General features: G+C 43.4%; 9 protein-coding genes across 11 annotated transcripts; 3 read left to right on the top strand and 6 right to left on the bottom strand.

The window, feature by feature from the left end:
* Nucleotides 1-13442: 13442 nt before the first annotated feature.
* On the bottom strand, nt 13443-29385 carry klf13 (Kruppel like factor 13; the record flags this gene model as incomplete). Its single annotated transcript, XM_083654277.1, has 2 exons — nt 28914-29385; nt 13443-13753 (listed from the first exon to the last, which is right to left on the bottom strand). The coding sequence occupies exons 1-2, from the start codon at nt 29353-29355 to the stop codon at nt 13443-13445; spliced, it is 753 nt and encodes a 250-aa protein (XP_083510403.1). The 5' UTR covers nt 29356-29385.
* A 24854-nt stretch (nt 29386-54239) lies between these two features.
* Nucleotides 54240-78601, top strand: trpm1b (transient receptor potential cation channel, subfamily M, member 1b; the record flags this gene model as incomplete). The annotated part of the gene is made up of 27 exons (XM_083654783.1): nt 54240-54314; nt 65590-65666; nt 66353-66551; nt 67017-67230; nt 67642-67766; nt 67882-68053; nt 68505-68682; nt 68927-69050; nt 70771-70843; nt 70997-71097; nt 71354-71539; nt 71655-71789; nt 71964-72014; nt 72111-72251; nt 72344-72373; nt 72633-72925; nt 73148-73376; nt 73629-73754; nt 73874-73999; nt 74106-74234; nt 74345-74596; nt 74716-74908; nt 75525-75545; nt 75637-75781; nt 75908-76113; nt 76410-76542; nt 76639-78601. 27 exons carry the CDS (start codon nt 54240-54242, stop codon nt 78599-78601), a joined length of 5697 nt encoding a protein of 1898 aa, XP_083510909.1.
* A 1329-nt stretch (nt 78602-79930) lies between these two features.
* LOC310793336 (ras-related protein Rab-8B) lies at nt 79931-82959 on the bottom strand (the record flags this gene model as incomplete). Its single annotated transcript, XM_083655137.1, has 8 exons — nt 79931-80023; nt 80125-80175; nt 80277-80342; nt 80428-80517; nt 80676-80753; nt 82088-82148; nt 82418-82478; nt 82836-82959. The coding sequence occupies 8 exons, from the start codon at nt 82957-82959 to the stop codon at nt 79931-79933; spliced, it is 624 nt and encodes a 207-aa protein (XP_083511263.1).
* Nucleotides 82960-85167: 2208 nt separating this feature from the next.
* rps27l (ribosomal protein S27 like) lies at nt 85168-87065 on the top strand. Its single transcript, XM_083655021.1, has 4 exons — nt 85168-85227; nt 86334-86442; nt 86537-86647; nt 86779-87065. The coding sequence occupies exons 1-4, from the start codon at nt 85222-85224 to the stop codon at nt 86805-86807; spliced, it is 255 nt and encodes an 84-aa protein (XP_083511147.1). The 5' UTR covers nt 85168-85221; the 3' UTR covers nt 86808-87065.
* Nucleotides 87065-90977, bottom strand: dnaja (DnaJ heat shock protein family (Hsp40) member A). The gene is made up of 8 exons (XM_083655019.1): nt 90861-90977; nt 90416-90556; nt 88917-89094; nt 88705-88809; nt 88362-88589; nt 88036-88266; nt 87843-87943; nt 87065-87719 (listed from the first exon to the last, which is right to left on the bottom strand). The coding sequence occupies exons 2-8, from the start codon at nt 90545-90547 to the stop codon at nt 87504-87506; spliced, it is 1191 nt and encodes a 396-aa protein (XP_083511145.1). The 5' UTR covers nt 90548-90556; nt 90861-90977; the 3' UTR covers nt 87065-87503.
* Nucleotides 90978-93044: 2067 nt separating this feature from the next.
* Nucleotides 93045-97377, bottom strand: LOC310792658 (isocitrate dehydrogenase [NAD] subunit alpha, mitochondrial). The gene is made up of 11 exons (XM_083654378.1): nt 97346-97377; nt 97168-97230; nt 96952-97035; nt 96584-96698; nt 96131-96318; nt 95136-95269; nt 94927-95029; nt 94740-94804; nt 94491-94575; nt 94135-94287; nt 93045-94043 (listed from the first exon to the last, which is right to left on the bottom strand). Exons 3-11 carry the CDS (start codon nt 97033-97035, stop codon nt 93960-93962), a joined length of 1011 nt encoding a protein of 336 aa, XP_083510504.1. The 5' UTR covers nt 97168-97230; nt 97346-97377; the 3' UTR covers nt 93045-93959.
* Nucleotides 97378-101112: 3735 nt separating this feature from the next.
* LOC310793100 (isocitrate dehydrogenase [NAD] subunit alpha, mitochondrial) lies at nt 101113-108782 on the bottom strand. Of its 2 annotated transcripts, none has more exons than XM_083654848.1 (11): nt 108702-108782; nt 105236-105298; nt 105020-105103; nt 104652-104766; nt 104199-104386; nt 103204-103337; nt 102995-103097; nt 102808-102872; nt 102559-102643; nt 102203-102355; nt 101113-102111 (listed from the first exon to the last, which is right to left on the bottom strand). In XM_083654848.1, exons 1-11 carry the CDS (start codon nt 108729-108731, stop codon nt 102028-102030), a joined length of 1104 nt encoding a protein of 367 aa, XP_083510974.1. In that variant the 5' UTR covers nt 108732-108782; the 3' UTR covers nt 101113-102027. The 2 variants fall into 2 exon arrangements, with proteins under 2 accessions (XP_083510974.1, XP_083510975.1); XM_083654849.1 differs by lacking the exon at nt 108702-108782 and adding an exon at nt 105414-105443.
* A 744-nt stretch (nt 108783-109526) lies between these two features.
* On the bottom strand, nt 109527-113810 carry lrrc61 (leucine rich repeat containing 61). Its single transcript, XM_083654861.1, has 9 exons — nt 113660-113810; nt 111895-111990; nt 111658-111804; nt 111492-111552; nt 111162-111247; nt 111013-111078; nt 110852-110920; nt 110287-110415; nt 109527-110160 (listed from the first exon to the last, which is right to left on the bottom strand). The coding sequence occupies exons 1-9, from the start codon at nt 113685-113687 to the stop codon at nt 110054-110056; spliced, it is 789 nt and encodes a 262-aa protein (XP_083510987.1). The 5' UTR covers nt 113688-113810; the 3' UTR covers nt 109527-110053.
* Nucleotides 113811-116477: 2667 nt separating this feature from the next.
* Nucleotides 116478-127419, top strand: cib2 (calcium and integrin binding family member 2; the record flags this gene model as incomplete). Of its 2 annotated transcripts, XM_083654856.1 has the most annotated exons (6): nt 116478-116528; nt 118492-118526; nt 123953-124064; nt 126450-126597; nt 126701-126896; nt 127398-127419. In XM_083654856.1, the coding sequence occupies 6 exons, from the start codon at nt 116478-116480 to the stop codon at nt 127417-127419; spliced, it is 564 nt and encodes a 187-aa protein (XP_083510982.1). The 2 variants fall into 2 exon arrangements, with proteins under 2 accessions (XP_083510982.1, XP_083510983.1); XM_083654857.1 differs by lacking the exons at nt 118492-118526; nt 123953-124064.
* Nucleotides 127420-127980: the final 561 nt, after the last annotated feature.

Below are 127980 nucleotides of genomic sequence, written 5' to 3'. Positions count from 1 at the left end.
GAAATAGTATCACAACTATCAGTGGAAAACATGGCACATCAAGGTTCATATTAAGATTTTCTCACCCCATACACTACAGCCCCATGGCATGGGATTGATCAATTCAAGGAAGGCAGGTTCACCTAACAATGGTGGTGTTTGCTGAGGGTCCTTTCATTTGGAAAGGCTGAGGAGAAAATCGTGCAGTGGGCTGTCTGTGAACGCCATAGTGCCGTGTGTGTGTGTGTGTGTGTCAGTGTGTGTGTGTGTGTGTGTGTGTGTGAGAGAGAGCCTCCAAACAGACTGACAAATCAATCCCTGCACTGTCTGTCTGGATTCTCAAATGACCTAATTTAGTGCTTGTATGTATGAACCTCTAATACACCACAAACCTTAGGGTCTGTGCAGTTCTTTTCAATAAAAAAAGAAATCTGGGTCATTGCAGTTATGTCGCTCTCAAAGAATAGAATGTAAGCATGGAAATTGGGGATGGAGTTTGCATTGTAACGTTTCCACAGTTCATAGCAGGCTAGTGATGGAGGAGGTCACATGACTAGCAGGCTAGTGCACCCTGAGTTGGTGGATCAGGTCACCTGACTAGCAGGCTAGTGCACCCTGAGTTGGTGGAGCAGGTCACATGACTAGCAGGCTAGTGCACCCTGAGTTGGTGGAGCAGGTCACATGACTAGCAGGCTAGTGCACCCTGAGTTGGTGGAGCAGGTCACATGACTAGCAGGCTAGTGCACCCTGAGTTGGTGGAGCAGGTCACCTGACTAGCAGGCTAGTGCATCCTGAGTTGGTGGAGCAGGTCACCTGACTAGCAGGCTAGTGCATCTGAGTTGGTGGAGCAGGTCACCTGACTAGTGCACTCTGAGTTGGTGGAGCAGGTCACATGACTAGCAGGCTAGTGCACTCTGAGTTGGTGGAGCAGGTCACATGACTAGCAGGCTAGTGCACTCTGAGTTGGTGGAGCAGGTCACATGACTAACAGGCTAGTGCACCCTGAGTTGGTGGAGCAGGTCACATGACTAGCAGGCTAGTGCACTCTGAGTTGGTGAGGCAGGTCACATGACTGCCAGGCTAGTGCACTCTGAGTTGGTGGAGCAGGTCACATGACTAACAGGCTAGTGCACCCTGAGTTGGTGGAGCAGGTCACATGACTAGCAGGCTAGTGCACTCTGAGTTGGTGGAGCAGGTCACATGACTAGCAGGCTAGTGCACCCTGAGTTGGTGGAGCAGGTCACATGACTAGCAGGCTAATGCACCCTGAGTTGGTGGAGCAGGTCACGTGACTAGCAGGCTAGTGCACCCTGAGTTGGTGGATTGAGAGAGGAGAGGAGAGGGCTTCTCTGTGGGCAGCGGCCTGCTCTGTGTGGGACGAGGTGCATGCTTCAGAGCGGAGTCTCGTGACCAGGCTGCTGGAGAGAGCAATGTGGGTTAGAGTCAATTCTCCAATTGTTTCCCCGTGCTCCAGGCCACGGCCGTGGCCTGTGACTACTAATCATATGGAATGATTTGCTAACTTTTGAAGAATTGAGATTCAGCATGAATTACATTGTCAAATCCCGATGTGATGAATGTTAGTCATGTGAGGGCCTCGCTCCTCAGCGGTGTCTCCCAGCCGCGTGTTTCCTCCCTACTCCATAACAAGCGTTGAATGAGACACAGAGCATTGTCTTCCCATTTCTTTGGATCGCCTTTTCTTAGAATTTCCTTTGAATTTGCATGAGGGCCCTCCCTGCTGTTCAAAGCAACAAAGAGCTCTATGAGGCGCACAGGGCTGTTGGCAGGCCTCGTCCTCTCAAAGAGGAGAGCACAGACTCCATGCATGTTGCCAAATGCATTGAAGTCATTTCTAAACCAAGGCACTTGTTAAAAAACACAAGCGTCAGTCTAAACCGCCTCATATTTCCCTTTCAGACATCAGCATCTGTCTCCTTTCTCACATAATCAAAACTCATTAGAGGCCTTAACACAACAGCAGCATGGTTCATAAATATTGATTATTTTATGGTAAGCAGTTGTCCCCATTAAGATATTGAAATTCAAAACATGGAACAATTACGCATTTCCATGTATACTAATTGAACGTCTTAGATCCTCCTTGCACCATATTCACCAAATCCTTATTAGTTATCAAGCACACTGTATGTCACATTACAGTAGTTTTTAAGCAGGGCTCCATGTCTTTGATGCCTCTGCTGCGGTGAGCGGTAATGCCAACCCCCCCCCCCCCCCCCTCCTTCCCCACCTCCCACAGCTAAGCCTTGTTCTCAGCCAGTGCCAGCCTCCAATATCTGAGCTCATCCCACCCCCACAGGAGTGAGCGCCAGCCCCGCCGTGCACTGCACTCAGGAGTGGGTGGCATCACATGGCCCTTAATTCATCCTGCCTTCTGGGGTTGGCATGGTGGTAGAGGGAGGTGTACACACACACGGCCTCTGTTTGAATAGGACCGCTGCTGCTGCTGACCCCCGTCTCTCTTTGCTGTGGCTCAATCCCACTGTGAGTCAATCTCAAGACAGCCGTGCCCACACAGCGAGCGCGCACCCTTTGGAGCCCACCGAGTGTCCCACGCAGAGCTGGAGTGCGTCTGGGTAATACCGGCCGCCCCCACACCTCATCCTCCTCCTCTAGCTCCATCTCTCTCTCACACACTGTGTGGCACAATGCATTCTCTTCGTTAAGCTTCTCGTGAGACTGCAAATAGACCATCTGCTTACAGGATTTTATGTCGAGAAAAGGTACTCGCAGAAGCGGGTGAACCAAAGAAAAGGTGCAGCACTTTACAATAAGGGTTAAATAAGTTAATTGAGGGTTAGTAACGTTAATAATGCTTATTAACGCTTAATAAGCATTAGTTCATGCGTAGTAACTAACTCTTAGGCTTAGTTAACCACAGTGTTGGGCAAGTCACTTTCAAAATGTAATATACTACATATTACGAGTTACTTTCATTTAAAAGTAATAAGTTACTTTACAATGTTACTTTCTGTGTAGAGTAACTCATCATTACTTATTAGACTCCTTTTGCATTACTTTCACCAAAATAACTGCAGTAGCAGAATGACATTTAAACCATCTTGAAGTCAGTGTAAACCGTCCAAAATTCTAAATGTTGTACCCTTTATTGTAAGTGTAAAGTGTTACCAGAAATGTTAAGGCTGTAAATGAAGAGATAAATCAGTCAAACTGAAACCTCCTCCTCCTCCCCCACATCCTATCTGTTGAGTGTTGAGAGAGATACCGGCAGAGAGTGTGTTCACTTGGAGCTCATATAACTCTCTGTGTTTCGCCCTTGGCATCTGCAGCACTATAACTCACTGCGGAGGAGCAGATGTGTCATCCCCAGAAGAAGGCCGGGCAGCATGTGATTGAAAGACATGTAACCCAGGGAGAAGATCTGCTTACCCAACACGCCCCGCAGAACCCGAGAACCTGCCAGCAATGTGGCGTGATATGTGTGAGTTCGCACAATCAGTGATCTGCTATGGGACTCCAGATAACTCTGTGGGTCAAGGGGTTCAATGTTCAATCCAAGAGAAGACTTGTATGTTTAGGAGCGGGAATCTCCTTAAAGAGATATGCAACCCCCGTGACCAGAGAGAGCAGCCAGGCCTTCATCATGTCAGTTTCTCAAAAAAGGGCGCTGGGTTTTCAGGCTTTCGAATCCGTCCACTCCACATTTGGATAGGATGAGCTTTTGTGGGGCGGGCAAATTTCAGAACCAATGGCAGAGCTCTGTGCATTTCCTGCTCGCGCATGTGTAGTTTCAGTTAAAGCCAGTTAGCGCTGTAAATGGATCTGCTGCTGATGTTTCTCCCTTCCACCACCCCCTCCCTTCTCCTGTCCAAACCTCGCGTCACCAGGCTCTCTCAGTCCAAACACCAGCATACCGTTTTACTTCGTCGAAACAAACGGTTCAGCTAACGCTATAATCGGGAGAGACCATAGAACATTTCACTCGGACCAAAAGGCTAATTAGCCTCAAGCATATTAGCCTGGCTAACATGCTAGCGTGATGCAGGCCGACAGGAGTCGGCTGATGAGCGTTGGCCGAAGTTTTGCAATGAAAGCTAGCTAGAGCAGTTTCTTGAAATGCATTCTAACCAGCCCGAAATATTCACATAAAACAACAGCTCCCTCAAAGCTGCCAATAACACAAATGATCACTTTAGGGGGTACGGTGGTGCAGTGGTAAGCGCTGTCGCCTCACAGCTCGAAGGTCCTGGGTTCGATTCTCACCTGGGACGCTGTGGGCGCTGGAGTTGTGACCCCCCCATATCTTCAGTGCCTACTGCCCAGGTGGGCTATCTCGTCGAAAGGGCCTTTCTGTGTGGAGTTTGCATGTTCTCCCCGTACCCCCCCAGGGGGTTCCTCCGTACATAACCCCCCACTAAAAACATGCAGAAGATCGTCATCCGACCAGTGACGACAACATCTGAAGTTGGTCCAATGATGGTCCAATGAAGGTCCCCGGGCGCTGGAAAGAAATAGCGACCACTGCTCCTGGCCTGCCCCCTGGAGGAAAGGACAAGCCTGGATGGGTCAAATGCAGAGGACATATTTCACCGGCCACCGTCAGCATGAGTGTGTGTAGTGGCCGCATGCATGTGTTGTAGTGTGTTCGTGTGACAATAAAGACGGGCTGCCGTCTGAAATTGTGTTTTTTCTTTTGTTTTTTTTATCGTGTTTTTTTAATATTGAATATACACAAAAAGTCACTATTATATGGGGAAGTGTCTCATGTTGCCACAGATAAAGGTGAAAAAGCAGAACTGGAACACGCTGTAATTCATTGACTGTGCTGTGGGCTCTGGCTGTGATGGCACGCGGCGATGCCAGGGGTGGCAGCTTGTGATGGCACGCGGAGGTGCCAGGGGCGGCAGCTTGTGTTGCTGTGACACGGTGTGCCGGTGGCTCCAACCTGCCTGGAGACAGGAGGTGTACAGATTGAGCAGGCAGAGTGTGAATGGCCTCTTTCTCCTCCTTCCTGTTTCACTCCACACTGGCTGACTCACTGTAAGCGGGAAAGACCGGATGACCTGTGACCTCCACTGGCGTTGGCGGTGGGCACGCTCAACCGGAGAAAGGGATACAGACACGCTGCCTGGCAGAGACTGTGTGCAGTGAATTCAGGTGGAATGAGAATACCCACTTGCACAGTGAGAGAGTGCAGTCGGTATTGAATCGGGCATTCTCACCAAATCGCTGGGTCCATAAGGGAAAATTTAACACAATATTTTATTCTATTTGGCCTGAAGTAGATCTTTACAGTAAGGAAACTATCTTACTACCCGCATCTGGTGCCCTGCCCGTTGTTATGACCCCAGCTGTAAATATTTGCATGGGTGCAATGAGGGAACAAGGTGTACTTCCTGTTGAAGCACATGCATGCAGCTAGGCTTGTGAAAAGGCAGTCTGGTGGAGAAATCTGCCATTACCCCACCCCATGTAGCCTCTTTCTGTGGTTCTCAAAGCCTTTGCACAACAAAAGGGTGTCTCTCTGGGGTGCCATGTTTTCTGCCTTTACCTAAGCCATGGGTGTCAAACTCATTTTAGTCCATGGGCCACGTGCGACCTAGTTTGGTCTCAAGTGGGCCAAAGAAAATCAATAGTAACCTATAAATGACAAAACCCCCAAACGTTTCTTTTAGTGTCAAGAATTACAGGTACATTTTAAGAACACATTTTCAGATAGGGTTATCTCAGCTATCATCAAATCTACTGTATGTAACTGTGCATTACAATTGACGGCAACTGTGCGATTGTCTCTATTCAAGGGTACTGAAAATAGTTTACCATTTAGTGATGAATACAGAAAACATGGCTACGTAAATATTTAACTTGCTCCTGAAACCTGGCACCTCTTTTAGCCTTCACAAGTGCATCACATTGGATTGAAGGACGTCTTCTCAGTGCAATTTTCATACTTTGCAAAGTCATCCTGTGGGTCTGATTGGACCCTTTAGCGGGACCCCGGGCCGTATGTTTGACACCCCTAACCTAAGCTGATCATGGCTGCAGTACCTCCAGTAGATTGATACACAATTTTACATAGTTGTAGATGAGGTACATCCTTAGACTGATCCAATGCTGCCATTAACTGAAATGAGCACAAAACAAATTGTCACTGCTTATTTTATGAATTTATTTCCAAATGTAAACTTCACTATTTCATGCATACAAGTTATGACAACATACATTATTCGACAATCTGTTATTTTTCATATTTGCATAGGACATGGTCACAATATATTGTCTAACATGTAAAAAATAATGCCATAAAAAGGTACAGCAGAGCAACTATAGACCAGCACATTGAATGTGTGTAGAATCCAAGGGAACTGTACAACTGTAATACTTGGGTGTAGTGATTTTGGTTTGTTGAAAGGAGAGAGAAGATGACATGACACCTGAAAGTTATTGAGGTCATAGCAGAATGCACTGGCCATTAGCTGAGTCAGAGTTATTTACAGAATTATAGGTTATATTTAAATGGTGCTGGGAGAGGAGACTAGCACCATGGAGTCACTACAACAGGCAACTGATGGTGATGGGCAGAGGAGGAACGCACAGAGGTATCAAGAGAGCAAGGTAACATCACGAGGAGGTACACCGAGGACAGACGGGTACGGAACCAAAAGGCTGTGTTACATTATAGAACATATGATCAAAGGGAAGCCATCGATCAAATCCTGGGAGGGCAATAAAATAAAATAAAATAAAATAAAATATCCAATGCTTGATCAAGACCGTTGTCAGCAGCGTGCACTTTTACAGTAAAGAGCAAACGCTGCACAGTGTCAGTTCAGGCAGTGGAGCAAGACCACATGGCTGCTAAAGGGTTTACAACATAATGGTCTGTGGCCATGCCTTGTTGCATGTTCTTATGTAACTTTTCTTGACTTTTACGCTTTCTGAGTTTGTTTTGTTCAGACGAGTAAAATGGGTTGTTCCTTCAAGTGACTGATTCAAAATGAAAAAGTTGCTTATCTGAGGTCCAGAAAAAAGGTCCACGTCAAGCGCATCAATAACATCCATTGAGCAACACAACCTAGCATTCAGCAACGTGCAGTTCAAAGTTACTGCAACGATGCAACATTCATCTTTCCCTTCCGAGCCTTTGGTAACGACTTTAAACTGTGGAGCATCAGACGAGGTGTGAGGACCTCTCAGACGCCTGCTGATTGGTCAGTGGAAGTGTGAGGTCTTCCACTCAGCTCCAGAACCACACTATCCTATCATGGCTGCCTCCTAAACATTAGCAACTATCCTCACCTTAAAAACCTTGGGTCTTTGTAATGAGAGAAGACGTGCTCTGTATCTTCTTGTTTTTAAATCTTGAATGCAAGATTAGAATTGGCTACAGAAAGACACTGCAGAGTAGAAAGGAGAGAGTAAACCTGGGAATTATTGACGATGAGAAACGTACCTTGTGCACAACTCACAATGTGTAAAACCTCACAGTCAAGACAGAGTGCTACTCATAACCTAGAACAATGCAGTGATGCATCATTTGATGTAAGCAGCACATATAGTAGTAAATGCAATTATCAATCCTTTGGAATGGTTGGGCTTTCATTATAATTCAGATTGTTTATGTAAAAAAAACGAAATACCTGCAATAAGCCATTATACATTGCTTGTGTATCCTACAGCAAAAAAGAAACAAAAATTAAATAAGAAACCAATGGAAAGAAAGCTACACAATCATCAAATGTTTACATAAAGCAGAAAAGAAATATCTTAACTTAGAACACTTGCAGATCAAATATGCAAAGTTGCTTCATTCAATCCTGTACATAACATAAAAACATGTCACGCTTATAAAACTGTACACGTTTGTTAAATGTCTGATAGTAGCTAGATTTTGCGACCTCAAAGTATGTATCATCTTCATGAAATTAATTACCATTATGCGTTTGGCACACACTTGCATCTATCATGCTTGTACTTTGTGATCAGTTATTGAGTCACTCAATCAGGAAGTTGAGTGTGATCAGTGATATAATCATGTAATAAACTTATTTTTATGATCAATGTTAATTTACGTAAGACCAATTCATTTTCCCCCCGCAAAAAATATTAACACCGTGTAATAGATAAACTATTAATCAGTTATAAGGGTCTTCTTTTAGAAAATATTTAGAACTACTCACTTATGAGAGATTTATAAATCGAATATATTGTTTGCATCCTGTAGAAGCCTTGTATCTCCATTTCGTCATTGTTTAAAGTCCGTTATCTCAGACAGGAGTTGAAAGATAGATCATTAATCTCAGTGGGATTAAATTAAAATAAGATTAAAAACAAAACTTCAGCATTTTATAGCCGACATCGTCCCTCCATCTGAAATAAAGTTTCATGAAACCCCGACCAAGACAAAAGTATGAGGGCCAATGGGGTCAAATGATTCTTGCATTTTTAAAATAATCAGTTAAAGGAACACTCCGCCCATTTTCAACCAGCTTTGTATCATTAGAACATCAGTAGTATATCAGAAAACTGTAAACGGTTTTGAGGTCTGTCATTTCATTTGACAGTTATTGAGTGTCAAAGTGTGGACCAGTGACATCACTGGTCCACACTAACTCAAATTAATAACTCATTAACTCAAATCAATTCTCAATAACTGTCAAACTATTCATCATTCATCTAGTTTAACAGTTATTGAGAGTTGATTTGAGTTAATGAGTTATTAATTTGAGTTAGTGTGGACCAGTGATGTCACTGGTCCACACTTTAACACTCAATAACTGTCAAATTAAATGACAGACTTCAAATCCGTTTACAGTTTTCTGATATACTACTGATGTTCTAATGATACAAAGCTGGTTGAAAATGGGCGGAGTGTTCCTTTAAGTTTTGATCATTTGCAGGAAAGATTACATTTTGGATTTACATGGATTTGTAGGACCTTGACAATATGGGATATTATATTAAAATGTAGCCCAGTGTTTTCTTTACAAAGAAAGGAGCTTTGTCATTCAAGTAGGGAGAAATAAACCACCAATTATTTGTGCTACCATCTAGCAAACATTACGATGGATGTTTCAAAAAGATATGAAGGTACAACAGAAGTCAAATATTTTTTAGGAGGTATGATTTTGAAAATATACAATATGAAAGATTTCACATGAGACAAAAATACGTGATAATAAAAATGTCATGACTACATTGCTAACTCACAATGCTGTGGTCTCTATGCTTATGGAAAACTTTTAAAAGAAGCTAAAATAATAAAGCAAATTAGTCACTCCAACTGAAATTGATGTACATGAGAGGTCAGGAAATGTCCCTTTCTCATCATCACTCCCACCCCGCTCTTCATTTGCTAATGTGGAGAATCTTTGGATAACAGGAATAACCTGCATCCTGACATCAACAGAGCATTCAGTGTTTCTGATTCGATGGGCGAACCCCAACTGGGGCTAAAATTATGCTACTCAAATAATAATAATAATAATAATAATAATAATAATAAAAATGGTGCCTTAAAAACAGCTCCCCAAGAATAAAACAGTCAACCATAACGCTATGATAAATCCAAAAGAATAGTTGAAATGACCTGAAGACAATGGAAAAGAAGAAATAATAAAATACATCAAAACAAATAATAGAAGAAACTATACACCTTTCTCCACAGAGGCAGAAGTAAATGACTATTTGACAACAAAAGCGAGTACAGTAAAAATGGACAATGTACAAAACGGTGTTCAATGGCCTTTTGTGTTGAATGATTCAAGTAGATTTTGGTACAGTGAAAGTAAAAGTGATTACACACACTGCCTGTGGAGGCCTATATATTGTCAGTGGTGCAGTCTGGATGGATAGACTAGGATCAACAGGTTGGAGTTGTCACAGTCGAGGGTTTCTAAAGGGCCGTTTCATTTAACATCGTCTCCAGAGCGCCCAGTGCGTACTGTACTAAGGTGTTAGCTGGACTCGTAGGAGCTTGAGAAGACATACTGGGCAGGAGCCTGAGCCCCGTACTGAGGAGTCCCTGCATGTGTTTTTCCAGTGCGGTCGCGTCGCAACGCTGACCGGCAGCGAGCGATATGCGCCCAGGAGGAACATGCTGGCAGAATGACTGTGCAGTAAACCAATGTTAGCGTACAACAACGAAATCCACAAACTGTACCCATATCTGCTTTGCTGATGTTGACCCTGAGGTAAATGTGCAGATTATGGATTAATAAATGATTGATGTAACCTGCGTGCGGGTGAACCACTTACATTTTATTTTTTTTGCATGTTAAAAAATATATAAACTACAAATCGAGTCAAAGATTTGACTAGAACAAAACAAAAAAGTGAGTTCATGGATAGACGCCACAAAAGGCTGCTCGACAGTGATTTGAAGGGCTTGTTTTTGAAAATCAAACATAGAGCTGTATGGTAAATGTCTCTCGGCCTCTCAGTGCTTCTCTAACGGAGAGCTATTGATCAGTGGCATTCAAAGTGTTATCTTGCAGCCTGGAAACTATTTAACAGAGTTCATCTTACAGAGCGGGTTCTCTCTTTCTACTGCATTTGATCTAAATAAGGGATGTTCTCTTTCTGGAGGAGGAGGGTGTGTGATAAAGCTGATGATTTGTGTGGCTTTCTTCACTCGTTTCAGACAGATGCCCGCTGGAGAGACCGAGGGACAAGGCCTGCCATTCATAAACTTACACCTGCTTGTCCGCCCCAAAAACCCCTCGACACATTTGGGGGCGACGTTGTTGACATGCATATAAGAGAGGAGCACGGGATTATAGGGAGAGAGCGGACTGGGTGGGGAGGTAGAAAGCTACGGAATGCAATTTATAACGATGACATAGAGAGGCAAAGTGACCGCCTACTTCCTGCTTCAGCACTGTACCAGAGATTTTCATCCGCCATTTATTTTCCCATGGACATTTCGTAAAATGCTTATAAAAATAGTTTTCTTTCGTCAGACCAAACCGTTCAGCTATATTTAGAATCGGGAGAGACCATAGAACATTTCACTCAGACCAAAACTTAAAAAAACAACACAGAAAAAATATTTTCTTTAAATCCGCGATTTTTTTACGTTTTGGTCTGAGTGAAATGTTATGTGGTCTCTCCTGTTTCTAAATATACCTGAACCGTTTGGTTTGATGAAGTGAAGCTATTTTTTACGAGCATTTTACGAAATGTCTATGGGAAAATAAATGGCGGATGAAAATCTCTGGTACAGTGCTGAAGCAGGAAGTGTGGCGTTCCACTTTGGCTCTCTATTGGCAGCTTGGCAACAGCGAGGAGGGGCCTGGACAGAACCAAACTGCACACGGATGAAACCATGTTCTGACCGTCGCGCCGAAGCAGTAAAAGAAAATGTATGCATAACGCAGACCGGCGGCGCTGCAGCAGTTTGGATAGTGCTGTGGCCTTTTCCATGGAAGGTTTACTGTGACTTATTGAGGCATGTCTGTCTAGAAACACAAGTCCGCTTTCTCACGGGACATATGAGCTTCACAGACAGGAGGAAGTCAGGCTGCTGAGCACTGCACTTTTGCTGATATGTTAACATTTTGGGTTCAAAAGTTTTGACAACAGTTTAAAAGCCCACTCTTTGTTTACGAGCGAGAAGTTTGAAAGCAGCTGTTTTGAGTTCTTGGGTTTTTGAATTTGAAGCGATGTATTCCTTGGCATTGTGTGAAATGTGACTCCGGCAGTAGTGGAGGATTGATCCCCGTGTGGGGATACGTCCCACCCATACTGCAAGCATTGTTTAGGTAGTATCCACTTCTCTTTCTACTCTTTGTAAAAACAGGGGAGACCCCCAGAGGTCGGATCAACCCAGTAATTACAGCCATTTTTTTCCCACAGTCTCTAGGCAAACTTGGGAGAGGGAGGGGCGTCTGTGTCTGGGTGTCTCTTCCTCTACGCTGCTCAGCCCGTGATAAAGCTCGCCTCTTTATCTGGACCCGCCCTCTCCTTCCTGCCTGCAAGATAGCCGCTTTGTTCACTTTTGGGCTCCAGCGAGTCGCGGCCCTGCCCCGCTCTGGCCTACATTCGCCCCCCCGAGTTAGGCAAGCGTTTCTGCGGCCCCAACCTGTGGTTTGGCAGGGTCGACAGCTTTTGACTGGAAGGACTCATTCTCTCACAGGACAGGTAGAGCCAGACGGGGAGGGAGGAGAGGAACTCCCCAGGAATGGCATGTTACCACCCCTCCTGTGAGCTGAATAGCTTCTTGTGGGATGCAGCTGTTTCCTCCAGGGAGGCCACAAATGCAGGAGGGAAGTGCGCGGGCTTGTCTGGCGGTACCTGTGATACTGCCGACCGCCAGAGTCCGGCCTTCGGTGAAGGGTGGCTCACAAGACTGAATAGAAAGCATTCATTCACTCTTGTCTTTGGTACATTTTCCTATGTGCTTGTGTGAGGGATAAACATTGTTTCAACTAAGGTCCCTTTTTGTAGGTTTCACGTCGAGTACTGGCGCTGATGATATAGCACTTTTTTTAGAAAGAGAAACAGCTGCTTTGAAACTTAAAGGTCTCTACTTAAAGGTTTGAAACATTCTTCAGCTCAGGATATTTAGGTTATAGATTGTTACCCTCCCAATGCAGATTTACAAAGTACATACGTCGCTGTTGAATCGAATCCATATTTTACCCAGTGTTAATGAATATTGATATTGCAATATTTCAGGAGTATTTTGCTAACACATATGGAGATTTTGGGATTGTAGAAATTACATTTGAACCCCCAGTAGATGCTGAACTGCTTCACACACACAAGGGAGACTATACCATGAATTTGTGTATGAATGACTGCGTGACCAGGGCTAGTTTCCTTCAACGTGAAAACCAACAGAACAAAAATAACGAGTGCAAAATTGTGTTGAGTGTAAGGCTGCTGTATGTATGTCTCTCTTCACCATGTTCATTCTTTCAAGCTAACAAGGCCATCCCTGAGCAGGGCGTAAAATTCAACCCCTGTTGAATTTCAGAGTAAAGTGATGCGTATATTGTGCAGTCAATGTGAGTAGTACTGTGTAAGTACTGTGGTACTACAGAAAAAGCAACTGTCTTCAATCCTGAGGTGTATCTGTACCCCTTCTCCTCACCCGTTCAAAAACAAACAAACAAAAAGAAAATCGATCTGATAAGACTTGTCAATGTGTCTGTTTCTTCTTCTTCTTCTTCTAAACCTTGTTTAGTTGACTGAGAACATACATTGGTCAACTAGCCATGGTCGGAAGCTTCAAAAAAATACAGACATTATGGTACAGAATGTGAATATTGCCATGTGGGAAAGGCATTACCTTCTTTTAGGATCACACGAGAGTAATTGCACTACAATAAGCAGGTATGTACAGTATGGTACACCACAGCAAGCGCAGGAGAAGCAAAGGGGGGGTTGCCGACGACTGTGCAACACAAGTGTTATGAAGAGAACGCAGGGAGGCCTCGTAGGTTTGGAGGCAGAAAGTGCGAGGGGGGGTTTGAGTTTTAAGGCGAGTTGGCTGGGCTGAGGGTGGGGCTGGAGGCGTCGGAGCGGCTGTAGTCGCTGAGGGAGCCGGGGCGCGTGTTGCTGCCGCCGATGATGGCGCCCCCGTGTGGCCGCTTCAGCATGGCGGGCTGGAAATCCGAGTGGCGGCGGGCGTGTTTCATCAGGTGGTCGCTGCGCATGAAGCGCTTGTCGCAGAGCGGGCAGCCGAACTTCTTCTCGCCCGTGTGGGTGCGGTAGTGACGGGCCAGCTCGTCGGAGCGGGCGAACTTCTTACTGCAGTCGGGCCAGGTACACGGGAAAGGCCGCTCTCCTGTAGGGTCAAGGACGGAAGGAGACAGCTGTTAGCATTTCATGGAAGGTAATATCATGGCTTAAGCTCAAGCTTTAACACAGATTAAGATAGGAATCATTTATAAGACTGTTCAGGACGACTAAAAGTGTGAGTTTGTGACATATAAACAAATGGGGGGCGGGCACTGATATATATATATATTTTTTATCATTTTCTTTCTGCTTTTTTGTCTCCCATTTTCTCCCCAATTCTAATTAGCTAATTCCCCCCTGCTGTCCTGGTCGTTGCTCCACCCCCCTCTGCCGATCTGAGGAGAACCGTACTAGCACGTTTCCTCCGTGCAGTTGCCACCCGCTTCTTTTCACCTGACGAGCAGTTTCACCAACAGGATGTAGCGCGGCCGTGGGAGGAGCATGCTATTCCCCCCAGTTCACCTCCCCCAGAACAGGCACCCCAACTGACCAGTGGACGCACTAGTGCAGTGACCAGGACTCATACCCCCAGCGGCTTCCCACCCGCAGACACGGCCAATCGTGTCCGTAGGAACATCTGCTCAAGCCGGAAGTACCGCTGCCGAGGGTGGTCTCCGAGGTGGGAGGCGAGTGCTTTTTGCCTCTACACTCCCCAGACCCCCCCCCCCCTCCCGCCACCTCCCAGACTGTGATTATGAAACTGACACGCACAACACTAACAATGGCTTTGCACCAAACATCAGAAAGCAGTGATTCATTAAAAGGCGTTTACAGGTCGACAGGTCCTCAACACTGCCATGCATCACTCATATAACAGGTATTTTCAGAGATGACTGGGCCAGCTGAACAAGACTGGGCTGTTTGCTGTTTGTACTCCTCAACTGCGTCATCTTCAAGACCACATAACAGTCGAGGTATTATTGACAGGTCATCACATGTTTATCACAAAGAAACTCTCTGTCTGTCCAACTTCAGCAAAACGTAATCATCTCATCTTCAAAAAACACACTCTTCTTGAAATACTGAAACAATGCTATGTTTTGTGTCGGGTGCGTTGGTGAACTTTGGCTACAGATGTTAATGAAATGGAAGAAAGGGGAGGGATATGACTTTAAGTTCAAATCCCACATAAGCCATCTTTAAAGTCTTATAGGTCAAGTGACACGAGGAGGCTGTAACAGTGTAAGCCATGGGACTTGGGGGTAAATCACCTAAAACGGTCCCTGTGCTGGAGGAGCAGACGTACGGTTTAATTATCTAAGCTCCAGATGCTAATCATATTCACAATGGTTACCCAGCCCATTTTCCACCGTGCAACTATCTGTGACTGCGCACGGGAAATTATACCCTTCCCCCCTCCGCCGGGCAATAAAAGTGGGCTTTGACACACATCTACCCGAAGCCAGATGCTACTATATATCATGTTGTGGTTTGCTTCCATTCTGATGTGGAAACAGTGTGCGTCGTCGTGGAGTCCAAAACGTTGTCTCCTGCATTCACCGGCCGGTCCGGCTACTAACGCTCTATTCCTTTTGAGTTCCATTTCAGCGATTTTCTGCCCGACAATAGCACTCTAATTTTACCAGTGTTGTGACCTTGCAGTATTATCCCAAAGGGCAGCACATACTCCCTTTAATGTTACACTTCTTCACTGAGAAGAAGCTTCATCGTCACGTGTGTGCTCAACTCAACACCAGAGATATGAAGAGGAAAGAGATGCTGCGATGCAACGAGGATCGCATGACGAACGAGCAACATAAGGACCGGCTGCCAAATGCCATCTTTGTTCTGCGGTTTCCCCTCGGGGTGGAAAAACAGCGCTGTTCAGCATCAAACACTCTATATGCTACCTGATGCCAGTGGGCCTCATAAAGAAGAACTCAGTGCACTGTGAGCGCTGCGGTCCCTCCCCCTATACGGCATGCTTACAAAACACGCAGACAGACGGAGCAAGTCTAGACAGCCCAGTCTGTGTTCAGGCCTCAGACGCCTCACCTCAGCTCCAGACAAACTCCCTCAGCCCTGCCCACTGCAGTTCCTCCTGCTGCCTCTTATATAGGCCTCAGCCCACTGCAGTTCCTGCTGCCTCTTATATAGGCCTCAGCCCACTGCAGTTCCTGCTGCCTCTTATATAGGCCTCAGCCCACTGCAGCTCCTGCTGCCTCTTATATAGGCCTCAGCCCACTGCAGTTCCTGCTGCCTCTTATATAGGCCTCAGCCCACTGCAGTTCCTGCTGCCTCTTATATAGGCCTCAGCCCACTGCAGTTCCTGCTGCCTCTTATATAGGCCTCAGCCCACTGCAGTTCCTGCTGCCTCTTATATAGGCCTCAGCCCACTGCAGCTCCTGCTGCCTCTTATATAGGCCTCAGCCCACTGCAGTTCCTGCTGCCTCTTATATAGGCCTCAGCCCACTGCAGTTCCTGCTGCCTCTTATATAGGCCTCAGCCCACTGCAGTTCCTGCTGCCTCTTATATAGGCCTCAGCCCACTGCAGTTCCTGCTGCCTCTTATATAGGCCTCAGCCCACTGCAGTTCCTGCTGCCTCTTATATAGGCCTCAGCCCACTGCAGTTCCTGCTGCCTCTTATATAGGCCTCAGCCCACTGCAGCTCCTGCTGCCTCTTATATAGGCCTCAGCCCACTGCAGTTCCTTCTGCCTCTTATATAGGCCTCAGCCCGGACACACTGTGGCACGCACACATACAGACAGAATTATATACAGTGCCTATGTCACGCCCTCTTCCGGGTTCAGCATGGGGCCTGGACATTTCATTCCCCATTCATTTTCCCATAGACATTTCGTCTTTACGTGGATTTGGGGGAGGGGGGGGGGGAGCGATTCAGGTATCACGAGAGAGAGACCATACAACATTTCACTCTGACCCCCTCCTTTTTTGTGCAAGTGAAATGTTATACTATTCATTCTAAATACTCGTAATTCTAAATTCTGAATATAGCTGAATGGCTTTTATAAGGATTTTAAGCAACGTCAATGGGGAAAATGAATCGGGGAATGAAATCTCTTAGGCCCCATGCCGAACCCGGAAGAAGGTGTGACTTTAGGCACGCTATACACTTCCCACAGACTTGCAGATACGCCTCCTTTCTCCCACAATGAATTCACAAAACATCTCCTACTGTTCTCATTCTTCTGCTGGAGTAAACAACACACAAAAGAAACACAGAGTCGCCTTTCCCACAAAAAGAGTTACTATAATAAAGATGAAGAGGTCGTGCTCGTTTGATCCCATTTGAAAATCCTGGATCCAAACGTCCTCGGAGCATAAACATAAACATGAACATAAACATAAACATAAACATAAACATAAACATAAACAGACTAGATGAGCCTTTGGTTCCTGAAGGAGGGGGGACATTCAAAATCTTTTGAGGTATCCGTCCCATGTTAGAGACGCATAAAATTGCCTCTGATTTTCCGACCTTCTTAACAAGAGAAACAGCCTGCGGTGCCACCTGGCACGTTATTGGCTAACAAAGTCAAGCTAAGCTCTGCAGGCTGCTTAAGGCTCAATAACCAGTGTAAGAGATCCAACAGCATGAATATTTAAGCAGACACCAGAGAGCTGGGCTGAGATATCCAGTGTAATGGCCCTGATACAGTAATGCAGTCATAGAAGCATCGGGTATCCCACGGCAACTCACCGGGATGCCTCAGTCTATTTAGAGCTCACTGAGTTAGTAGGAAGAGGGAGCATAACAGGTATACTGCCCACCCCCCCACCACGCTGCTGTTTGTGTGCTATGACATTTAGGTCCAAACTATTATTACGCATTAGAAAAAAAAGAGCAAAAAGCAGCTGCTTTAATGTCAGCCTTGGAAGATCCACTTACATAAATAAAACATGCAATGCCCCAATTAATTATGCACTCGTTTCATAACACGAGGCTTCGATGAGGGTGGTAATATAAAAATATGTGGGGAGGTTTAGGGAACAAACACTTTGGTTGTAAAGCGGGGAAATGATGATAGGGGGCTATTACCCCCCAGCGGTCGACGGTTGTTGTCACTTTCTCAGATTGAGATATTTCAATAGACTGCAGCCACGCCCACTACTCAGCATTTCCATGAAAAAGAGACTCCAGCTGGCCACTCCCCCTCGCGCCTTTTCGTCTTCCCATCCAGTCGCAGTGCCTTCCCTTCCCAGCAGGGCACCATGACGACTGCGACGCCACACGGCCCAGCGATTGGCCAGCCCGCCTCTGCCAACCTGTTACATCCACGGGGGGGTGTGGTTTGGGTTTCTCAGGACGTGTGAGTTACAGGATGGGGGGAGGGGGGGGAGGGTTTAATTAGGGAGGCTTTTCCCTAACGAACACAGTGACCCAGTTACCCGGCGTACAGAGCGATCATGCATGCAGACAGACTGTAGTACCTCTACTAAGCACTAGTGTCCCCCTCTAAGGCGATACCATTATGTCACAGGTACTTCTTGTTATATAAGTGTTCCCTTTGGGGCCACTGGGTCAGTAAATAAACAACTCATCTCAGCTCCTCTGCCTCTGTGTCCCCCCTCACATTCATGTCTGAAAAACGGACTCCTGTGCCTCTGCTGCACAAATGGTTTACGAGTAATGGAGTCCGGGGGAGGGCCCTGGGGTATAAGGGACACTGCGAAGAGGAGATCAAATGGCTTTTTTGACGTGAGCAGCAGCAGCAGCAGCAGCAGCAGCAGGAGGACTCAGTCACCTCACCTGCTGCGGCTAGCTAGCAGCATTTCAGAGACGAGAGCAGAGGACATTCCTGATGTTTCCTCAGGCATGGGCCAAACTCTCACACGGCTTAGCGTCGAAAGGCCCATGTGAGTCTGCCATGAGAGTGCTAGAGTAAATAGCACTGTAGGCTGAGGGGGGGATGGGTAGAGGGGGTAAAGACGATACCGTTTCTGTGGATACGTGACAGAGATTACCTTGAAGTTAACATTGCTCTGCCTGCACAGTACGTGAACAGGAAATGTCTTTCACAGAGCTCAGAAGCCGACGACGACGACGACAAGGTGCACACTGAAGCAGTATGGACTTTAACAAGCCGAGTGTGTCAGTTAGAGAAGGAACAGTGGGGGTTAGAGTCTTATATACTGAGCATCATCAGAGTTAGCTCACCTCAGTCAGCGCTGGCTTAGTTGGCATGGCCAGCTTGGCCACATGAAGGCAGAGAGGGGCACCACCACAAACTCATCAGAATCCTATCATTTACTTGCATGTTTACAACTATGACCTGGAGCCAACCGGGAGCCAGCCAGCCAGCCGGCCACGGGGCTTCTGGGTAATACTAAAATGACTGCTCAGTCCCTACATCAGGTCCGTGCCATTACTGCTCACCAACGCCCACCCAGACAGGAGGACAGGGTTAAGTTCCCAGCCAACACTATCGCACGCCAAGGGAATATAAACACAAACATGTGTGTGGTGGAAAACAATAAATATACACTAAGGCAGAGCAGTCTTCCTTTTCATCATTGTGCAGGCAGGAGTACACATGCACTACATGCAGCCCCCACTTGCGCAAACAACAGCAACAAAGGCTTAGAGAAGTCTATGCGGTCTGAGGAAGAAGAAGAAAAAACACATCAGAGTTCAGAGCTGTTTGCGAACTGAACTCTGTGGGAGTGAGGCGTCGAATTACCGAGAAAATCCCTCCGTCAAAACATGTTTTCTCAGAGCTCCCGTTCACACTTTGATTCATGCGTCTGCGAAGAAGTCGGTCTCTGCAGGAGGAGCACCAGAGAAGAAGCCGCGGGTGGGGGTCAGGTGTTCGTGATGACCACGAAGCTTCAGCTCGTCGGGAGAAAAGCTCCAGAAGCAGCCAGCAGCATCTGATCTCTTCTCATCTTTTGTCTTCATTGAGAGAGGACCTTGCCTGCCGTTGAATAGGCTGCCTCCCCTTGTGGGCCCGATAGCTTGTCAGGTTGTGAACAATAGGAGCAGCCCGGCTCCCAGCGGGAGAGCCACTCCTGTAATGCATTTCAATCAGATGGGGCTGCACACGTACTGACCGTAACTCAGCGCGCTGGGCTCTGCACACACAGTGCACACGGGCCTATTGACATTCACCCACACAGACGTGCAGCTGGGGGTCGAGGGTAACTGTCTGACTCCTGCAGACACTTAGCCATAGCCATACATTACTCCATTGCGTTAACTCTTTGGGGGGCGATGGGATAGCTTGACTGCATTGACCAGCTCATCACATTTGCCTCAATTAGTCGGAGTGGGGCACTCTCTTTCGGCCTTGAGCGCAAGCTAAAAAAAACATTACCCGAAACCTTGTTGTGTTGCAGGCAGTCTGCTCGTCTTTTTAACCCGGGTTAACTAAACACAGAGGAGAAGCAGCTGCCTGCGGCCATTAAGGGGTGTTTACAGTACGTGCACAGAAGCACGGGGCCGGTTGGAGAAGGGATACCCTATCGTCCGTGACTCTCACTCACACCGTAACAATAGCGGCTCATTCCCGCTGATGGAGTCTGACACGGCGGCTCGTATGAGAGATAGATATCCCGGCTAACCCGCTATCAAACAAAGAGCCACAGCCCCGCTCCATCCTGAGAGAGAGGCCCCCACTACACAACGCATGCAGATAAGGGGAGATACAGGCTGGAGAGAGGGTGCCTACTGTCCAACGTCTTATCTGATACTCAGATGGACAGTGAGACAGGAAGATTTAAATGTCTCAGTAAGAAATAGTTATACCCTCCTCTGTCTCTCTCCCCCGAGGCTTTTACCCTATGCTCCACAAAGTGCTCGCCGTCTTCCTGCGAGGACCACGCCCCGGTGTGGCGTGGTCCTGCCGTGCCATGATCTGATTTATCACGCGGAGACGGGGGACACACCTTCCATACATACCATGAGGAATGTAAACATCCTAGACAGAGACAAAACGCTCCGTCTCACGTCCACACAGTACTGTACACGCAGCCATTCCTCCCTTACACAAGCCACGCTGAATTCACCACGCAGGAGGACAGAGCGTCTCAAAAGGTCTCAGGAGGAGGAGGACAGAGCGTCTCAAAAGGTCTCAGGAGGAGGAGGAGGACAGAGCGTCTCAAAAGGTCTCAGGAGGAGGAGGAGGACAGGGCGTCTCAAAAGGTCTCAGGAGGAGGACAGAGCGTCCCAAAAGGTCTCAGGAGGAGGAGGAGGACAGGGCGTCTCAAAAGGTCTCAGGAGGAGGAGGAGGACAGATCGTCTCAAAAGGTCTCAGGAGGAGGACAGGGCGTCTCAAAAGGTCTCAGGAGGAGGAGGAGGACAGAGCGTCCCAAAAGGTCTCAGGAGGAGGAGGAGGACAGAGCGTCTCAAAAGGTCTCAGGAGGAGGAGGAGGACAGGGCGTCTCAAAAGGTCTCAGGAGGAGGAGGAGGACAGATCGTCTCAAAAGGTCTCAGGAGGAGGAGGACAGAGCGTCTCAAAAGGTCTCAGGAGGAGGAGGAGGAGGACAGAGCGTCTCAAAAGGTCTCAGGAGGAGGAGGAGGAGGACAGAGTGTCTCAAAAGGTCTCAGGAGGAGGAGGAGGACAGAGCGTCTCAAAAGGTCTCAGGAGGAGGAGGAGGACAGAGCGTCTCAAAAGGTCTCAGGAGGAGGAGGACAGAGCGTCCCAAAAGGTCTCAGGAGGAGGAGGAGGACAGAGCGTCTCAAAAGGTCTCAGGAGGAGGAGGACAGAGCGTCCCAAAAGGTCTCAGGAGGAGGAGGAGGACAGAGCGTCCCAAAAGGTCTCAGGAGGAGGACAGAGCGTCTCAAAAGGTCTCAGGAGGAGGAGGACAGATCGTCTCAAAAGGTCTCAGGAGGAGGAGGAGGACAGAGCGTCTCAAAAGGTCTCAGGAGGAGGAGGAGGACAGAGCGTCTCAAAAGGTCTCAGGAGGAGGAGGAGGACAGAGCGTCTCAAAAGGTCTCAGGAGGAGGAGGAGGACAGAGCGTCTCAAAAGGTCTCAGGAGGAGGAGGACAGAGCGTCTCAAAAGGTCTCAGGAGGAGGAGGACAGAGCGTCTCAAAAGGTCTCAGGAGGAGGACAGAGCGTCTCAAAAGGTCTCAGGAGGAGGACAGAGCGTCTCAAAGGGTCTCAGGAGGAGGAGGACAGAGCGTCTCAAAAGGTCTCAGGAGGAGGAGGACAGAGCGTCTCAAAAGGGACCTTCTCAGTGTTCTCTCGTGCAGAGGTCACAGCCCTGCAAACGTTAATCAGATTAGCTGCAGATGTAGCGGAATAAATGACCTACATCAATGGCGGCCATTGACAGTGTATATGTAACCCCACCCCCACCCTGCTGTACTGCTTTGTACTGCACATCCCTCCCTCTGCGTGTGAGATGCGGTTGGTGGTTTTTCTGTACAGTGGAGGTGAAAAATGCAGTGTTCCACAGGTCTAGATCCCCGTCTTCCTGCCTTGGTAATCGACACCCCGCCACAAAGCTGCGGCCCAGGGCCTGGCCTCGCAACACTACACGCTGCTGCGCCCCCTCTTTTGCTTTGCATTAGTGCAGGCTGGAGAACAGTGGGAGGGGCTGGGGAACAGTGGGAGGGGCTGGGGAACAGTGGGAGGGGCTGGGGAACAGTGGGAGGGGCTGGGGAACAGTGGGAGGGGCTGGGGGGAAACGGACAGAGCACCTTTTATAGAACGACTCCAGAGCTAACTAAAGAATACATGAGCTCTGTGAGCTCCATTGAAAAGCGCACAGCAAGGCGACTGCCTGACAGGGGCCTTTCTGTATTATGAATGTCAACCATGCTTGGCTGCTTAATCACATTTGAATGGGCTGGTTGGTATATGCCAGCATCAGTCAGGGGCTATCCTAGCATCAGCTTTACATGTAAAGGTATAGGAGAACATATGGACAGCATGGACGCCGCTACACTCCCTGAACATGGCAACCTAAGCTGGTCACGGACTAGGATCTCAGAGAGAAATGGCAGCAGTACTACTGACCCAGCGCAGCGGATTAGAACGGGGCAAGATGGTAGTTCCAGTTTGGTTTTATTTACATCCCAGGGGATCAAGTAGATTTAACTAATACCTTGTTTCCATTGGACACATACAGTACAGCTACGTGTGACCTGCATGGGCAAACCAGTCATTTACAATAGCCCCCTTTGGGAAAACTGAATCTGATAGCAGGACAGAACGTTGGAATTTGTACATTGGTGAAGCCACGCCAAATTTCAAGTGTAATATCAGCAGACTGAAGCCCACGAATGGAGACTGGTTAGCGCCTCCTGACAGACAGCAGAATGGAGACTGGTTAGCCCCTCCTGACAGACAGCAGAATGGAGACTGGTTAGTGCCTCCTGACAGACAGCAGAATGGAGACTGGTTAGTGCCTCCTGACAGACAGCAGAATGGAGACTGGTTAGTGCCTCCTGACAGACAGCAGAATGGAGACTGGTTAGTGCCTCCTGACAGACAGCAGAATGGAGACTGGTTAGTGCCTCCTGACAGACAGCAGAATGGAGACTGGTTAGTGCCTCCTGACAGACAGCAGAATGCAGACTGGTTAGTGCCTCCTGACAGACAGCAGAATGGAGACTGGTTAGTGCCTCCTGACAGACAGCAGAATGGAGACTGGTTAGAGCCTCCTGACAGACAGCAGAATGGAGACTGGTTAGTGCCTCCTGACAGACAGCAGAATGGAGACTGGTTAGTGCCTCCTGACAGACAGCAGAATGGAGACTGGTTAGCTCCTCCTGACAGACAGCAGAATGGAGACTGGTTAGAGCCTCCTGACAGACAGCAGAATGGAGACTGGTTAGTGCCTCCTGACAGACAGCAGAATGGAGACTGGTTAGTGCCTCCTGACAAGACAGCAGAATGGAGACTGGTTAGTGCCTCCTGACAGACAGCAGAATGGAGACTGGTTAGCCCCTCCTGACAGACAGCAGAATGGAGACTGGTTAGTGCCTCCTGACAGACAGCAGAATGGAGACTGGTTAGTGCCTCCTGACAGACAGCAGAATGGAGACTGGTTAGTGCCTCCTGACAGACAGCAGAATGGAGACTGGTTAGAGCCTCCTGACAGACAGCAGAATGGAGACTGGTTAGTGCCTCCTGACAGACAGCAGAATGGAGACTGGTTAGTGCCTCCTGACAGACAGCAGAATGGAGACTGGTTAGTGCCTCCTGACAGACAGCAGAATGGAGACTGGTTAGCGCCTCCTGACAGACAGCAGAATGGAGACTGGTTAGCGCCTCCTGACAGACAGCAGAATGGAGACTGGTTAGTGCCTCCTGACAGACAGCAGAATGGAGACTGGTTAGAGCCTCCTGACAGACAGCAGAATGGAGACTGGTTAGTGCCTCCTGACAGACAGCAGAATGGAGACTGGTTAGTGCCTCCTGACAGACAGCAGAATGGAGACTGGTTAGTGCCTCCTGACAGACAGCAGAATGGAGACTGGTTAGTGCCTCCTGACAGACAGCAGAATGGAGACTGGTTAGCGCCTCCTGACAGACAGCAGAATGGAGACTGGTTAGTGCCTCCTGACAGACAGCAGAATGGAGACTGGTTAGTGCCTCCTGACAGACAGCAGAATGGAGACTGGTTAGCGCCTCCTGACAAGACAGCAGAATGGAGACTGGTTAGTGCCTCCTGACAGACAGCAGAATGGAGACTGGTTAGCCCCTCCTGACAGACAGCAGAATGCAGACTGGTTAGCTCCTCCTGACAGACAGCAGAATGGAGACTGGTTAGTGCCTCCTGACAGACAGCAGAATGGAGACTGGTTAGCGCCTCCTGACAAGACAGCAGAATGGAGACTGGTTAGTGCCTCCTGACAGACAGCAGAGCTGTCATTTGATGACACTGCAGGTGGAAATATGGCCTAACTGGGAGGGAAGGTGGAAATCCTGCCGTGTGGCGGACCGGGGCAGACAGACTGACCTCTTGTGCCCCAATAGAGTTGTTAGCCATCCCCAAGCCAGGGTCACGGAGGAGCAGCAGGAAAACCCCATCTCCACCCTGCCACCTCATCAGTGCCATCAGCCACACAGGAACACAGTGCGCTCTGTGCAGCAAAGCAGGCCAAAAATAAACCCAATGGCAGAGATGTAGTGTCAGTGTGTATAATTCCTGCTTCATTTTCCACGCGGAATTTGGGATAATTTCACGTTAAAAAAAAAGTCCATTAACCACAGTTATTTAACTAAAAATAGAAGGCATGCATGGAGAAGTGGGTCTATATGGTAGGAGAACTGTGTTGCCAGGTGGTACCACTTATTTTTTAGGGCGGTTGGTGGGAGGGGGGGGGGGGGGCTCCATGACTCTCGCAGTATTCGAGGTACCCCTAGTAACGCACAAAAGAAATTGAGACAAAACGTCAAACCAACTGTAAAATATGTCATTAGTCTCTTTGTCTTTGAAAAATATTGACCCTGTTCAAATAGTTTGGCCTTGCACACGGACAAGATGGCCTTCTGTGAGGCCCAGCTGTGTGTGGGGGGCACAGAAGGCTCGGCCTGTTCTTTCTGAAGAAGACATGACTGGTAATGAGTTTGTCAGGGGCCATCTCTCCTTTAGGGATGGTGGTTTGAGCAGAGCAGAGTAATGAGACTCCATAGAGAAGCCCCTGTACTCCATCACCACAAGAAAGACACGTCTTGAGAAAATGGGAAAAACATTAGAGACTGTTAGATTTCTGAGGACAATGGGTTTAAAATCAGTAGAGACTGTTACACTTCTGAAGGCAAGTGGTTTAAAATCAGTAGAGACTGTTACACTTCTTGGGACAAAGGGTTTAAAATCACTGGAGACTGTTACGCTTCTGAAGGCAAGTGGTTTAAAATCAGTAGAGACTGTTACACTTCTGAGGACAAAGGGTTTAAAATCAGTAGAGACTGTTACACTTCTGAGGACAAAGGGTTTAAAATCATTGGAGACTGTTACACTTCTGAGGACAAAGGGTTTAAAATCATTGGAGACTGTTACACTTCTGAGGATAAATGGTTTAAAATCAGTAGAGACTGTTACGCTTCTGAAGGCAAAGGGTTTAAAATCATTGGAGACTGTTACACTTCTGAAGGCAAAGGGTTTAAAATCAGTAGAGACTGTTACACTTCTGAGGGCAAAGGGTTTACGGTAATAACATTGGAGACTGGTGCCTTTCTGAGGGCAAAGGGTTTAAAAAATAAAAGAAAGAAGATAATTAATTAAGTGAAATTCACCCTTGCTGGGACTAGTGGTCACATCATGCCTGTTGCCTTGACTACAAACCTGAGTTTATCTGTGCATCAGCATTACGTGATCCTATTCTCCATAGTATAGGTCCTATACCCCTCTATACCATAGGAGAGAAAAGCCGCACCTCCCGCTGCAGGAGATCAGACAAAGCTGTCTGGTAACCTTAGACCCCCAAACTGCTGCGGATTCCACGCCATCAAACTCAATGCAGTATAATGAGCGATTTATATTCCGCGTGCAGCCATGTCTGCTACATCCTGGTGGTGTCCCTCTCACATGGCGCGCTGACAAACTGCGTTAGTGGAACCAACCTAAACTGAAAGCCAACTGCTCCCCATTGACAGGCCCTTTAAAACTGATCTCATCAACATGTGAGTTTATTATAGCACCGGGCTTTGTAATTTAGCTGTAATGTAAACCGAGTTGTACAACTAATGGATTAGTTTAGTCTCCACATCTGACAGCATCATTAAACTGTCGTCTGGCATGCGGTGATTCAAATCACAAGGTAGAGTCACGAGGTGCGCAATGGCACAAAGTACCGAAATGAGTATGGGAGTTGACTGCATTACAAACAGTGTCGAGGTCGTGTGGAGGTGAACATGAAATACTTTGCCAAAACGTTAGTGAACTGATGATTGTAGAATTTGATAGGTATGGTACATGGACGCAACAACAACAAAACGTGTTTCACCTATTAACTTCCATACTTTTCTCCTATACAATGGATGAGTAGCAATAATTGTAAAGTACTTCATAGTAGTTAATAGCTAAAAGGCGAATGTCCATAAATGACATAAAAGAGAAATTTCTCCTAGTATGGTTTGAAACAAAGAATAAGCCTCTCCCAAGACATTATTAAGGGCGAACTTCATTTTGTACTAATACTGGGATTGATTTGTATATAGTGTGAGGTAGCTATACATTGCCGCACAAAAAAACTAAAATGCAGTTAAGGTTCCAGTTCCTGATGCACTGTGAAAAACCATATACAGAGAGGATTGTAAAAGCTTCGACGACGATGCTTTGGGGCGTTACAGGAGTCAAGTAAGGACGCCTGGTCCCTGGCTCTTTTACAGTGTTCCCCCATCAATTAGATAGTGGTGGTTGGCTGTGGGACTGGGCAGGGATCCATGCTCTCGTTACTCTGCTAGTCGGGGCTGAGGGGAAGCACACTGTGTGCTAGAAGCTGGCTCACCAAAACACTGCAAGTTCGGCTGAGGCAAGGCGACTGAACTCAGATGACCCACATTCTCTGACTATCCAATCAAGTAAGCAGAAACAGACACTATTCACGGGACACAAACCAATTGCAGAGCCCGACACGGGAGTGTACCCCGACAGAAAGACAGGCAAAGGAAAAGCTTCATAGGCAAGAGAGAAGGGCAGGGCTACAGAGCTATAAAACAGCACTAAACCAGACCCAGACAGACATTTTTGTTTCTGCGGGGAAATCATTTCAGTAAGGTTACTGCGGGGGTAAGCCCCTCTTGTTTATAGGCTATACATGGAACAAATCAGTGTTTCATTCTCACAGTGTTGGACAATGAAACAAGGACTAAACAGCACTGCAGTCATGCTTATGCACCAAGCTGCAGCTGCTGTAAATAAGGCTAGTGGCAAGTATCCATAATACCAGATAGAATACATACTATTTGGACTGAAATGTAACAATATTTACCACCAATACAGAGTTACACCCACCACTCTATATTCCTAGTGTGTCTGTGATGCATATGATAATAATGATGTCATCATACTTTATAATATCAATCACAGAGGATGAGATGGAGATCGAGAAGGGGTTTTAAGCTGTGAGACAATTGAGATGTGGATTGTGCAAAAGGGGTTGCAGCTAATAATGTTCTATGTATTTTTGTATTCAGTGTAGTGAACGCTACAAGCTCAGCAGGGCTATTTCATGGCTTTCAGGTGGATATAGTATCATGTTGTAACATAAACATAGACATATAAAGCGTTCCCTGTGTGTTTCAGAGAAGGCCGGTATTCTCCGGTGTGTCTGAAAGGATGATGTTGGCCTAAAGTGTGTGAAGAAAGCATGACAGAAGTGGGCAGAGTGAGAGTGTGAGCTGCAGAGGGAGAGGCTGCTCCAGCCTCGGTCTGGGCTCTGCTAGCTGAGTCTGTTGCTGGCCAGATCAGCTGGCAGTCTGTCTAGCGGGGGTGTGGCACATCACAACAAAGGGCTTTGGGCAGACAGGCGACTGCACCGCTATCATCAACCCCCAATTTGAGTTGATCTACCTACACCCCCCCCCCCCCCCCCACACACACACACACACACAGAAGCCTATCCTGCGGAATGCAAATAGCAAATATGGAGGTCGAGCAAGGTCAAATGTAACACGATGACCTTTCTGCCTGCAGTGTGACAGTATAGGCTACGACTTATACTGGATTGATTGTTGGAACTTTGTTTTGCATGTCCGCGTGTAGTTAGATAAACCTATCTGATCAGTGCTACAAAGTTAGGCTACATCATGTGATGCACCCTATGTTGCTGAAGCAAACATTTTCTGATGGCATTAAACAGGCCAAAGTTTGACTTGAATTAACACGCACAGAGGAACGCTGTAAATGTGAGTTTTGTTGTGTATTTACTGCAGTGTCAAGTCGTTACAGTCCAATGCAGGGGGGGTGCAAAGAGGAAAGCAAGCAGTGACAAAGCTCCGACCGAGTCTCTCGAGTGGGAGTGGCACTGCTTTCGACTCCCTCCCCCCGAAATTAAAATGACATTTCGCAAAGTTGTAGCCAACTTTAGAGGAACAAAAGCGATTATAAACTGTACATCGGTGTAGACTAGGCTACATCTGGTGATCATTTCCATACTCAGTGGATACAACGATACAACACAAAACATGCCCGAGACCAGTCAATCATGCACCTCTTTAAAAACGTCGTTTTGACCGTAAATTAATATTCTTTATCGGTATTGTCATGCCATCCACTCTGTCATAGGCAACGGAACTGTAAGTCACGTTCAATACAGCAACAAACATTTTCACCCCAATGAAACTGACCTGTATGTGTCCTTAGATGGGCTTTGAGGTGTGATGATTTGCCATAAACTTTTTCACAACCTGAATAGTGGCATTTGTGCTTTTTCTGAGGTGACTCTTCTTCAATTCGACCCCTCAATCTTTTGCCTCTTTGTTTGAGCGAAGGGTCGGAGATGGTGGTAGGTGTGGCAGAGTTTCCATCATCTATCAGGATCGGCATGCTCTCCTCCTTTATTTTTGCCTGCTCGGCAACATTGTCGGGAGTCTGCTGGTTAAAATCCGCCAGGATCCGCGCCACCACAAAAAGAGAGGAGTTGTCTTTTACCAAAGGCTCTTTGATTTCCTCTCCGTTCTTGGAAGAGGACGGGATTTCTGGTTTAATCTCCCTGGTATTCCCTTTAGGAGCGTGGACAATTGCACGACTGGACATTGAAACAAGGCACTCTGCTGCAAAGTGATCCATTCTTTGTCTTTTGAAACAGCTCCCAGATCTGCTTCTTGTTATGACATTCAAAAAATAAAATGATAGCGTGTAAAAAGTACTTGTTCCGTGCTTCCCTTTGTGTGCGTGGTGGTGGTTGTGTTGAGGAGGAGGATGTGAAAGGAGGAGGAGGTTGCTCTCATCAGACAGAGAGAACTGACTTTATGATCTTACCCGGTTTCCCAACAATATCATCAACATCCTGTGAAAGAAACGTCTCGGGCAAAAACGCAGACAAACAAAAAGGCAAAGTCTCTGTTTAGTGCAACGACCCCGTTGACCACAACTGTGAGGAAAACTTGGTAACTGCCACTCCCATCGCGGCTCCAGAGCACTCTCTCCAGTCCAGCAGCATGTGTCTCTCTCTCTCTCTCTCCCGAGCGCCTGTTCCTGCCTGCTGGTTGTATCCATGCTGGGGGCGTGTCGACCGGCAGCGCTTGGCAGCGTCGTCAGAGGAGTCGCTCGATCATTGGATGCTGCATGTCCCTAAATGCACCGTGTCCCTAAATGCACCACGAGCACCTGCACCGCACAACTTCAGTCACTTGAACGTCTCACCACAGGTTGCTGCCACTTGCCACCGTGCATGCATCCAAATTGTGATTTCATTGGGGGGTAATATGTTGTACATTGCAGCCACACACAAAATACAAATTGATTTGAAATGTTGTATACTTTGACCTGAATTGCACACATATGGAGCTGTTACTGTTTCATAATATGCTCGCTCAGCTTAGTCATGGATATAGGCCTACATAATGCAAGCAGGTCGCTCTCTAAAGAGATTAGCAAATTGGCATTGAGCATGTGTGTGTGGCACCATTATGCAAAAGCAGAGCAATTAATTTAGTAGAAGGTACAAACTATAACTCTTTTCTTAAAGTATGCTATACACTAACACTGATTAGGTCAATTCAGGTAAAAAATCAGTCTAGCCAGCGGGTAGTGCTGTGCAGGGAGTAACCCTCACTCTCCAACGCCTCAAGAGACGCTCTTTCAGATCAAAGATTCAGATTAAACTGGACTGACAAACCCCCTCTTTATTTTGTCACAGACAAAATAACTTGCACACACGCATGGCAGGCAGTACACACACACACACACACACACACACACACGCACGCACGCACGCGCTAGCCCCACGCCCCTCCCTCACCATGGTCCTTCCCACTACCCAGAGCCCCCTATCCACTCCCTCTACCCACCGCTCGAACCCTGACTCTCTATGACCTTCCTTTGCCTAGCTACAGCCCATTTTCCCTAGCCCCGCCCCCTTACTGTTCACGCCCCCCCTCCCACCACCCACATCCCTTAGACATTGCCCCAACCCACCCATCGAATCCCGACTCTCTGCGACCTTCGTATCCCTAGCCCATTTTTTCCCAACCCCGCCCGCTTCCTTGACCATCACACCCCCTCCCACCACCCATATCCCCCTAGCCACTCTTTCTAGCCACACCACGAACCCCAACCCTCTACGACCTTCCTATCCCTATCCCTAGCTATGGCCGGTTTTCTCTAGCCCCACTCCTCTCCCTCACCACGCCCCTCCCTCACCACGCCCCTTCCCACCACCCATACCCCCTAGCCACTCCCCCTACACGCCCATCGAATCCCGACTCACTATGACCTTCATATCCCATTTTCCCTAGCTCTGCCCCTTTCCCTCACCACGCCCCCTCCCACCACCCACAACCACTACCCCCTCCCCCTACTCACCCCTCCAATCCCAACTCTCTACGACCTTCCTATAAAGATAGTCGGTCTGTGTGGGAACGCCCATAAAATGTGACTTGTGGATTGGGGATTCTAGAGCAGGTACATAACCGTCTGTTCAGATGTGTATTTACTGTGGTGGTTGAATCACCGATCCTATCTGCCTGGGCTGGGCTAGCAGCTAAATGCTAACTATGCTGAATGGGGAGAACAGGAGGATTTACCCCACCCTGACCATGCCCCCAGCAGCCAGCTACCCCAGCGTCTATGATGAGACATTGACTGTATCTATCGCTAGCTATGGCCCCTTTTACCTATCCCTGCCCCCTTCCCTGATGGAACGGGCAGACATGCAGCCACAGTGATCTTGAACTTTGTCCAGAGAGGTCACTTTAACGAGCATGAAACAGGCGGTCGTGAGGTCACTCACAGTGACCTTGAACTTTGACCAGCAAAATCTAATCAGTTCATCCTTGAGTCCAAGTGGATGTTTGAGCCAAATTTGAAGAAATTCCCTAAAGGCGTTCCTGACATATCGCGTTAACGAGCATGAATGGCGGTTGTGAGGTCACAATGACCTTGACCCCTTTTTGATAACTCATGTAATAACTAATGTAATATTTTTTCACTTGCATTCACTGAGCCTCCCCTGAAACTGTTTGGAGCCCCCCCTGGGAGGTCCGCCTCCCACTTTGAAAACCCCTAGGAGGGATGGATGGATACATAGATAGATGCCAACCACAAAGGACAACATACAGATAAAGAGATGCAGACAAGTCAGAGAAGGATTTTTAAGATTTGAGATGATTGAGATTTTACAGAAGGAGGTGCAACTCACCATGAGAAGATGATGAGAAGAGCGTCAGCGTCTTGGAGCTCTCAGCACACTCTGGCCAAGGAGAAGGTGTAGCAGAGAGTTCCAATGTTTCCAACAGCAGCCACATTATTGGCTAAGCTTGCTGTGATTCCACAAGGGGAAAATAACTCTTCTTCAAACCTCACACAGGCTTGTAATTACATTCTAACCAAAGACGGGGCCTATTGGTGTAAAGGTGACTGGCAATAATTGTACAGTTTTTCTAATTCCCTTCAACCTGCTAATAAATCCTTCTATTTTCACCGTATTCCAGTGTAATTCCAGAGCGCACTCCCTTTGAAAAATTGGGCCGTCAAATTTGATTTATAAATGCACCGATCACGACAGACCTGGAAAAGCTACATCATATGTGACTGAAAGATGGCCAGGATGACTCAAAAATGCCATCCAGGGGCTGATGTGGTCATGGTTCATTTTCAACTGAAATATTCCAGTCAATATGACATCAATAGCTTGTGCATTTTGGGGAGGTGGCAGCTTCTTTTGAGTGAACTAGCAATGCAGGAAAAGCCTCCTCTGAGCAGACTGTGGTCCATGCCAATTGAAATCCAGCCAACCACCACAGACATTGTCTTCTTCAATTTATCCTCTGGCAAGAGAAGTGAGACCAGTGTGGGGAGGAAATACCGGTAGTCTAGATGGTTTCAAAGTCATCATAAGACTATCCTTCATTCCATGGTGCTATCAGCAGATAGCCAGATTCAGAATTTCAAAAAACCTGAAATGAAATCCATAAAGGGAAGTTTCTTCATTTTTTCACGCCAACTTCAGAAATTGCAGAAACTGAGTGGGTGTGGCGTGGGAAATAGTACAAGCCAAATAAGTTCTGGTTGAAAACAAACCAACTGATGCAACATAGCTGTTTGGTTTCCTCCAGGATGTGCTTGAATCACCACGACCCTGTTAAACCCAACCACCCAGAACCCTCTGATTAAGTTGAACCATTTCAGGATAAATATATTTCAAATTAGGAACACAATAAAATCATACTAGTTACACAATAGAATAGTGTGCATGACACTGAAAACCAATAGCCTACTTTCATTTGAAAATCATATTCTTAGTTTCCAGCATCTTTTACATTTCATCTCATCTCCTTTCCTATCTCACAGCCCATTTGATAAGAAATTGCACGTTGCCGATACAGGATTAGACCTGCTCTTCTGCAGCAGCTGATGCTCTCCTGTGAGAATGAATGCACACTTTCAGCACTGTGCACAAAAGCCCACTAGAAAGTTCCCAGTATTCAGTGTGAGCAAGGCGATGTGGCATTCAGAAGGCCATCTGGCTGTATTATTTTACATATTCTTTCACCACAAAAACTCTGTGTTCTTGTGTTTCATGTGGCACTTTGGCGGCCTTTTCTAATGACAGCTCGACAAGAGGGTAGTTCCTCTTTCACAGGGTTACTCCCCAGAGCTGTATAGAAGCAGGGTTACTCCCCAGAGTTGTATAGACCAAATCAGCGGGGATGTTTACATTTACTTCCGGTTACCCCTGGGGTCCACACATCATAATGGCGGTGAACGGGCACAAACTGACGTGTTGAAGACAAAAACAGACAAAGAAGACAAAAATGGTTCGTCCGTGTTGTGTTGTTTAATATCATTCATAACAACACTTTCACTAACGTTAGTGGAGACCAGACTAGCTAATTTACCTGTTGGACCAGACCAGAGTAGACTTGAAGCTAAATTAAATTAACGTGGCGTCAGTAGCTCTGTCTGTAACGTTAACGAGTCTGCAAAAAAACAGCGAGTTTGACAGACAAACAAACGTTATTAGCTAGCTAGCACTACATAAAACAAACACAGAAGAAAGGCTAGATACGTCGGACAAGCATGTTTACCAACTGTCGGCCGAAAACAACGAGAGGGTTTGACAGCATTTATTTGACAACACGCACATTTAACCTGCCGCCTTCCCCAAGTGGTACCCGGAAGTAAATTTGTTTACATGGTGACGTCACGGTGATTTGGTCTATAGAAGCAGGGTTACTCCCCAGAGCTGTATAGAAGCAGGGTTACTCCACAGAGTTGTATAGAAGCAGGGTTACTCCCCAGAGCTGTATAGAAGCAGGGTTACTCCCCAGAGCTGTATAGAATCAGGGTTACTCCCCAGAGCTGTATAGAAGCAGGGTTACTCCCCAGGGCTGTATAGAAGCAGGGTTACTCCCCAGAGTTGTATAGAAGCAGGGTTACTCCCCAGAGCTGTATAGAAGCAGGGTTACTCCCCAGGGCTGTATAGAAGCAGGGTTACTCCCCAGAGTTGTATAGAAGCAGGGTTACTCCCTAGAGCTGTATAGAAGCAGGGTTACTCCCCAGAGTTGTATAGAAGCAGGGTTACTCCCCAGAGTTGTATAGAAGCAGGGTTACTCCCCAGAGTTGTATAGAAGCAGGGTTACTCCCCAGAGCTGTATAGAAGCAGGGTTACTCCCCAGAGCTGTATAGAAGCAGGGTTACTCCCCAGAGCTGTATAGAAGCAGGTTACTCCCAGAGCTGTATAGAAGCAGGGTTACTCCCCAGAGCTATATAGAAGCAGGGTTACTCCCCAGGGCTGTATAGAAGCAGGGTTACTCCCCAGAGCTGTATAGAAGCAGGGTTACTCCCCAGAGCTGTATAGAAGCAGGTTACTCCCCAGAGCTGTATAGAAGCAGGGTTACTCCCCAGAGCTGTATAGAAGCAGGGTTACTCCCCAGAGCTATATAGAAGCAGGGTTACTCCCCAGAGCTATATAGAAGCAGGGTTACTCTCCAGAGCTGTATAGAAGCAGGGTTACTCTCCAGAGCTGTATAGAAGCAGGGTTACTCTCCAGAGCTGTATAGAAGCAGGGTTACTCCCCAGAGCTATATAGAAGCAGGGTTACTCCCCAGAGCTGTATAGAAGCAGGGTTACTCCCCAGAGCTGTATAGAAGCAGGGTTACTCCCCAGAGCTATATAGAAGCAGGGTTACTCCCCAGAGCTGTATAGAAGCAGGGTTACTCCCTAGAGCTGTATAGAAGCCGCATGTGTGTATCAACTCCCAGCAGGTGTTGAGCACAAGTCCAAACTGAGACAGTGGACAGTGCACCAGTGTTTGCCATTAAAAGAAATCACTGTGAATGCATATAATGTAATTGTTTTGTATGTTAAAACCATTCATCTTTACACTGAAGTACATTTTTAATCATTTTTCATCAAAAATTTCCCATTATAGGGTAACAGTGAAACATGTCTCTCTCTCTCTCTCTCTCTCTCTTCCTGTAGCTCTAGCAATGTGATGACTCAAGATACCTTTTGTACATTCCCAAATCCCTGCACCAAACAGCACTGTCTGTCTGGGACTGACATGAGGTTGTCAGGCAGGGACAGTTGTTCGAAAGGTCCATTCACTTTGTGTTTGTAATGGGAGAGATCCTCTTTGAGCACAGGGCAACCTGACCACTAAAACAATCTGGCTGGGTCATCCTGTCAGCGCCAAAACTGAAAAAGAAGAAGAAGAAAAACAAGAGAGAAAAATACTGTCAAATCTGATTTTTCTGCCAATAAGGTGATATAACTCCACTTGTTTCCAGTCAAGTTTAATTTGTTTCAGAAATTTTATAGGAAATGTCTGCATCCATTTGTGTCCTCAACGGGTTGGCCAATCCATCTGAAACTGCACATGGGCAATGAGCATTGGAATAGACAGGGACTGGCAAAGCTGTTTTTTTTGTTTTCATTTTCCCAAAGTTAAGCTTTTTATGAGCATTTTTGGCAAGTCTGCACGGATTTGTGGCGCGGCATCCTTGGAAGTCTGCACGTAGTTGTGGCATGCGCATCCCTAGGTATGGACTAGTGAGTCGGTGACACAAGTGAAATGATTTAACACCAGTGGCAGATTATTTCACTTATTTTAAGAAAATTACGGTTTTAGGAATCAATAATAGACTAAATTACTTTGTTTTGATGGATATTTCTTGCAGGTTTGCAAGAGTGTTCACTCTTTGCTGGATCATAGCTTCTGCTCAGTCAGTTTATGTTTCTAGCCATTTAAACCTGTTCTTGTTAATCTTACTGCTTGCTTGTTTCCTGGAGCTGACTGTGACTTTCTCCCTTGCAGTCCCACCTTAGCCTGGTTCAAACCATCTGGATCCGTCAACTCTGCGATTCTGTCAGGCCTCCAGCCCGGGGCGGGCCTTTTCAGAAACTACAATGTGTACAGGCCAATCAGAGACCTGCCTCGTAGTATTGTAACCGGCCAGTCAGGAACGCCCCTGGCATCACCGCTGTGTGACAGGTGTCACACACTGTTTCATGCCTTCTGATTCTGCCCTTCACTGACGGGATTCTGGGTCAAAATATTTTACTGGTATTCTAAGGCCTACAAAATAACCCTTCAGCCGGATGCAGAGCTCGCCATCTTCGGCTGCTCGGAGTCCTCTCTGAACTTCCCTACAGCTGTGCAACTGTCTCTGACACTGGGGACAACTGTTGCCAAAAAAACTCATTCTGATGGAATGGAAGTCCCCCTCTTCACCCTCTTTTCAATTGTGGTTGACGGACATGATCTCTGTTATACGGATGGAGAGACTCAGGTCCCTGAGAACCACCTCACACAAAAGATTCTAACTATCTGGGACCCGTTTCTAGCCTACCTCGATGAGGTTGGGGGTGGCAGGTGACTTGCGCGGCTGGTTCCTCATGGACCCCTTGCATGGGACCCCATGCACAACATCTCTTACAAGCACATAAGCACCCTACAGTATGCGGCTGGTAGCACCATGTTGTAATATTGAGTGTCGATATTATATGTATGCTTTTCTTTCCTGTGTCTGAGCCTGTTCATTTGTTTTGTTTGTGTATTGTCCTAAGTAAAATTGAAAATAAAATACTGGGGAGAAAAAGGAACACCCCTGGAAAAACAGTAATGGCTGCCTCCATGGCTCTCCGGCTCGAGCAGTAATGTCAAAGTTCGCCGAGTTTAAACAGCCATGTGTGCAGTTATTGCAGAAATAGACTCAATAACAATAATTAAACAAGAACAGGAGTATGCAACAGCAGAGTTTCTCAGTGGAAAATATGTTTCCGCCATTCAGGTGGATTTGGATTTGACTGGATCTGACGCTGACTGGCTGAAGGACTGGATACTTCCACCCACTGAAATGACTGTGCACAGCTCGGAGTCCAGATGGAATGACAGAACAAAACAAGAGTGTGAATTCATGGAGGAACCGGATGCAATAAATGCACATCTTGAGCTATAGTCTTGTCTCCTGCCCTCCATTCTGTGTCCTGCAAATTGGGTCCACTAGTCAAACCGACTCAGGTCATTTCCTCACAGGTCCTGTGTACCAGACCCGGACACATCCAGCAGATCAAACCTGATGAATGCCCAGGACGCTGCTGTGCTGATCTCCTCCACACCTGTTCCACCAAACAGCACCGCGTTGACGCAGTCACACTCTGACCGATCTAGTTACCCCTCAATCCTCACTCCGGACACTCCGATCATGCAGCTCGAACCTCCTGTCTGTCCCTAGGACCAAACTTACAAGCATGGGTGACCGTGCCTTCTCCTCACTGGGCCCCCGGCTGTGGAATCAGCTCCCAGGACCACTCAGGGCTACAGACTCGTTTGACGTTTTTAAATCAAAACTCAAAACCCACTTATTTATTTTAGCTTTCCCCTAGGGTCCTCCCTCTCCATTTACACGTTTTATATTTTTATGTTTTTATCCTTTTATCTTTTTATTCTTTTAGTAGCTATTCCTTTATATTTATTTTTTATATCTTTTTCCCTGTTTGATTGCTTGATTGTTTTTGTTTTTATCGTGTTTTTTTTATCATGCATCTGTAAAGCACCTTGTGAAATCCTTGGATTTTAAAGCGTGCTATATAAATTGAATTTATTATTATTATTACTCTGTGCCGAGTGCGTGCGAACAACTGCGGGAGGTTCCCTGCCCACCAGCACATCAGCCTGTGGGAACCCCTTCACAGCACCCGTTCTCTGAGGTCCTCAGACCAGGGGCTCCTGGCAGTGCCCAGGACCCGACTAAAGACCAGGGGGGACCGGGCGTTTGGGGCGGCCGCCCCTAGACTCTGGAACGCACTTCCCCCGGTCCTGACATCGGCTGCCTCCCTCAACCTGTTCAAGGGACACCTGAAGACGCACTTATTCAAGCAGGCGTTTGAGCAGTCTTAGGCCGATCATCACCTCACTGTCTTCTTGTACTTGGTTTTATGTTTGCATGTTGTTTTTAAGATTTTATCCTACTTTTGCTCTGTAAGCCCACCATTTTATGTTACTATTATGCCCTAGTGCCATGTAGGCCTATAATGTTTTTGACTGACATATTTATGTACAGCACTCTGTGCATTCGTGCTGGGAGGGGTGCTTTAGAAATAAACTTTTACTTACTTACTTACTTATGAGCCTCTGCTTGGGCCAGGCTTTTCTGCCACTCTGCATAGCACAGCTGCTGTGTGCGCCTCACCATTGCCGTGCATTGCAATGCACATAACATGCAAATGTGCACATGGGTGACTGAGAACTTCCTCCTGGGTTTCTTTTGAACTGGTGTCAAGAGTTGTCAGAGTTGCACTTTCGATATGAGTTAATGTACTCTTATCAGGGCAGGAGAGGTAATATTAAACACTTAAGGAGGTTTTAGTGCGGCTATCCTCACCACCCTTTCCTGGAAATGAACAGAAATAGCACAATTAACACAGCTGTTGGGTCATAAGAGAATGAAACGGTACAGTAAAGGCCAGGCCTACTTATGAGACAAATGGAATTTGACCTGTAAGAGATAATTAGACACACGGAAGGTGTAGTACAGGTATAGAAGAGTAAACACATCATTTAAGTCCACAGGGCAAAGCAACTTAAACGTCCACCCTCCACCAGCCTGTCATGAAGTCACGAGTCAAACGCTGCTCCTCCTTCCTCTATAAGGAAAATAACCCACATGTGCCGGTAAAGGTATCGAGGTCAAATGAAGTCAGTACGGTGTTAGCTGAAACCAGTAAACAAGTCCAAACTACATGTTATTGTAAGGAAGTGCGACTTGGCTGCTCTCCAGCGGGATATACTAGTTACAATTGCACCAGTGTTAGTCACTCTTGATCTCCGAGACGCCACTGTCATAACATTACCATATGACACAAAGAGCACACACCTGACACCCACTGTACAAAGAGCCTGAGGTTAAACAAGAGACACAAACACCACAAGTGTGATTCAAACCAAATAGAGCTCGACAACAGTCACGATTCAGTAGGTCACGGGTTGGCTCGCTTCCAGCCTTAAAACTCGTTCTATAAGGATTTTCTGAAATGTCTATGGAGAAAATGAATGGAGAACTCTCTTCCGGGGGCTGGAAACGTCACGGAAAAGTCACGTGAGTGTTGAGCTCTATAGCTGATTGGCAGGTGTACAGATAGGATCCTAATGGGGCTCAGGGCTCTGCACCTTTTCCATGCTATTCACAAAAATCAACCAGTCAAATCCACAGAACAGATATCATACACTTTACTAGACAACTGTGCCCTCCCCTTTGTTTGCAGACATGAACTTGCCTGTTTTTGTTCAAGTGCTAAGTGATTTACATGATCATTTTGGTCCACTAGGGGTATATTGAAGGAAATGACACCTCCCAAATGAATTGTGGATCACTTTAAATTGTTGAAAATAGATAAGTGAAATGTATGTAGTATAAGATGGGCACCAAAATTATACAAATCGAATAACAGGTACAGAAGATTGTGTGTGAGATCCCACGTGTTCAATTTACAGATAGCATCTGTACAGAACCAGCATGCCGATTTGCATGATCTGTACATGCTCAGGTTGAGTTACCATATACATCCAGAAAAAACAACGTGCAATGGTGCAGATTGATGTGCAAAAATATACAGTAATACTCTATGCGCAGCACATAAACTGTGCAAGCTGCTACATAGATTCATCCAAAGAACTGCAAAAGAATCCAGAATAGTTTGTGGAGGAGATGCAGTGCCCCCCCCCCCCCCCCCCCCCCCCCCCTTCCCCGCCTCCACAGTTAGCAGAGAGACTGGGGCCGTTTGGGGAGGAAGCATTATACAGTCTGGTGGCTGTTTGCACTAAAGAGCGCTTGAAGATGCTCTGTGTTGCACCTTGGGGGAGGAAACGATGCTACATACTGTAGCTGCATCAGCTCACCACCGAAGGGGTAGGAGGAGGAGGAGGAGGTGTTTTCTAAGATGGAGTTCAGTTTGGCCTTCATCGTCCCTCTGCTGCATGCCCCCAGGCTGTGGGGGCTCAGCCCTGCAACAGAGCCCGTCTTTTTCACCACTATGTTAATGCTGCCTGCCTCCCCCGCCTCCGTGCTGCCTCCCTGGCTGGCACACACCACCACAAAGAGCAGTGTGCTGCCCAACACTGACGGACACAACATGCAGACTAGACTGTTGCATACACTGACGGAAGAGGAGAGCCTCCTCAAGAAGAACAGTGTATTGTAGGCTATGAATGAAACTGACGTCTCTCTTGCATGTACAGTAGTAGATGGTTAATAATCATAAGCCCTTTAATGCAAATGATTGTCCCGACAAGCTAGCATCAACGTCACTCACTTGACCCTAGACCGATGCTGAGCCATGACTATGTATCATCATTGTTTCTTTACATCACAGCATGGCTTTGTCCGCTCCACACAAAGCGACTCAAAAGAGCAAAGTGAAGCGGACACGGTTTTGTTTTGGCCCGTCAGTAGTGCTCCTATTCACAGTGCGTTGCCATTGATCAGTGCGGTGGCTGGAGAGCGACGTGACTTGCAGGCTCTGGCGAGGGGACCTGACTCTCAAACACACCATTGAGCCGGCCGGCGAGTCCGCAGGCAGTGGCACTGCATTAACAGGCCCTGCTGGTGCTAGCGGATGAGGGTTTCTTTTCTCTGGCCTTCAACAGAGGCACTTACACTACATGTCACCCGTGAGCAACAAACCTACACAGTCATTCATAGCATTACACAAGACTGGTGAATACCCATTGATCACTGAACCATATACTGTACATTAGCTTGATGCGGAATGGCACGCCTTTAGGGGACTATCGGAATGTAATGAAGTAGGCTAAGCTTAGGGCATGCTGGTGCCAGGTTGACTATAGCCTCTCTACTGTATCTCTCTCTATAGATAGATAGCCTAGACACAGACAGACAGACAGACAGACAGACAGACAGACAGACAGACAGACAGACAGATACAATAGATAGAGATATAGATGGAGATATAGAGAGAAAAGGAAAAACAATATGACAGATGAAACATTACCAATCTAGCTACCTTGTTTTAGTGAAACACATGTGTTGCATGAGACTTGATATTTGAATTGCAATTATGTTTCATGCAATTTGCAACCTGCAACTAGTTGTGTGAAGGTTTCACTGTGTAAAGCCAGCCTTATGTATTCATAAGACTGAACAGACACCAGGTTTTATTTATTTCGGGTTCGGGCCGGGCTCAGGCCCATAAATGCAGCCAATGGGCCAGGCTGGGCCCAGACAGAATGGGCTCGGGTCTGGCTTTTTTTATTTTGCCCGATAGCCCAATGTATCCTACACTGGGCCAGGGGCACCCAATCAGCTTTAACAACCAACACCAGGGCAGGCTCCTGCAAGACAAGGCCAGGAGAGTGGGAGGATCGTCACACTTTTAGATGTTTATGTGTATGAAAACCCATGACCAAAATAGTTGGAATTCTTGTGAAAATAAAAATGATTAGACTACCCTTTTTGCTGGGGAGCCTCTCAAGGACCCCACTCTGAGAACCACAGAACAAGACTATACATCATGACACAAACATCTGTGAGCACTTGACGTTTCATGCCTTTATGTTCTGGTCCATGAATGTGTGTGTTGTTAGAATTTTCTTTTTCTTTCAGTCTTTGATGCGCATGTGTAATAATGGCAGACGAGTTTGTAGCCTGATGATATTTCACCTTCTTTTCTTTCAGTTTCGTTCGATTTTGATATTGTTTACTTAGTTTTCTCCCATCGTGTTGCAGTTGTTTGCTGTTATGATAGGCTATGCCTATATTTAGACAGAGGCGGACTGCGGACATAGACCGCCCATTTAAATTCAACGTGGGGTACAAAAGTCGAGAAAGAAGGAGAAGTTGAAAGAAAAACAGCGAGATTGAATTTCAAAACAGACTTATTTCCTAAATGGCACACTTACATCACATGCCACTGGCAGTGTGTGTTGACCGCAGATCGCAATGTCACCGGGTTCACACGTGGGCGAGGCTCCCTGCCTGGGACGCGCACACGCACACGCACTCACGGGCGCGCACACAGAGGCTGGTTTAGTAAGCCGCGGGGATGCGGGGGAGTCAATGAAATGTGAGAAGTTGATGCTGCGTCTGCCTTTAGGAGTGCATCTCAATAGGCTATACACCTCGTTTATTGTCAGACTCGCCATAATGACACTGTCTACAGGGGCTGCACATTGTTTATCCTCGAATGACCCCGATGCTGAAGAGAGAACATCCCGTTCCTGAGGTATTAATAGCTCCCTTTGCGTCACCAAAACTGTGGTAGACTGCTTTGCTAGACACGCGATGGAGCCACAAACTGTGCCAGCAACACCCTCCTCCAAAACAAACATGATTATAAAACAGGTAGTCATCACTCCATCATCGTGTGTGGGGGCAGTCGATGTGATTACCACTTGTAGGCTACACACAAACACAGAACTGACTTACTCCATGCACATTTGGGGAGTAAAAGCACTCCACACAGGCCTATCAATGCAACTGGGGCGATTACAGATTTTGCATATAGCCAATAAATCATCCCTTTTTCATAACACAAATACAGCATATTTGGCAAATGTTACATTTCATAGAAGTCTAGTGCCATTTTCCACCCAACAGTTCCACCCCAGTTTTGACCCAGGATAAACCAGAACAGGCCAATGTAAGTGTTGCTGATGAGCTGAAAGCCATACAATACACAATAAGCCATATGTTAAGTCAGTCCCTTCCCCCCACGGCCCAGAGCCAAGTGAGGCTGGAGCTGCACTGGGAGCTTGGCCTGCATAGCTCCAGAGGGAGGGGGGGGGGAGTTTCTGTTGCTATGTTCACTGGGAGTCTCCAGTCTGGAGGATCTTTGGACAGGCTGATTCTGAGGGCCGATCTAGACATCCACATAGCAACGTCGTATGTAGGTCAACAACATTTAGAAACTCCTGAGACAGCACCAAAAGTACACTTTGTGACATCTGGGGGAGGAAAAAAATGTTTTCCTGCAACGCCTGCCTGCTCTCTAAATCTTCACAGGAATGAAAATGATCAGACACCACATCACTGACTGGTATGCAAGAGTCAGCACGGAGGTGTTGGTTTGTGCCTCACCCATGGCTGTGGCGGCCACGATACAAATAAAAATTCACCACTCAACACACCTAAGCTACATGTACGTACATCCAGTCATACATATGCACTAGTGGTGTTTGTGTCGTAAACTTTCACCAACTTTTTCCTGACATTGCTGTGGCCGCGTGGCTCCTCGCCTCCTCCACACACCTGCGTTCACGAGCACAGGGGTGAGGCGTTCACCCCTGGATGACATGTGTTCTAGGATGCCAAGTAAAACATCCTGCAAAATCACTAAATGTATGAAATCATAGTGTGCATACTGTGCAAGATCTGTAAAAAGACAAGTCAGAAATACTTGTGTCATCGAGCCTATAGTCTACCTTGACTTACTCACAGGTAGCACACTGGTTTTTCTTTTAACAATGACCTGCTGATTGTGAGTCACTATCATATAATTAGTGGTATCATAAAGTTTTAGGTGCTGGTGTCAAGCTATGTTTTGCTGCAGAGTGTCATTAACATGTTAGCTTTGTCTCAGCCAAGCCACTTGTGTGTGGCAACAGACACAGTTTTCGATTTGGAAAGGGATTTGGTTTGGTTTGCTTGAGGTGAGAGGGCAGCAACACTTTGAATTGTGCAGGTAATGAAACCTGGGGAAGCATGCAGCACAGCATGCAGCACAGCAAGCTCAGGGTAAAAGGCTCTGGTCAAATAATACAATGTGCTCCAAGATTCACTCCATGAAGTGCTCCCAAATGAACAGGCTTTTTTCGATGTATTGCTGAGCCCTCCTCACTCCAAGCATCTTATCTCTAGATTTGTTAGTAGTTTAAGTGATTGGACTGTTTGACCCCCTTCATCTTGGCTCTTCATAGATTTGTCTGCTCCTTAAATCTCAACCGATTACCTCATTACCATTTGCTTAGTCTCCCGGCACCATCTGTTTGTCAGATCAGCCCAGGCAGTTCTCATTAATACAGTCACAGACAAGAGCCCATAGATAATGACCATTAATACAGTCACAGACAAGAGCCCATAGATAATGACCATTAATACAGTCACAGACAAGAGCCCATAGATAATGACCATGGTGCTATCATCAGCAGGATTAGACAGGTGCTCGTCCACTCGCTTTGATTTGGGCTTTTATGGTCTGTAACACACACGGGTCAATCAATGGTTTGATGAAAATCTCACTGCCTCTTCTGTCTTCTGCTCAGCCTCAGATGCAACAACAACAACAATATGCCATTTCCTTTTCACAAACGGATGTTTTTCCCCCCGCATGTCTCAGTAGTAGGCCTGTGTCTTCATGTGGCAGACGCACAAACAGGATCATTTGAGTGGCGATTTCATTATATTCAACAGTTATTGCATTTGGCCTGTGATGTACTCAAACATGCTGTTGGCCTTACAAATGAAACAAGGGTCTGTCAACATCACTGTGTTGTCAAAAGTATTGATAGTAGTATCGATAAGTATCAATATTAAAATTTGAAATGGATTCGATAGTATCGGTAAGTATCATTTGCAACATTATCAATACCATCAGTGCTTTCTTTAAAAAAAAAAAGAACATACTGGTTTTTTCCTGCCTATCATTGGTGGGTAGCTCTTCCTTCAACAAGCTGAAAGTGTTCTGATAGGCTGACGACTACAGCAGGGGTAATCTGCTGTGCGAGTGCAATGTTTTTAATGAGTTTTATCGGGCCTAGATTATGGGGAAGTGTGCGTCTGTCCATCTGATGGACAGTCCATCTGATGGACAGACCCCCCCCGCGTGGTATAGAAAATGGTATCGTGACAATCCTAATTTGAATTAACATAGGGGGATTATGAGCTATATGCAAACCATTACAGATAACCATTTCCAACTGTGAAAACATGTCTTCATTCGGTGTGGAGAGTTTCATTTAGTAAATGGCATTGGCTAATTTTGCCATTTGGTTTTTCTTGGTCGTGTTATCGGTTACAACAATAAAATACAAAGATGTTGTTTTCTGCTGATAAGATGTCACATGTATGCAGCCTGATCCACTGTTCCAGCCTTAGTAGGTTGGTCTGTGGCCAGTGATATGATGAGAGGGCGTGGCTTTGCATTGTTTGTTCTTCTCAACGGTAACCTTCAACCAAATGAGTCAGGACTGACTGGCTCTTCAGGCTTGTGCTCAGCAGCCTCAGACACACCAAACAACTCCTATCTCTCTGACTGCAGACAGACTGACTGCAGTTTATGTCATCATTGATTCAGCACACTAACCCATATCCATGAGCTGCACTAATTAGGGGTGTCACGATACACTCAGTGCACGATATGATACGATACACGATATTGGGTTCACGATAACGATACGATATTTTAACACTATTTTTTGCAATCGATTTGTAAGTTGAGGGGGCATCCTCCACGCTAATTTGAGTAATTTCATCATTCTCATCCTCCGTGTCTGTAACGTCCCTCGTCTGTTCAAACAAAGCAATGAAAAGTAGAGCGAGCATGCAATCAGATGCAGATCAGTGCCACCATGTTCAGCTTCTTCTTCTCGCGATATGAGATTTCATCTCAACGATACATATTGTCACGTTTTGATATCGCGATATATTGTGGGACGATATATTGTGACATCCCTAGCACTAATACATCTTGATGTTTCAGTCAGTTGAGGGTGGAACAGAAATATAGGCAGTGCTTATGGCGTTACTGTGCCAGATAATACTGTCTTTTATGTTTAACCCAATCAAAGAAAAAAACACTTTACAGAGCTATAGCATAAACTGACGACAGCCGTTGGCTCGGAGGAAGCTTTCTCAATATTGACCGATTTTGGCTCGTAATGCTCAATAATCCTGTTCACAGCAACTCTTTGCTTGCTGAGGTAATCAACCAGGCACTGCAATGGCTATTGATTTTGTGTGATTCCTATCCTGACACTCATTTACATTTATTAAACTGTGGTCTGGAGGAGCTGTTATGAGATCCAACAGCCATTGTATCATAAAATAACCAGCGGTGCAGTGGAGTAGCCATTCAGCTTTATGATATCACGCTATCACCACCCACATCCCCCTAGCCACTCCCCCCCTACCCACCCCTCAAATTCTGACTCTCTACCACCTTCCTATCCCAAGCTCCCCTATTCCCACTCAACGCCTATGACTGACTGACTGACTGACTGACCGACTGACTGACTGACTGACTGACTGACTGAGTGTCCAGACTTTGCCATACTCTGATCCCGGCGGGGCCTGCTAGCCCAGCGCCATGGGAAAAAAAAATATCACAAAAAGGTGGGAAGTCCTTCAAATCTCAGAAGCGTTTTCAAAGGGCAAATGAAAAATGTTTGGAAAATAAGGCTTTTTTCAGTGTGAATTCCACATCTGGTTGCTCGGACGTTGGATAATAATAATTTGATACTGGAAGTTGACGCAGCTGAGCATGAGCGTCCTCGCACCACCCTCTCCTCTGCTCCCTGGGAAAGGGATTAGCTAACGTGGGATTCATCCTGACAGCCTACACACACTGTAATGACAAGCAAGGGGGTTTTATGAAGCTGCTTGGTTCCAAAGGAAGAAGTCACTGCCCGTTCACTTAAGTTCAGTTGACACTGCGAAAGGGAGTTAGTGCTTGAGGAAACTTCCTGCAGGTCAAGAGTGCTGCAGTTTTACCGTCCCAGTGCAGCATATGGATTCCCTGTTAAACTTGGCCCCAGGTCAATCTGGGAAATGCCTTACGCCAGCATGTGCTCCCTGAAGCGTGCAACAGAGATACGTACGCTAGCCCCCCCTCCCTCCCGCCCCTTTAGCTGTGCCGAGCAAGAGATTCGTGAAATGCATTTCTCCCATGGGACAGGTTTCCAGGAACAGGTTTGCTCTAGTGGTGTGCAATGAGCCAATAGCATAGCAGACAGCTGGCCGTGCGCACGCCTGTCCTCCTGGTGTTCTCCAGTGAAGTTGTTATAGCCACAGGCACAACTACATTCTAGCAGCCACACCGCTTTTTTGCCCTAAAGTCCTTCTTGTACTGATAGTGGAGGGTGGAAACTCATTTTTAAGACATGTCTCATCATCAGAACTATCCATGTCACATTTAGGGGCCCCCAGGAACAGCTCCGGAGGCTGTGAAGCAAATTGAACATGGTGGCCAAGCTCTGTATTGCAAGTCGCGAGACGCCCTCCTCCCGCCCAGAAAGAGAAATTCTCATCCACTTACATGAAAACCCGGAAGAAAACCCCCCCTTCAATTTGCTTCATGCGCCAATGAGCAGCCTTCATTCAAATGAATGGGTGGGCGTAACCTATCTGGTATCCAGTTCTTATAATACATCCATGGTTGAGCTCCAGACATTGGACACTTCCTTCATGTCTTCTGGCACTGTGTTGACTGTGAACTCTACTGAGGCTCCACCCTGCAGCTCAGATGAACGACTGGGTCTCCCTTAGCTTTGAAGAGGCAAAGAAACACATCACTGCATTGTACTTGGGCTATATTACTCAGTAGAATGGCTCTGAAGGGCAAAGTCATTGTTTTGTAAGTCCTTTCTGAACCAAGGAGGAGTTAACAACTCAGTAGCTCTGGTGGAATCTGGTGCAAGAAAATAAATCAATCCATCCACGGGAGCACTACAGCGATATTACGTTTTTAGACCTTCACACTCACAGAGCCATTGTGACATCATCAGCATCCTTTCCCCGCTTCCCACTGATGGTCACCGATGATGTCACTATTGACATGATTGTCAGCAGTCATTGCTCAAGTGACATCACTGATGACATCTCTTGCTTGAGTGACATCACTGATGACATCATCACTGATGACATCATCACCGATGACATCACTCACTGATGACATCACAATTGCTCGAGTGACATCACTGATGACATCAGTCAATGATGATATCACTTTTATGCATAGAATTGTTGATGTCACTCGACTTGGGCCAATTGTGATGTCATCAGTGTTGTCACCAGTGGTATCACTGGAGCTGCAATCTTATGCTGCCTAACTAGCAGAGACGTCTCCTGCATGTTTAGAAGTGGTTAAGGGACACCACTGGCAAAGTGGTGACAGCCACACTGTGGGGAGAGGATCGGCAGAGAGGTGATTGGAGCACCGGTGTGCCTTGCAACTCCGGACAGACAGCTCTCCAATTATAAGTATCTACCATATATAAAGTACTAAAAGTCTACACAACTGGAAAAAAGAATCCACACAAACACAAAACAATTGGGCATGTGATTAAACTTTCAAGAAGGTTATCACGATTGCATTTGCTGGTAATTGTAATGCTCCTCTGGGCATGCTGTGAGCTGTATGTATAAAGAAAAACAGCATTGGATTTGCATTTGTTTCCATTCAGGTTTTCATTCTTAACAACCACAATTAAATGGTGATTTCACAAGCAGCTCATAAATACAAGTTCAGTCAATCTAAGGAGATTTTGATTGATAGAGCACAGAATCATAAACTAAACTAAATCTGTTATAGCTAGTTTAAGACAATCTACTTCCAGCTATGTTGGGGTCTATTGCCTTGTTATTTGCTGTAACTTGAACTGTTTTCGCAGACATTAAATATGATGTTAGGTGGAGATCAACATGTGCTGCCTCCAGACAAGCTGAGACCAGCAACTCAACATGTCCTAACATGATCCACTCACAACAAGCCACTAAAAACTTTCAGCCACTATGTTCGGTCTGTCAAGAGGGGGTCATCCCTATGTTCCCCGGGTCCTATGTTCCCCGGGTCCTATGTTCCCCGTTTTTGTGGGACCGGGGAACATAGAACCCCGCTATGTTCCCTGGGAGAGGTTAGGTTTTGGGTTAGGGTCTGGGGGAGGTTAGGTTTAGGCGTGGGGGGTGGGAGAGGTTAGGTTTTGGGTTAGGGTCTGGGGGAGGTTAGGTTTAGAGTTAGTGAAAAACGGGGAATATAGAACCCGGGGAACATAGAACCCGGGGAACATAGACATGATCCCGTCAAGAGAGATGTCATGTCAGCACCCAAATATCAGCCCTGTGTCATATTATGTACCTGTTCACATACTTACAAGCTCATATATTTCCAAATGTTTGCAGGTGTTATGCCTATTATGTGCCGAGGAGGATGTTTGCTCTGAGGGACTGAACACACCTGAAGCACCAAGGTCTCTCAGGTGAGGGTGTAGTCTACTCTGTCTCCTTGGCAACCTGAGGAGATGTTGACTGTTCAGAGCACAGCTACAGAACAGTAGATGTGACATTACATCATAAGCCATGGTATAAAACATCCGCTATCTTACCTGGGTACAATTCTCAGCTGACTGTCATTGGAATCAATGGTGAAAGTGGCTTTATGCTACCATTATAATGCCAATGATAGTTAAACAAAACATAACTAGCAACTAGCAGACAAGTGTAACTGTCTAAAATGATTAAAAAATATATAAATCTTTTATCCTTTTTAGATTCTAATCATAACCCCAAAGAGACCTACTCAGTGATACAGTAGTTTTTTTTACAACGTTAGTCTATGGTAGGACGGTTCAGAAGGTAAAAAACAACTTTCTCTTACTGTGTGGTTGTTTTTTTATCATTGTTGCCATGAGTAAGTGGAGATAGCCTGGCTGAAACACACACACACACACAGCACACACACACACACACACACACACACACACACACACACACACACACACACACACACACACACACACACACACACACACACACACACACACACACACACACACACACACACACACACACACACACGCGCACACAAGTTGGACTGTTATGCCAGTTTGGACTGTACAACATGATTGGTGCAGTGTTTTCTAGGCTTTGTAAATAATACTGTTCCCTCCCTCTGGCTGTTGGGGTTGCTTGCCTGGGGTGGTGCCTGTGAGAAAATAACACTGTTGGAACAGAGATGGACTTGCACAGTTGCAGTGCACTTGGTGAAACACGTCCTCTTCCGCTGTCTTCCATTCCTTCCAGAGTATCGCATGTGGAAGTCATTTCACCCTAACCTGCTTTCCAGCTGTTGCCTATATCCCATCTGGCTTACATGAGATTAGTTACAGAAGGCATTTGCAAATTATCAAGTACAACGGCTAACTGTAAATTAAGCCTGACACTAGTGGTCACAAACAAATTGTTTAGTTTAGGGGACGAATGCACCTTTTTTATGTTTTGTTAATCATAAATGCGGTTAGAACACTGAGAGAGAGCTGTGTTAAAAATCGCCTTGACATAAGCAAATGGACATGAATCATGCATGTGAAGAGTTCTTATTGTGGTTCTGGCTGTAACATAAAATAGATCACCTCTGACACAGAGTTTTCACATTAATAGTGAAACAACAACAAAAGTCACACTTAAAACCACACTGATTCTATAGTCAGAAATATGCATGGAGTTACTGGTTATACAAAATGTGAGAGCGCCCTCTTGTGGTCTTCTCAAGCAGCATGCCGTTTTGTTACATATCTGGGTGGTAAGTCCCCCTTTAACTCAGACTCAGGTTCCTGAGACTCACATTTCTATTCCCTGACTGTTACAAATATAAAAGGAATTTCCGCACACTTTATTATGATAAGCTTTCGGTCGACAAGACCTTCATCAGAGCATGACTGTTGACTGGAAGGCATCTGCCTCAAACCTGCCAGCAGTGGGCTAACACTTCCCCATCTTCATCTCCTCCCTCATTGATCATTAAAGCCTTATTGTGAAAGAGTTGCAAATCCTGTCTTTTGTTTGAGGCGAGTCTGTAGGCTGTATAAAAAATATGGACAGAGTCACCCTGATGTCACCCATTGGTTTTTTGACTCTGTTTTGAAGCCTAGAGTATGGGAGTGTGGCCGCCGCCATCTTAGGGATCTTGCACTGCTTGTGCGAGACGGCACGACACCAGGTTTCCCACAGAGCCGCAGCTCCGCCTGCTATTGGTCTGTGATTGGCAAGCTGCACGATCACTGGACAGGCGACCTGTCAATCACGCCCAACGGGTGAGTTAGGATATCTAAAAAAAATCACCCCCGTACAGTTGTTATGAAAGGTGAAATGAGCTATATAGACCAAAACCGTGTTTTGAACCAGTCCATGTTTAACCCTGTTGTAAAGTCGGACATTTTAACATCGGGATGAACGGGGAACGACTCCCGTTTGGAGCCTCAAGTGGCCATTCAAGGAACTACAACTTTTAGTATCACTTCTGCTGCTTCATCTGTCCAAGCCCGAGCTTGTCGCCTGGTACTAAGTCTTCTAAGCCCAATACTAGGCTACTAGATAGGGACCAATTTGCAATTTAGTAATGCCCTCCTCACTGGCCCTCAGACTCCTGTGCTTACCTGCAGCTGATATCCCCTCTCCTCTCTGTGCTGCTGAGTGCTCTCCTCTCCTGACATGTGCTGTCCCTTCTCCTGATGTAATCTCTTCCTCTGACACATGTGCTCTCCCTTCTCCTGATGTAATCTCTTCCTCTGACACATGTGCTCTCCCTTCTCCTGATGTAATCTCTTCCTCTGACACATGTGCTCTCCCTTCTCCTGCTGATGTAATCTCTTCCTCTGACACATGTGCTCTCCCTTCTCCTGATGTAATCTCTTCCTCTGACACATGTGCTCTCCCTTCTCCTGATGTAATCTCTTCCTCTGACACGTGCTCTCCCTTCTCCTGACGTCATCTCTTCCTCTGACACATGTGCTCTCCCTTCTCCTGACGTCATCTCTTCCTCTGACACATGTGCTCTCCCTTCTCCTGACGTCATCTCTTCCTCTGACACATGTGCTCTCCCTTCTCCTGATGTAATCTCTTCCTCTGACACATGCAAAGCCACTGACTGACAGCTGAGAAAGCTCACTGTCTGCATACTAATGATGTATTATCCATTCTTACAGGGAGCCACACCGAACACATGGCTGGAAGTAAGTAGTCTTCCCTTAAATACCAGCTTGTTGTTTTGTAAGGTCTTTGCCAACGCTTGTTCAAAGGAACCAACTGTCTTCACTGTTCAAAACAGGTCAAGCTGAATCTGGATGCTCAAGTCAATGGCAAATGCAATAGATAGCCTACTTGCCGCTTTCATAGTGTGTGGATTAGTATAATAGCTTTACTCCAGCTTGTGCATGTCATTCATCTACTGTAGTTTCAGTCGGTAGGCTACAACATGCTTATGTGAGCTTGCATTTCAGTACAGGAGGGGTTTGTTTCTTTCATCAGCTTATTTCATGATGCTGCCATGATACAAATTCAGTTTGACAATAGATATTATGGACTTCAGTTATTTCCCCCCCATCATAGCAATTCCATGTAGTATCCAGTAGAGGGCGTTGCTGGATGTCAAATTTACCAAAATGGGACTGAGACTTGAATCTTTCTCCATAGCAGCTGCACTCCAGGCAGATGGTTGCTCTTTAGAGTAATGTTCAGAAGCATATTTTTTCGGAAGCATATCTAATTCATAGAGATTAACAGAAGTCTTTTACCATTTGTTCATTTGATATAAGCAGTCTGAGAGGGATCTGCTAGATCCGTGTGTAACAGATATGTTTACATTCTCTCAAGTTAGTGAGGGACATAAACATCCCATTTTCTGGTCAGCTAAACACCCAATAGAACGATATTACATAAGTGCTATGGGACGGTATGAAAGTGCTAAATTCTTTCGTTATACTAATGCAATTCATCACACACACACACACACACACACACACACACACACACACACACACACACACACACACACACACACACACACACACACACACACACACACACACACACACACACACACACACACACACACACACACACTGATGTTTTCAGTATTATTTTTTCTACATTCCAAGCCCCTTTGTTAATGAATGAGAGGGTATTTGCTATTATTTCTCAGACTAGGCCAACTGTAATGTGCTATTAATAGGTTCATTTTCCATTAATCTTTTTGAAGTATTATATAACAGGTCAAACAGGTAACTCTTAACATCAAATCTTTGTTGTAAAGTTATTCGTTATTTTAGTGATGTGGAACAATGGAAATGTTTTGCCATCACACAAGTGGAAATGAGAGATTGAATCGTATAAAACTTTAAAAAAAATCTCCAGTATACATTCTGCTCTAGTGTTTGCAAACATATAATACTCCTACAGGTCATTTAGGTAAAAACAGTACTGTAGATGATGATGTAATGCATTTTTTTTTATAGTTACAAGCATAACAACATGGCAGAGAAAAGGTGTGTTTTGAATTTGGTGGAAACAATATTCCTGCTGTATTTTTCACAAAGCACTGGTCTCTAACGGGTCAAAGTACTTGGTGGTGGTGTGTTGTTTATAGGTTTGGGCTTGTCGTCCCAGCACGCGTAACCTCTGCATCTCATCACGCGTAACCTCTGCATCTCTTTCTGTTTGTGCCACAATGGAGGCCTCCTGTCCTCGCATGCCAGCCAGCACACTGAGCCATGTCTGGTGGGACAACCTTATAGGCTCCCGGCAGGGCTAACTTTAGCCTCACAGCTTGCATGGTCTCTCTAAGCCTTTTTTGGGGTTGTTTTGTGCCAAAGTAGATTTACCTTCAATACCCATTTATTAAATCTCTATCCATTAGACTCTGAGGCTTCCAAGAGCTGGCTGCATTAAGCCCGATTATGGGACGCCCGGCAGAGGAAAGGGGTCTATGTGTCAAGTGTGTCATTGGGTGATTTATATCCCCGGCTGGGATCTCTGTCTTGTCAGTCGAGAGAGTAAGCTGCAGAGAGGAGAGAGAAGCACTGCGGTCCTTAATGATGGTGAAACGTTGCTAACTTCTGAAGTGTGACTGCGGAGCGTGCTGTCATGGCCTGGTTCTGCAGCAGCTTCCCGGGGCTTTTGTTTGATTTCGAGTGTTGTTGACGTTCCTGCTCAACGACACTAACGCCGCTGCCAGAGGATCTCTTTCAAAGTCACTTTGGCGGCTTGCTGCTGTGACACTTCAACATGGAGAAAAGGCGCCTTAGTAGTGGCACGTTTAATCGGTCGTCCCTCAAGCGCACCACATCTGGCTCGCAGAAGGTAAGATCGGGCCTGTCGAGCGGGCAACAGAGGTCACATTCAACAGGTGATCTAATGCTTCCTGACACAGTTGGTCCCAACCTAATGTTTCAAAATGTTCTTAAAAGAAGTACCTTTTTATGGTATTGTGACCTTTTAGCTTGAATTGTATTTATTGTTGCATTGATTTTAAAAGTAAGTATAATGTTTGGAGCTTGTTCTAAAGAATACACAGTTCTGTATATTCATCCTTTAAATGACTGTCAACGGCACTTTATCTTAGTAGCTTTTTATAAACTTTTGTGTACAGTAAATACACGACTGATTATTATGAGAATGACAATGTATTACACACAGGCCATAATACAGGAGTAGGTACTAACTTGTCATTTTGGAGCCACTATGGTCCACATAACAACATACTGTACGTGGTAGGCTACATATAATAACATACTGTGTACATGCTAGGCTACATAATAACATACTGTACATGCTAGGCTACATGCATTCAGGGCTGTTTGTCATATAGCCTTGGTGTGTGAGAGATCAGTATTGTAGCATCAGCCCTGCAGGGGTAGGTACTGCTAAGTGATGTTTGAAGCTGAGCAGGTTTCAAGAGGCTCCACTACTGCAGCTTAATCCTTCATAATGGCCCAGTATGGGCAACCACAGCCATGCCAGATTATAAGGACGTTTATTCTTTCTAATGTCTGCTTTCATGTGATTAACACACTCCAGTTATTATATGTCCTTGAAAGCAAGGAAGATGCAATTTGAATGTAGTAGTAGGCATGCTACATACATTTAGCCTACTGCTGCAGGCATTAGAACACAAACTACAGTACAAGCTACTCCATTGTTGTGCCTGCAAGCAGGGAACAGTTGCCCAATTGTGAGCAAATCAAAGCATAAAAACAGTTTGATGTTCAAATGGTTTGACATATGAAGTGTAAACTTCAGAAATGCAAAATGCCATCACTTCTTTGATTTTTGATTTTTTTGGTTGTCCCTTTTTATATACAAACATAAACTATAAACCTATATAATGCACGAAAATAGATGTTTTTCCACTTCCACAAACATCCATAATCAAAAGGCATAGTGCCATATTGTAGGGAAATGTTCCAGTCGTTCTTTCAGATGCAGAGGGGAACATGTTCAGTAGGCTATGTGGCTAAACAACCTGTCACATGATGCATTAACTTCAATAGTATATCTGACATTGACATCATCAAGAGAATTTAGTGTGATGAGTTACTATACATTAAAGCAGGCATTATTATTATTTTTGCCAGATTATAACTGATGAGAGTAGCATTCTGTTAATATTTTTTGTATAATCCAGAACCTTTTCATAGGCTATAAGGTTTTATTCTGTAAAGCAATCGGCGAGGTCATGGCTCGAATTGTGCCACACTTTTAATGAGATCGGATATGTTGCTATATATAAACTGAAGGCCAGAAGGTTGGGAAACAGCATTTCCCCCCTCATTATGCTTTTTTCCATGTTGTTATTATACTTTTTAATCCTGGATTTATCTTCTTTATACACATGATAGGCGAATATTTCATCATTTACAGTGGGTTAGGGTATGAACAGGGATTTATTTTTCATTCATAGTACATCTGAAAAATCGGAGTAATCAAATCATTATCCGAATGGCTGAAATGAGGGTAAATGTCTTGTTTGTTTTCAGTCTTTACTAAGATCTTCCCTCATGAGCAGGCCCACGTTCTATTTTTAAACAGATCTCATGACACTGATACAGTATAGGGTGATAAAAAAGTCACATTTCAAGAGAGACCCAATGGCTATGAATGAACAGACTAACCTGGCTATTGGCCAAGAACGTATTCGGCTTAAGCTGTTTACATGAACCTTTCTGCTATTGGCTATCCCTTGTACCATGAATAAAAGAGAATATTTCAGTCTACCTGTGGTGTCCTGTCCAGATAGAACGATGCACCAGCAACAAAAAGTATGAAAATATTTCCCTTTTGACTGAGTAAATAGGTTACTACTAAATACATGAGAAAGAAATGAACGATTCTGAGCTCGCGAAGGTAGTGAAAACCAAAAGTTAAAGGAATCAGATGTTCTAACTAAATTATGAATTATTATTAAGCCCGTGGTCAAAACAAAGGAAATGCAACTGTAAAGAGTATTCAGTGATGATGGGGAGGAGTCACTTTTACGCCTACATGATTACAGGTCCAAACAAGGTGAATTGTTACTGATTGCTATGAGGGGGAATGCTGCACTCCGGACACTTTCTTCGTGATGATGTCAGTGGAAAATTACATTGCAGAATCACCCATTAACACTCAATTGATTCTTTGGTTGCTAGGTAGTAGTTCGGCTGACTAGGGTAGGTTAGAATAGAGCAAGTTAGGCTGTAGATTAGCTAGGTTAGAGCAGTGGATCTCAAACTTTTTCTAATCAAGGAGCCCTAAACTGACACAAATTAGACTACGGACCCCCATTTGATAAGATGTTGCTGTATGACTATTTTGGTCTTGGGTTTCATACACTTTCTGTAATAAAACATCTAAAAGTGTGATGACCATCGGTCCATGCCTGATGGTTGGGATCGTTAGGCTTAAGACCTTCATACCATTCAAACTCTCCCCCTCACTGATGCACTTTTTGTTCTGTCTGTTTGTTTAGTGTAGTTTGTGTTGTCACACACAAATTGGGGGGGGGGGGGGGGGGGGGGGGGGGGTTATCACCCTCGTCGCTCGGATCACACCCATTTTATAACTCGACCTTCACTTTCATGTTAGCTACAATCATGTGTGTGTGTGTGTGTGTGTGTGTGTGGGGGGGGGGGGGTGGCTGGTGGCTTGCTCAGATCACGTCTTTTCGAACTCGACCTTCATTTTTATGTCAACTACAGTACAAGTGAAAGTGAAACTAAGTGAAAGTTGGTCTGGGAGATTAGGAGCTTTTTTTGTTTTGTTTTTAGTCAAATTAACTTGAGGAATTATATTTTCTGGATTGCTAATTTGCAGAGTCCGTCAACAATAATAGTAGTAGTCCTAGTAGTAGTAATAATACTCAATTAAGCCATACATTTTCTCAGTCTTCAGATGGCATTCATCAATGTATCATTTTGTCAGGCAATCCTGCCAGGTAGCTCAGACAGAGGCGAGGCAGGGTCACAGGAGAGGCCGAATGACTTGCTAATATGTCAGTTGTGATGTTCGGACCTCCCCCATATACTGTATGTATCTACCAATGTCAAAATCAAACCTACGGCCTTGTTTGACGCTATCGCGCTGACAGAATCTGTCCACAGACACATAGACACACACACACACACACACACACAAGCACGCACACACACGACACATCTTTATTTTAGAGTGTATTACTGAAGCCTAATTTCTCTGAGCTCAGAGCTATCATATATCACATTATAATAATAGGCTATTTAAAAAAAAACTCCAACACGTCAACTATGGACCCATTTCACAGCAACCCTTATGAAGTGGTAAAAGCAGGAAGTAAAGCAGCTGTATGCAAAACCTGAACTTAAACTTCTCTGAGCTCAGAGCTATCATAATCACATAATAGGCTATAAAAAACCCTAACCCTAAAAGCAGGAAATAAAGCAGCTATACACTAATACTAGTGTCCTCTAATAAGAGAGTGGCGTCAGCGGAGGACCAAAATGTGAGACTCATTAGCCAATGAACAGCCAGGAATGGGTCTCGCGCTACCTTTGCATGCTAAAATAAAGCTGATAATGTACAATTTGATTCAAGGGATGAAAAACCCTTTCAAAGTACAACACAAACTGTCTATTTTGCTGCAACTCGACAGTGCTGCTTTTTTAACTCAAGAGTTCCACTTTCTACTTCCTGGAAAAAAACTGGTCCATTGGAGTGAATGGAGATGTCGGAACTCTTCTATTATACGGCTCTGACTAATACCATTAATTATGCTTCCATTCTGTTTAGATGTTCCAGTGCCAGATGCCCTCATTAATGTTAATGCTAATGCGTTATTTCCTGCTTACCACCTCAAAAGGTTGCTGTGAAATGAGCCTATTGTCTGTCCATTATGCAGTGGTGTCATTTCAGGGAAAGCCAAGGCATGGCAAGGTACGCAAGGGGGGTTGGGGTTCATGGAAAAAATTTGTGAAATCAGCTGTGCAATAGTCCATTTTGTTGACCCCCCCCCCCCTCCAAGCCTCGGGCCCCTTCACGTCCTGGGCCCCGGGGCTTAGCCCATGGATGTATTAAAAGAACTGGATAGGGGATGAGCCACGCCCACCCATGCATTCGGACGGAGGCTGCTCACTGGCGCATGAAGCCATCATGGGGGGTTTTTCTTCCTGGTTTTACTTCCTGACCATGCGGCCCAAGGCGAAGTGCGCATGTGTGCCATGACATATTCCATGATGTCTCCCACCCCCCCGCACCCATGGATGCAGATGTAGATGAAGAAAATACACCCATATACGGCTCTTAGTGGCTTCTGAAGAAAAAATGCCCCATAAACAATTATTTGATCATTAAAAGAGTCGTTTTATACTTTGAGTGACACCCAGAAAAAATTCCCCTGGGTTTAACAGCTGCCGGGGTTCCCATGCAAGTGGATGGGAATTTTCCTTTCTGGGCTGCATGGCGTCACGTGACTTGCAATACAGAGCTTCGCCACCATGTTCAAATGGCTTCACAGCCCAACGCTATTCCTGGGGGCTTGGCTTAGCCCTGGTAAGCCCGTGCATTAAACCAGGGATGCCCCCCGGCCCTCCCCCTCCCCCAAGCCTTATGTGTTTGATCAATTTCGAATAGCCTAAAGCCTATCAATTCAACACTATATAAAAAACGACATTAAAACACTGAACACCACAATATGTCAGTTCAAACATTAAAAAATAAAACAAAACAAAAAACCGGCAGGCCGGGCCCGGCCCCGGCCCTAGCTATTGATGTGAAAATCGGCCCTAGCCCGGCCCTAGGGTTGAGCCGGGCCTCGGGCCCCCTCAGGCTCAGGCCAGAATGCAGGGCTCTAACACTGGGCCCAGGTGAACCCAATCAGCTTAACGACCCCACCACCAGGCTGCTGCAAGACAGGGCCAGGAGAGTAGGAGGTCATCACACTTTTAGATGTTTTATTACAGAAAGTGTATGAAACCCATGACCAAAATAGTCATACATTCTGTCATTGTGTTACTTTACTTATGATTGGAATTCTAGTGAAAGTAAATTATTACCCTTTTTGTTGGGGACCCCCTGGAACCAGCTCAAGGATCCCTGGGGCTGGGGGTACCTGGACCCCACTTTGAGAACCACTGAGTTTTAGAGTGTCTACAGTTGTTGCTCGTTGCCACGGCAGTGCACTACCAGCATTGTAGAGCTGCTGCCTGTCGCCATGCCCTGCTTGAACAGCCATTCCTTCAGATCTGTCACTGTACCACACCAACTTGTATGCTGTGTCTCAAACAGAATAGATTACATCATGACATATGACTGAGACATCACTCATTGATGACATCATTGCTCAAGAGTCGATTTACATCACTGATGACATCATCAGTGATTTATTTGTGACATCATTGGTCGCGCCTTATTTAGACTCTGTGTCTTGTTTTGGATGTGCGACAAGAGACAGACAAACGTTACATCGTTTTTGTCTGTCGTGCATTAAAACTAAAGTAACTAGCCTGTTTTGAAAATGTAAGGAGTAGAAAGTACAGATATTTCTGTTAAAATGTAGGGAGTAAAAGTCAAAAGTTGTCAGAAAAATAAATACTCTGTAAAGTACAGATACCTAAAAATCATACTTAAGTACAAAAACAAAGTATTTGTACTTAGTTACTTCCCATCTCTGGACCAGTGCCAATGCCTTGTTGCTAGGCGTAAACAGAATATCAAGCTCTCATCAAGAGAGAAATGCATCATGGGATGAGAGTGATAATTCGTTTGGTTAGAAGTGATTTTACTTAGGCCCTTTTCACGATAATAATAATTGCATAGTTTCCATGGCAGGAAATGCCCCACTCAGCACGAAAATCTATCGCATAGCTGCTTTCTTTATTTTGTCCAAATCCTGTTTGTAGGTGAAATGTCATGTGGTGTTATGCTTTCTTTTTTGTAAAGGTCTTCCTTCCTTCGGGGGAAAACACAGAAAAAAGCTCAGCTTTAAAACATGTCTTATGACTCCCTCGACTCTCAGGGCTAATCAGTGCCATGTTGTGCTCATGTGATCGCTAACTGGATTTTCAAACCCAGCAGGACAATGAGTGCTTTTACAAACAGGCAGACAGTTTCATGCTTAACACAAATTTGTCTTCGATTTTGTCCAAATATCTTTCCTTCCCCGAGTGAAAAGGTAAGGTAAGGTTTTAATTCACTCCACGTGGAATTGACTATGAGTCTGAAATACACTTTTTAGACAGTAAAGTAGTCTACATGGGTTTCCTTCCTGTCACGTTGCATCAGGCTCTAACTGTTACAATTCTATTCAACACCAAAGCCAAGCAATTAGTTGCATTTATCTTCACCCCTAGTGACATTACATTCCATATAGGACCCCAAATCCCTTCTGATCCATTTCACTTGTCCTGATGAGGCTATATTGTGGGAGAAGCATCTTTACTGCCATATTCAGAATAGATTATACTATGCTGCAACACTATGACACGTTTGACACATATCTGAAAATAATTTTAATATAACTCTATAAAGCCAATGATTGTGGACAAGGATCACTGAATTAGATCAGTCAGTTCTAATGATAGCATATCATTACATACGGCTGCCGTGGGCTGAGAACTCCTTGAAATTGCAGCTGCACTGGAACAAATTTGCTGTGATGCAGTTGCTGGCTAAGCTGTGGGTCAGGAGACAAGGGCCATGTGACTCCATTACAAAAAGGCATTAATATATGGCATGAGTATATCTGTGGACATATTGTTCAGTCATGTAGTCTACTGCTCAGCTTTATGTTGAAAATAACTTCAATGCCAGAGGTTGGTTGGTTTGTTTGTTCTTTCTTTCTTTCTTTCTTTCTTTCTTTCTTTCTTTCTTTCTTTCTTTCTTTCTTTCTTTCTTTCTTTCTTTCTATCTATCTATCTATCTATCTATCTATCTATCTATCTATCTATCTATCTATCTATTTATCATGCAGTCAACTCAGTAGACCATAGTCAAATTTGGGAGAAACGGCATAAAAGTGTAGCTCCTAAAAAATAGGAGTCGCCAATATCCTAGGGGAGATCGGGGTGAGATGAGCCAGTTTTTACTTGAGGTGTCTTTAAAGTGAGGTCATGACAGTAATGTCTCCAACTAAAATATGTAGGCTACATATATTTCAGGATGTGGTGCATCCCTAGAAATAATCACTTTGGATCTAAAATAAAGTTGTCCAAATATTACTTTCCAAAGGGGGGAAGGGAGGTATCTTGGCTCAACTTGCCCCCGATGAGTGGTAGATTGAGCCTAGGGACAGGACAAGTTGAACCGCATACATGGATAAATTGTGCCATTGATTATGTTGAAGTGAAACTGAACATGTTCATCTCATATGATTCAAGACAAATTCAATAACAAATGACTTCTTAAAGGTAATGATAAAGTTCAAAAGATAAAATCCAACAAAAGTGGTCTCTTGGCTCAACTTGCCCCTGATACGTTGAGCCAAAACAGTTTTTTGAACTTAAATGTGCTTAGGCCTACCACTTATTCCGTGGGCCTCGCTCCATCACATGACTCTTCAAAAATGGGTGGTCACATGACCAATTTGGTCTATGGTTGCCTAGAAATAAGGGGTAGCGCAACTTCCAGAGACTCAAATCACCCCGCTCTCCCCTATCCGTTTATTCTCTGTCCTCTTTCCAAGCCTGGCAATACTTAGGCTAATTCAGCAATTATAATTTTCATCTTACACAATTGTCTTTTGTTTTGAGTGATACTTTTCTCAGAAAATTCTGCATGTTGAAATGAATGTTGCTTATTGTTACTCGGCTTGCCATAAGTCTCGTTAATTTGCTCGGTGTGACACAATCTGATCCCGCAGTAGGCCTATCTAATTCTACTCCTTCAAGGTTTTTCTAAGTGCTCAAAGGCAGCTCTAACGAGGCGACTGTTTGCTGACTGGATTTTGGTTTTAATTGCGCTGGTTAATGAGTTTAAGTAAGCTGACATAACGGCGTAATACCAGACAAACCCTTGTGGAAATGGTCTTTGTTTTCTTCTGCTATAATAAACAGCAGTTCACGTGTTTTTTTTTACCCGCATTGAACCGAAGGGGGGAAGCTAGCTCTCTCCCCGTCCGGCTTTCTGAGCCATCAACCACCAGCCACCCCCAGCTTTCTCACCCTGAGTTACAGTCAGGCTCAAACTGCTCACTTCAACCATAAAAGGAGCGCTTATCAAACCCATTCCACATGAGACAGGTTTTAAATGGATGGCCATAACTTTGTGCTGGTTATACTCCATCTCAGCTTCTAGCGCGTGCCTTCCTCGAGCTACACAAAAGTATTCTTCATCATGTGCCCTCATTAAGTCCAAAATGTGCAATAGAACGATTTATTCTATAGTGGTAACATTTAGTCTGACTTGACATTTGCCTCTGGACACTGAATAAAAAGAAGCCTGTTGATATCCAACGTGTCTAGTTTAGCCTTGAGCTGAAATAGTTGGATTTCAGGCCGGAGACAGTAGGCTGGCTCTGATTTTAAAGAGTCTTTGTTTAGGCCTAACAGTATAGCAACTTGCATTCAGCCTGCTGGAAGGCATTTGGAAGGTCACTAAAGTGTTGAGATATGAATCCATATGAAGTTACTCAAATTAAAAAAGCTAAATTAAGAGAATATTCAATGACCCAGCTGAATGCAGGTCTGTTGAGTTTTCTTTTCTTTGACAAAAACTGGGTTGGTGGAAATAGAGATTAACTGCAATTAGCATCGACTGACCTTGCCCCCAACTGGAGACCAGTCATGTCTTAACGAGGCGCCTTCCAAAAGAATGCCTGCATCCAATTCTCCCAATTATGCTGATTAGGTTGAAATCAAAGTTGTGGGGGTGGACATTTTCAAATGAAATATTATTGGGGAGCTTCTCTACCTCTTTGTGAACCTGTCTATAATGTTATGTTTTTAGTCTGGCCAGCTCTTCTCTCAAGATCATCCACACTGTGAAGTGGTCTTCTCACACAAGCTAAGATCATCCACACTGTGAAGTGAACACAAAGAAAGGAGTTTCAACCAATTGGAGATTAGGGGCCCGTTATCAAAGTAGATTTATTGTGCCTTGTTCAAGCGAAGGATGAAAATACCCTGTGGGCAAGGAGAAGGGGTCATGGGACTCCCAAAAGGATTACCTTGAACTGGAATCATGAGACCAGGGTTGAACAAAGACCCTGCTCACATGCTCATCATATTAAGCGGCCCTCATAAAATGAAGAAGTTTCATGTCCTGTGGGATTCAATGAGACCACTTGACTGAGCGTGCAGCACTGGGATGCAGAGCTGTGGCAGAGGAGCATGCAGAACCTAGATCTCCCTAGAACCCAGAAGCTTGATCTGCAACAGCACTAGAGGTAGGACCTCGACTCGGATGGAAGATTGTATGTAAGTGGATCTATATTCCACTCTAATTCTCACTCTACTCTTGAATCGTATGACAGGATTAGGTCTGTAGCCTACTTGTGTAATCATACTTAGTGGGAAGTGATGCAGTGCGATTATATTAATTTATAGATCTATACTAGAAAGTGAATTCAGAGGCAGCGAGTGTGAGCAGGCAGCACTATATGAACGGCTGAGTGCTCACTAAACCATGATAAGAGGGAAAATAGCTGAGAAAAGATTATTTTAAAATGAACAGTGACAACCACTGTGACTTTAAATGTTTGCATTTATTATTATCATTATCATTATTATTACTACAGTATTATTATTTCCGAAATGACAGATTTCCCATACCTATACAGATATTAATATTTACTAGGTACTGAAACCACTCTGCATGTTTTTTTTTTTGTTTGTTTTTACTGTACTTATTTAAGTTATTCATGGTCAAATTGAGTTAATGGATCCCTTGTAAACCCATTACTTTTCCACTTAAAATTGGTTTGTGAAAGATTTTTCCACTCAATATTATAGTCTATTGATTTAACAAAACTTTGTTCTCATTCAATTTATCTACATAATCAAGTCATTATTAACAAATATAGACTACAGCAAAGGTTTTTTTTTTAATGTATGATTGAAATCACAAAGGATATGGATTACAGTATTAAGTAGGTGTGCACACCGTCTCATAATTAGAGATAATGTACAGTAGATAATATGTAGAGAGGTACAATAGGAAGTACCATATTATGCACGAGAAAAAGTGACATTGTTGTCTGTTCTCATTATCACTATCACAAGCAGAATATATTTGGCTGAGACTACGGGTGTTTGGCCTGGAGACATTACGCACATAAACAGAGAGAACAGTACTGTGTCATGGCTGCTTCACACTTGTGATTCTTAATCACAAGACTTCATTACAATTGATCAGTGTTTCATTCATACAGACGGGGTTAAGGTAAAAGGACATTGTGATTGGCAATGGTTATATGTCAAACTGATTTGGGGGTCAAATATGAATTATCAAGGCTTTTTCCACTTTTAATTTACCAGTGTTTTCGCGGAAAGACCTGCTTCCAATGCTTTGGTTTTAATTGGGTCTCCACTGTCAACAATGGCCCACAGAGGAACTTTGCTTTGAACTCAGGTTATTTTTTCTCAGCACTGGAAAAAGATTAGACCGCTATCACAATAGAATTTGAAATAGTGTGGTGGCATCATGCTACTTTTGTGTGATGCTATTGGCGAGCGGACAATAAAAGATGCCTCATAACCCACATTGGTTAATAATCAACTGTGCACTAATAATCCCAGGAATAGCAGGACAGGACATGATCTGGATTAAATGAGTTATTCTTCTTTGTTACCCTCATCATAATGTCATATGCCTTGTACCTGCCTGCTGGTACCAGGGAACATGCCATAAAAACTCTCTCCGGGGATACTCGTTTTTAACATTGATCATAATTTCTCCTCTCTGTCATCTGTGGCTTTTTAGAATGCAACTATATCTCACCTTTTAGCCAGGATTACCGCTAAGAGGATTTTGATAGTGAAACTTAAATATGGAATGGCTTGTGGTGAAGCATACTGCTGACATCTGTTCCTCTTTCAGATATCGGCGGGGATGATCTGCCTGTGGTCACTGTATGACACATTTACAGTAAGTAGTTTACACTAACACATTGTGATTTTCTCTTTTTCAGGCACAACAGGTTTGGATTGAGAGGACCTTTCTGAAGAGAGAATGTGTTCACATAGTTCCCAGCAAGGACCCAACCAGGTAATTTGTTCTTCTGCACCTTTTCTTCTTTTAACAGGTAATTTATCACCTAGGCTGTGGTAACATGTCCTCAAGTTACAACAATCATGCCATTGACCCATATTTCATGTCCATTGTGAGAATATTGGTTATTGATTGTGTACAGGCTATCTGATGTCTTATTTTATCCAATTGTTTGGTATCTTTGGTAATATCCACTTCATTCTATTCACTCTGTGACCATAGTTGGGCCAAATCTAGTGTTCAAAATAAGTTAAATTAATGATTAGAAATAGTGTACATTTACTCACTGAATTATATGGATATATGATTATTACCAGAAGTTGTTAATACACTCATTATGGATTACTTGTGATTCTATGTCAAAACAACAATGTTCTACAATATGTTTATGATGACCATGCTGGGCTCTGAGAATGGGCTGAGAGCTGCCAGAGAGAAGCCCACTGTGCGTTGAGGCACGTATTTCCCAGAAATGGCCACAGGCATGAAAAAGCCTGGGCAGTGTGTGAGCCGAGGGCAACAGACAAACAACAACAATGATGAAGCCACTGAGTAGAATAGGCTCAGGGTTTTCTACGAATAATCACATTTACGTGTAGAGCTCAGAAATCAGGGACTATATGTTAGTTCCTGTAGTGTCAACTGAGTCATTCTCTAACATGGTGCTTTTCCTCTCTGTCTAGATGTGCCTGTGGTCAGCTGACCGCACAGCACGTGGCCATCCTCCCTGGTGCGACCAGCAAGGAGGCGGAGGCCAACCAGCTAGTGCAGATTGAAAGCCCACAGGAGAGATGGTCAGTGCTCAAGCATACCAAGACCTACCCAACAGACGCCTTTGGCATAATTGAGTTCCAGGGTGGAGGATTCATCAACAAAGCCATGGTGAGTTCCACTTGTGGCCTTCTAACCAATCTGGTGCCACTGAGGTAGATTATGAATTGACCACTCTATAAGAGCTAAAACAGCATGAGAGAAGTACTGCCAGTGGGACTTCTCACTTAATGTGGTTAAATAGAACAAATATAACTTAATGTTCTAAAGTTGTAAAACTCAAAACAGTCAGGGTTAATAATGTGACTGTGTGAAAATATTAAACAAGACATTTTATATTGATCTATATGGCCACTATGAGTAAAGCTGTAAAATGATTTTAAAAATGTATAAAATCAATTAATTATGGATACCTATGAATATAAGTTGTTATATAGGCCCATTCATTAGGGATTAGTGATTATCTGTTAAAACCATGAATTTTTACAATGCATTTCACAGTGTAGATTTCACCACTGAAGTAGATTATAAACTGACAGACACAGTACTGACCTTCCCCCTTCTTCTCCTTCCTAGTACATCCGGGTTTCCTACGACAGCAAGCCGGACAACCTGCTGCATCTGATGGTGAAGGACTGGCAGCTGGAGCTGCCCACGTTGCTCATCTCTGTGCACGGAGGTCTGCAGAACTTTGACCTCCAGCCCAAACTCAAGCAGGTGTTTGGTAAAGGCCTGATCAAAGCTGCCGTCACCACCGGTGCCTGGATCATCACGGGCGGAGTCAACACCGGTGGGCACCTTGACCTTTCACATAAGCTTTATAAACAGTTCAGGATAACGCTTTTAAAATGTTCACTTAACAAATCACAATCTCTGATATTAGAAGATTACCTTTGCTCTAGTCTAAATTCTCATTACGTAATAGCTATTCTGAAATTTCCTGGAGGAGATTTGAACAGCCCATTGTCACAGGTTTAGCCCCTATAATTAAAGCTTTCGTGTGAAAATGTTTCTCAAATGCAAATCTGTGTGGATTTTGCACGCACTCACCACACTGTGTCTCATGATGCAGCCCCATTAGGCAGCTGAAACTATATATATATATATATACGGTATATATACTGTATATATATACACACACACACACACGGCTAAACAGTCATTATTCATGTTGCTATGTTTGGCTCTTAACTCAACTTAGGGGTGATCCGTCACGTCGGCGATGCCTTAAAGGACCACTCCTCCAAGTCCCGAGGGAAGGTGTGTGCGATAGGCATCGCTCCATGGGGGATCCTGGAAAACAAAGAGGACCTTATTGGAAAAGATGTAAGAACATGTGACACTGCATGCCCTTACATTTCCTCAAAGACAAAGACCTTCTCATACAAATAGTTCTTCATTGTTGAAACAACTCAAGGGCCAGTGCTTGTTGTAATTCCAGGTAAACAGGCCCTACCAGACGATGGCCAATCCACTGAGCAAGATGGCTGTGCTCAACAACAGCCACTCCCACTTCATCCTGACCGACAACGGTACCTGTGGGAAGTATGGCTCCGAGGTGAAACTCCGTCGACAGCTGGAGAAGCACATCTGCCTGCAGAAGATCAACACTCGTAAGTGACCACAGACGGCAGATAGCATGTCAGTGTTGCTTCATCCACCATGGTGTGTGTGTGTGTGTGTGTGTGTGTGTGTGTGTGTGTGTGTGTTTGACCTTCTCATGGTCCTTGTTGGACATGTGGACGGAGAGTTCCTCTGTGACCTGTGGGCTTCCCTTTGTCATCCTATGCCTGGAGCTTGCATTAAGGCAGGGACAGCAAAGGGATGCTCAGCTGTCACCACTGACTTCACTCCTTCCTGTGGTTTGTCTGTTGACAAGTGAACATCACATCAACATGCTCTTCTCTTCTTAAACACATCATTCTCCAAATTAACAATATTATAATGTGACAATTCAGTAATAAATGGATGGATGGATGGATGGTTGGATGGATGGATGGATGGACGGACAGACAGAGTAATCGTACTGATTGTAAATGTTGACTGCTCTCTCATGTGTTTCAGGTCTGGGGCAGGGTGTCCCACTGGTGTGCTTGCTAGTGGAAGGAGGTCCCAACGTTATCTCCATTGCCCTTGAGAGCCTCCGGGACGAACCTCCGGTTCCTGTGGTGGTGTGTGATGGCAGCGGCCGCGCTTCCGACATCATCTCCTTCGCACACAAGTTCTCAGAGGGTGACGGAGGGTGAGATATTGGATTCGTTCTCCTTAGGAGTCCTCTCTTTCTATGCCTCTGATACAACTGTTGCATCGGTACAATCTTGTTGTAATTGGTCATTTTCATTTTATATAGAATTTGACTTTAACTGTCATGTATTGAAATGTTAAATGGACCCCAGGAAGCTTCGTCTGCCGCTTGTGTGTCGAGTAATGGTAAACAATAAACAATGATACAAAGCTTGGACGTCATCGTGAATCTCTTGTTCCAGACTCATCAACGATGACGTCAGAGACCAACTTTTGGTGACCATCCAAAAGACATTCAATTATAGCAAAAGCCAATCCCAGCAGATCCTGAGCATGGTTATGGAGTGCATGAAAAAAAGAGAACTGGTGAGTAGAGTAGTAAAGCTGCTAGTGTTTCACAACTACCTTGCATTCGAAAATAATGTCTGTTTCAATCAATCAATATTGAGTGGTAAGGCATTTGTTCTCCATTGTCATTCACTGTCTATTCATCATGTGTCTGTTACCATTAACCTGTTGAATAAACATAATCCCTACAACCTGCTTGTCATTTCTCCTCCTCATTGTGTGTCGTATCATTTAATCCACGTAGCTTCACAGTAGCACACTATAGGCCATCATCATTCCTAATGTGTTTGCCAAACAGCCTGTAAAGTGGCTGGTGGACGTCTGACTCTGTCTACTGTAATGTAAACCATATGATTCAATGCTTTACCATGAGATAGCGACCTGGTAAGCGTCTTCACAGCTAGCCGATTATCCCTGAGCTGAAAGTGTTTCCCCAAAGTGTTTTCCCGGAGAGCCTGATACATAGCGGCACCATTTGTGCATCTCCAGCAGATTTCCCTTACTGTAAGTGATGTGATTAGTAGTTTGTAATATCCAGTGCATAATCTCCGGGCTCCATACATTTGGGTGGGAAAAGATCAGTGCACACAACCACCTGCTTAGTTAGCAGAGGCTCTTACTTCATCCATACGCGGCAGTAGCATGCACCACACAGATGGAGGAGATCCATCTCCCTAATCCTCAGCCAGGTTCCTCTCTCTCTCCATGCTAATTCTCCCTGGGCCTTTTTCAGCCCCCAGAGTGCTATCACTTCACCAGAGTGTCTGAATCCTCTATGTAGCCTCTATCCCCAATGTATTTACCGCCTAATGCTCCAACACACTCAGATAAGCAACTTATACCGCTTTTTCAAAGATCATATAGCCTTGAGCTTTTCCCAACGTACCATTTAGCTTTCACTGATACCGCGACCCAGACAATGTGACAGGACTGCCAAGTTTTTGAGCTCTTTATATGTGACTAAGGGGGAAGGGGGGGGGGTTTCATTGCCTGCTCTTAGTCTAAAGTACCATAACTAACCTACAGTACAGGTGAAACAATGTCACTGTCCTGTCCCCACATAATCCTTTCATCCTAAGTGCATCCCATGTGAACAGCTGGGGCAGACAAATAAAAACACAGATTCAAAGAGCTGCAATTTGCCGCGCTCTGCACCATGAAGCATTTCACCGAATTACGAGCCATTACACAAGCCTACCCTATTTAAAAAGAAAAGGGGGGGAGAAGAACCGAGGGGGACCCCGGCCGTCTACTTTCCAAAAGAACACCACAAGTTTTCACTCGGGCAGCTCTGGGCTGATGCACAGGCCGCTCATTATGAACGCATCCCGTGACCGGTTCTGAAATCTCTGGCACCACGCCACACATTCATGCTAACCTAATCCCATTTACCATGGCTGCACATGTGACAGGCGTCAGTGTAATTCCATTTGAGACTGTAACAATGCAAGCACTCTCACTCCATCTGACAAGTCAATTAGCTGTCCGTGCCCCATAGGGTCAATCCCAGAGCAGAGCAGTGCAGAGGTCTTACTTACAACATGAAGTCCCCCAACTTTAAACTGCAGTCTGAATCTGAATTTCCAATCAGCTGTCTCCACATGTATGGCACATATTAGTGGGAATACACTCCTGATATCATTCCACTCATTCATTCATTCATTACCCTCATTCATTCATCATCTCCCTGCCTACTTCACTCGGCCACTCTCTGCTTTTCTTTTCCTCTCAAACCTAGATTACAGTTTTTCGGATGGGGTCTGAGGGACAGCAAGATATTGAAATGGCCATTCTTACTGCCTTGTTAAAAGGTATTTTCTGAGTACATCACAATCTGAACAACAAAGACCTCAATTATCCATAATCTCACCGCAACGTTGTTGTCACTGTGTACTACATACAGTACCGTCTGTTCAATGGTCTCTCTCTCCCCACCCCTCTCCCTCTGTTTGTTGTGTCGGTAGGCACAAATGCCTCAGCGCCGGACCAGCTTAGCTTGGCTTTGGCCTGGAACAGAGTGGATATTGCTCGCAATCAAATCTTTGTTTATGGACACAATTTACCAGTGAGTGATGGTGTTCACCTCAAATACTTCCACTACAGTTGCTGAAAGCATGCTTGAAGGAAAGGATTTAAAACATGAAAAAATGGACTGAAACCATCTCCTTTCAACTGAATTATGTTTCACAGAGACACAAAAATGCCACACTATTACCACTATTGAATGTAATCGAGTAATAATCGTAGCAGAGTTTAAATATGCTGATGTTCAAACAAAAGGATGCTATAGGTTTTTCTCTCTCTCGTTCCTGCTTGGTCAGCCTGCCAACGCTCTCGCCACCACTGGAGCTCTCTCAGTCTCTGCTGCCCCGACCCAGGAGAAGCAGAAGAGTCCTGCTGTCAGCAGTCGAAACAAAGCCCGGGCAAAGAAGGGCAAGGGGAAGGGAAAGGCCAAACCTGAACCTCCAGAGGAGACAGATCCAAGGAAGCTGGAGATGATTCGTTGGGTAAGACTGAAGTTCACTGTATATAGAAAATAAACACTTTCAATAAATCATAATTCTGATCTTCTCAGAAAATGTCAGTTAGTATACACTTACAGTTTCACACACCCTGTCTTAGGTCAACTCTCTGGAGCAGGCTATGATGGATGCTCTGGTAATGGACAGAGTGGACTTTGTCAAACTGCTCCTGGAGAACGGGGTCAATATTCATCACTTCCTCATGATTCCCAGACTAGAGGAGCTATACAACACGGTAGGCCTGATACATTGCATTGAAATACTCTGAATGCATCAAAGCACAAAGACAAATATGAACAAAGTTGAGAGAGAGAGACAGACAGAGAGACAGACAGACAGACAGACAGACAGACAGACAGACAGACAGACATTGCCATTTATGACTAACATATTCTATTCTACATCACAGAAACTTGGCCCACCTAATACATTGCATGTCGTGGTTAGGGATGTCAAAAAGGTAAAATTATCTTTCCTAATTGCAACATAATGTAATATTTCAGATCATTTTAGTCTTGATATGATCCTGTATAACCTTGTTGTGGTGATGCTGCAGGGAAACCTTCCTCCAGATTATCAGATCACCTTGATTGATATTGGTCTGGTGCTGGAGTACCTGATGGGCGGAGCTTACAGGAGCAATTACACCAGGAAGGCTTTCCGCCACCTCTACAATAACCTGTATGGACTGAAACGGGTATGTGCGGGTGGAAGAAATTAATTTCTATGGGGATGGTTCATCATACCAAGTCATGTTTGATGTTCATTGTTTTTGTCCTCCTTTTGCAGCCCAAAGCTTTGAAACTTCTCGGAATGGAGGTGAGGCATCCTTTTCCAAGCAAAACACTTTCAGTTTGCCAATAAAACATTATTGATTAAACATTGATGAATCAATAATCAAACTCTCTCTCTCGCACACACACACGCACGCACATACACACACACGCACGCACACACACACACACACACGCACACACACACACACACACACACACGCACACACACACACACGCACACACACACGCACGCACACACACAGCAGAATAAGCTCGGATCTAATTCTTTTCTGTTTCATTAGGATGATGAACCCCGGCAAAAAGGCAAGAAAAAGGCCAAAAAGAAGAAAGAGGATGAGGTAGAAATTGACGCGGATGACCCAGAGGTTTGTCGATTCAAGTACCCCTTCCATGAGCTGATGGTGTGGGCGGTGCTGATGAAGCGCCAGAAGATGGCGCTGTTCCTGTGGCAGAGGGGAGAGGAGGCCATGGCGAAGGCCCTGGTGGCCTGTAAACTGTATAAGGCCATGGCCCATGAGTCTTCAGAGAGTGAGCTGGTGGATGACATCTCCCAAGACCTGGAGAACAACTCCAAGTCAGTGCCTCAGTGTTTTATTCCCCAGTCTGATGCCTTATAACTGAATAACAAACGGACACATTAAGTAGCCTAATGATCTTTTAGCCTAACCTTTTTTATAAAAAAAATTGGGCTTTTATGTTTACATTGATTTGATCTTTTTATTTTAATTATTGCTATTATTTATATTATTATTTTAGTTATACAGAAATGATCATTATAGTTCTCTGTCTTTTATAGAGAATTTGGCCATCTGGCCTACGAGCTCTTGGACCAGTCCTATAAGCATGATGAGCAGGTGGCCATGAAACTCCTAACATATGAGCTGACTAACTGGAGTAACTCCACCTGTCTGAAGCTGGCTGTTGCTGCTAAACAACGCGAATTCATAGCCCACACCTGCAGCCAGATGCTTCTCACTGATATGTGGATGGGCTGCTTGAGGATCGGCAAAAATCCTGGCCTCAAGGTGACATGGCTATATGGAATCCCTCCGCCTTATTATAGTAGTGAGATGATTATGCTATTATTGTTATTATATCATCATTATTATAGTTGTTATTATTATTATTATTATCATCATCATTGTATTGTTGTTATTGATAATGATAATAATATTTGCTGTTGTTGTTACTGGTATTTTAAACTTCACAACACAACAGTGACAAAATAAATTCGGTACAAGTGCACAACAAACTCACTGTGAACTTTGCCCTCCTAGGTTATTCTGGGAATTATCTTTCCTCCGCTGATCCTGCTGTTGGATTTCCGTCCTGGAGATGATCGACCTGGAGGCAGTAATGTGGGAAAGGACAAGGATGATGACGCTAAATCCAGCAAGGTCCTGGTTCATCTGCTGGCCTTTTCAATTCGCTTATTTGACACAGGACTCGGTTTCTTGGTATTGTTGTCAAGAGTGACAGGTGACAATCTCTCACTGTGACTCTGTCCTTATGTATGTTTCAGGATAATGATGCAACTTCCCGGAAGGGGGATGAAGAGGAGGGCAGCACTGATGTCCGCAAAATCCCAATTGCCAAAAGATTCTTTGAGTTTTATAGTGCACCCTTCACCAAATTCTGGTTCAACACTGTAAGTTTCATTACTGTCCATGTGACAAACTGTCATGACTACACCTTTCATTCATAACGAAGTGACTTTGTTGCACTGCCTTTATGGTGTTTCCCTCTTATGATAGATTTCCTATCTGGTCTATCTGATGTTATACAACTATATTATCCTGGTGAAAATGGAGAGACTGCCATGTATGCAAGAGTGGATTGTCATCGCATACATTGTCACACTTGGCGCTGAAAAAGTCAGACAGGTAAAATACTTTTTTTTTTAAATCATCGTCATGATGTCATATTTCAAACGTCAAATGCTGTTTATGGCACATTCATTGGAGAACTGTGTGCTTCTAACCCTGGTCTCCAGATTCTGATGTCGGAGCCTGGGAAGTTGAAACAGAAGATAAATGTGTGGTTGGAGGAGTACTGGAACATCACAGACCTGGCTGCCATCTCGACCTTCCTCCTTGGCCTCATGCTACGGCTACAGCAAGAGCCTTACATGGGCTACGGGAGAGTCATCTACTGTATAGACATCATCTTCTGGTACATTCGTGTATTGGACATCTTTGGAGTCAACAAATACCTGGGACCCTATGTTATGATGATAGGGAAGATGGTAATGAAATGTTATTTTTCAGTATAAGCTGAACCAAAGCATGTGAAAGACACATGAGAGGGATGACTGACATGCATACAAATCTGACAATTTACGATGTTTCTCTTGATTTATTTCAGATGATTGACATGATGTACTTCGTAGTGATCATGCTGGTAGTGCTTATGAGCTTTGGAGTGGCACGGCAAGCCATCCTGCACCCTGATGAGGAGCCCACTTGGCGCCTGGCCAGGAACATCTTCTACATGCCCTACTGGATGATCTATGGAGAGGTTTTTGCGGACTCGATAGACCGTAAGACTAGAGTTCATAGTAAGATTCTGTTTCCTGATTTTGGGCAGATGATCAGTACTATTTTCCATGTCTTACAAATCTGAGCCATGTCATATACAACACATGACATTATGATTCCTCAATATTTTGTCTCCCTCTGCTGGCACTTTTACAAATAGGCTCTTGCTTTAGTACCTGACAAGAAAAACAATTGCATTGAGGAAGAGCAGAATATGTATTTTATCCTCAATTATGATCATCTGCCATTAGGTTTTATTCACAGGAGTTGTGTTTCTTCTGTCAAGGTGAAGGCAACATAGAACCATTTTTAAAAGGTCTAATTCACTACAGGTTATTAACCCGTTTTTCTGAACAAGTTCTGATCACATTCATTCTGAATCAATCTGAATTTGTTGCGCAAAGTTGTGAAATCTATATTTTCCCAATCTTAAAATCAGTTTCCCAATAAAAACCTGTGTGGAAAATTCTTAGTTTCTTGGTTAAGTGGAGGCTAATTGGAGAAATATTTTGGTGACGCACTTTTGTTGACATCAGCTTGACCTTGACAGAAGCCTGATGAAAAGGCCCATGTTCAATGATTTTAAGGTGTTCTATGCATTTCTCTTTTACTACGTTTTTTGGGGATTTCTTCAAGTCTATGCAATGGAAATCAACCGTGAGTAGTCTTCCACTCCAACATGCAATTCAATTCACCTAGCTAAAGATCTCAACATAAACTCTTCAACTAAACCATCCATGCCCTACAGCGCCTTGTGGTGAAAATATATATGATGAGGATGGGAAGAAACTGCCTCCATGCATCCCTGGTGCCTGGCTCACACCTGCCCTTATGGCCTGCTACCTTCTTGTGGCCAACATCCTACTGGTCAACTTGCTCATTGCCGTCTTCAAGTAAGTACATGTCCCGATATTTGTTTACTGATTATTTTACAAAGAACATCTGACAGAAGTTGACTTCATAAGTTGAAGTTATAAGTTTACTCTATATACTCACTGGCCTTCGTGTCCTGTCCCCAGCAACACCTTCTTAGAAGTGAAGTGCATCTCCAACCAGGTGTGGAAGTTCCAGAGATATCAGCTGATCATGATTTTCCATGACCGCCCCATGCTGCCTCCACCTCTCATCATCTTCAGCCACCTCTACATCCTCTTCAACAGGCTGTTCCGGCGATGTGCCAAGAAGAAGCATGACAGAGAATTAGATGAGAAGGACCGAGGCCTCAGTTAGTCTCTTCTCAATCAATTAATCAATCAATATATAAATATATTTATATAGTGCCAAATCATAACAAGCATGATCTCAAGGTGCTTTACAAATAGAGCAGGTTATTTTAGAAACAGTTGAAACAATTCTCACATGCACTGGCTAAATATCTTCTGATAATCAATAATAATCATACTGTATAGTGTATACACTACACAATGATTAATATGCTTCACTTTAGAAATCTTTACTTTAGAAACATTTTAGATCCCTCCCCATTGCTTAAGAAACACTTAAATTATTTGTTTCCAACAGAGCTTAGGCTGAACCCAGAGGACCTGAAAAATCTGTACGAGTTTGAGGAACAGTGCGTCGAGGAATATTTCCGGGAGAAGGAAGATGAGCAGCAGTCCTCCAGCGATGAGCGCATCAAGGTTACCTCGGAAAGGTGATGACCAAGGGTGTAGTGAGTTGAGGCATTTTTAATGAGGCATGTTGATTACACTTGTGAACTCTTCTGATAGTTTTCTGGTGTTCTTGGCAGGGTTGAGAATATGTCCATGCGTCTGGAGGAGGTAAATGAGAGAGAGAACACTATGAAGGCCTCCCTGCAGACGGTGGACCTGCGCCTGGCCCAGCTGGAGGACATCCACGGAAGGATGGCAACTGCCCTGGAAAAGCTTGCTGGGGTGGACAGGCTGGAGCTGACCCGCACACACTCACGAAACTCCTCTGTGTGCGACCCCTCCTCCCTTCTTCGCCGGGGCAGCATCAACAGCGGAGACGGTTACAGCCTTTATCGCTTCCAGATGGACATGGAGGAGACGAAGCAGAGGGAGGCTGATGAGGTGCCTAAGACCGTCCCGGAACACCAGAGGAGTTTGCGTCAAGGCTCCACTGCTTCTACCTATGGTCAGATGTTGGATGTTGGCGATGCGGAGAGAGTGCGGCCCAGCTCGTGCGTGGACATTCGGATATCACCATGCGAACAAAAGTCTATGTCTGAAGCAGGCAGTGAAGAGGTCATAACCAACCAGATAGCAGGCAAAAATCTGCTTGGCCAAGCACTGTGGCAAGATAAACTAAAGCCAGGCACCACACCCTCTCCAAAAAGGGCTAAGTCATTGAGATACATTCCAGCCGAAAGCCAAAGCACCTCTCCTGTGAAAAAGAGGAGGGCTAGTACCAGCATTATTATCAGCCCTCCTGATTTACAGAATAATGAAGCAGAGGAAGAAGCTCAACCCACGGAGAAGGCCCAGCTACAGCCAGCAACCTCCTCTTCTACCAGGAGGACTAAATCTTTGAGATACTGTCCTACTGAAAGCCAAAACATCTCCCCTACCACAAAGAAGCGGGCTATGAGCGCCATCATCTTCAACCCAGCTGAGGTGGGTGATAAAGCACTGCACACTGCAGACTACGGCTCGCTGGTGGAACAAGTAGCTAAAACACCAAATCAATGGCCAGAGAACTTGGAATACCAGGTCCATCCCAGTCTCCTTGGTCACATGCCCAAAGTGTCAATGGTCAGAGCTCTTGCCCAGCAGCTTGATATTCATACTGGACTGGCAAAACCTAACAAACTGGAGAATCAGATGGATCACATTCCTTTAGAAACTGAGGCAACTCCTCCAGCAGCAGAGACCATGAAAGACCAAACAAAGATGGAGAAGACAGGCTCAGGGGACAATAAGGAATATCTAACTGTAGCTGATGAAACGTTTTTGCCATCTCACCAGTCACAGAGCTGGAATGCCAGTGAGAGGAAACCCAGAGGCTTGAATATTAAAGAAGAACCGAGAGCCTCTAGCAGTGAGAGACACATTGTTGGAGCAGACATCCAGGCCCAGCTACAGCCAGCAACCTCCTCTTCTCCAAAGAGGACTAAATCTTTGAGATACTGTCCTACTGAAAGCCAAAACATTTCCACTACCACAAAAAAGCGGGCTAGGAGCGCCATCATCTTCAACTCAGCTGAGGTGGGTGATGAAGCACTACACACTGCAGAGTACAGGTCGCTGGTGGAGCAAGTAGCTAAAACACCAAATCTATGGCCAGAGAACTTGGAATATCAGGTCCACCCCAGTCTCCTTGGTCACATGCCCAAAGTGTCAACAGTCAGAGCTCTTACCCAGCAGTTTGATATTCCTACTGGACTGGCAAAGCCTAACAAACAGGAGCATCCGGTGGATCACATTCCTTTAGAAACTGAGGCAACTCCTCGGGCAGCAGAGACCATGGAAGACGAAACAAAGATGGAGAAGACAGGCCCAGAGGACAATAAGGAATATCTAACTGTAGCTGATAAAAAGTGTTTGCCATCTCACCGGTCACAGAGCTGGAATGCCCGTGAGAGGAAAGCCAAGACCTTGAATATTAACAAAGAGCTGAAAGCCTCCAGCAGTGAGAGAGACATTGTTGGAGCATGTGGGACGTCAGCTGCTCAACTTGAAGATGAGGAAAGGATGAGAGGACCCGAGAAGAGAGAAGATGATGCACAGTAGAAGAAGGGGCTGGAAGAAATGAGCTACTCAAGGAGGAGGGGATCAATGAAAGGAGAAACAGAGGATAAAGGCCCAGAGGGGTTTGAGCCAGTGGAAAATAAGAATGATGCAGAGTGGAGAGAAACCATCAGAGATGAAAGAATCAATTGGTACCAGCAAGTCACAGAACTGTGAAGTGGATGGGAGCCTGCCATCTGAGATGGACTGATGACCAAGTTTGTGAAACTGTTTTCACAATAACCTTACCAAACTCTTATTAAACATTATTAATGACAGTTGATGTGAGTTGTTGTCAGTGCAGAAAAATATTAACGTAACATTTTCTTTTGAAGAACCATGTACTGTATTTACGGTCGTTTTTTTGGGGTGTAACATATCATACAAGCACAACCATTCACATGACAGCTTTGCCAAGTCATTGTCTTTTTATGGTGAGATGAAAAGGGGACTTGGGATGTAAAGGGGACTTGTTGGATGTATAAAATATAAGGTAAAGATTAAATGTACTGATGATTATTAGTTGTGTTGACATATACAATATATGAACAGAAAAAAATCTCAAAAACAATATTGACAAAATACTTTCAAGTAATGTTTGTAAATATATTTTTTCTTGTGGTAGAATGTGCCAACAACTAAGCAGTGCCCATGTTGGTTTCATGCAAATACGGTACTGATAATTGTGTAATAACACATAAACCAAACAACCCCCTTCACAGTTTCACATTGATATACTAACCTGTATAAAGTTTCAATAAAATAAAAAAATAAAAAAGAGAACAGTACACTTTTTTTTTTTTTTACTTTTCCATCATAACACTGTTACACACCCTATTTCACAGAAACATGCTGCCAGAGCAACTGGAGACTGATCAGCCTATTAAGATACATGAATTTACACATAATACATTGAATGCTTATCTTGATCTGACCGACAGCCTCACTGACATCCTGATAGCAAGATAACATGAAATACTATGAGAGAAGTGTTCCATTGATAAGACAACTACTATAGCTGTCTGGGATATCTCAATCCCTCTGCTAACATGAAGATGGATAATCCGTGCCAGGAGAATGGCTGCCTCCTTTGAGCAGGTCCATCTACAAATCACTGCTGACGATCACACACAGGTCTTTTGACTGAGCAGCCATATATCCTCCTCTGTTCGGCAGAATCATGGCACAGGATCTAAACCACTCATGAACCTATGAGCTTCAGCTAGCAGTACGGCCCTCCTAATACGACCGCTGCCGCTGCTACAAGGGTTCCCGGGAAGCAGGAACCCTCCAAAACAGTGAAATCACTCTACAGCAGAAGATTGAAGCGGCCTAGAGGAGTGAGCACTTGAAGAATTTAATTCTCTTTGACTTCTTCTCTGTGATCTTGACAGATCCGCCGGCTCCTGGTGGATTGTTCTCAGTCTGGCACAGAAAGATTTAGAAAAAAAAGGGGGGGGGGGGGGGGGGGTTAGATAATGCAGCACTAAACAAATAGGATTTTACTAAATGTAGCTTGTACTTACAGTCTTTGTGCTCAGATTATGTAATATGTCTCTGCCCATAGTATAAAATGCCTAGAGTGATAGAAAAAAAGAAAAGTTCATAATTATTTGCCAATAATGTTACATGGTAATTAATGGGTTAGAAACTAAGCCACTAAGTACTTTCAGCTTACCTCTTCTACATTTAAACTAGACTTTGCACTTGTTTCCAAGAACTTAACTCCATAATCAATGGCCAGCTGAGTAAAACAGAAATTTCATGTCAGTATAATTCATTTGAAAACCGCACAGCGTTTCTAGTCATGATTTGGCAGTGAGACTCACCTTTTCACCCCTGTCTTTGGACACCTGTCTCCTGTCAGTCATGTCACATTTGTTACCCAAGACCATCTTCTCAACATCGGATGACGCATGCTGGGTGAGAGTTGAGAGAGGCATTATGCAAAGTCACCCAAACTATGATAGGCCTACCACTGAGGACACTTCAAGTATACTAATGTTCCTGTGAGACAGCAATTTCTATTACATACATTAAAAACTCTGCTTCAACTCAGTTTCAATTCAAAGCTCACCTCTTCAATATTCCTAATCCAGTTTTTGATGTTTTCAAAAGACTTCTCGTTGCAGATGTCATAGACCAACATAATGCCCTGTGAAGAAGAAGAATACATATTATTGGGACGGCTTTAGCTCAGGAGGTAGAGCGGGTCGGCCAATGACGCAAGGGTTGGCGGTTCGATCCCCGCTCCCTCCCAGCTGCTGTCGTTGTGTCCTTGGGCAAGACACTTAACCCCAAATTGCTCCCGATGGTGTGTAGGCACCCTGCGTGGCAGCCTGCCGCCATTGGTGTATGAATGGGTGAATGTAGACTATCTACTCATTGTAAAGCGCTTTGGATAAAAGCGCTATATAAATGCAGACCATTTATTACAAACACTTTCACAGCCTCGCTGATATATAGACTGGCCCATAGGACTGCTTTGTCTAACCCTTGCTTGTTGACTGCAGACTGTTTGTCCCATGAATATTCTTGCCTCTCTTGCTGTGGCTGTTTTGCTTTGCCTGCTTGTCTTACTGCTTGTTTCTGCGACTCCTGTTCTGTTCTTGTATTGCCTGATGCTCTTTCCTGGTCATCCGTTACGATTCCTGTTCTGCTGTTATATTGCTTGATACTGTTGTCTGCTAGCTACTTGCCCGTTGCTTGTGTGCTAGACCGTATGTCATTTATGTCATGCTTGTTGTGATTGTATGCAAGTAGTGGACGTGTTGGAAATGTTGGGAGGTGTGATGCTGTCTTTTGTAACTTTTGATATTTTATTTTTAGCCCCTATACCCCCTCTCCCAGGGGGTTCCCCAAGCACCATCTGTCGGCTAGCCGTCTACTCACCACCTCTGTCTGTCCGGCTGCTTTTATAACTGAATGTGACTAAATGTTCACACTACCAGAATTTGGTATAGTGACAACAACATTTTTGAATGAGTGAGACTGCACGTCTGGTAAACACTGGAGCAGACTGAAGTAAAATGACTCACAGACTGTTTCTGTATGGGTAACAGGACTCCTCTGATCTCAATGGCTGGAAATATGTAACCATAGTAACATCTACTTCCAATATGGCGGCTACCTGAGTATCTACAGTCTTTTTCAGTTTATTTTACACCAGTAACCAGACAGAGACGTCAAGTTTATCCATAAGATCTTAATAAACCACCACTGACAGTGGCATCATATTCTCTTCTTCATAAACATATTTAAGATTTGCTTAATAATTCGCTAAAAAATGCATCACTGGAAAAATGTATCTTGCCATCGCAAACAGCCAACTACTTTTCCCATCTGGCTGGCTACTCAACAATTTGGGGAACCCCCTGCCCTCCCTCAAGAGGCTGTGCCTTTTGCCAGGTCACCATTGTAAATAAGAATTTGTTCTGAATGACTTGCCTGGTAAAATAAAGGTTACATTTAAAAAAAAACGTGTCTTACCATGGCTCCTCTGTAGTACGCTGTGGTAATGGTGCGGAACCGCTCCTGCCCAGCCGTGTCCCTGTGAACATCAAAATTAACAGACCAGAAATACATCTCACTTTAGGGAAGTTGTTGATAAAAATGTGATTCAGGGAAAAGGCAAAAGCAAATCATACCCCCCCCCCCCCCCCCCCCCACACACACACACACACATAACAAACACTACATTATGACAACACAATAAATACATCGATACACTAAAAAAAAAGAATGAAAATACAAAAAACTATAAATAAAATCACCAACAACGCACAAAAAGCAAATAGAGAGAAAGCAAATCACACTTACCAGATTTGAAGTTTGACCCTCTTTCCATTCAGCTCTATTGTTCTGATTTTGAAGTCTATACCTGCATAAGACAGGGAGATACTGCATTGATCAGTAGTGGCATGACATCAGTAGCCTACACATGAGACTAGTAGGCTACCCCCAGGTAGGTCTGCAGTAATCCTATGGCAAGAAGGATGCTGTAGTGTAGAGCAAACCCAGCTCCTATGAGCATTATCGTGAGGTAATAAGAATATCACTATAGAGACTGCTGGCTAGAAATAGTTTTGCTACTAGTCTATATGGGATTGCCTGTCCTACTGAAACAGCAGTTGTGCAATGCAGTATTAATTGTTGTATTCTTTATGTGGGTAGGAACGAGTATGGTGCTTGGCTTGCTTATATCATGTGCCCCGAGGTATTTAGCCGGTAGACTCACCTATTGTTGATATGAAGGTGGTGTTGAATGCGTCTTCGCTGAACCGGAACAGCAGACATGTCTTGCCCACACCGCTGTCTCCGATGAGCAACAGTTTGAAAAGGTAATCGTACGTTTTCGCCATTCAAAATGCGCTACAGTCCGACATTTAATAAGGGCGTAATGAGCCGGGATCCCCCTGTCTGGAAATCCTCACCAGCTGTCTTGTCTTGTGGAGGGCGATGCGGCGCTAAATGACGTCAGCGTCTGCTTTGCATACTGGTCTTTGTAGTTTAAAGAGATAGCACAAACATGCTCTGAACACAGCTTTGATTAGTCGACTACTAAATTATGAGATATTCAGTTCATGGTAGATTGGCACTTTAGCATACAGTTGTGATAGGGTGCTAGTATGCTCCTATGATGCATATGGGTAAAAAGTAACCCAACTGAGTTTTTATTTTCTGTAGGCCTATGTTTGCAATAAATTAATGTCATCATTCAGTAGCTATTATTCCTCAATTAACTTGTTTTTGATCATCACAAATCCTATTTAAATTTTTACTTTTAGAATAAAAATAATTTTTGTATCATGTCCCGGCCTAATGCATAACATGTGTCAAAAAATTACCCATATTCATCATTTGCTGTTATTTCATGCATGGCTGAGATTCATATTAAACACTCATATTAAAATTGGCTAAGTGGGTGGGTGGTGTCCCGGTGTCTGTCTGTCTGTCTGTCTGTCTGTCTGTCTGTCAGTCAGTCACGAAAGTGATCATCAGTGAGGTGGGTAGCGGTGTATGTCACGTTTTGTGTCACGGAAGTGGCATCATCACTTCCTGGGCAAAAGTTGGTGTGGTGCACAATTGCCCAGCTGTGATGTCACTCAGGCAGTTGTGTTGTCATCAGTGATGTCACTCTAGCAACTGTGATGTAGTATGAGTATGAGCCGATGGCACACAGTTGCACGATGACGCACAGTTGCATGGGGACATTGTGAATTTCCCAACTGTGATGTCACTCGAGCAACTCTGAATATAATTGGTGAGCCAATCGCAGCACAGTTGCAGTTGCATGATGGATGATGTCACTCGAGCAACTGTGATTGAAGGGCTGATGACGCACAATTCCCCAACAGTGATGTCAATAGGCAGTTGTGATGTCATCAGTGATGTCACTCAAGCAACTGTGATTGAAGGGGCGATGGCGCATAATTGCTGAACTGTGATGTCACTCGGGCAGTTGTGATGTCATTAGTGATGTCACTCGAGCAACTAAATGCGGTTGAGCAATTGTGCACTGCGAATTTCAATAGAGCATGCAAGGAGCTGTGTATGCGAGCCCGCTCAGTGGAGCATGTGATTTCCATAACTGCAGCCATATCGCATCACCTCCAGAGTCTGCACCCTAGGAATCGAGCGCTTTCTAGTTTATAAAACACAGGAGGAAGTCCTGCCTGAAACACCATACACAAATATCCGTATGCCTTATTTGCTTTCATTGGATGTTTTCTTGGGCTGTGTAACGTAAAAACACAAATGAAGTCCGATGAATGTGACAGTTCTTACCACTCTTACTGCCATGGATTGGACCACATGAAAATGGCCAGTTCTTGAAGCTCTAATTTTGACATCACTTTGATGATTGACATCATGATGTCTATGCATAAGTGACAACTGTGATGTCATTGGTGATGATGTCAGTGATGTCACTCAAGCAATTGCATCTATGAGCAATTGTGATGTCATCGGCAGTGATGTCATCAGCAATTTGTTAATTTATTTATTTTTATTAGAGAATAAACCTATGAGCATCTCATTTTCTGGGTGGGGGGGAGGGGGTCCTCAGAGACAAGATAGAAATATCAATTAACAGTGATGTCATCAGTGATGTTCCCAAACTTTTCCATGCCAAAGCCCCCCAAATGCAGCGGCCCCCCTATTGCAAGATGACTTAAAAATCCCATTGACAATACTATTGAAAATGTCAAAAATCACATTCATACAACCTCAGAATGTATTCATATTCATATTAATGTAATGACCTAGAGATAATTACTGTATTACCCACACCAGGGGGAAATGACAATGAATGTGATGACGACTGGCAGGCAGTTAGACAGATGGGCATGGCAAATATGATTTTTATATTTGTTAACACTTCACTAATTATAAAATAGCCTATAATAAAAATATACGGTATTCTTTATTTAGTGTACTGTAGTATTAACAAATATAACTGAATCATTTCCTTGCCCATAAATGTTTTTTTAAGCATTTCTATCAATTTGCTGAGGACCACACTTTTAAAACCACTGACTGTCCTAGCCTCCCTCCTGTTGCAGCTTCAGTTTTTGACCAATCAGCCAGCCTACGTAGGCTGCGGAGGAAACAGCTCTGCAAAAATGCCTGTAAGTCACAAAGTTGTATTGATTGATTTAATTTGCTCACACTGATGTGCAATGTTGTCAGCAGATTGTACTTTTTATGATTACGGCTACGACACATCACATATTTCAGTTTGATATACTTGAGACGTGTTGTAATATTGCAGCGGCACATGGCGTGCGGCTATGCTACATAGCTCTTCATGTCGGGGCAGACTACTTGCTGAAACGACCCGTCTCAAACCTGTAAACACACGATATAACCTGCCGTGGATTCGTTTCGCTCCAAGCAACAGCCTGCGCCAGTTTTTCAGCAGGCCCAATGCTTTCTTTACATGCATGATTTTAGTTCGTGTTTCTAACTTCAATACAGTTGGTCTACTGTCATTCTTAGAACGTTATTGACGTCGTTGCTGCGTTGTTTGTCCATTACGTAACTTTAGAAAATGTAGGCTACAGAACAGTGTAGCTAGTTCTGTTTGTTTAGCACAATCAATATAATTCTATAATTATATTGATTGTGCTGTTACTAAATGGAAGTTCATTATGGGTAGGATTCTTTATAATTCTTTGCGATATTCAGAGATATTGTAGGAATTAGGTTTAGTCATTGTTTTATATCTGTAAACAAATTCCTAGAAATACCATGTCTTTTGTAATATCATAGTCAATAGGCTAATAATATCAACTTACTGTAGCTTATTATAGCATTATGCTTATATGGTTTAAATATGAAATACATTAGCTGAGTTGTTTACTAGCCTACCTTTAATGTAATATTCTGTTATGGTGGCATATGCATAATCATACTGTAACATAGATTATAATCTTATTTACCACCACTATAGCCCGTGACACATCAATCAAACATTCTCCAACAACTGCTGAGTTGGCAGTTGTTGACAATTTGATTGGTGTGCCACGGGTTTATGCCTAGTTCATTACCTTTCAGCCAAGATACTAGACAGTGGTATCTGGTTGTTGTGCATTAACTTTATCTCACATACTGTATGTTACATTATTCACAAATGAAACCTGGCTCAGCTCAAAACAGCTTTCCAGAATTGATGTCACCTCTTAAGTTCTGTATGGGGCAAATACAACTAATTGATATTTCTCCTTCATCCTAGTTGGCCATAGACCTTCTCCATCCTTCTCTTGATCTAGAAAGAAGGCAGCACAAAAAGAAGAGACTCGTGCAATGTCCAAACTCCTACTTCATGGATGTGAAATGCCCAGGTATACCGGCAACAGCTGATCCTCTGACATAGTATTTGATGTTGTGTTTACTGGGCCCATTACGTTTACATTTGCATGTTACATTTCTTTCCAGGCTGCTACAAGATCACCACTGTGTTTAGCCATGCACAGACAGTGGTGCTGTGTGTGGGATGCTCAACTGTGTTGTGCCAGCCAACAGGAGGGAAGGCCCGACTGACAGAGGGTAAATCATTTATAAAACAAGTTGATGTTAATGCTAGAGCAATGCTAGGTAAAATCAACACTTATCACTATGTACCCATACATTTGATCCTTAAATGGAATGGAATCTTAATTTTTTATTTTGCTTTACAGGTTGCTCTTTCAGGAGGAAGCAGCATTGAAAGGGATTACCAATGGAAGTCATGTTGTAAATAAGAAATGCTCATTGACAAATGCCTTAAATTTTCATTGATTACAATGAATAAAGATGTTTAGTTACGCATTCCCTAACACGACAGGTTCACTGTACCACAAGACGCATGATGTACCACATGTCCCTCTATGAGTTAAAATTCGTAATATTCATTTTCTTGAAATAAAACCCCCCTCCAAAACATTAAGACAATAAAGAAAAAGCTTGTGGAAAAAGTAAAAGCATTCTGGGTCTTTTATTGAGAAAGAATAAATAGATGTGGAAAAACTCAAATGTTTTTGTTGTGAGAGTAATTACCTTCATAGAAAGCATAGAAGTTTTTTTAAGTTTCTGAATGAAATGTAACCTGTGCCAATTTGCTCATAAGAACAGATAGCAATACATAGAAAAGAAGACATGAACCTTAACTACACAACATAACACACAAAAAAACAACACAGCTTTGTGGTAAGATTACTTTGAGAGAACTAACCAAATTGCTGCAATAAGTATTCCACTTGCATATTCATGACCGGGGAAGGGGTTCACACAAATGAGGGCATTGGCGTTGCTAATTTGCAGTGTATGACCTTTGGGAGAAAGAACTTTTTAAGGCATGGTTCAAACCCTGTCCTTCACCAAAATGCATCGACTTTACAAGGTATGTTTATATCCTGAACTAGAATCACTGTGTCTGACATTGCACCCCGTTGCTGGGACCCTCCTCGTCTTCGTCATAAGCCTCCCCGCCATGGCTTCTCTGCTGTGACTGACTATCCACTTCACAGAGATCTACCTCCTCCATGTCGTCAGAGACCACGATCTCCTCCCTGGGAGGTAGCAACCTTTCCAACTGGAACATGAGATGCTCCGGCAGCCAATGTTTTTCTGGGAATTCCACCTGGAGGATATACAGTATCACAGTAAGTTGGAATGTATGTTTTCTCTGCAATGTGAAAAGCTCAGAGCGATTTGCATCCAAGTTGTCACATGGGGAAGCTGTCGTGTTGTTAGTGAATCTTACCTGGAACTGAATTATAAGCTGTCCTTTATCACAAGGTTCCTTGTAAATCGGCATGCCTTCACTCTGAATGCATTTGATGTCGCCGTGCTTAACAACTTCACCTGTTGGCAAAGAAAGGACAAAAGATGTTGACATCTGAATAACGTCACACATGCCAGCAGCCCTGTAGACCTGCCAAGCCCCAATCACTTACCTGGCTGTGAGGTGATGATGAGCGTTCTGTTGTCCAAAGTATGAATGGTCTTCTTAAAACCACAGAGAGCTTCAACAAGTTTGAGATCCATCTTCATGATGACATTATCCTCTTGTCTCTGGAAAATGGCGTGCTCCTTCTGATCCAGCACAATGATGACATCCCCAGGCTCCAGTCCCGACTCCTGGTCGCCTTCTCCATGGAATGTAATTTTCTGACCGTCTTTCATACCTGCACAATACACGCATGGTAAGTTCAGTTTGCTTTGAAAAATAAGATTAAAATCTAAAATAAAATAAAATGTATTTGATGGGGAAAGGGATAACCTTTGTCGATGTGAACTTCGAGAATCTGCTTCTTGCGTTCCACTTTGTGCCCATTGCAGGTCTTGCAGCGGTCCTTTGAGCTGAACTTCTCACCCTCTCCCTGGCAGTCAGCGCACATGCTTTGGATCTGCTGAATCATGCCGGGCCCAAGCTGTTGCACTTTGATCTGTACCCCTCTTCCTTTACAGCTCGAACACTTTTCCAAGGTGCCTTTCTTACCACCATAACCTGTAATAAACAGCATAACGGTTGTCATCTTGAAAATTTATGTTTCTGCTCATTTTATTGCAACTGTGATTTGAAATACTGCATGTATACACATTATACACACTCACACACCTACCATCACATTTTTCACAGATGACATTTTTCTGGAGCCCAAGTTTCCTGGTGGATCCATTGTAAATCTCCTCCAGTGTAACACTAAGCTGATGGACAACGTTCTTCCCTAAAGGAAATAAGAGTGTAATCATGTGATTCCTGAAAGGTATATGAAACAGTCTGATAAATGGTAAATTACTTATACAACCTGGCGTAAAATAGGATATTACTCACCTCTTCTCTCTCTCTGAGTTCTTCCCCCACCTCCAAAGAACATGTTGAAAATGTCCATTGGGTTTCCTCCTCCACCACCCATGCCACCCTCTTTGATAGCTTGTTCCCCTCCTTGGTCATACAAGTCTCTCTTCTTTGGATCTGACAGCACATCATATGCTTGGGATATAAGCTTGAACTGTTGACAGAATAACAATGATGACTTCACAATGGGGAGCAATAGTATGATTTAAAGCTTTCATAGTTCAGTGAATTACTGATAGCCTACAGTAGCCTAATTGGTACCGACTACGGCTGTCAATGAATATTAAATTTGAATATATATTTGAATTGCAAAAACAAAGACAATTCGATTGTGAAAATTAATATTCAATTGTGGAGGGAACAAATGCAATAGTGGCTATCTGCCTCGTGCATTCACGCGTGAGCCTGGGCTGCTGCACTACTGCCTCACACGTACGTTCTCACGTGAGCTGGACAGGAGTCACAAAACGTCACTTTGATGTCAAGCTGAAACGAGTGTGGTAATGATGGCAAAGAGTTCACAACATCATCATCATCATCATCAGAATATAAATGGGAGCTAGGGCTCTGTCTGTCTCTTTCTCTGTCCCACTGTGACATCATCAGTGATGTCATAAATCCCACTGTGACATCATCAGTGATGTTATAAATCCCACTGTGACATCAGTGATGTAAAAAATCTGACATCATCAGTGATGCTGGTCTCATTGGCCACACAGCAGCCGAGCTGCGGGCAAGGCCGCACAGCGGGTGAACCTAGGAATCGAGCGTGCGAGATCCGGGCTCCAGCCGTTATGCCGACCACCCGCAATGCCGACCTTAGGTTTAGGCGTGGGGGTGGGAGAGGTTAGGTTTTGGGTTAGGGTCTGGGGGAGGTTAGGTTTAGGCATGGGGGGAGGTTAGGTTTGGCGTGGGGGTGGGAGAGGTTAGGTTTTGGGTTAGGGTCTGGGGGAGGTTAGGTTTAGGCATGGGGGGAGGTTAGGTTTGGCGTGGGGGCTGGGAGAGGTTAGCTCCACCGACACGCTGCACGCCGCCTCGCTCAGCTGGTTCTGCTTGTGGGCTATCGGCATTGCGACCTGTCGGCACATAGACGCGGCACCGCGAGATCCCTAGTAGCATAATAATTGCACACTGAAAACTCAAAGCAATAAAAGACTGCAGGTGGCTGTCTCTTAGCTAATGTAATGTATGTGTCAGTCAAGTCACCTAAGTCCCTTGCAAATGTGTCAATAGTGACATGTCTCAACATCCACAACCTCTGAATTTCAACATAATGTTGGGAGGCCGTACGTATCTCACTGGAAGAAGCCAGACGTGGCTGTGTGACTCGGATGTCATTCCAGAAAGTTCCCAACATGATGTTGCTGTCAATTCAACAAGGCATGCGGTTTAAAATAGAAACCCACCCCCCACCTCACATAAAGGGGCTGCCACGCCACGCCTGCCAGGGACACTCGAAAGATGTATATACGTACCCTTTCTCCTTCGCTGGGGTTCTTGTCGGGGTGATATTTCAATGCAAGTTTTCTGTAGGCTTTTTTGATTTCATCTTGTGTGGCTTTGGGATTTACACCCAAGAGGTCGTAAAAGCCGGTCTCGTGAACCATGATGATTGCCTAGATTTAAATAAAAGCAGACAAACATTATGGACAACTTAAATTAAAAAATACATGGTCTGGCTAAGTGACAATTAAACGAGCGTTACATAGGTGACGACAAGATAATTTCTGGGAGAGTAATTTCTGATTAACCCGAGTGCGTTAACGGCTAGCTAGCGTTACATTATCATAGCCTCATAGTGACCACATGTGATTATACAAGACGATTCGTGTATCTGCCGCACACTCTGCGTTAGCCTGAACGAAAGCGTATGGAAATGTACTACTAATCTCCTTAAAAATGATGACAGTGGTTACTTACTTATCGGGTGTAGCTGTGCTAGCGCTATGTCCCGGACAATTGTGGCTGGTACTGGTAGTGAGGGAAGATGGCTGGTTTTTGTAGCCGCTCCGCGGGGTGTGCAGAACTTTCTGGACGGCTCTTGAAGCACAAGAGCAGCCGTCGAGCCGGATGTTTCGTCGTCGTTGTCGTGGTGATGACCAATATGACCAAAGAGTGTCTATGGCAAGAGACGACAACTCCACCGCCATCTTGGCCTTAAAACGCCTCAGCAGAGAACCACGACAGCCAATCAGAGGCAGAGTAGGAGCGAATGCATGGTCAGGCTAGAACAACTTTTACATCTTGGATTTTGATAATTGCTTTGACTGAGGGCTCAGATGTTGCCTTCTAGCCAAAGAATAAAATATGACCCAAAGGAACTCGAATATTTTATACATGGAAGTTCAATGATAAACCCCTGTGCAAATGTAATCTTCAGTCTTCAATTCAAACTTCAACAAAAAGAAGGCCCACATACCTTTTCTGTTGTCTGTGTTTTTGCTTGAGTGCTGATGCACAGAACATAGTTGGGTTCCGTTGACTTTCAATTCAACTAATTAAGAACATGGGATTTCCCTAAGAATTTCAATGTTGAAATGGGCTCTAATCAGGGGGGCATCATGCAAGCTAAAAGTCTGAGGGGGCGACATTTGAATTTTGGTGGCGGCATAAGGTCGAGGCACGAGGGATTAGCCGAGCAGCATTTTGGTAAACAAACCGCGTCACTGGGTGGCAACCGCAATGGAACCCTATGGAGCCCAAGTGGCGCGAGGCTTGAATGTCTGACTCTAGCCAGTTAACTCAGTTTACATTTTTAAAACTGCGACAGTTCACACAACTTAAGTTAAGTTAAGTTAAGTTAAGTTAAGTTATCCTTTATTTATCCCCATGGGGAAATTCATCCTCTGCATTTGACCCATCCTCTACTAGGAACCTTCCTAGGACTAGGAGCAGTGGGCAGCCGCAGTGCAGCGCCCGGGGACCAAGTCCAGTTATTTTGCCAGTGCCTTGCTCAGGGGCACTGACAGGAGTATTAACCCTAACATACATGTCTTTGATGGTGGGAGGAAACCGGAGCACCCGGAGTAAACCCACGCGAACACGGGGAGAACATGCAAACTCCACACAGAAAGGACCTGGGACGGACCGGGGTTCGAACCCGGGACCTTCTTGCTGTGAGGCAACAGTACTAACCACTGAGCCACCGTGCCGCCTAACTTTAACACGACATGCATATATTATACATCAAACTCTTGAGCTACTTCTGCTCTCACTCAGAATGTGAAAATATAAGCAATGTCATGTATAGTTTTTGAGATATTAACGTTTGTTTGGCACAACTGCTGGGCACTTCTCGCTCATACGGAGCATTTAGTGCCCGGGGACCCACGACGCATTTCCAATCAAACCGCCGCGCGTCTAGGTCTAAAAACCACCCCTTACCTGAGCCAGAAACTTGAAGTGAAGACGCTATCCGATGTCTAACATCCTCTTCTTCTAAATAAATATAGTTGCCGCTTCCAAATTATTTCATACAATCCACTTTTCTGTCTTTGAAAAACCCAAAATCGTTCATCTGGAGCAACCCGGAAATACGACTCACTGTTTACTCACTAATGCCCCCCCACACTTCCGGAATGGTATTGCAACTTGCGTGGCCCAAACGCAGAAATGTAGTTGCAAAGATTGTGTTTTGCTAACTACAGTAGGCCTATAACATGTTTTTTGTGTGTGTGATAGTGGTGGTAAAAGACAGCTCACTGCCATAACAGCTCTGGCTAACAGTACAATACTAACTTTAGCTAGCTGGTACTGTACAAGTAGACAACTAACTTGCCATGAATCTTTATTATTTTTTCCCCTCCCCCCAAAAGAAAATCTGAGGGGGCAACTGCCCCTTCAGTTTCAATGGGCACGACGCTTCTAATCATTCAAAGATGCTTAGATCCAATATTGCAATTGCATCGTAACATGTAACTTCCTATCTTATGTAATTTACTTATTATGTAACCCACTCACTTCAGACACACACACACACACACACACACACACACACACACACACACACACACACACACACACACACACACACACACACACACACACACACACACACACACACACACACACACACACACACACACACACACAGAGTTTTGGACAGTCTGTACCAGAAAAATATAATTAAAAGACAAGTCACTTCGATAACATAAAATAACAGGTCCAACATTGATGTAAAGGTAATATTCATTTTCTTTCACACAGTCATGATATTGCAGCAGACAAGCAGTGATACACAAAGAGATGACATACTGTAGTGCAAAATATGTGTAACTTTAATGTTACGGACACCTGATTAGGTTTAAATAATGGCAAAGAAACAAAAAGTCATATGTGCGAGACTAGAGGCCAAAATTAGCTTCTCTGTACAGTAGATAGTAACATACATTACATTGCACTTTAACAACAGAATACACATCACATCACATATACAGCAATCTGAGCACCAAGAGTCAATCAGTCTGATGACTAATATGACTGTGGGACAGACAGACGATATTTTGGGGTTTCCGCTATGTAGAGCGGACGCCCCGCCCCTTCCGTCATTGTTTACAGTCTGACGACGTCTCATATGTAGCTATTTATTATTATATTATTATTATTATTATTATCCGAAATGTCGTCTGGAACTACAATCGATCAGCTCCAACTTCATTCTCACGTCAATTGGATTGTAAACAATAACCGCGGTGCACAGAAGCGGAAGTCTTGGCGCAGACATCCACTATACAGCGAAAAACCCCAAAATATGCGCCGTGTGTCCCAGAGTCATATTACTCGTCAGACTGATAGACTCTGGGTGCCCAGGTTGCATATACAGTAACCATTGGTCAAGAGTTTTAAGACACAAGAAAAAGAAAACATTCAGGAACTCGAACTATTGAGTCTGTTTTTAGAGGTAATACATGTACATCAATCATTTGGTTAAAATTGTGCAGATACAGTGTGAAATGACAGTGAAAGCCAAACCCCAACAGTAATAAACACATTAGTATTATATCCATATATACTGTATATTTAGTCCATATCTTGTACTCTTTGACATATTGCTGCTGTGAATTCTGAGCACTTGGAGTTCCCTCCCAAGTCTTTTGTCAGAGCCTTGAAGAGAGATAACATGAGCACATATGAATAAGGAGGCCAACATATAGTCAAACCAGCATCTCTGAACTCTCTTGAGGAAGTAGATTACCTGTTTGTCGCGGATGGCGGCAAAGCAGGCGACCTCGATCTTGTTGGCGTAGCCGTGCAGACCCATGTGGCGTAGCATCATGACGGCACTCAGCAGCAGGGCGGTGGGGTTGGCCAAGTCTTTCCCTGCTATATCTGGTGCTGTTCCATGGACCTGACAGTCAGAGACATAATTATACTCCATCATCATGACACCATCTATGAAGATCAGAATTCTAAAAAAAAAAGCCTATTAGAATTAAAGGGCTGAACCTTTGTATGCGAATATGGTTTTAGTGTATATTTCCATTGTGCTATTTGTATATTGATTATGTGAGTCAATATGAATCCTATAAAGAAATCAAGCAGCATACATACCGATTCAAAAATGGCAATACCATTGGTGCCAATGTTGCCACTAGGAGTCACTCCAAGACCTCCAATCAGTCCAGCACAAAGATCACTGCAAAGGTAAACACAGATCTCAGTCAGAGTTGAAAAGCTGTATTCTGTGACTGTGACAATATAAGCACAATTTAATGATACAAAAAGATAGAGGATATGGCATATTTATTTGAACTTGCTCATGTAAGAGCTGACTGAAGTTTAGCAGCTGAATGAATTTACCTCAAGATGTCTCCATACAAATTAGGCATCACTAGTACATCGAACTGTGAAGGATCCTGCACCATCTGTAAAAAAAAAAAAGAATACCAAAAATGGCTGAACTATACTAACACCTTACTTATTATATATCTTGAAATATATACCGTCCGGTATGAACACACCCAAGACAAAACATTTTGGGACTTACATTAAGGCACACAGTATCCAAGTACATTTCAGTGAATTTCACGTCTTTGTACTTTTCTGCTGCCTCTCTGCATTTCCTTAGGAAAAGCCCATCAGACATGCGCCTAAGAAATTTTCAACAGAGAAAAATCATAACATTTCATCACAGAGCTTTAAAAGGATACATAGAGCTTTAAAATGATACATTGTGAAGTAGTGAATACAACTTACATGATATTGGCCTTATGAACAGCAGTTACACTGGCCCTCTGATTATTTCTGGCGTATTCAAAAGCATACTCTGCAATGCGTTGGCTGGCTGTCTCTGTGATGAGCTTAATACTCTGTACAACCCCATCAACAATCTGAAATACACAATGTCACAACATTAATGCAAAAATATACATTAAAAAAAATCCAGGTAAAATATAGAATATAGGAAAAGTGGTTAAATGATTTAAATAGTAAAAAGCAAAAGGTTCTGTTCGTAATGAGAATCTGTGAGTCAAATGGAGCAGAAATGTACCAGCAGAGGTAGTGAGCTATAGAGGAATTTCCAGGAAAAGGCAACAGACACATGGACTAGATTAGAGTCCAGTGGACTAGAGTGCCTACAGTAAATCCCGCCATCGCGAGCTTACCCATGGGACAAGAGGAAGTGAATTGTCCATTAATTTCTCCATAGACGTTTAGTAAAATCCTTATAAAAAGAGTTGTACTTGGACAAACTGCTATATTCAGAATCACGAGAGACCATAGTAGAACATTTAACTCGGACCAAAACAAAAACAAAAAGATGATTTTGTCTTTTCTTTAGGGGTTTTGGTCCAAGTGAAATGTTCTATGGTCTCTCGTGGTTCTGAAAATAGCTGAATCGCCTGGTTTGTCCATGGTAAAACTTTTTTTGTAATAAGGATTTTATGAAACGGGAATGGAAAAATGAATCAAATCCCCAGTGTGAAACACTGGATAATCCAAAAATACCACTGATGCTAGGAGAAAATTCATATCTGCAGCATAAGTATGGCCAATGGGCAATATAATTCTAGAGCTACTTCTGAGCTAGAAGACATGATAGACTAACTTGAGGCTGACAATTCAGGGAGTTACAGACAAGTCTAACAATCTGACATCCGATATTAAGATGACAATTTAGATCTAAATGGTGTGAAGAAGTGATGAGAACGTCCAGTGAACAAAATCACAGGTAATATGATGTTTCTTACCAAATGTTCAATCCCGCTGTACTCTCCCTCAGTGTTCTCCCGTATGGTGACCAGGTTCACGTCGGTGTAGGGGGTCTTGTAGCCCTCGATGGACACACAGGGACGCACGTTGGCATAGAGATCGAAGGTTTTTCTCAGCAACAGGTTCATAGAGGGATGGCCAGCAGCAATCGGTGTCTTCAAAGGACCTGCAGACGACACGTTCAAATATTAAAAACACTGCATTACTTCACTTGTTTGTTCTTAGGAGAATCATACGGCATGGAAAAACATGGAACCCAAGGTACTTCCTTGTGGAACAACTAAACAACTAAACTAACAAAAACACCTGTTGGAGAGATATGATCTAAACCTGTAGTACCATGTCTGTAATTGTAATGCAAATACATTCTTTGTAAACGGTGTTAGATCAATTTGGACAAAAGGTTTGGCAAATGTTATTAAGCAGAGTACCTTTGAGGCCAATTTTGTTCCTGTCCATCGATTCTTTGCAGTCAGGTGGAATCATCCACTTGCCGCCTGGCCCTTGGATGGCTGTAACGTTTCTCTCTTCCCACTGAATAGGCGCCTAGACCAAAAAGCATTATGCACAACATAAGGATTGGATAATCTATCATAGTTTGTATTACACACAGTCTTAGCTATTTATATTGGCATTTGAACAAAGATGATCAATCCCTTCAGAACATCTGCAACAGTTTAATTGGGAGTTTGGTCAATTAACACCAGCTACTAATCAAATGCTGGTAAATTTGGACTATGGCTGCTTCACTGTCAGGAAATCAACCATCATCATGCCATGCTTCCCTGTCAGTACTGACTTTAGCTGCTTCAAATATCTTCATAACAGCAGTGGAGATCTCTGGACCAATTCCATCACCAGGGATTAAAGTGACAGTCTGCATCTGTAAGGCAAAACAAAGAAATAAACAGCACTGAATGGAACTGAATGGGGGGGGGGTTGCACATTTTTAACATAAAGTGTCTTTACTAAATCTAGCGTAAATCTCCCTCAGCCCTACAGTGAACATACGTACCCCACGGACAAATGTTCTGGTTTGCGGAGTCTCGGTCTTCAAAGCTCCAACGACCCGAGACACCTGAAAAAAAGATTGGGGAGACAGGGATGAATGGCTGGTTGGTGCCGTGCCTTAGAACAGGGCGATTTAAGCTTAATAGTCTATGGTTAGCCATGTGACTTTCTGTCCAACATACATATTTCTCTGTTATGTCTGCCTATCTGTCATCTGTCCAAGCACAGCAAGGTCAAAGCAGTTATGATTATGCAACCATGGGAAATGATGAAGCAACTGGAGAACATGTGCCAGTAAACTGCTTGTGCTCAATAAGTGGGAGTTGTTCATATAAAGTCAGACTCTTGTACTCCTATTTTTACACTCTGCAGTATTATATAAACAAGGCTATCAAATTACTTTTTCTGTATATCATGCTGCAAGGGTTGTGAATGGTCACAGGGATAAATTGTCAAGTTGTCTATTGCACAGTCAATTTGAAACTGCCAATTGGGGCATTTTGTTGTTTGGCAGCTAATTATAATTGAAATAAATTGATTTCAGTGATACAATCATTGGTTTACCATTTAGAAAATTCACAAGGGTGTCTGGATGTCAACATGAACATATAATAAGATGCTAATAAATGAGTTTTTGTAACATCCGAAGAATCCAAATCAGCTTTATTGGCCAAGTATGTACACACACAAGGAATTGGACTCTGGTTTGGTTTGCTCTCATAGTACTCGCATACAAAAGAAAGAAACAAAGGTGTGCACAAGTTAAAAACAGGCAGGGCAAAATGGTATATTTAGACATTAGAAAAACAATTACAGTAACTACAATAAGTGTGGTGTATAGTGTCTGTTTTAAATATGTATATATATGAAATAATGTACATACGAATGTACATACAAATAAGCCACACAGGATTGTAAACAAAGGCTTATACAGATATAGTATATCAGCAGATTGCATGCTTATATGCCGTTCATGAAAAAGTAAATGTTGTCAATGTAGACAAAAGCTTAAATACAGATGTTTCCAGATATTTCACAGCTACATGTATACAGTATGTCGTTCCAATGTGAACAAGGCTTTGATTCCGGTATTGGTTATTTATTTCCCAGAAATCATACATCAAATCGTGTATATGTGGACAGTTATTTCACAGTAAGCGTAAGCTAAGGTTTCAAGTGGCTGGTTTGGTTTAAGTGTTCATCAAGAGCGATGGCCTGTGGGTAGAAACTGTTTTTATGTCTGGTGGTTTTTGCGTAGCGCCTGCCAGAGGGGAGCAGTTTAAACAGATCATGGCCAGGGTGAGATGGGTCAGTGATTCTCTTTCCTGACATTTATGTCAACATGACAATTATGTCAATATGACATTTATGTCAACATGACATTTATGTCACCATGAAAATGTAATAACATGCTATTAATAAATGAGTTTTTGTAAAAAAAATTGGGAAATCCACAGAAAATTTTCCGACAGTATCACATGATGTGATGATGTCCAAATGGTACATTTTCTTTTGCATTGAACATCCATATCAATATGTTACTGTCATGTCTTATCTAAAGAAAATCACAACTAACCCATCATTTCAGAAGAAAAGACATGCATAGACTGTTTGGAATATATACCCAAAATGCCGATACATTAGTATGATTAGTATCATTATATTGCCTTTTTTTATATATATATCTGGCAAAAGGTTAAACAGGGTTCCAATGTGAGGCTTCTGTGCTTTGAGCACAGCTTAATGTCAGCTAGAATTAGCTAGACCTATTTTCTGTGAAGCCCTCTGAGACATGCTTGTGAATTAGGGCTATACAAATAAACTTGACTTGACTTAATGGACCAGTGAACATACTACATAGTGTCTAGAATAGGGATGTTCATCAATTATCGAAAATCGATAATCGATCGTTAAGGATTGGAATCGATCCTGTGGCATTTGGATCGATTTTTTAATTATAAAAAAAAAAAAAAAAAAAATTTTTTTTTTTTTTTTTTGGACTAGGTTTGGGTGGAATTCGTTCCTCCTCGCCCCACTCCATTGCACAGCCGACTAACGTGAGGTGGAGCTTCATATAGTCTCTAGTTTTCTGGCTGGGCATGGGCCTTTGTGCCAACAAAACTGTTTTAAACATGAGAAATTCACACCGGCATGCGCCGGGGACAGCAGTGTTGAAGAGGAGACACATTGAAATAAAGAGTTCATTGAGGAGAACACGTTGTCTTTCGTATTTTCTGCCATAGGCATTCATTTTGTTTAAAAAAAAAAAAAAAAAAAAAAAAAAAAAATGAAAATATTGAAAATTTTCTAAGTATTAATAAAATCGATAATCGATAATTGATCGTTAATTCTCACCGATTATCGATTTTGGAAAATTTTCAAAATGAACATCCCTAGTCTAGAATGAGCCAAGGATGGTGCACTCTCATGTTTGCTTACATCATCATGATTGATAGATAGGCTACTAAGGTCGAGGCACGAGGGATTAGCCGAGCAGCATTTTGGTAAACAAACCGCGTCACTGGGTGGCAACCGCAATGGAACCCTATGGAGCCCAAGTGGCGCGAGGCTTGAATGTCTGACTCTAGCCAGTTAACTCAGTTTACATTTTTAAAACTGCGACAGTTCACACAACTTAAGTTAAGTTAAGTTAAGTTAAGTTAAGTTATCCTTTATTTATCCCCATGGGGAAATTCATCCTCTGCATTTGACCCATCCTCTACTAGGAACCTTCCTAGGACTAGGAGCAGTGGGCAGCCGCAGTGCAGCGCCCGGGGACCAAGTCCAGTTATTTTGCCAGTGCCTTGCTCAGGGGCACTGACAGGAGTATTAACCCTAACATACATGTCTTTGATGGTGGGAGGAAACCGGAGCACCCGGAGTAAACCCACGCGAACACGGGGAGAACATGCAAACTCCACACAGAAAGGACCTGGGACGGACCGGGGTTCGAACCCGGGACCTTCTTGCTGTGAGGCAACAGTACTAACCACTGAGCCACCGTGCCGCCTAACTTTAACACGACATGCATATATTATACATCAAACTCTTGAGCTACTTCTGCTCTCACTCAGAATGTGAAAATATAAGCAATGTCATGTATAGTTTTTGAGATATTAACGTTTGTTTGGCACAACTGCTGGGCACTTCTCGCTCATACGGAGCATTTAGTGCCCGGGGACCCACGACGCATTTCCAATCAAACCGCCGCGCGTCTAGGTCTAAAAACCACCCCTTACCTGAGCCAGAAACTTGAAGTGAAGACGCTATCCGATGTCTAACATCCTCTTCTTCTAAATAAATATAGTTGCCGCTTCCAAATTATTTCATACAATCCACTTTTCTGTCTTTGAAAAACCCAAAATCGTTCATCTGGAGCAACCCGGAAATACGACTCACTGTTTACTCACTAATGCCCCCCCACACTTCCGGAATGGTATTGCAACTTGCGTGGCCCAAACGCAGAAATGTAGTTGCAAAGATTGTGTTTTGCTAACTACAGTAGGCCTATAACATGTTTTTTGTGTGTGTGATAGTGGTGGTAAAAGACAGCTCACTGCCATAACAGCTCTGGCTAACAGTACAATACTAACTTTAGCTAGCTGGTACTGTACAAGTAGACAACTAACTTGCCATGAATCTTTATTATTTTTTCCCCTCCCCCCAAAAGAAAATCTGAGGGGGCAACTGCCCCTTCAGTTTCAATGGGCACGACGCTTCTAATCATTCAAAGATGCTTAGATCCAATATTGCAATTGCATCGTAACATGTAACTTCCTATCTTATGTAATTTACTTATTATGTAACCCACTCACTTCAGACACACACACACACACACACACACACACACACACACACACACACACACACACACACACACACACACACACACACACACACACACACACACACACACACACACACACACACACACACAGAGTTTTGGACAGTCTGTACCAGAAAAATATAATTAAAAGACAAGTCACTTCGATAACATAAAATAACAGGTCCAACATTGATGTAAAGGTAATATTCATTTTCTTTCACACAGTCATGATATTGCAGCAGACAAGCAGTGATACACAAAGAGATGACATACTGTAGTGCAAAATATGTGTAACTTTAATGTTACGGACACCTGATTAGGTTTAAATAATGGCAAAGAAACAAAAAGTCATATGTGCGAGACTAGAGGCCAAAATTAGCTTCTCTGTACAGTAGATAGTAACATACATTACATTGCACTTTAACAACAGAATACACATCACATCACATATACAGCAATCTGAGCACCAAGAGTCAATCAGTCTGATGACTAATATGACTGTGGGACAGACAGACGATATTTTGGGGTTTCCGCTATGTAGAGCGGACGCCCCGCCCCTTCCGTCATTGTTTACAGTCTGACGACGTCTCATATGTAGCTATTTATTATTATATTATTATTATTATTATTATCCGAAATGTCGTCTGGAACTACAATCGATCAGCTCCAACTTCATTCTCACGTCAATTGGATTGTAAACAATAACCGCGGTGCACAGAAGCGGAAGTCTTGGCGCAGACATCCACTATACAGCGAAAAACCCCAAAATATGCGCCGTGTGTCCCAGAGTCATATTACTCGTCAGACTGATAGACTCTGGGTGCCCAGGTTGCATATACAGTAACCATTGGTCAAGAGTTTTAAGACACAAGAAAAAGAAAACATTCAGGAACTCGAACTATTGAGTCTGTTTTTAGAGGTAATACATGTACATCAATCATTTGGTTAAAATTGTGCAGATACAGTGTGAAATGACAGTGAAAGCCAAACCCCAACAGTAATAAACACATTAGTATTATATCCATATATACTGTATATTTAGTCCATATCTTGTACTCTTTGACATATTGCTGCTGTGAATTCTGAGCACTTGGAGTTCCCTCCCAAGTCTTTTGTCAGAGCCTTGAAGAGAGATAACATGAGCACATATGAATAAGGAGGCCAACATATAGTCAAACCAGCATCTCTGAACTCTCTTGAGGAAGTAGATTACCTGTTTGTCGCGGATGGCGGCAAAGCAGGCGACCTCGATCTTGTTGGCGTAGCCGTGCAGACCCATGTGGCGTAGCATCATGACGGCACTCAGCAGCAGGGCGGTGGGGTTGGCCAAGTCTTTCCCTGCTATATCTGGTGCTGTTCCATGGACCTGACAGTCAGAGACATAATTATACTCCATCATCATGACACCATCTATGAAGATCAGAATTCTAAAAAAAAAAGCCTATTAGAATTAAAGGGCTGAACCTTTGTATGCGAATATGGTTTTAGTGTATATTTCCATTGTGCTATTTGTATATTGATTATGTGAGTCAATATGAATCCTATAAAGAAATCAAGCAGCATACATACCGATTCAAAAATGGCAATACCATTGGTGCCAATGTTGCCACTAGGAGTCACTCCAAGACCTCCAATCAGTCCAGCACAAAGATCACTGCAAAGGTAAACACAGATCTCAGTCAGAGTTGAAAAGCTGTATTCTGTGACTGTGACAATATAAGCACAATTTAATGATACAAAAAGATAGAGGATATGGCATATTTATTTGAACTTGCTCATGTAAGAGCTGACTGAAGTTTAGCAGCTGAATGAATTTACCTCAAGATGTCTCCATACAAATTAGGCATCACTAGTACATCGAACTGTGAAGGATCCTGCACCATCTGTAAAAAAAAAAAAGAATACCAAAAATGGCTGAACTATACTAACACCTTACTTATTATATATCTTGAAATATATACCGTCCGGTATGAACACACCCAAGACAAAACATTTTGGGACTTACATTAAGGCACACAGTATCCAAGTACATTTCAGTGAATTTCACGTCTTTGTACTTTTCTGCTGCCTCTCTGCATTTCCTTAGGAAAAGCCCATCAGACATGCGCCTAAGAAATTTTCAACAGAGAAAAATCATAACATTTCATCACAGAGCTTTAAAAGGATACATAGAGCTTTAAAATGATACATTGTGAAGTAGTGAATACAACTTACATGATATTGGCCTTATGAACAGCAGTTACACTGGCCCTCTGATTATTTCTGGCGTATTCAAAAGCATACTCTGCAATGCGTTGGCTGGCTGTCTCTGTGATGAGCTTAATACTCTGTACAACCCCATCAACAATCTGAAATACACAATGTCACAACATTAATGCAAAAATATACATTAAAAAAAATCCAGGTAAAATATAGAATATAGGAAAAGTGGTTAAATGATTTAAATAGTAAAAAGCAAAAGGTTCTGTTCGTAATGAGAATCTGTGAGTCAAATGGAGCAGAAATGTACCAGCAGAGGTAGTGAGCTATAGAGGAATTTCCAGGAAAAGGCAACAGACACATGGACTAGATTAGAGTCCAGTGGACTAGAGTGCCTACAGTAAATCCCGCCATCGCGAGCTTACCCATGGGACAAGAGGAAGTGAATTGTCCATTAATTTCTCCATAGACGTTTAGTAAAATCCTTATAAAAAGAGTTGTACTTGGACAAACTGCTATATTCAGAATCACGAGAGACCATAGTAGAACATTTAACTCGGACCAAAACAAAAACAAAAAGATGATTTTGTCTTTTCTTTAGGGGTTTTGGTCCAAGTGAAATGTTCTATGGTCTCTCGTGGTTCTGAAAATAGCTGAATCGCCTGGTTTGTCCATGGTAAAACTTTTTTTGTAATAAGGATTTTATGAAACGGGAATGGAAAAATGAATCAAATCCCCAGTGTGAAACACTGGATAATCCAAAAATACCACTGATGCTAGGAGAAAATTCATATCTGCAGCATAAGTATGGCCAATGGGCAATATAATTCTAGAGCTACTTCTGAGCTAGAAGACATGATAGACTAACTTGAGGCTGACAATTCAGGGAGTTACAGACAAGTCTAACAATCTGACATCCGATATTAAGATGACAATTTAGATCTAAATGGTGTGAAGAAGTGATGAGAACGTCCAGTGAACAAAATCACAGGTAATATGATGTTTCTTACCAAATGTTCAATCCCGCTGTACTCTCCCTCAGTGTTCTCCCGTATGGTGACCAGGTTCACGTCGGTGTAGGGGGTCTTGTAGCCCTCGATGGACACACAGGGACGCACGTTGGCATAGAGATCGAAGGTTTTTCTCAGCAACAGGTTCATAGAGGGATGGCCAGCAGCAATCGGTGTCTTCAAAGGACCTGCAGACGACACGTTCAAATATTAAAAACACTGCATTACTTCACTTGTTTGTTCTTAGGAGAATCATACGGCATGGAAAAACATGGAACCCAAGGTACTTCCTTGTGGAACAACTAAACAACTAAACTAACAAAAACACCTGTTGGAGAGATATGATCTAAACCTGTAGTACCATGTCTGTAATTGTAATGCAAATACATTCTTTGTAAACGGTGTTAGATCAATTTGGACAAAAGGTTTGGCAAATGTTATTAAGCAGAGTACCTTTGAGGCCAATTTTGTTCCTGTCCATCGATTCTTTGCAGTCAGGTGGAATCATCCACTTGCCGCCTGGCCCTTGGATGGCTGTAACGTTTCTCTCTTCCCACTGAATAGGCGCCTAGACCAAAAAGCATTATGCACAACATAAGGATTGGATAATCTATCATAGTTTGTATTACACACAGTCTTAGCTATTTATATTGGCATTTGAACAAAGATGATCAATCCCTTCAGAACATCTGCAACAGTTTAATTGGGAGTTTGGTCAATTAACACCAGCTACTAATCAAATGCTGGTAAATTTGGACTATGGCTGCTTCACTGTCAGGAAATCAACCATCATCATGCCATGCTTCCCTGTCAGTACTGACTTTAGCTGCTTCAAATATCTTCATAACAGCAGTGGAGATCTCTGGACCAATTCCATCACCAGGGATTAAAGTGACAGTCTGCATCTGTAAGGCAAAACAAAGAAATAAACAGCACTGAATGGAACTGAATGGGGGGGGGGTTGCACATTTTTAACATAAAGTGTCTTTACTAAATCTAGCGTAAATCTCCCTCAGCCCTACAGTGAACATACGTACCCCACGGACAAATGTTCTGGTTTGCGGAGTCTCGGTCTTCAAAGCTCCAACGACCCGAGACACCTGAAAAAAAGATTGGGGAGACAGGGATGAATGGCTGGTTGGTGCCGTGCCTTAGAACAGGGCGATTTAAGCTTAATAGTCTATGGTTAGCCATGTGACTTTCTGTCCAACATACATATTTCTCTGTTATGTCTGCCTATCTGTCATCTGTCCAAGCACAGCAAGGTCAAAGCAGTTATGATTATGCAACCATGGGAAATGATGAAGCAACTGGAGAACATGTGCCAGTAAACTGCTTGTGCTCAATAAGTGGGAGTTGTTCATATAAAGTCAGACTCTTGTACTCCTATTTTTACACTCTGCAGTATTATATAAACAAGGCTATCAAATTACTTTTTCTGTATATCATGCTGCAAGGGTTGTGAATGGTCACAGGGATAAATTGTCAAGTTGTCTATTGCACAGTCAATTTGAAACTGCCAATTGGGGCATTTTGTTGTTTGGCAGCTAATTATAATTGAAATAAATTGATTTCAGTGATACAATCATTGGTTTACCATTTAGAAAATTCACAAGGGTGTCTGGATGTCAACATGAACATATAATAAGATGCTAATAAATGAGTTTTTGTAACATCCGAAGAATCCAAATCAGCTTTATTGGCCAAGTATGTACACACACAAGGAATTGGACTCTGGTTTGGTTTGCTCTCATAGTACTCGCATACAAAAGAAAGAAACAAAGGTGTGCACAAGTTAAAAACAGGCAGGGCAAAATGGTATATTTAGACATTAGAAAAACAATTACAGTAACTACAATAAGTGTGGTGTATAGTGTCTGTTTTAAATATGTATATATATGAAATAATGTACATACGAATGTACATACAAATAAGCCACACAGGATTGTAAACAAAGGCTTATACAGATATAGTATATCAGCAGATTGCATGCTTATATGCCGTTCATGAAAAAGTAAATGTTGTCAATGTAGACAAAAGCTTAAATACAGATGTTTCCAGATATTTCACAGCTACATGTATACAGTATGTCGTTCCAATGTGAACAAGGCTTTGATTCCGGTATTGGTTATTTATTTCCCAGAAATCATACATCAAATCGTGTATATGTGGACAGTTATTTCACAGTAAGCGTAAGCTAAGGTTTCAAGTGGCTGGTTTGGTTTAAGTGTTCATCAAGAGCGATGGCCTGTGGGTAGAAACTGTTTTTATGTCTGGTGGTTTTTGCGTAGCGCCTGCCAGAGGGGAGCAGTTTAAACAGATCATGGCCAGGGTGAGATGGGTCAGTGATTCTCTTTCCTGACATTTATGTCAACATGACAATTATGTCAATATGACATTTATGTCAACATGACATTTATGTCACCATGAAAATGTAATAACATGCTATTAATAAATGAGTTTTTGTAAAAAAAATTGGGAAATCCACAGAAAATTTTCCGACAGTATCACATGATGTGATGATGTCCAAATGGTACATTTTCTTTTGCATTGAACATCCATATCAATATGTTACTGTCATGTCTTATCTAAAGAAAATCACAACTAACCCATCATTTCAGAAGAAAAGACATGCATAGACTGTTTGGAATATATACCCAAAATGCCGATACATTAGTATGATTAGTATCATTATATTGCCTTTTTTTATATATATATCTGGCAAAAGGTTAAACAGGGTTCCAATGTGAGGCTTCTGTGCTTTGAGCACAGCTTAATGTCAGCTAGAATTAGCTAGACCTATTTTCTGTGAAGCCCTCTGAGACATGCTTGTGAATTAGGGCTATACAAATAAACTTGACTTGACTTAATGGACCAGTGAACATACTACATAGTGTCTAGAATAGGGATGTTCATCAATTATCGAAAATCGATAATCGATCGTTAAGGATTGGAATCGATCCTGTGGCATTTGGATCGATTTTTTAATTATAAAAAAAAAAAAAAAAAAAATTTTTTTTTTTTTTTTTTGGACTAGGTTTGGGTGGAATTCGTTCCTCCTCGCCCCACTCCATTGCACAGCCGACTAACGTGAGGTGGAGCTTCATATAGTCTCTAGTTTTCTGGCTGGGCATGGGCCTTTGTGCCAACAAAACTGTTTTAAACATGAGAAATTCACACCGGCATGCGCCGGGGACAGCAGTGTTGAAGAGGAGACACATTGAAATAAAGAGTTCATTGAGGAGAACACGTTGTCTTTCGTATTTTCTGCCATAGGCATTCATTTTGTTTAAAAAAAAAAAAAAAAAAAAAAAAAAAAAATGAAAATATTGAAAATTTTCTAAGTATTAATAAAATCGATAATCGATAATTGATCGTTAATTCTCACCGATTATCGATTTTGGAAATTTTTCAAAATGAACATCCCTAGTCTAGAATGAGCCAAGGATGGTGCACTCTCATGTTTGCTTACATCATCATGATTGATAGATAGGCTACTGTAGAATTGATGATAGATCAATGTCTGGATCAACACGAGTTGCTAGGACTGATCTAGACTCCAAGACACAGCAGGGATTGTCAGTCCCTGTTAAATACTCTGCTAACTGTGTCAGGAAGGCAATTTGTCCAATCTTCAGCACCATGCATGCTTGTGAGCAAGGTAGCCTTAACTGATGAAGAGGAGGCCCACCTATCCCGTAAAGGTAAGGTGACATCCAGTTACTTAGGTTATATGACCCAAGAGTCCCACAACAAGGTCAAAGGGGGTAGCAAAAGTAAAATCAAGTTGTCCAATATGTCAGAAGCAAACCTTGACTTTTGTTGCACAACATAGAGGCTGTAATGAAGTTAACGTTAATAATAGCAGAAGGTTAGTTACCATCAAGAAACAATCAAGCACAGCTGAATTGCAAACCTCACAGACATGCAAGGGCAGCAGCTCAGAAGCTAGTAAAGCAAAAATGCCCATTCCAGATTTGCCCTTAAACTACTGAGGGAGTGTTCTTCTTACAGCTAACTTCTTCCTAACTAGCTAGGATAGCGATCAAACTACTGAGGGAGTGTTCTTCTTACGGTTAACTTCCTAACTAGCTAGGATAGCGATCCAAAAACGGGATATGCTTACTTCCTGTGCCTTATTGTTGTCATTGATCGATAACCCCCACTTTCTCAGTAGATTAAGAATCTGTAGATGTTAAGTAAAATGCACATTTCATAAACATCTGATGACTTTGAGCTAACAGCAAGTTATTAAATGTAAGCTAACGTTATACCCCATGTCATTGTCAAACTTAAAACGTGGGATAAGTTATGAGTTGTTAAATGTTAGCTAGTTAGCGCACTAGAGCTTGCATGCTGCACCATCTGTGTGGAGGACACTGAACGGCCTTTGGCAATAAACTGGCATGCCTCTCATCTTAACGTTAGCTGATTACTTTAAACGTATTGGCATGCGTTTGGTGCAACACTTTAAAGCGATTATATATTTTGTCCATCACTTACCGCTGACCTCCACACATTTCCTGCCATCATAGTTAGCCAAGGTCAGCACAGCAGCACTAGCTAGCTGACAAGTACACACCTGCAGTACTGACAAGCCAGCTAGAATACAAAAGCAACTTCCGGTTCCATCTTTCAAAACAAACCCTTCTTGTTTTGTTACAATATACAATGCTTTATACTAGAGTTACTCAATTATCGTAATACAATGTATGCTCTTAAACATATATTTTACATCGGTATTTTACCCTAGTTAATTTAATTTACTATTTAAATATTGATGTTCTAGACTGTACACCGCAAACGTGGACATCTTAGGCTTATTTTGAAGACAGAAGTCTACTTTCCGCTCTTATTCTGGGTGCCTGTGGCTGGTTTGACTCAGCTAGAATTTTGGGATGTGATGAATAATATACATTACACACCGTTCATTTTTACCTCAACAGATTACCAGACACAGATGGGCAATAATAATTATACATTGGTCTGAATTACAGACAGTAGAAACGAAACTGGGGGGAGGGGGGGGGGTTGCTAGCCTTTGCAGGAAGCAGTAGTCATCTGCTATATTTATTATCTCCACCAGGTAGCGCCAGAGAACTACTTCTGAGAGACGAGTACTCCCACGAGTTGCTTTCTCCAATCCCTTCCCAGCCGGAGAAAACATCCCCCAGCAGACAGGAATGTTGATTTTTGCTACATGAATATTTGCACGAGGACCAAATAATTAATACACCTGGCTGTGCTAACAATATACTTTTGGAGATTAACCTGCATTCACTTTTCCCAACTAACAAAGATAACAAAGTCATATGAAGTACAGTACATATTTATAAACACAATATTTACCATTATTTGCTTAAAGACATAATAAACTTTATGGTATAAAACAAGTAGAAACAGCTGAAACAATCACTTTTTGCAAAAAGTTCAACTTACAAAGCAAGCATACAATATGGGACAAAGTAGATCCCAAAATGATCCAGCAATGCAAAATGGAAAAGCTCTTAATTACTGAAAACGTATACAAATTCTAAAGCAGCATAGCTCGCAGCATAAATGCAGGTTACAGCATGGCGCAAAATGCACTTTGTGCAAGTAAACATATTTTTTAACCAAACTGAGGAGTGTCAGTATGGATAAGGGTATGAAACCACTTTAGGATCTTTCCTGAAACCTAATGCATAGGATGCAAGAAATTTTCAACAAATGCCTCGCAATGCAACACAGAGCATGTGTCTGGCTATGATTCTTAGTCAAGCATTTGGATATAGCTTAGTAATTAAAGAAGCATACAGTACATATAGCCATGATATTTTTGATACCACAAAAAGAAATATTGCAAATATGCCATTTCAGACAGCATACTGCTTTGGCTGCTTCTTAAGGCTAAGAGATCTTTCAGTTTGTGAAATCATGTGTGTTGCTCTGTTGTTGAGGAGTCTGCATTCATGAAGAACGTCTGAAAAGTGAAAAAGTAAACAATGTGACAGATTATAGGACACAACAAAGCCCAGTTTTGACAACTGATGACTTCACCTCAAACAGTTCTAAAGAAAATGGCTCAGGGGAACAGAAGACTTCTTACCATTGAACTGTTTGTAGGCTTCATCAATAATGGCATTGTTTGATCTCTTTATCTCCCAATAAGTACAATCCTCCACCCATGGCTTGCAGTCAGGATGCTCAGGAAGCGGTCCGTTCTTGTACAAACCAGCTAAATATTGATTTAAAACAAAAGTACATTATTGCTTTATCACAACAATTCTGAACAAGGAAACCCTTTTTTTAAGCGGTGCAGCCGCTTCGATATGACGTGTGTCCGTTTGTAGCACAATGTCCGTTTACAGCATGAGATGATAGATAGACCAATCAGGAGTAGACTATGCATATGGTGGGGGCGGGGAAGAAGGGGCTGACCCGCGCAACGTAGGGACTAAACCTGCACCGCTTACTTACTTCCAACACCTGGGTTTGATTTTTAAGTGGAGGCAAACTTAGCAACTACATCACAGATATGGCAGAAATGAACTGGAAACTGTGGATGTAGAATGAATACACACCACATCCTAATACATTTAATCTGCTGAAAGGACTGTCATACCAACTAATGTCAATCACAATACACTTAGCATGCTGGATGACTCATGTACCTTTGATGGTATCATCGATGTCTTTGCATAATTGGTACAAGTCACTCCCACGTCCAACCACTCGTTCTCCTACAGTACAAACAGAAATAATGAAGCTTTGCACACAGGGGTGGTGCGAGTTTGACTGATTGGAATAAGAATAAATGCAAAACATATCTTACCATCCAGCACCTTGATGTTGGGGATCATTTCAAGAAGTATATTTCTATATGACGGGTTTCTGCACACTGAAACAGAAAAGGTCGTCACATGGTATCTCTCGTCTCGATTTTCAACATGATTGTTTTCAAACAAAGTCACTGAAACTCACCTGGATTAGTGTAATTATAAGTGTTGTCTTTTACTCGTATATTCTCTAGCTTTCTCAAAGGCTGAAGGCAGTGCAGGTTCTCAATACTGGTGAACGACAAGACAAACCATTTCAGAATATTTCTCTATAAAATGATCATCACAAATTGCAGATCATTTTTTATCCTTAACTGCAATGATGTGGATAGATGATGGATACGATAGTTCTTACACTAAGTAATATAAAGGATGAACTTAATGTTGCAATGAAATATTTGCAGTAATAACAGATTCACATACTTAATGGCTTACAATCATCAATGTGAACACTTTGTCATCAATTATACAATACCTTGATATGACATTACCAGCCACGTTTAAGCTCTGTAAACTCTCACAATTGGACAGAGGCTCTGAAATTAGCAAAGCGATTCAAAAGATCACTTTCTATTAATAGTGGAAGACTTTTTTGTAATAAGCTCTTGTACAGTAAGGAAATAAGAAACCAGAATTCTTACCTAAATTTGAAATTCTGTTGGCAGAGACATTGAGTACCGCAAGGAGCCGAAGAGATGCCAGAGAAGCCAAGTTGGTGATGTTATTTCCAGAAAGGTCCAGTCTCTCCAAATTGATGCACTCCCCAATGCATCCAAGATCATGTATTCCTAAGATGAGACATCCATTCAACTATGTTAACAAGAACGCATTTATTTTTTACACTTATGGTATTTTGATATATTGATTTCAGCGCTTACCAAGACCTCTGAGTTTGAGAAAGAGTATTGACTCCAAATCAAATTCCCCTGTACGCGACTTCAGCAGCACAGCAGTTACCTTCTCATAGTCTGCATCTGAAAGAATAAAAGAAATAAGGCCGCAGTGAAGCAAAGCACAATTTCACCTGTCTTTTCTTATATACATAACACAGCCACACACACTGTATACTCATGAGTCATTATTGCAGCAAGAGCTGAAATGCTGCAAGGGTTGTGTCTCTTCTATTTACGGAGGATCAAGTAGATAATCATCTATAAATAGTCATCTTGTACCAATTCAAATAGTCCACAAATGTCATATCTGGTAGCACATCAGGTTTCCTCTGCTTGCTCCTGATTTAAAGGGTCAGACAGAACGATGTGCTGTTCACTTCTTTGCTTTCCCTGTGATGCTAGAAGCTCGGCAGTTGCATGCATGAATAACGATGGTGATGTGATGCGAGTTATATTTGGTTCCAAACCATACACATGAATACACTCTTCCATGGGATTACATGACTGAAACACAGACCCCGTGAGAAGGGCAGCATCTTTGAGAGAAAGCATCAGTCAGCAGGACATAATACTGAACAAAAAGACAACTTTTTTTTTTTGCTCAATTTTTTCACGAGTTGAAATAAAAGATACAAAACTTTTTCTATCCACATTTTTTTTTTACACATTTGTTTAAATCTGTGTTAGTGAGCACTTCTGCTTTGCCAAGATAATCATCCACCTCCTGACAGCAGGGGTTTTCCTTAAAACTTTGAACAGGGGTGCCAAAAAATGCCTCTATGCAGAAAAAAAAAAACTCTGGACAGGTGTGGCATAGCCAGATGCTGATTATACAGCAGGATTGCACAGGTAGCTGTTCCATTTGAAGGCAGCATAACATACTGGAGATGGCTTATGGTAGTGAAATGTACATTCAGTTCATGGGCAACAGCTCTGGTGGACAAACATTACTGCAGTGCAGTCAGTAAGCCAATCGCACGCTCTGTCACAACTTGCAACATCTGTGACATTGTGTTGTGTGATAAAACTGTTTATTAATGTGACCAGTCCAAGGAAGGCACACCTGTTTAATCAGCATCTTGATACACCTGTCAGGCGGATGGATTATCTTGGCAAAGGAGAAATGCTCACTCACACGGATTTAAACAAAATTGTGAACAAAATATGAAAGAAATAAGCTTTTTGAGTGCATGGAAAAAGTCGTAATTTTTTATTCCAAAAAATTGGAGCAAAAAAAACAAAAGTGATGCGTTTATATTTTGGTTCTAAACTTGATAACTATCAAGACTAGCAGAAAGTAGCTGTAACGCCACCACGAAATGGAGTGGGAGAGAGAGAAACGTGGGGTGAAGTTAATAACTGGTGTGTGATGGATGGCTCAGTAAACACCTGTCCAGGCCAGCCCACGTTAACAGCTGCAGCGAAGGTGATAATAATGGTGTTTAGCTTTAAGCGAAACAGATAGCAGCTGGTGTGAATAGCTGTGTTGGAAGCTAACGTTGACCCTGCAGCTGTTTAGTGCGCTATGGATGTCTTTGTGTCTCTACGTGATTCCATGACGGTAAGTCAGATGAAAGTGAACGGGTTACGTAATAAAATGTGTGCGATTTTTTTAAGATGTTAAGACACGTACAATGACGTTACGTTGTTAGCCACTCTGTTGACCCGAAAGGTAGCTAGCTTGCACAAGCTGGTGGCTATGGCTAGCACAACGACGTACAGTAGCAACAAGCTATCCATCACAACTTACCTTGGTCTTTGTCTCGCTTGGAGTCCATCCTTAGTAATTTACGTTAGCTATCTGTCATGTAAGCTATCGTAATCAACAGCGGGGACTTAACCAGTGCAGTGACAAGGTTTTTGTAAATGTGAAATTGGCATATCTGTCCTCCTGGGTGCAGTCATGACACTGAGACAGTACCCTGCTGCTGCAGCGCAGGTGGAAACGGATCCAGCCTCCAGGCTTCAGTCCAGCCTGTAGGAAGGCAAACAGACTGCAGAGGGCGCTGAACTGGAAATTAAATTTCCACTGTGCAACAGGTTCCATCTGCCCATCATCATTTAATTAACGACAAATAATCTTACTTAGTGCAGACAAACTGTGGTATTCCAGAGTGAGTTTGTAGGCTAGTAATCTGTAGTTTAGTGTATGCTATTCTTAGGGAGTTCAGGATTTACTGGTATTTGTATAGTCTTTAAAATGTTTACAAAGGTCTTATTGTACTTTTTCCTAATATGCTGAAGTTTCATGATATTATGTTTTCTGTCAAGTGCAGATACATTAGCAGTGAATTGATACTGAAGCAGTATTTCAAAATACTCATTAGTATTTTCTGCAATATTCTATAGGCTACATACGATAAAGTAAACTAGGCATAGTCAAATTTAGATTTCATACCTTTTATTTTGGATAATGTAGCCCAGTGATGGATTATGTCACCATTGGTAATGATGAGTGTTTGTCTTCTTTCGACTTGAATCCTTTGTTTTTATTATTCTGCAGGTATTTCAGCACACCTACATGAACATGGACAGATGAACTTAACCTCTAAATCCAGGGTACTGATGTGAAGTCCAGTCCAACAAGCAGAATCTATACAGATGTAGGACAACAGTTCTGTATTCTGTAACATTGTTGGTGACAGATTTGTTCCCTTGGTGTGGTGGTACAACCACGTCCTCCTCAAGGTCTCCACGCTCCCACGTCAGGGCGTTGAATCCAGATGGGTGCCATGTTGGTATTAATTTGGTGGTGATGAACTGTACTGTTTTGGGCAAAATCATCTTCTGTTCTGTGCAGAGAAAAACAGAAATCCAGTGGCATAGTGGCTGATCTATTTAGGCATGTTCCTCTGAAGGTAAACCCTCCTCCCTCCGTCAGGTCATATACAGTGGGAGCTCAGCAGTGGTGAGCAGCTAAACCCTCTGAATGTCAACCTCCATGGTGCAACGGACAGAGGCACCAAGGATCAGCTTCTGTCATCCATGCTGTATCATATCTCATGGGGTGAAATCAAACAAATTGATGCCTTTGTGGAAATACAATGGGCTAGAGATTGTCCTTTTGAATCCTCACTTACTGCCTGTAGCCCACAGGGCTCCAGAAACTTGCAATTCTGCATTGTCCCCAGTTCTTTCCACTAAAACACTGCCAATTTGAAATGGATGCAGTGGCTTGAAATTGAAAGTAATTATTATTCTTTAACTTTGGGCTATTTTCTTAATTCAGATTCAGTTTCCTGAGACACACATTCAGGCACAGGCGACTTTTATTCCCTGAGTGAAAACTGGGAGGCTACCAACAGCCACTCGCCATCCCCACTTGGTGATCGAGTTGCAAATTGGGTCCCTGGACCTCTACTAGTACTGGGCTGTATAGAGGACTCAGTCAGTACATCCATTTGCTCCCTTGGCTTGCAGACAGCTAGTGTCATTTAAAATCAGTTTATTGCGGCCTGGGAGACCTGTAGTTGTTTACACCATGGCATTGTGTCATATTTTGATAGGCAATTTAATGGTGGTTTGGTAATCACAGAATAAATGCAAATTCTCACTTTTATCAAACATTTAGCTGCTCCGCAATCTAGTTGTTCATAGCCGCTACCTTTGCAACACCTATAGCCTCATTAACATAGACAACATTTTAGCTTGATTTTAGGTAGCCTATAATCTTATTAGAATGTATTTGCCATTTGACAACGATAAACAATGCACACATTTCAATAGAAACATGATAAGGTTGTCTATCTTCTAGTGTTAGGCTATTTGGAAACTTGCACAAATTCCTATTTTAGCCTTTAGGCTACTTTTCTTCGCACCATATTTGATAAGTAAGTATTTGCACATGTCTAACATTTGAAGGCCTACCGTCTCGGTATTTTAGAACATATGTCGGGGCTTAATTGATAAAACGTAATTAGCTAGGTCACCAACGTGAGATCAGCTATCACTCTTCCCTCCCAGTGGAAAGGAAAGCTGCATCAAGCAAACCAGAGACAGCCAGAATAAGACCGGAAATAGTCTGGTAATAAATAGGCTAGTATTTGTACAGAATACAGATCCAAGAACATTTTTCAACAAAACACTGAGTGGAATCATTATATTTAATTTGTATTTAGACTATATAGCGGTACTAAAAATAAGTAAATATATATATTACAGGTGTTTATTGTTATTTTTAATGGTTTTATTTGGAAAACATGACCGGAAGTTGTCTTGTTTATTCTGTCTGTCTTGACCATAGCCTGGTGGACAGCAGCTGGTGCTGAAACAAGACCAGTCGTCTGCACGCGCTGGACTCAATAGACGACTTCCACTGCCTCGGAAATAACAAGCGCTCTCCTTTACTTCCCTTTTTGTGTGGGTCGGCATCTCCTCTCCTGCGTCAGTTTTGCATCCATGGAGGATATTTGTTGTAAATGTAAATGGACCAATATTTCGAGGGCTTGCAAAGTGGACACCTCTGCAGAGTATTTCACTTCTCGGAGCCCCTAAATGCCTGTGTTTGAGAAAACGCATCGGACTTTCAGTGTAATGCATCTATACAAGCGAGGAATTACTCGGTTAAGATGGGTAATAAGCAAACGATATTTACCGATGAGCAACTTGATGCATACCAGGTAAGCTCGCATGCCCATGTTTCACTCCACATGCCTCAGCCTACTAATGTGTTGATGTTAGGCTAATCTAAACTAAGAAAAAAAAGCCTATGCAGTAACGACTAACTATAGTTCTTCATGAGCACGTTTCTTGGCATGTAAATGTTTAAATGTTTTGAGATAAATAAATAAATAAATGCATACATAAATAAATAATATGTATGAATAAATAAATACATAAAATGTCGGTATGAATTTAGTCTCTGCAATATGGACTAACATTTGCTGATAGAGTAAAGTGATAAACAATAAAGAATGTGCATTTTTGTGTGTGCTCCAGAGCTGAATATATTGTTCAGATGTGGTGAGCCAGTGGCTCATTTTAAATCACTGTAGCCTATGTTTGAAAAACCAACATGGGAAGTCTGCAATGGATGCAGCACTATAGACTGTTCCACGACTATTTTTCACATTGACCATGGTATAATATTGCCAGGGGTTTCTCCAAATCTACCTTTAATGAGTGAAATGAAACGTATAGGTATTGGTACTACTTCGGTCAGACAATGGAGAAAACAAATGAACCAGTGTAACTATGTTCAATATTTAACTTTCTTGACCAGTAAGATGATTTAATCGCAGTCTAAAAGCAAGGACTGGTCATGGTTTCCCCATCAATTAGTGATAAGACAATACATTTAATCCCAATTTTGACATAATCCGACCTTGACAGTTGAGAATAGCAGAGGGTTTTGATTTCATGGCCAACTGGACCGTCTTGTGTTCTCTGTGTCACCATCTGAGAAGACCTGACCTTTTGTTACCTGTAACAATAGTCCCAGCACTCCTGCGAAGAAACGCCATCTTCACCTGCACAGGTTTATCATGTGATTAGGTGTGACTTAATAATTGATGCCACGCCAGGCAGTGTGGAAGCATGCTGTGAAACTCTACCCCCAGGAGATAATTTAGTCCTCAAGAGCTTCTCTGGTTACTCCTACTACTCTTAACATCCACAATTACAGTCATGTTGCCTCATATTTGCCTCAGTAACTATTTAAAGTTTCAGATTGAACACCGTACTATACACATCAATTGACAGATTGAAGATCATTGTCCTGTACTGACTTTAGTGGTGATCAGTTTACATCCTGTACATAACAGGTACATGACAACCAGCTCAATTCTTTTGTGTAGCAGAACAGTGTTTGGAGCAAACAAAAACACGATCAAACTGTAATCAAAAATCATCCTATTCTTGTTTAATAGAGCTTGACTGTTTTGTTTGTTCATCAAGCAGTTGCCAGCTCATGGACCAGATCTAGGACTGCATGGTACTGCACAAACACCTTACTGAGGAGCTTTCCATGCTGTTGGCTTTTCTTCTAACATTATTTGCAGACAATTTTATAATCAAGTGTCATAAATGAGCCCAATAGAAATCTCCAGTATTAGTTTTGCATAAGCTGACATGCCACAGTGAAGAGGGTAAACAGGCAAAAGAAATTGGTTATCAACGCAGTTTCCAGAGTCTTAACTGGCTAAGCTCTGCCTCTCGTACTCACACACACTCACACCATACAAGTGACATTTAAATTGAGATGCCTCCAGTGGGGCTAATAGATAATGCGTGATGCTAACACATGGGTGTCTTCATGCAGACAGTTACAGGCAACACCAGATCATGTTCCTTTGCCTCAGCTTTTCTTATTGCAAATGGCAGATGACAACACTGAGATACCCCATCATCACTAAAGAGAAACCAGAGACCTGCAGTAGGCTATAGCGTTCACAGTGAGGGGTGTCCAGATGCCTTCAGAGACCCTTGATGTTATTCTATATGGCCATGTGTCATTGATTAGGCCTATCACTGTAGAACATGTACAATCATTATGTCACAATTTCCTTTCACTAATACCTTTGTCATTGTGGCATCCTTTTGCACTAATCATGCTTATTTGACATGCTGTTTTCCTCATCGCAGGACTGCACTTTTTTCACACGCAAAGAAATCCTTCGGTAAGTGGCACCTCCCCAGTTTTGATCTATTTCTTAATCCCTCTGCAGAGCTCACGGATGTATTTTAGAGGCACAGTCGTAAACCACGTGTTCCGCCTCTTGCTCACTGATGGTCGCATCACACAGATGGTAATGTTTATGAAATGTACCAAGACAGATTGTTGATGAAACTTTGCACCAGTGCAGTCAATCACATTCTAATGGCTGCTGCTCAGCCCCAATGCCCAGGCGTAAACACATTAACCACATGGCCAACAACAACAAGCAACCGCAGGCTTTCCCTCGTCTCCTCTGTGTTCCTTCCTTGCTCTGTCTATCTATGAGGTTAAAACCAGCAGAGACTAGTAGTTACTTACTACTGCTGCCTCTCTGCAGTCACAACATGATAATAATTGTATCACTTAAAAAAAATAGTGTTATAAAAGTGTTAATGGCAATAAGAGATAAATAAAAAAAGACAGCCATGAATTAAAAATTTGTATTAGTAATATAATTAGAATATTTTTTTTTATACAGGAGTAAAGGGTTACAAAAAATACTGTCCAGAAAATATACTGATTTTGCTATGATAAGCTCCTTCAGCAGAGAGCAAAGCTTCTAATTTGCAGAACCTCAAACATTAGTTCTGTTACAAGTTTTGTTTTTCCTTTAATACACATTGTCAGTATTTATATCACAAATATGACACAATTTCATATTACATTTTATCGTTTCATGTGTATCCATTGTTTGAGAACACAGTTTACAAGGAGGACAGTTTAATTATATGTTGGCTTAATGCATATTAATGAATGATATACAGGAACAGGGAATATAAAATGGGACTAGATCAAATGTGATAATAAAGTGCTCCATTATTGAGAACAAACTTGTCATTTGAGGTTAAAGGGATAGTCCACATTTTTTAAAGTCTAGCCCTATTTGCTACTTACCAATGATGATGTTGATTGGTAGAGTTCTTTCTCAGCACAATCCATTCTGTTCCTCATAGTAGCTCTGGAAGGTTGAGCAAAAACAGATGCAAGGTCAATGTAATCATGCTCCTGTATGTTCACTCCTGTATGACTGCACAGTGCACACAAGTACATTTTAGTGAGCTTCAGTCAGCTTGTAGACTAGAGACCAGTGAATGGATAACATATTTATTACAATAGCAAATGAATGATGCATTACAGAAAATGTAATGAGAATTAGGTATTGTTAATAGTCTTTGGCGCTTAGACACCACAGGGAGATATTGAGATAGAGCAGCAACAGCTGATTATTCAATTGAAGCCCGGAAGTTGACAGGCTATTCTGAGCGTGTGAACAGATTTGAAGGGGTGGAGAAATAAGAAGTGAACTGAGGAAGTGTAAAGTGAAATTATAGTCTTCCTGACTGAACCTCCGTTAGAACTTCATTTATGCCTTACTAATATGACTAACTATGTGTAACTGCCTTAAACTATTGATTATGTAAATAAAGCTAATGTAACTTAAATTTTCCAAGTCACTAGGTATGATGACTCATTGGGAAGCGTCATTTCCCCCTGCCTGTCACTAGCGGGCATCACTGGCGGGCATACGTAAAGCAAATTCCTTTCTAATGGAGTTGGCCAATCATTCTCATGTTTCAGGATCTTTTATCACTGGTGGTCGATGTGGGAAGACTGTGGCTACTTCAAGAAATTAAAAGCAGATACATGAGAATGTTGTTGTAGCAATATATCAAGTTGCAGGTTGCCTGATCATTAGAGGCAATGCGGTCTGATTCAAATTCCTTCACTATCATGACCCATTATCAACACTGTCAGCTGATTAGTTTTTTTAATTAATGTATCCACCTTATTTTTGAATGCCCCACTGTAAAAAATAATTGTGGGAACAAGGTCCGGTTTAACGTGACTCATTGTTGCAGCTTGCAACAATGAGTCACGGCAGGCTTCTTCTGCAGCCTTTGTACTCGGCTGCAGACCCGAATTATAAACCAGAAGCTGGAGTCCCTTATAAAAGTTATAAATATAGTCACGTTATAAACAACTAACCAACGCTGCATGGAAACAGTGTTACTCGAAATGGTTAAAAGTTAAATCAATTTGGTCATTCAGTGGCGTTTTACTGCCATGTAAAGTCTATTACGCTAGCCGTTAGCATTAGCCACAGTAGCCGACTACCCACAATGCATTACGTTATCCCAGCACCCGAACGACACGGCTGTAGAGCAGAATGGCTCTGCTGTAAAATCCATATAGACATTTTTTTTTCTCAAGTTAGAACAGTGTACAAATTACACCGGAAGCGGAAGAAGCACCCATCAGGCATCATGGCAGCTAGAAAGAAGGTGGATAGAGAGAGTTTTGATTGTTTTGGATTGGATATGCTCATCAGATTGCTTGGATCTGTCAAGGAATCGTAATGCAGTACTATAGGTGCCTTTAATCTTCCCCAATAATGCTCTCAGTTGGCATGCTCCTCTACATCTATCCAACAACCAACCAATTATAGGTGTATCAATGTTTGTGATTAAACACAGTTAAAATGTGGTGGAACACAAAACAACTTGTTTGATCTGAAGTTTTGTGTTTGTAAAGCAGAGTTGGGAAAATCTATTTGTACACCAAAACCACAGCATGACATAAAATACTATTTGCTGAGCAGTCCTCTTTCAATTAGATTTCCAATTGTCCTACATTTATACTGTAAATGTCTGCTTTGGATGAAATTGAGCTCCAGCGGTGTCTGTGTACTGCTGTTGCATTAGGTGACTCATGCTTTACTGTTAGACCTGTCTCTGCTGTCACACAGGTTATTTGTTTGTAGGGTTAGGGTCTCTGTCTCTGCTGTCACACGGGTTATGTGTTTGTAAGGGTTAGGGTCTCTGTCTCTGCTGTCACACGGGTTATGTGTTTGTAAGGGTTAGGGTCTCTGTCTCTGCTGTCACACGGGTTATGTGTTTGTAAGGGTTAGGGTCTCTGTCTCTGCTGTCACACGGGTTATGTGTTTGTAAGGGTTAGGGTCTCTGTCTCTGCTGTCACACCGGTAATGTATGTGTTTGTCATGCAGTTTAGTTTGCAGCAGCCAATTTGCCACCACAATTGAGTTTTTGATGACTTTTAACACTTTGCTGTGTTGTCAATATGGCTACTACACTTGTTTTTTGTAGAATTCTATGTATGTTTCCCAACTTCTCCATGATGCTGTCTTTTTTTCTTTGTTGTCCACCAAAACTGAATGATATCAGTATGTTTTTCCCCCTTTCACTGCTATTAGCAAATAGCCAAGCATCCATGTTGTTCATCCTGAGCGATATTGAATTGGCTTTTATTTCCAAGGCCAGCAGTGGCCTGGAAACAAAATTGACAATCAGCACAGAGTGTAATAGCGTGCTATGCTTTATGACCTTCATAAAACAAGGCTAGTTTCTGTCCTCAGCTGCACATATCAGGAACAGTTATGCAACGCTAAAATAAACAGGTTATCACTGATGCTTATGAGGTGGCTCAGCTTCTTCTGCAATATGGCCAGGCCAATATGAATTAGCTCACAACATTACATTACAATACGTTTTTGTCTCTTCAAATGTGAGATACATTGGAATACTTTGAAATACAATGTTGACTAGAAGCGCAAATGAAATTATAAGTGTTAGATTTGAACAGTTGCATACATTTATTGTGCATTCATGTTTTTTTATGAAATACAAAAATAGGCGTGCTCGATTCCTATAGGCTCGCTCGCCCTGCAGCTCGCCGAGCTGGCCCTACAGCTCGCATACACTGATACAACTTATGCCATCACTGATGATGTCACAATGCTTATGACATCATCAGTGATCTCACAATGCCTATGACATCATCCGTGGGACAAAAAGTTGAAACAGAGAACAGAGAACAGAGATTGCCCACATGCTCCCTTTTATATATATATATATATATATATATATATATATATATATATATATATATATATATATATATATATATATCTATAGATATAGATATAGATATAGATATAGATATATGGTAGATATAGATAGATATCTTACAATATAATATTTAAATACCAAAATTGGGGATATATTAGTGTACATGTACAAAAAGGGAAGCAAGTCTCCCAGTATTTGCCTGTTGTTCCATTAAGCATGAAAAAACAAGCATTAAAATGTCTGTAATTTATCCTCATCTATGTATGTATTTGAAATACAACAAGATTTCAGAATCAAAAACATCAGAGAAGGTGTCCCTGTCCAAAGGAGTTCATAGTAGAAAGCTCATTCTTTCCCTGCACTGTCCTCAATCATCATTTTGACAGCTTGATCTTATTTGAGCGTAGTGGGTTTGTCCTCTAAGCTCTGCTGCTGATGGATCAGGCTGCTGTGGCAGTGAAGGCACTGCAGGACGGGGTTACTCAAAGGTCAGAGCGTAAGAGGGGCTGCAGATTAGCACTGGCCCTCCTGACCTCACTGTGCTGACATGTGCAGTACAGCATCCTCACACTTATTGATCACTCCTAACCACTGAGATCCACATGTGAGGGAGCAAGGAACAGAGAGAGAGAGAAACGGAGAGAGAGAGAGAGAGAGAGAGAGAGAGAGAGAGAGAGAGAGAGAGAAACAGAGAGAAAGAGAGAGAGCGAGAGAGAGAGAGAGAGAGAGAGAAACGGAGAGAGAGAGAGAGAGAGAGAGAGAGAGCGAGAGAGAGAGAGAGAGAGAGAGAGAGAGAGAGAGAGAGAGAGAGATAAACGGAGAGAGAGAGAGAGAGAGATGTATAAAGAATGATTGAATTGGGCCCCATCTGTTGTACATTCGTATCCTTGTATGTACGTGTGTGTGTGTGCGTGAGAGAGAGAGAATCTATAGTGTGACAGAAGCTGTGTGTGTGTGTGTGTGTGTGTGTGTGTGTGTGTGAGAAAGAGATACTAGTGTGACAGAAGCAGCAGCAGGATCGTATAGCTCACCAAGAAGATATTCTCTGTGACAGCCATAGACAGACCGTGTGTGCGAGTTTGTGTGTTTGTGTGCACTGCATATGTGTGTGTGTGTGTGTGTGTGGTGTGTGTTTACTGGTTTGCTATAGAGAAAGCCCAGCGACAATAATGATAAATGCTTTAGCAATAGCAATAGTTCCAAAAGTTCATATTCCTAAATTATAATGTTTTGAGCCTCATTTTAGATTATCCTCCATCTTTCTCTACCGTACAGATGTTTACAGATGTTGTCTGTATCACCAGCATGGATTCCTCTATTTCAGGTGTTTTATTAGCTGCATGTTGTGTGATACACGTGATAAACATCATCATATTACTCAGTCGTATGAAAAGTCTGATTTAAACACAGGACCTCCGCAGGATGTGAAACAGATACCTTTGCCTTATATTATAGTCAGTACATGCAAAGAGAGCCATGCAAAGAGATGGAATTAAAATGTGTTTATATTTCTTTGTTCTAGGTTGCACAGCAGATACCATGAATTGGCTCCACATCTTGTACCAATGGACTACACCAAGGATCCGGAGTGTAAAATACCATTAGCCTTGATAGTCAACATGCCGGAGTTAAAGGTAATGTAAAACCCACCTTTTCAGCACCTGAAACATGGTACAGATTTTGTATTATAAACCCTGACAATATGAATTATTTTCACCTGATCCTTCTTTTTCATCATCACTTTGAGTTGGTTTTATTTGTCTTTTCTTATTCCATATAGTGCTGATGTAAGAGGACAAACACTCTAAAACCAAAAGTGGCTCTTGGTGCTCACATGGGCTGACCATCTGATCACATTTTAGAGGACAGAATAGATTTTTTTGTCACCATCACTGATCTGTTTGTACGACACCACGTCCTGTGAGCGTGTGAAAAACTCGCTATATATCCTGTCAGCAAAGGATTCCCTAATATTTCTTTTTAGAACTTGCCATTTGAAGAACATGCAGAAATTCAAGAAATAGTTAGGTCCCACGACACACATGACAGAAGCATTTATATCTCAAATGACCGCACTATTCTATGGAGTCCTCCTCCAGCGGGGATTGTGAGTTTAGCAGCGAGACTCATAATGTGTCCTTCCACTGGACATAATTGGCCCTCGCTCTTAAAGCTGTCACATGATTAGCGGGGCTGTGAAGGTAAGGAGGAAGACGGAGAGCGCTCCAGACAGGATTGATGAAGGCCACACAACACAGTCTCCTAAAGTCCAATAGCTTCATAAATCCATTCCTCCCTTGCTGACGCATCTGTGTTAATGAGCTTTGTTGACTTGACTGGAGCGATTCATGGTTGGGTGATGCATCCAAAGTTATTTACCTTGTATTTACCTGGCTCCAGTCCAGAATGAGGCATGGTTCCTAGATTCACATGCCCACTTAGGCTAATGGTTTATTTGATCCTGTGTTTAGGATATGACCAGTGGAAAACCCTCGCTTACAGGTAGGCTATAGAGTGCCTAAGCCACGCCCTCTTCCGGCTTCGGCCTAGGACCTGAGCGATGGACCTGAGGGATTGAACCCCCCATTAATTTTCACATTGACGTTTCGTAAAATCCTTATGAAAAGAGTTTGTCGGACAAACCAAGCGAATATTGAGAACATAGAACATTTCACTCAGGGGCGTCTGGGTAATGTAGAGGTAAAAGCAGTCGTCTACCACCGCAGAGACCCGGGGTCAATTCCCAGTAGCTGTACTTCCAGCTTGGTCAGACGTTCCTACAGACCAGCAGATGGGAAGCCGTTGGGGTATGAGTCCTGGTTGCTACACTAGTGCCTCCTCTGGTCAGTTCGGGCCTGTTTGGGGGGAGGGGAACTGGGGGAATAGCGTGGTCCTCCCACGCGCTACGTCCTGCCAGTGAAACACCTCGCTGTCAGGTGAAAAGAAGCGGCTGGTGACTGCACATGTATCAGAGGAAGCATGTGGTAGTCTACACACTTCTAACTGTGAAGCGATAAGAAGAGCGACCAACAAGTAGCGATATGCTATCTTGCAGGAAGAATGAGTGGTCAAGATGATTTAATGGCTGTGTTACAGAAGGTGTGCCAGGTCCACCACATGGATTCTCTCAAGCCATTTCAATGAATAAAGTTGATGTTTTCACCGGGGGTCTACGTATTTAGCTGATGCACACATTCCGAATGCACCGCCCACGAGGTCCGTGGTTGGTCAATTCATATGTCTGTCACGCATCCTTTTTTTTTTGTCTTTTCAGAGTTGTGTTCCAGACGTAGATTTATCTACGGCTGGCTACTGCGAGACTAATGAGATTCAAACATCTCTCCTGATGACCCCCTCTCCGTTCTGTGGTCATTATGGCTTGTGCCGACTCAGCTAATTGCCCGGGATATAAAACCTCTAGCAGCAGCTATGAGTGAGAAGCGATGGAGAAAATAATGTCCTCATCACATAGGCAAAGAGTTGCAGTCAGCCTTTTTCTATTGAACACTGTGCTCAGCAGAACACACCTAGCAGTTGGTACCTTTGCAGCGTTTGCATTATGTGGAACCGTCAACAGCTTGTAAACACAGGATGGTCATGATGAAACTATCATGGTTCATTCAGTCTGTTCTTCATACATTTCTTTTGTTATCCAATACATTTTGGGCATCCATACAGGCACAATTGGTCGTGCCTGTGCGTGGGGGAAGCTGGATTAAGGGTATGTGTCCTGGCCGATGCACTAGTGCCTCTTCTGGTCAGTCGGGGCGCCTGTTCCTGGGGGGAGGGGAACTGGGGGGAATAGAGTCTCTCCCCAGATCGGCAGAGGTGGTGGAGCAATGACTGAGACAGCCGAGAGAATTGGCCAAGTACAATTGGGGGGGGGGGGGGGGGGCGGTGAATGACTCGATGAAAAAAATCATAGTATATTTACGTGTCCCTCATTGCAGGGATTCTTAATATCTAAATGATTTTTTATTCTTAATATATCTAAATGTTGTTTTCCCCTTCCTGTGCAGGAAAACCCGTTCCGCAACAGGATAGTAGAGTCTTTCTCTGAGGATGGAGCGGGGAATCAAAGCTTCAATGATTTTGTGGACATGTTCTCTGTCCTCAGTGAAATGGCCCCCAGAGAACTGAAGGCCATATATGCCTTCAAAATATATGGTAAAGAAGATGGAGTCCTCAAACATTCATCTTCAATCTTCATATTTTCCTGTACTGGCTATAATGAAAATGGGTATTGTTTTTAATCCTTATCGCCCCGCAGATTTCAATGTGGATAATTACCTGTGCAAGGAGGACTTAGAGAAGACTCTGAATAGGCTGACAAAAGAGGAGTTGACCCCCGAGGAGATCACCCTGGTGTGTGAGAAGACCATCGAGGAGTCCGATTTGGACGGTGACAACAAACTCTCCTATGCTGACTTTGAAAATATGATAACTAGGGCTCCTGACTTTTTAAGGTATTTCAAAACCCTTACAATTCAAATAATGCTTCAGGATTATCCAGATGAAATCATGTAACTTAAACGTATTCATTATCTATTTAAAAAAATCAGGCAACACAAACGGCATGCAAAGTTCTGTGTGTGTCCCGGGTTACTTCTTCATTCCCCAGATGGCTGTTCATTGTACTGTACAGTGTGCACATTGCCATGAGACACTTTGTGCAAGTGACACTACAAACACTAGCCCCTTTTGTTTTGCTCATGGAAATTTTTAACATGCACAAAAGACAAATATAAAATGTACCTTGTATAGGCATTACGGTACATTTTATATTTGTCTTTGTCTTTGTATATTTTGTAACAGGCAACAATTTGGGGATGCACGGAATATAAAGTGATGGAATATTTTTCTTGGGAAAATATAGTAAAACTAGGTCATGTCGACACTTTTTTCCATTCTAGGGTATATTACTGTTTCAATGCTGGTCTCTCATATTGTCTCTTTTGTGACTCCAGTACCTTCCATATACGAATCTGAGAGGGCTCCATGGAAAGTTCGGAGGTTGAAAGCGTCATGACGCTCAGGACCTAGACCACTATGTTCTCCTCCACAGTACAGTGCCTGTCTCTCCCACCATCAAGACCACCTGTCTCTCTCTCCCACCATCAAGACAACCTGTCTCTCTCTCCCACCATTAAGACAACCTGTCCCTCTCTCCCACCATCAAGACCACCTGTCTCTCTCTCCCACCATCAAGACCACCTGTCTCTCTCTCCCACCGTCAAGACAACCTGTCCCTCTCTCCCACCGTCAAGACAACCTGTCTCTCTCTCCCACCGTCAAGACAACCTGTCCCTCTCTCCCACCGTCAAGACAACCTGTCTCTCTCTCCCACCATCAAGACCACCTGTCTCTCTCTCCCACCGTCAAGACAACCTGTCCCTCTCTCCCACCGTCAAGACAACCTGTCTCTCTCTCCCACCGTCAAGACAACCTGTCCCTCTCTCCCACCGTCAAGACAACCTGTCTCTCTCTCCCACCATCAAGACCACCTGTCTCTCTCTCCCACCGTCAAGACAACCTGTCCCTCTCTCCCAC

This window comes from Poromitra crassiceps, assembly GCF_964638095.1.
Source record: "Poromitra crassiceps genome assembly, chromosome: 18".
Classification (NCBI taxonomy): Eukaryota; Metazoa; Chordata; class Actinopteri; order Beryciformes; family Melamphaidae; genus Poromitra; species Poromitra crassiceps.
The sequence above is the reverse complement of the archived record's forward strand: the minus strand, read 5'-3'. Positions and strand labels throughout refer to the sequence as shown.

Coding starts and splice junctions, on each gene's coding strand:
- rps27l (XM_083655021.1), top strand. Junction 86,443..86,536: donor CATGGATGTGAAATGCCCAG/GTATACCGGCAA, acceptor ATTTCTTTCCAG/GCTGCTACAAGATCACCACT. Junction 86,648..86,778: donor GAAGGCCCGACTGACAGAGG/GTAAATCATTTA, acceptor TTTGCTTTACAG/GTTGCTCTTTCAGGAGGAAG.
- dnaja (XM_083655019.1), bottom strand. CDS start 90,547: ATGGTTCACGAGACCGGCTTTTACGACCTCTTGGGTGTAAATCCCAAA. Junction 88,590..88,704: donor CATCTGTGAAAAATGTGATG/GTAGGTGTGTGA, acceptor TGTTTATTACAG/GTTATGGTGGTAAGAAAGGC. Junction 87,944..88,035: donor CATCATCACCTCACAGCCAG/GTAAGTGATTGG, acceptor CTTTGCCAACAG/GTGAAGTTGTTAAGCACGGC.
- LOC310792658 (XM_083654378.1), bottom strand. CDS start 97,035: ATGCAGACTGTCACTTTAATCCCTGGTGATGGAATTGGTCCAGAGATC. Junction 95,270..96,130: donor ACAGCGGGATTGAACATTTG/GTAAGAAACATC, acceptor TGTGTATTTCAG/ATTGTTGATGGGGTTGTACA. Junction 95,030..95,135: donor GTTCATAAGGCCAATATCAT/GTAAGTTGTATT, acceptor AAAATTTCTTAG/GCGCATGTCTGATGGGCTTT.
- LOC310793100 (XM_083654848.1), bottom strand. CDS start 108,731: ATGATGGCAGGAAATGTGTGGAGGTCAGCG. Junction 105,299..108,701: donor GAAATGTGTGGAGGTCAGCG/GTAAGTGATGGA, acceptor TCTTTTTTTCAG/GTGTCTCGGGTCGTTGGAGC. Junction 102,644..102,807: donor TTGTATGGAGACATCTTGAG/GTAAATTCATTC, acceptor TTACCTTTGCAG/TGATCTTTGTGCTGGACTGA.
- lrrc61 (XM_083654861.1), bottom strand. CDS start 113,687: ATGGACTCCAAGCGAGACAAAGACCAAG. Junction 111,553..111,657: donor CAACAGAATTTCAAATTTAG/GTAAGAATTCTG, acceptor TGCTAATTTCAG/AGCCTCTGTCCAATTGTGAG. Junction 110,416..110,851: donor CATCGATGATACCATCAAAG/GTACATGAGTCA, acceptor ATCAATATTTAG/CTGGTTTGTACAAGAACGGA.